This window comes from Ixodes scapularis, unplaced genomic scaffold (assembly GCF_016920785.2).
Source record: "Ixodes scapularis isolate PalLabHiFi unplaced genomic scaffold, ASM1692078v2 PGA_scaffold6__148_contigs__length_123643588, whole genome shotgun sequence".
Classification (NCBI taxonomy): Eukaryota; Metazoa; Arthropoda; class Arachnida; order Ixodida; family Ixodidae; genus Ixodes; species Ixodes scapularis.
This window is the reverse complement of record NW_024609881.1, coordinates 114345635-114456900: the sequence shown is the minus strand read 5'-3', so window position 1 is coordinate 114456900 and position 111266 is coordinate 114345635. Positions and strand designations below refer to the sequence as shown.

General features: G+C 44.5%; 5 protein-coding genes and 1 pseudogene across 5 annotated transcripts; 3 read left to right on the top strand and 3 right to left on the bottom strand.

Moving 5' to 3' along the window:
* The first annotated feature begins 7916 nt into the window (after positions 1–7916).
* LOC121833017 lies at positions 7917–10944 on the top strand (annotated as a pseudogene).
* A 12898-nt stretch (positions 10945–23842) lies between these two features.
* LOC121838298 (protein YIPF5-like) lies at positions 23843–24953 on the bottom strand. The gene has a single exon (XM_042294465.1). The coding sequence runs from the start codon at positions 24702–24704 to the stop codon at positions 23916–23918; it is 789 nt and encodes a 262-aa protein (XP_042150399.1). The 5' UTR covers positions 24705–24953; the 3' UTR covers positions 23843–23915.
* An 81-nt stretch (positions 24954–25034) lies between these two features.
* Positions 25035–46041, top strand: LOC121838297 (DNA polymerase epsilon subunit 2-like). The gene is made up of 11 exons (XM_042294464.1): positions 25035–25303; positions 26572–26805; positions 28773–29040; positions 31807–31863; positions 32557–32678; positions 33244–33373; positions 35156–35279; positions 37693–37807; positions 43015–43207; positions 45257–45433; positions 45871–46041. Exons 1-11 carry the CDS (start codon positions 25239–25241, stop codon positions 45961–45963), a joined length of 1578 nt encoding a protein of 525 aa, XP_042150398.1. The 5' UTR covers positions 25035–25238; the 3' UTR covers positions 45964–46041.
* A 4502-nt stretch (positions 46042–50543) lies between these two features.
* On the bottom strand, positions 50544–69161 carry LOC121838375 (DNA-dependent metalloprotease SPRTN-like). Its single transcript, XM_042294575.1, has 8 exons — positions 68884–69161; positions 66287–66450; positions 65345–65453; positions 64825–64869; positions 63527–63601; positions 60346–60586; positions 55929–56002; positions 50544–54021 (listed from the first exon to the last, which is right to left on the bottom strand). The coding sequence occupies exons 1-8, from the start codon at positions 69025–69027 to the stop codon at positions 53086–53088; spliced, it is 1788 nt and encodes a 595-aa protein (XP_042150509.1). The 5' UTR covers positions 69028–69161; the 3' UTR covers positions 50544–53085.
* Positions 69162–76346: 7185 nt separating this feature from the next.
* LOC120836505 (membrane metallo-endopeptidase-like 1) lies at positions 76347–89114 on the top strand. The gene is made up of 5 exons (XM_042286061.1): positions 76347–76452; positions 77219–78107; positions 80104–80426; positions 86641–86996; positions 88620–89114. The coding sequence occupies exons 1-5, from the start codon at positions 76347–76349 to the stop codon at positions 88980–88982; spliced, it is 2037 nt and encodes a 678-aa protein (XP_042141995.1). The 3' UTR covers positions 88983–89114.
* On the bottom strand, positions 83537–84703 carry LOC115315791. The gene has a single exon (XM_029975091.3). It carries the CDS (start codon positions 84701–84703, stop codon positions 83537–83539), a length of 1167 nt encoding a protein of 388 aa, XP_029830951.3.
* Positions 89115–111266: the final 22152 nt, after the last annotated feature.

Below are 111266 nucleotides of genomic sequence, written 5' to 3'. Positions count from 1 at the left end.
TGTGTGCCATGAACTGTGTAAACAATGTAAATAAAGTTATCTGTAAAAGGAAGTTATCAATAGCTCCTTTATATTTAAAAGTATACAAAAGTAATGAGAAAGTAATGTCATTACTTTTAAAAGTAATTTGTAATGATAATTAATTACTTTCTTGATGTGGTAATTTGTAATGTAATTTAATTACATTTCAGCAATTTTCAAAAAAGTAATTAGTAATGTAATTTAATTACAAAATATGAGTAATTTGGCCAGCTCTGCGGATGTCTCAGATAGCGGGCAGGCTTTTTAAATCGACCTAAGAAATCGGTTTCTTAACCTATGGCGCTACTATTTTGTGCAGCGTTGCCCACAGGTGGTGCATCTTTTCTATAAAATTTGCAAAGAGCGAACTTACCTGTGCAAAAAGTAAAGGAAAAAAAAGGCTGACCTCGTATGGAAACGCAGCGAAGCCACCGGTCTTCAAACCACACGGCACCGTTTGGCACAGGTAGACAAGGGATGGCGCAAGCGGTCACGACACCAACTGCCGCCAACGAACGTACTTACGGCGCCGAGAGACGGCGTAATTAGGAAGTTTTCGTAGATCATTTTGGCCGTCGCGCAAGGCCCTCCGCAAGCTGCTACGATACCCAGAGCTCTACAGTCAAGGCCATCGGCGCGCAGGCGCAGTAGCGGGTTCTTCTTTGCGGAGGGCTTAGCGGAGGGGGAAACGCGGTCTACGAAAACTCCCTATTAGCAAACGATTTTTTCGACTCAAACGCAGTGCGAGCTTTTTTGATGTCAGGTGCCATTGCATGATTTTATCGTCCTTACTAATAAAACACATTCAATGGACACATAATCGATTAAAACAATGTTGTGTCAAATTATTTTTATCTTGTTTTTTTGTTGTTCTTTTTGGTGGGGGGGTATTTGTGTTGTCGGCTTTGCAGTTCCTTGTTTTTAGCGCGTCTGTTTTTGGTTCTGCGAATGTCGCCGCCTGTGGAACGCGCGCCACTTTTGAGTCGAAACGATCGTTTGCTAATGACGCCGGCTCTCGGCGCCGTATGCTCGTTCGTTGGCGGCAGTTGGCGTGGTGACCGCTTGCGCCATCTCTTGTCTCCCTTGCGAAACGGCACCGTATTGTATGAAGACCGGTGGCTTCGCTGCGTTTCCATAGAAGTTAATCCTTTTACATTTTTTTTTAACTTTTTCCTCGGGTAATTTGGGGGATCGGTGGCCGAGTGGGCTAGCGCACACCAGCTCGGAGCACGTGGAGCGAAAGCTCGCGCTGCATAACCCAGAATCCTGGGCTCAATCCCCACCCCTGCCCGTTCCGATCTGGATGAGCATCGTACCGGCGTGCGGTCGTGTATCACTACTGCGTGATGCACGTTAAAGACCCAGGCTAGCGGTTGTACCGCACTGGCTAAATTGCTCATCTGCAGCTGAGACATTACACGCCCGATGAGGCAGACTATAACTTCCGGCTGTATAAATATACACACAACAATTTGCTTTGCAGGGAAGTTCGCTCATTCTAAATTTTATAGAAAAAATTCAGCACATGTGGGCAACGCTGCTCAATATCGTAGCGCGATAGGTAAAGAAACCGATTTTTGCGGGCGAGTTGAAGAGCCTGGACGCAATTTGGGGAGACACCCTGTAGATCATTCAGAAGAATTACGTCCATGCTACATTTATTCGCATACGTTTAGGATTTATATAACTCGGTATCACTTTAAAGACCGGGACCCCAGAAAGTATGGTTGATTATTTCTGCTCAGTTATGCAATCTGTGCGTGTACATTTTCTGATTGAGATTATCGTACACCCCGTTTCAGATTAACTCTGAGTACAAGCGACGCTAAAGTCCGATAGAGCCAATCAAGCTGCGCAAAAAGTACATCGTCACGGCGCTCGTCACCTTGGTGCACCGGACAAACCCATCACGGCAACAAAAACAAAAACAAAACAAAAAAAACACAGGATCACGGCGTATTTACAAAGTATATAGGCCAACTCAACTCTCCGACGTCACGCGACTGTGGCTGCGCTGCTGTCCGATCTGCGCTTGCGCGTATGCTTCCCCTCGCCGGAATCTGGTTTTTGAGCACGCGCAATGCCCCCACCCGGTGTGGGCAAACGCGGGCTTGTTTACAAGCAGTGAGTTGGTCGATACTAACGTAAAGAAACGTTCATGCATGTAGACCCACAGCGCAACTTGACAGGTAGCAATGGAACACTCGTAGGTGCTGTGTTACGGTGTTAGGTAGGTTTTAAGCAAAGGAAGAGATTTGCAGACTCTCGCTGGTAAAAGTTCCACTAGAGCTAAAAATACACATCTCAGTAACTTTTACGTAGAAAACTCTTACCGGATTTGATCTCTCCTTGAACCAGCAAGTTTGTGTGTGCGAATGCGGTGGAACGATCGGGCAATTTATATAGGAGAGTTTTACCAGCCTAAAATATTTCATGAAGCACAAAAAACTAATAAGAGAGCTTTAAACTCTGTGATGCAAAAGCGAACGACCTTTGATAAATAAAAAAAAAACTCTAAATAGCATACATACTCATTTGGGAGCCGAAAGAAGGATCCGGGTCATTGACTGCTGACGTGAATTTATCAAATAACCTTACACGCTTACGTTCGGAGGCCTGAGCACACTTCAGTCCTCGCTACACGTAGTCATCTTTACAGAGCGTCTGGAAAAAGACCTTTCGAAAGAACTATTTTGTTTGGTTGACGAAACGTTTTGTACTTTTTTATCTTGTTCGTTTTACAAACAACCTTTGCTTTCAGCTCCGATCTATTACCCGTGACACGTCAGTTTTTGCATTTACTAAAAGGGAAGAGTAAAATGTGAAACTTTGGCTGTTATCCAAGTTAAGACACGTATAACTACTAACAAAGAATAAAACGGTATGCAAACTGACGCCAGCACCACACTAGAAGCGTGGCATTAAGAATAAAAATAATAGAAATAATTATATTAACGGTTTATATACGAGATGCGGCCTTTGGATCTGTGGCGTAATGTACAAATGAAATTATAATTACCTAAGTGGCTATAACATATGCGAGCGCGCTAATGAATGGGCTAAGATTAACACACAAAAAAGAAAGAGTGAGAAGGGACTCGATATTTTCCACAAGAAATTGATATAAAATATCAAACAATATTTATAAGAGTAGCAATTGTTGTGTGCACTCTAACTTGCTCACAGACCAAGGGCTTGCAGCCTGTAGACTTGTGCTTGTTACTTGAAAAATATTATGAATTGCAATTACTACATAAACAAATTATTGTTACCAATTAATTTCCCCTAAAAGAAGTTATTACTTTAGTTCGTACGGTAGAAATTGCTTGCCCAGTGCTTTACCCATATATTTCTCAACAAATATTCAGTCTCTAATGTCCTGCGGCTTAATGTATTAATATACTACTTCCGATATCCCATCATTAAGTTTCTCGCGGTCATTGTTTGAAGAATGTATAAACAGATTAATATAGGTGTTGTGCTTGATCTTATCAGTTGTATACAGTGGTGAGAGAAGTTATTACCTTAGTTCGTACGGTAGAAAATGCTTGCTTAGTGCTTTACCCATATATTTCTCAACAAATATTCAGAGTTTCTAATGTCCTGCAGCTTAATGTATTAATATACTACTTCCAATATCCTATCATTAAGTTTCTTGCGGTCATTGTTTGACGAATGTATAAACAGATAAATATAGGTTCTGTGCTTGATGTTATCAGTTGCATTCAGTGGTGAGAAACAAGGAAGGAACGACCAGAAGTTCGCAGAGATTTGTTGGTCGGATAGCCAATTTCTTTTGACCCAAATTTTTATTTGTCTAGGAATTTAGGGTTTTGATAAGATCGAAAAAACCAAGGTAGAACGAAACTTGACCTCCTTTGGCCTTAGTCTTAGGGCTATCTTAGCACTAAATCGTCATACATGTGCCAAAATTGAACATCACTGCTTGGTAGTTTCACTGTCATCGGGCATCTTTGTGCATAAATCGACAAACAAGTGCCAAATCTCGGCCTCGATTCAGGCTGTTTGGCTTTTATGTGGCCCCTTTGGGAGAAAATTGCCAGACAAGGGCCAGAGTTAGGCTTTACTGATGGTTGTTCGGTTGATGGCTTCAACACATCTTGTGTTGAAACCTGGTACTTTGTCGATCATGTGACAAACCAAAGTAATATCATTAAAAAGCCAAAGTACTTTGGCACTAACTTGCGCCTTGAAACAAAACCATATTAGGCCCAAGTAAGACCCCTACAATTGCCAAACTTGGGCCAATTTATGGGTTTCTCTGGCGTGCTACTGGGGCGCGTACACGTCAAAAGTGTTTCGTTTTTATTCATACGTTTGTGCCCAAGCCGATTTCTGAGTTTATGATAAATTCCCAGCGTATTGGCAAATTATACATTCAAAAAGTGGAACGCAACGTTTTCACAAACATGTGCCAAGCGCGACAAATTAAAACGCAAAGAAAGAGTATGTCGTCTGCCTCCTGCGCAGGAGTTGCGGTGACGTCAGAACGATGCCGAGCTGCGATTGGCTTGGAGCAGCAAACCTCTAAATGTGTCCATTTTTGTTCATAGCTCTGGGTTCCCACGATGTTGATAGTTAATTACTCTTTCTGCGGTACTCGTCAAACGGCTGTGGTGCCATAATCAAACCATTCAAAAAGAAACCTTCCACTATTCTTCTCGGGAACATCTTGGTAATTATATTATCGTAAAATATTTTAACGAAAGAGACAACTATACTCTCACATAAGTTCAACATTATACTAAAGAATAATGTCTGGCCGACTGAATGTATTATTTTCTTTCTCTTCGCTCACAGTGTGCAACTTTCAATTCATTCAATTTTTCGAGTGAAAATGTTTCATCAAGTGGTTCGCAAAGCTCCTTCTTGGAGCGCTTTTCTTTTTTTATTTCCATCGATGATTTAGCACGTAGCATTACCACTAAAATACGCCTATAAACAGACGATCGTGTTTTGTATCACAAATCATCTCGGGGTCACATTCTCTTAACAATTCATTTGCCAGCTACTGTGGGTGATGCAACACCTGGCAGATGTCAATAAATTTTCAAAAACCGTTCTTATGTAATTTTGGTAATTTTGTAGGTGCTCATTCACATGCGTATTTCCCTATTCATACTATTTTCAAGCTTCAGGTGTAACAAACGTTAATACGACCAGTCCTTTAATAAGTCGTTTGGGACCCTTAAAACCATTTGATATCAACAAGGTTGAAGCTATTCAGAAGAAAGCCGTACGTTCCACTTTCCAAGCGTAGTAAACCGGATGCCTGAAAAGCCTGCACAATTGAATTAATTCATCACGTTTCGCGTCATTGAATATGTATTTAAATTTTGCAAAAGCACCTTCCTCAAGAAGATGCTACCACCGAAATATTTAACATTTTCATCCATGTACAGATGTGCTTTAATTGTTCTTGCTCGGCGATGTTTCCGGTTGTAGCACGGTGATGTTTATTTATTTTATATTGCATGGATTTTTGTCAACAATTCGTGACTATTGATGATGTTTTGAATTTATTACTTGAGTATTGTTTCATTTTATTTTATGTTTTGCACAATTATTTCCTCCCTTCTGCAATAGCCCATGTAAAGCTGCAGTAATTTTTTTAAAGAAACATTTGCATACAGTATTTTGCGATGACGCAGATCTGAGCCTATGTTTGCCTCTCGACATACGGAAAGCATGATATCGCAAGATGCAAAATTAAATGTGATTCTGTTTGGGTAATACGTATAGGTCAGAGCAGGGATGGGCAAAATACATGCAAATATGTATCGAAATACAAATACAAAATACTTCGTCGAAAATGTATTTAATTACAAATCTAATTACATTTCCAAAAAAGCATTTAAATACAAGATACAAATACAACCAACTGTATTTGGTCTCCTCCAAATACTTTTTCAAATACATTCCTCAATATTTGTGTCAGCGACATCAGGGCACCTGCAACGGGTTTCTGGGTATCTCATTTTTATTTTGCATCGCACACTCGGGGGTTAGTGTGCGAGACTGTAGTAACGTAATAGAAATATAATCACAAAACAATGTAATCAGCTTGGACGTAATAGGTGAAAAAAGTACAGAGCTTCAACCAGCTTTTTTATCGATTACATTTTGGTATAGACCAACAATGAACCGAGACGACCAAGACGCGCAGCACTAGCTAGAGAAGTTTTTACAAAAATCTGGACGACCCGCGCATTTAGAATGTTCCAGGCAAAAATATGGATGGAAATCAGGCTGGAAAGTATCACAAGTTGTCGCAGGCACTTATTTAGCCAGTCTGCCTGTGTGCGTCGATTTCGTCACTATTGTTGCCCTGGACTAGCACCGTAATCACAAAGTCACTAAACGCTTGTGCTTGATTGAGAGACACTGCATTCGGTGCAGAACATAGTTTTCTTCCTGCTCTGGACAGTGCCTTTAAAATAAAGCCGGAGGAGAAAAGGAAAAAAGCCTCATGGCCGAATAAAGGATAGAGACTATATCTTACTACCACTTGGATAAAAACAAGAATTGTTGTGACAATAAATTTGAGGGATGTATTTTCGCCCACAAAATTGTATTTAATTACAATTGTATTTGAAATACCCACGTTTTAGTATTTAAATACACACGTAAAATACATTACCCGATTTGTAATTAAATACAAATGCAAAATACACAAAGTATTTGAAATATGTATTTCAAATACTTGTATTTGAAATACTGCCCATCCCTGGGTCAGAGTGCAGAGTATTAGCAATGATCAAAATAAAACATCACGCTGAAATATATTTTCGGTTAGCCTTATACGTTGGTGACGCATGGCAGAAAACGGATAAAGTCAAATGTCAGGCTTGATGCCCAGAAAGTCCTTGGTTTCAAAATCTTGTGAAAGGTTAAAATTTAGAAACCTCTTCCCACGCAGAACCAACCAAAATATATAAATGCCCCGATCGAGTATGTTCTTGATATGCACAAGCGTAGACCGGCGCATCGTCAACGTAACGGTAATGTCATTAGATTCTGAATATCTGGTGTTGTTTTTTGCGAACTGTCTCTTTTGCCTTTTATGCAAGCCTAATATCGGTGCCTTTATATTGTATTCTACTATAGCGGTTTGTAATCCCAAAACCCTAAAGTATATTACGTTAAATTCAGTGGCGAAGGCAGGAACCTTTATCGGGGGGGGGGGGGGGGGGGGGAGAAAGGGTGGAGAAAGCAGGGAAGGATCGCTGGGACTTTCATTGTGAATTAGGAGGGACGTCAGGCGGGGTTCCATACATATGCTTAGGGGTTTGACTATGCATAAAAAAGGTTGGGCCCTCATAATCCCCCCCCCCCCCCCCCTCCTGGCTACTCCCTACCTTGAACGTTTACTGTAGAAATACTCATGAGTCTAACAACCAAATGCCTGTGCACAAACGCCTGAATTGCCTATTTAGTTTTAGTTTTTGCCCTGAGGGTAAGATAACAATCGGATGTGTTTAATTTTATTTATCTTACGTTTTCAACGGTTGGAACTTCATGTGCTAGATAATACGAGAAAGAATATGCCCACTTTGTTTGAAATGGTGCTTATCGTGTTGTGAAAGCATTTTAGAAAAAGAAAAGTAGAAATGGAAATAAAGCCAACATCTTGAAGTCAGTTTCGCTGTCTTATTAATCTAGGAGGCTAATAAAAGCATTAATGTATTATTTTTATACGCTGGGAATAATATAAAAAGGCGTTAAATATTCCTGTATAAATATGACGCACCGTATTGCCGGGCTGATTATAGTCAAAATAAATGTGCCAAGCGTTTTAAATGCGTAATGTTAGCGTAAAAACACACTTGCTGATATCCAGTATCAAATTATTTACAGGTTATCAAGTGAGCACAATGAATATTTGGATTGTGTGCATTGTGGTAGCAAACGTAGTAATCTCCTATGGTAATGTGGAGGAAGCTGGAAAAACCAACCACCAGATCCAAGCAGGGTCACTTTTGGTATATGACCGTAAGTTTTATTTTTGTGTAAAAGTACTAAGTTACACATTGTAATAAACTTTTGTACATTGAACTTGGACGCCTTCAGTGCAATATTGAAATCACGAGGGAGGCAAATTGTCTTCCGTAATTTATATAAATGTGAATTCAAACCAAGATTTCATAAGTTTCGCCAACCAGTATTCGCTTTATATGAAGAAACTAAGCTTAGTGATTAATCGCATATATGAGCGACCTCATGGGAACACGTTACACATATTTGGAGGTTAAAACCACCTCACAGGTTTTATGGCAATGTAATATGCAGTTGCTTCAGAAGTAAGTTTACAGCTGTAGGGTTTGAATATTTTGAGAATCAGCAATCTTGTAAATATTAGCGCACCTTTTCAATATTTAATATAAAAATATTACATTTATCGCGTACGATGATCCCATACGTATTTACTATGATTCCGTATTTGTACGCCGTATATTCGATGATGTCGTATTGTAATTACTTTTGTGCATAGCGAGATATCATTTTCTTAATACCTCAACTGTTTTACTAGAACAAGAGTGCGGATACCTCGGCTACACAATGCAAAACGGAGAAGTAAAAAATCTGTCAGACCCCTGTGTCAAATGGACTTGCCTGGCAAATCAATCTCAGCTGCTAGTTCAAGGGTGAGTTCACGTAACCTTCCTACGCATCAAGTCAAATAAGTCTAAAACCTTATTAGTACATCTTAAAAATCAGATCACCGTGTTACGATCGCCGCGGGCCACAAGCTGTGTAGTACGAGGGATACCTTTTGCTCATCATGTCTTGTTTATTTATTCACGAATGCACGGTTGCGAGGTACATTCATTTTGTGAAGATTTGGAGGGAACAATGCCCCTCCGTGAAAAGTCTGTAATACGAAGTGCAATCTATTTACTTTGGATCCTAGAGTTTAGCATTTTACAAGTAAGCGTGAAACCACCTGACTGGGGCCATGGAGGCATTTGACTGAACAAAAGAATAACCTGAGAAAATTCCCAAGAATTTAATTCCAAGGCTTCTAAGTGTTTGCTATAGAAAAGTGCCCCAATAACCCGTAATTCCGTTTCTCTAGTTAGAAGTCCATTAGAATATAAATATGTTTTATTTGTGATTATATTTGGAGCTTATCATTCAAAACTAAATATAACGCCGCAGAAAATTGAGCATTGCTGTTCAAGAAGCAGTCAATAGCACCAGATAACAAGCATCTCCTCTTTGATTGTAGACTGCGCGAGAAAGTTAGTGCGAACACGACACCGACGCTTCTTTAGATAACAGGATGGACAACTGGGCGATTTCAAACGTGTTCATGTTAAAACAGTACGACAGTAAACGCACGAAGCGAGGGACCGGACGGGACGAACGCTCTTTACGCATAGTTTATGATGAGGAACGGGAATAAATCAAAAATGCTTTTTTAACGAATTTTTGCTATTTTCGTTAATGTTTCTTTCTTTGTGTACGTTTTGTGTATATTTTCTCGTGTATATTTTACTCTTACTACGTCATGCAAGCGTGTTGACACCACTTTCTAAGTTGGTTATTTTCACAGTTCTCTTCTTTCTATCTTTTGTCCTCTGGTTCCCTAAAACAAAAGCGTTATTCGATTGCAGTATTTCCGCATTCCAAGAAGAAAAATCTTTTATCGAAACGTCTTTTTGTGGTAAAGTGTACCTCGTTAATAACATTTCTCTTAACATGTTATTAAAACAACGTAAGCACAGAATCTTGCTACTACGATAGTTATAATGGCAGATATTTAAATATAACCCCCCTCCAAAGGAATAAAGAAATAATGGCGATTTTTGGTTTGTGTTAACACTGTCACGCTGCGTACATTATCTCGCCCAGGATCAATCCCTCCACTTCCGACTTCTTTGTTCTTTGGACGTCCTCTAAGTTGTCGGCAGGCATGTCTCTCTCTCTCTCTTGCGCCATCCCATGGGTGCATTTTGACACATGAAATGTCATTAGCATGTTAGTTGCGCCGTTACCTCGACATCTTCTCTTCCACTCATGAGTTTCTCTTAAATTTACGTGACTGAATGTCTGCGAACTAATCCATATAGATGTTTGCATTATGATGATGTTGCATGGCTTGTTGATTTAACTTCGTTTTTTCCTGTATTTTTAGGTTTTACCTTATGTATGTTTAATGCACCACACCGTAAACCAAGAAGTTGTTTGTGGGCACGAAAAATAAAACAATTTCTTTTATTATTATTAATATTTATAGAATTACGCACTTTGACGGTTGCTTCAGTGCTGTATACTCGCATAGGAGCTGTTTAAACTTACATATTCCGAATCACTTAATTATCAACAAACAATTTGCGATAAACAACTATTTTATCATGAACAAAGCTATCCATCTGTCACTTTAATATCACTGACCTTTCAATAACAGTAGAATGTAACGTTTTCACTTTTAAAAGATCTAAGAACATATAGGGCGTTTTCACTGACGTAATCTTGTCCACCATTTTGTTGTTGCGAGCTGTCTGGCGTATGCCGAAGGAGAGCATTCCAAAGATTTAAATGACCCCTCAAATGCGTAGAGCGCAGAATCTTAACAGTCTTACCACGCTGACATCTCCTCATCAGGTTGCGAGGTAATTCTTCAAATTAGTAAATTTGTTTGAAAAAACAAATTAACAACAAAATGACGGATTGACGTCATGTGAAAACACCCTATACCACAGAATGACAAGAGGGCCTCGTCATGTCTTCATATTTAATGTTTTGCGGCATATTATCAGGTGCTGAGCCCGTGCCCCGAGGAGCTGCTTCTTGACATCCCAGGTCCAAGTTGCAGTCGGAGGTCTGCCACCCTACGAAGGACGTTCATGCGGTCATCTGATGAGCTTTATGTTCAACGAGAGGGCGCAAAAATTCTAAATAAAACATTAAAAACAAGTACTCTTTAAAAAAAAAAAAATTATTCGGGCAACTGAAGTGTTTTAAATCTGAATATATCCAAATTTCAAATTACTGAATAAAAGAAAACAGACTGGGAACAAAGAAAGTAACGGACAAGTGTTATTGTATTTGTTCAGTCTCAGGTTTTGTGTGTGTAATTAGTTTGTAGCGTCTTGGGTTGCTCCAGACTCCAACTTAAACTGTTCTGGAACGGTTGGTAAGAAAACTAACTTTTATTTAGTTAAGATATGGCCGACGACGAGGAGCAGTCTTTGTAGTCTGGTGCATTTCTGTTGTGAAGTCTCCCTGCGCCATATCCGTGTGCCATCTCCAGTGGTCTTGCGCCGTATTTTTTTTATACCATTGTGCGTAGGATTGCCTCGCGGAGGCGTGAAATTGTGAAATCAAGTTCCGACGACGACACGGCACCTGAGTCGGGTATCGTATACCGGCGAAGCTCTCAGGAGCCATTCGAGTCGAGCGGAGAAACGCTCTCTCGGGAGCCGCGGTATGTTCGTGCTCGCGTGACTACAAGTTCACCAGCCTTTCTGCATATTCCTACTTTCATCGCAAATTTCGAAATAGGATTTGCTCTAATATCACGCTTAACTGGTGTAGAAATGCATGTTTCTACCATGCTCACCACAAAACGATGATATAGCACTTCATAAAGACTTCCAGACGGACGAAGCCTTTATGGAGCGTTCGCTGGATGGCATTAGCAGTGCAGTGCGGCTCCGAGCCCAACTTCATACGAAGGTACAAGAGTGAGCAGTGGCGTACCAACTTCTCTTTGAGGAGGGGGTGCAAACCAGCCTCCCCCCAGGGTCGGGGGGCGGTGCCTTCGGTATCGCCCCCGACCCTGGGGGGGCGATCAAGTTGCACTGGGCTCTTTTTCATCTTTCTGACGAATACGTACGCAAAACCCTCGAGCCCTTATCACAAGGTCCACGAGAACACCCGAGAGACGCAAAGTCAGGAGCTTTGAAGGGATCCAGTGAAGGGATGCACTGTAAAGTGACTCTCCTGTACTTCGTTTCAGCTTCGGTCCAACCTCGTAAGCGTCGGCAGCTTCATTAGGTATTGTCAGTTGGCACGTACCCGTAGCGCCCGTAGACACTCTCTTGCCGGAGCTCAACTCCCCTCCCCCAGGGTCCCCTCAATGTTCGTCACCAGTCGACCGAAGCGCTCCGTTCCTTGCACGCTGCGGCAGCTCTCGGAACTCCCGTTGCGCAGGCCCGCCGCAGCATGGAGAATCGTTGGCGCTTCAAATCATCTTGTGACGAACGTAGGAAGGGAAACGAAGGGTCCGTGCCTCGCTGGACGCTTGCCCACTAAGTAAATTTAGCAACGCCGAAACTTGGCTAAAAATGGCGTCATGGATGATACTCTCCTGACAGTTGCAAGAAGAAAAATACGATCATTTTGTGGAAACTATGTCACCCTCAGTGGACAAGCTTCAGCACCCTGGTCGATGCATTATAATCAAAGATTGTGGAACTTTCGCTTATGTTGTCTACTGTTTTACCTTACGGCAGTAGTGATTGATTTGTATTTGGTTTATTTTCAACAGACCATGAAAGTACCCGAAACTAATATGAAGAGCACAAAAATATATTTATAAAAATATACTGAGAGCTTAAGAAATCTAGGGCGTGGCAAGTCCCAAGGATACGCATCTTATTATCGCTCGGCAACCAATAAGATTGCGACTTTTGCCGACAAGAACCTCGAGAAACCAATCACGAGGCAAGAAGGCTGAATTAGTATAGTGAGCCAGGCCCCTCGTTTCTTAAGCTGTCAATAACCATTAAGTACCTTGGGTAAACCAAGGTACAAGCGTTAGGAAAGCTCTGTCTGTGTGCGTCTACTCTACCTTCGTCTGTCTTCGCACTTTTCTAAGTTTTTTTTTTCTTTTTTGCTTTTTTTTTTTTACAAATTATAATTATTTACCCAGGATTCAACGTTACCTTAGTGACACGTCGGTTACCAATTTTGGCCGTGAGATTTCTGATCTAGTAATTCACGCAAAAATAATGATGCAAATAATCAAAACCAGTCCATGTTTTCTCCTTGATGCTTGGGTAATTTAGCAATAGGTTCATATTCCTAACGCGGGAGACGGGGGGGGGGGGGGGGGGGGGGGGGGGGAAGCAGGATGTGGCAAGTGACAAACCAGGCGCGCAGTTAGCCACTGTAGCGCAGTGACACGCCGCAGTGACTGGCACGGGACAACAAACAAGACCACGAGCGCAATCTCAAGATCTGCAACGATCGCGTGCGTGGCGCACAAGAGCCTCTACGGCGGGCACTCGAAACATGGCCGGTAACCAGTAAAGGTGTGTTTTTCTGATGTCTTGCCTTGCGTGTCTTTCTGGCGGGTGAGCAGTAGGACAGATCACCACGGCGTAATCTGGCACAATTGCAAATAAAGAAGCTTTAGTCATTCTACAAGACTCGACTAAACTCCAAAACGAGTGCCTCTGGTATTTATTGCCATTTTTCTTAAAGGCCGACGACCAGACTCGAGATTCTGCAAGGCAGAAGATCCACCTCACCATGGGGAGGAAGAAACGGGCAACGGTGGACAGGGTAGAAGGGGGGAGAGGAGGAAGCGGGCGAAAAGTGGAAAGCGCGAACTGGTCGTCGGTCTTTAAATGAACTGGGTAATTTTCAGACATACACTAGCAGGTACACTGACCTTCGCGCACTGTACGATATTATAAAAACGCAATTTTTTATGTGTGCTACTGAGATATGTTAAAATATTTTAGTTTAATTTTTTGCGTTTTCTTCAGCTTTTTACTTAATTTGTTTAAAAGTATGCAAAAGTTACTGTTGTCAATTTCTTTTTTCGCGGTTTTAATTTTTGTTATGGAAGTACAATTATTCTAATTACCAACATAAGAGTTTATCACCATACACCTTATCATATGTGTAGCTAAACAACGAAAGTCTCTTCATGCGATAGTTCTTAAATGTTTTTCTATGAGAATCTATTCTGAGGTAAAATTGCATCGGCTTGCAAGTTGGCGACCTTGCAAAAATATATGTAAAATTCAGGAAAACGGATTTCCGTACAATAATAATTCCCAATAACTCCTCAACGTAAATAAACATGACCAGATTGAGTAAAGCCTTTGTTCACAAATAATTACAAAACTTAATGGCTGTAAAATTCCATTAGGGTTTTCATATTTTTCCACAAGCGGCTGAATGACAAACTGTGTAGCACTGTTTAGGCTATGTGCTGTTTGTGGACACAACAAAATAAAAATTATTATTATTATTAGCCGTAATTTTTTTTAACAGGAGTACTATTATGATGACAAGGAGCAATATATTGCACATATGTACTTTTTTAGAAAATCAAAAACTCCTCCCAGCAAACTCATTAGGATTCAGCTGAAACCAACCAATTTATTTTTGTCGTCATACCACATTAATTTCATGACACAGCGATTTGGATGCTTCACAACGTGTTTACGACGGGTTTCTGAGCCATATTACTGCTGATTCCAAATATCAACAATTGTTGATTTTGTATGCCAAAACTTGTCAATTATAAACCTTGTAAAAAATTATAATGCTCATTTCTCATATACAGCAAGTGTATATGAGCTCGTGCATGTTGATCATGTTGAAAATTACCTGTGACTCATTTTCTTCCAAGTTTCCCATCTTCTAAAAAAGTCTCGGATAGTTTTCAACAGGGTGTCGAACCGGAACCGAACCGAACCGAAAACCGGAACAGAACCGTTATTTTTAGCCGAACCGGAACTGAACCGAACCGAAATCTTCGCCGCCATCTTGGAACTGAACCGGAACCGAACCGAAAAAAAAATATAACGGTAACCGGTTCAAAACGGTTCAAGGTACTATTTCTTTTTTTTCTTTTTTGTTAGTATCACAAAATAAACATATGGGAATAAAAAATTGGCGGCTGTATTTATATGTATTGATCAAATCGTCATATACAGAATTACAATGAATGATAAATTGTAGGTTTTCGTTGCACCCTTGTATTGGCACTATGATTAACGATGTGTCACGTGACGTCATGGTGTCACTACACGTTGTCAAGTAATGTCACGTGGCCTCGTGACGTCACGTGACTCACTGCGTCAACCTGATTTAATTTAAGGAAGTCATTAGATGTATTAACCTTGTTGACAGCATGACGTAACATGACATACCGATTTCGCACCGAGAGTCACGTGACACCATGACGTAAGCGATTTTCATAATCCCTACTCGAGTGCTCGGGCTCATGACAATCAGCATCGCCAAACATTCGGGTAACGGCTCATGTCAATTAAATACGATAATTAATAGCCCTACTCTAACAATATCTGAAGCTCAGCACAAGCTTTTGCTTTCCAAACCCTATCTGCCTAGGGCATGACTGTGATGAACACTGGCGGCCTATAATTAGCGTCAGATCACGTGGCCGCTTGTTAAATTGCGAGTTGGGGAGATATCGACAGCTGTCTCTGTCCTTTATTTTTTCTGCATCTGTTATTAAGGAAAACTAATGAATGTTTCCGCAAGCTATCAACGTCAGGGGTTATTTCTTAACACTATTTATTGAAAGTACAAAAAAAAGTTGCAAGACCAATTTTACATTATTGAGGCACCGAAACATTTTTTCGTTGTTGCTGAACTGCATCTGAAAGATGTCTCTGAGAATAGAAGTTCTTGAATGACTAAATGCGACTTAATATTATGACGTCACATAGAACACGTGTTTACGGAAGGAATACATAAAGAAAGAGATATTTTAGTGACCTCAGAGGAACAGCCGAACGTTGGCAGTCGCTGTAAGTCTCACACGAGCCTCGTTTTCAAGTTATTGCCTAAGTTTCGACCCCCTCTGAATTTTGCTGAAATTAGCTATAAAAATATTTGTATAAATTACTAAATACTACTCAATAACACTCTCTAACGTTAATAACTGATTGAACTTAGCTTTGCTCTTTTTTTTCTAGGCAATGGCAGTCGCCAAAAAATTAGAGAAATATGAGCATCGTTCATCCCCTCAACTCGGAGCCAGAAGCGGCCACGTGGCCTGGTGCCTGTCTTATGCCGCCAACGTTAATCATACCCCCGCGCTGGGGTTTTAAAGGAAGAAAACGCGTGCTGGAGCTCCAGGTATTGTTAGAGTTCGACTATTCTCATCACTGCAGTGATGAGAATAGTCGAACTTCAGTAGTGGCACACGCAGTGATGAGAATCGTCGAACTTGGGTAGTTGCACACGCAGTGATGAGAATAGTCGAACTTGGGTAGTGGCACAAGAGCCACTACCCAAGTGTCCGCCGAGGCATTGATTGTTACGATCCGATGTACGGTGCTCACGCAGTTCTCCTGTCCAATCTATGAGCCGCGCTCAACTGTCGACAGGCGGGTGGTTTTGATCCCACAATTACGATATCCATCTTTGGGAAGGCAAGATTAAAAGAAATAGTCTCGTTTAATACTCGCCATTTCACCGCGACAAAGAAGCTTCTGAGTCAGTGGCGGCCTATGCGAGTACACTTGAGCCAGAGGACCAGTACGGTCCCGGAAAAGTCATGAACATTCGAACCCGATATCGTTTCATGACCCCTTTAAAATTCACGGGGTGTAAAATAAAAGCAATGAAGGGTTGCGGTTAACAAGTGTCAAATAAAATTGTCGAATTAACAGACACAAAACGAAGGAGGCAATCCCTCAGGAATACTTTCAGCCTTTCCACTCTGGTGAAGAAGGAAGACCAGAAAAGCTGTACTATGGTGGGAATGAAGTAATGGCCGGCCGCAAGTCGGAAAGTCAGAGTGGAAAGGCTGGAAAGGTTGCCGCCATCTATGAGCGACGACGGCAACCAGGCAACCGGCAAGCCGGTTGTCTGGTTGCCGTCGTCATTTATAGATGGCGGTAGCTCTCCAGAGTTTAGTGTCATCATTTGTTTTCTGACGGACACGACACTGGGGAAACTATATCCCTTAACAGCACCGCTGTATAAAAGAGTGTGTCTGTGTGTGTGTGGGGGGGGGGGGGGGGGGGGGGGAGGGGAGAAGAAAGCTTTAAAAACATTTTGTGTTGTAAAGTTCCTCTTCCCTGCATCTTTGGCGCAGACCAAAAAGCGTGACCCCGGAAACTACTTTGTTTGCAAAAACGCTCTTGCCATTAAAAACAAATACCTCCGACTTGCATAGCAATATCAACATTTATCAAACGTTTCGTCTCCTATACGGGAGTAGTAGCTAGTCGGGTGTTCCCAGGCCGTACTGATGATGTCTCCCGTATGAGACGAAACGTCTGATAAATGTTGATATTGTTATGCAAGTCGGAGGTATTTGTTTTTAATCATGAATCCCGGCTTTTGGAACATTTTTGCGCTCTTGCCAAGCACGTTTTCGTCGTGCCAGACGCTCGCGCCGTTCCTCACGACGATGCACTAAGAATAATAATACTAGCCTTTCAAATAATTTGCTTTCACTGAGCTTGCACCTCCTGCAGCGTGCCTTTTGCACCGTCGAATTCGATTTTCTCAGCAAGAAGAAATCAGAATGACCACCATCCTATAGTGTGATGACGTCACGTGCATACCATGCTAAACAGTTCAGCTTTCAGGTGAAATGTGATGTTCGCAACACTAGCAATAGATGTCCTAAATGTAAAGTTGTGCAGTATTTATCGCAGTCTCGCGATGAGATATCGCAGCCTTGAGAAATGTTAGAGCGCGCGACTACTCTAGCATGGTGTAGTAAAGTGAGGGCCCAAAACGAGTGCAGGTAAAACCGAATATAACATTAGCCTCCCGAGGCAGTATTTCGCGAAGTTTCGAGCTCACACAAGCTGATGAAATGTAATTTATACTACGATTTTAAGAATCTTTGTCTGTCTTTCGCGCTATTTATGTAAAATCATGAATTTCCTTTCGTGCATCTTTACGCATCTCTTTTTGCAGTAAGGCGTTCTGCAAGGGATTATTTGGAAAAATAACATTAATTATCTCTCTTTTTTTGAACATTTCGTGTATTTGACTTCCAATCCATCATGTGAGCACAGAGTCTTTTTGAGCGTACCCTGCAACCCGATGTTTCACACTGCCAATCAGCAAACAGAAAAACACTTTTACGCAGACTTTACAGCTCGTGTAGTTTCGAGTATCGTCTTTCCGGGTCGCTCTCAAGCGGTCATGTGAACTTTGTAAAGTAAAATTTATTGATAAACATAATATATATTTAATTACTAACTGAATAATTCACAACATAAATAGAGGGCCGACCACCCTAAACCAATGCCCCCCAAATTATTTGAAAGGTGTTCTGTCAATCTTTTCCGGCGTTTTATATCCCGGACAGGCACGCTGTAAGTGATATGGGGCGGCCTTACATACATTTCTGATTTTGAAGCTAATTTAAATAACTATGTGTTCCTCACACATATAACTTCTCAAACATACAGAAGTCTGTTGTTGCCTCTTTTATGTGGTGAACATTACTTTCATGTGTCTGTGGGCTGGACAAATACAAATCGAACAGGGGCGCGCGGCGGAACTGTGACGATTACGCATGCAAACCGCCAGAAAGTGTACAATTAAGTAGCTGCCATGTCGAGTAGAACCTGAAATACTACTTCGGTTTACTTAACAAAAAAGAACCTTGAAGGACGCTTAAGGCCTGTTCACACATGCAGCGGAGCGCTACAAGTATAGCGCTAACCTCGCGCTAAGCGCGTGCTGACGGCAGCGTTCACCAGCTTTGTATCGCACCGTCAAAACTGTTGCTCATGGCAGACAATGGAGAGTTTTAGTAGATCGCTCCCATGACTCCGATAACGATATCCCGATACTCCGCCACCGCCCCCCCTTGCGCATGCATAGTATCGTTATCGGGGCTATCGGAGGTATCGGAACGATCTACTAAAACTCTCTATTAAGTAGCTGACGGCACGTGAGGAGCGCTACATCAGCGCTTCGCTGCATGTGAGAACCGGCCTTTCAGCTTCCCCTTCGCGATAGCAACAACGGGCCTCGTTTGCATCGCATTCTCATTTGCCGCTCAAGCGTGCCTCGCGTGGCCTAGTGAAAAGCGTCTGACTCGCAACTAAAGGGTTGTGGGTTCGAATCCCGCCTAAAATTCTTAATTTATTTTTTTCTTTAAGGCAAAAGAATCACTTTCGAAATTGAAATCATTTGAAACATACGGCGACCTTTCATTCGCATTACATGTCATGTTTTAATCACTCTCATTCCACCCGTGATGTCACGTATCACGTAAGCATTGTGGGTTGTTTGAAATTCTTGCGCAAGGGTATGTAGCTCTGACGTCATGAACCTATCGACCAATCAGGATTTTTCAGTCACGCCACCGACATCGGCTTTTGTGCGACATGAGCTCCTTAACGCTATCGTGTTAAAATCATCAATTAGCAAGGCTGATGCTCATTTGCAAATTAAACTGTCCGGCATCTTGTCAAGAACAAACCTCAACAGCCAGGCTATGCCAGTTTATTTTGTATAAGAATATGTTCACTTGGGCAAGCGCTATTTTGGGCCAGATTCGATCTGAGTGCGAAGGTGCGTATATATATTAGAGTGAACATTTGCAATTACTCCTTGCTCCATGATTAGTCGCATGCATGCGGTGCTCAGTGTAAACAATGTTTGGTTAGAACAACAGACATTTGGATTGCCACTCGGTGTTTCTATAAAAAATAGTCTGAAAAGAATTATCCTAAAACTTTTGTTACATTTTGAAATTTTCATTGCTTTTAGCTCAGTTGGGTCGTTATATATACATATATATTGCGAAGTGTATTTCGTAAACCTTATTTCATGATATATATGGCCACGAGGCGCTCACTTGATAATTTTATGAGATGTAATTAATTCCTCAGTTCAAGGACACGATTTCACTTTTAATACTGCGACACAAAGTTGTACCGATCACGGGTATTTCAGACGACCTACCACACATCGTGACAAAATTTTTTACCGTGTAAATAGAAGGACAAGGAAATACAGTACAGTTCTAAATTAAAGGCTGATCTATTTACAGGTATGTACCAACAAGCTCAACTCTTTAATCTTGTACTTAGGTAAAATATATTTTACTGGTAAACAAAGGGATGTTGAGTCGTATGAACACGACGTTATGTATGTTAATGTAGATCTTCCACTCTTGCGTCGAAATTAAAAAAAACTGAATTTAATATTTTTGGTACCTAAAAACAAAAGTAAATTGCGCGGACGGTCGAAGAAACTATAAAGTTAATCGTTTCACGGCGTAAATAGTGTATATTGCCAGAACAACGTGGAAAATATATTCTTAATTTAGTGGTTCAAACCGGTTCGAACCGGTTCAAACCGGTTTGAACCGTTATTTTTTGTTCCCCGGAACTGAACCGGAACCGAACCGAATGCCGTGAACCCGAACCGGAACCGAACCGATAAAAATTTCGGTTCGACACCCTGGTTTTCAACACATTCATTTCCACAGTCTAAGCTCATTACAACAGACCTGGCTACAACAGACATTTGGATATAACATACCGATTTAAGTGCGGCTGATTTTCCTTTATGTTTTATTGACTCAACTTCGTATCTGCACACAACATACTCCTTTCGGGGGATCGGTGGCCGAGTGGGCTAGCGCACACCAGCTCGGAGCACGTGGAGTGAAAGCTCGCGCTGCAGAACCCAGAGATCCTAAGCTCAGTCTTGGCTCAATCCCCACCCCTGCGCGTTCCGATCTGGATGAGCATCGTACCGGCGTGCGGTCGTGTATCACTACTGCGTGGTGCACGTTAAAGGGCCCATGAAACCATTTTTGGGTTGGGATAAATCATTTTAGATTGGGATTTTACTAATAGCACATCGTTCAGTGGGCCAAAAGAAAAAAGGTAAAAAGTCAAAAGCCTGACATTCAGTGCGAAAATTTGAAAACACAGCGGACTATTTCGTTCCTTCTCCCCTTCGTAACCGCTCTGCCTTTTCACGGGGATACATCCGCGGTCCCAAAAGCGTGTCATCGGGTCCAAACTGACGTCACACAAAACCGGACCTCATTTAGTACCTTCACCCCTAAGCTGACATTGTGGTGGAAGCTACGCGCTTGCCGGACCAATCAGCCACCTCCGTTTCATCACCTGACTTCATTCTCTGCAGCCACATTTGCCACGCTTACGTGGCAAAAGTGTGGTTAGCCCAAGGAGCACGTAGCTTCCACAGCACTGTCAGCTTAGGGGTGAACGGGCTAGGGAAAGGAACTTTTGTCTGAGTTTTGAGCGACGGGCTAATCTTCTAGGGGGAGAATGGATGTGTCCGGGGATTACACAAACCAGGTTCCGAGCGAGAGGGGCCTCCCTTCTTTTCGTCTTCTTGAACTGTTTGGTGGAATGCGCGATTTATGAGTTGAGGAGGAAAGCGAAACAGGAAAAAGTTGGAAAAGCGTTTCATGACCCCTTTAAAGACCCCAGGCTAGCGGTTGTACCGCACTGGGTAAATTGCTTATCTAAAGCGAGTGACTCGTCGCAACTTTGAAATGGCTGTCAAACTACACGCCGTATAAATATCCACACTACCCCAATTATTATTAACATACTCCTTTTACAACAGACTGAAATCTTGGTCAAAACCAAGCTCTGTTATAACAAGCTTAGACTGTATATGCAAGTGTCTCGGAGAGAGACATGATCAAACATTCTAATTTATATATAAAACATAAAATTCCAACTTGGCAAGTAGAGCCATACTGCACTGGCAATATTGACCTTCTCTTGGCAAGAATCTATTTAAGCAGACTGACCTTGCAATGTCTAAGCATAGATTTAAAAATTTGACTTGTATTTGTTATGGCACCAAATACAACATGCTTAAGTCATCTCTAATTTTTTGAAACCGGAAGATTGCGAGTTGTGATATTACAGACAGAACACATTTGACATCCATGTGAAGGGGAACCAGGATCATTGACTGCCCCCTACTGGCAGCACACTTCATTACGTGCTTTGCTGTTCTAGGTCAACACCACCTAGGATAACCAAAGCCCTTGCATTTCGACGTCATCATAGTGAGACCCAGGGCCGTACCCAGAAAAAAATTTCGGGGGGGGGGTTTTCGGGGACAACGGCGGCCATTTTGAAAATGTCTATTGTCTTATTTTCGCCTATGAATCATGTGCATCGGTGGCATATAATGGAGAGTTATAGCAAACCGGAGAACCGGTCCCGGTTTGGTACCCGGTAGCCGACCGGCGCCACTGCGCGTGCGCAGAGGTGGATATTCAAATCGGCTGGCTGCAAGTGCACCGACCAGGGCCATACACAGAAAAAAATTTCGGGGGGGGGGGGGGGGGTCAGAACCCCCTAACCCCCCCCCCCCTGGTTACGGCCCTGGTGAGATCCAGTGCAGACAGATGGGACAAGATCGAGCACAGCGTCAGCATTCGGCTGGGCCTCGTTTCAACGCATCGAAGGACGCTAGGCATCAGGCTCGGGCACAATCGTTAAGGTGGCAACATTCATACAATGTGTGTAGAACGATTGGCATCATGCTACACCAGTGTTTGGAACATAATAGCTCCGAGCACAGAAGTGTTTGTGACGAGGTACATGCCATTTCCTGGTTTTCTTTCTTCTTACGTCTCAATATGGCAGTGCCCAGTGACTGTGCTGATCGCATTGAGAGGGATGGGCATGACGGCGAAAACGGCAACAGCTCCGGCAAGTCGTCTGTTTTGGTGTCGGATGATCCTTAGGGAGCAATTTTCAAGCGACTAACAAGTCTGGGTTATTCCTCAGGTTGCCCACCAAAATCAGCAACACATCATTTTCTCTTCACCCGTTTCACACAGAGCAACTTGTAGTCGAGCAGGTTTGTATTTGTAAAAAGTGATGAGCATTCCCCATGTCCTATGACCCCTCAAATACATTGATGTATTGATCATTGACAATGCTGGGCATACTTGAACAGAAGGGATTCATATCGAGCAGGTTTTAGTTGAGAAAGCTAACGGCAGCTCTCGTTGGGGCATCTGAACTAGTTTCGTCTTCTATGAATGATATGTTTACCAAGTACTTCCTTTCGTAAAGTATTTGTTATTTTGTGCACCACAAAATGAATGGCAGAAGGCCTGCAACCTGCAGTTGAATCAATCTCTTATGTAGTATTTGCTAGATGGAAACAGCAGCATAATGCAACACAATCATATTACCCAGGCCAAAGGAAGTTCCCACCCATGTCACTACAAACCATGACAATGATGGCAACGTTACTAAACCACTCAGTTGGGAAACTGCCATAGAGACTGCTCTGAAAAAGTGTCCCCGATCTGTCCTCGAGCACCGAGCTAATGGCGAACACAACGCCGCCACTTCTTCTGCAGCGGTCACTCGAGGAACTGCACGCAACGTCTATTTTGGCTTTAATCGGCCATCTTGGTGTTGAAACAGATACAGTGGAAGAGGTTACAGGGGTGCCATCCCCCTCTCCCCAGCGGACGCGCCGCGTCTTACCACTGAAGTTAAAATGCACCTAGGTCGGGACGCGCCCCCTGAAAGCACCGCTGAGGCATGGTTGTATAAAAACAATATTATGCCGCAAAACCTTGCAAACTAAAGATTTTAAAAACATCACGCACCCTTCATTTTGGACTAAACTCCAATAAATTTCATAAAAAAAGAGTCTTTTTCGTTTGACTTTACGCAAAATCATGCTTTCTAAAAGCTCAAGGTGACCACAGTACAGACAAATGATAAAGAGTGGCACTGTTGTCGTATTTAGCTCGGTCTCGGTGGATGCCAGCGGCCCAGGTTTTGACGGAGAGTTTCCCAACTCAGTGTTTTAGTAACGTTGAATGATGGCAACTCAAAGCACCACTACACACTCGCGCGTTTCAGCTTTTTCTGCTTTAATAGATACAACGGGAACAACGCTCCAGCCACCCGAAGCAAAAACAGTTCTCAGAAAATCGTGAGCAAGGCGAACACACCGTACACGAGGGAACAGGGATAGAGGAGAAGCGGTTGCTGATGGTCCATACTCAACGCAGTCACGAAGAGCTTGGAAGCCGACAGAGCGCACCACAGAACAACCGCAAGCGCCAGCGCCGTGCCCAGACTACCCTTGAGCGAAAAGAGTATGGACAACCCAGACAGCAGGACCATGGGCAAAAGACAGTACCCTAGCACGCTCACCGTGCACCCGGCCGAAATCCCGTTGGCACTCATTAAATTTAACAGCGAGTACATCGCAAGGCAGCCCAGCAGTCCGATGCCGTAGATGTAACCGAAGTGGACTTTTCCGGTGAGCAGGAGGAAACCGCCGAACGCAAGGCAGAACACAAGAGGACCTGCCATGTCAGACTCTTTCAAGATGGCGGCGTCCGGGTCTTTGATTGGGTTGAGGACCGCCACCGTCTTCTGGAGCATGTGATCGAAGTTGATGCCCAGTTCTTCGAGCAGAGGCGGCTCGTCTTCGCCGTCGTCGTCGCCCGTGCCGTAGCCCCCGAGGTGCGAGTCTGGCGTGAGAATGCTGCCGGTGTACGGGGATCCGACGTAGGACGACGACGCGTCGCCGTAGCCAGAGCTGCCGCCCCCGCTGGCAGAGGCATCGTAGTCGAAGGTACCGAACTGTTGTTCAGTGCCGAAGTCGTGGCCCGGGCTCGCATCGTAGGTGTAGGCCTGTTGTTGCTGAGCTTGGGGGTTGCTCCAGTCGTAATAATAATCCTGGCTTTGCCCGTAATTTGACATCCTTTTGCTCGGTTTTCACAACATCGGACACGAAACTGGACAGCGTCACAGCCGGAAGTTTCCTCGTCACCTCTCGTTCACAGCGTTCACCACGCGTTTACAATCCCAATCGCACCGTGGTATTGATCACTTCTTTTTTTTAATACCTTTTCACAATGTTAAACATAATAAAACGTAATAAATTAGTAACATAAGGTAAGTATTTGAGCCGACATTTTTTTGTATAGTTAATTTCTGGTTACAAACCGGAAGTGTGGTCTTTTGTCCCAAGTGCCGCAAAGCCAAAGCCAACCAAGCTTCTTCCTACGGCAATCCAGAATAGTAGCCAAAAGTTACAAGTCATCGAATAAGTTTGGCGCGGGATTCTCTGAAGCTTGTGCTTGTGTTGTGGTGTTTCATAGCGCCTGATCGAGTCGAAGCTAGTGGAGGGGCAATTCATCTTTACCGCTGCGTGTCTGTTTTTTTAACCAAGTTGTTGCGATGTCAGTGACTTCAGAGTGTATTATTTAGGAAAAACGTCTCACGTTGTAAAACATGTCGGCGAAACTCAGAAGCAAAATCCTGAACAGTTTCCAGCTTCGTGGTTTCTCTTTACGAAGGTGGGTACTGGCCTTTTCTGGCTCCGAAATATCCTTATGTCGTGCCCTGTAACTCTAATGTGTATCACGAACGAGATCATGTCGTATTACACCTGAGACTGCGGTGGAAGAAATCGGAAGAACTTTCAGTAGAAGGAACAGACGTTCTTGTGTCTGTTGTCTGTTGAGACGTTCTCTGTGTCTGTTCCTACTACTGAAAGTTCTTCCGATTTCTTCCACCGCAGTCTCAGGTGTAATACGACATGATTAGCTACCACCAGCTCGCCTGCACTCTCACCGTCTTTTCACGAACGAGATGGCGTACTTTTGGAACTCCCACAATCTTGGGGAGGGTGGGACGGGAGTGTTGTGAAACCGTTTCACTGCCAAATGTTCGTAGAGAATGTTGAGATAATTCAGCACATACATAATTATCTTCTGTGACGTGTATCATCCTGCCGTTACCAAAGACGAGATAAATTTAGTTGGAGTTTTATGGGTACAGTTGCTCACTGGGTTCAGTTTTTAGTACTCCTGAATACAGTTAAGAAAGAAATATTAGTAACTACCGAGAAATAATGTAGCCTAGAGGACTAATAGCTACCATTTTGCTACAAAAGCTCTATTGCACACACACAATGAAAATTTAATCTTCGGCTTTGGTGATAAATGGACTAGCCGGCACTGCAAATTTGGCAGCATCTCCACAAAAACTTATCATTTTTTAAGGAAAGGTTAGGTTATAGTTATACAGACTGGTATCATATTCAAGAAATATTCCTAGTCATATGTAGAGAAAAAAGAAAAAAAAAACGAAAGAAATTGCGTTCATCTTTCAGTCTCATGTGCAGAGCAGAGTGTGATTCAGTTGGTTCAAAATTAAATTTTTCATAATGAAGGAGCTTAATAAAAACGAACTGTTGCAGAAAGTTCTTATGCCAAGCCCTAACCTAGGTGGTGAAATTTGAAGCTTTTCTATACCCCCTTGAGCAAAATACATAAAACCCGACTTTGTTGCTCTGTGTAGTACATGCACCGCCTCGTGTTTATGTGCCAAAAACACCCATGCTAAGAGAGCTAGAGATATCCGAGACGGAACACCTGAGTCTTGTGAAACCTGAAAGGATGTACTGCGAAATGTTTTTGTTCATTCATTCATTCAATTTTCCTCACTCCCAGTTACTCAATCGTGAACCTCTAGCAACCTGCTTACACTATCACTTCGGCTGGGCAAACACGGCTCCATTCCGGCATTAACGAAATTCAGCGACACACTGTTTTTCTTCCAGCGATGCCAGCAAATATCTCTTGGAGCTTCTGGAGCCTTTGGAGGAAGACAGACGGACCATGTGGATTAATAACATTCTGACATGGCTCCAAGAGCAGCGGCTCGAGTCGGCTCTGGTTAGCCAGCAGACCCTAGCCAAGTGCATCCAGGAGTGGTCCCATCGGGGAGAAGAGGACAGCCACAGCCGCGAGGTCACCGTAGTGGACGCCTTCCAACTGTCGCCCCTTTCGTACAGGCGAGTTGCATGCTAAGACGTTATTCGTGGGGCTTAAAAGGTAGTTGTGGATAGATCAGCTCGGACTTTAGAAATATACTTGAACACGAAGAAAGAAAGGACGGGAAAGGAGAGACAGCTGCCTGCCAACAATGTTTTCGTGTAAACTTCTTCCTTGTGCATTTTCTTTTCCTTCAATTGCACTAATAAACAAACACTACTGATTGACCGTTTCACCTGCCGCACTTCTTCTTTAAGATTGACCGTTTCACCTGCCGCACTTCTTTTTTGTATTCCTTCTTTCCCAAAACAGCAGTGTGGTGGAATGATCTAACAGAGCACATCGTCACCGAGATTAACCCTGATAGCTTTTGTTCGCTTATCAGCAGCCATTTAGGCATTGTATGACGCGACTTCTTGTATGTTGGCAATACTGTGGAAGAGATTATTTTTTGTTGCTTGATTTACAATGTTTTATATGCTTGCACTGCTGTGCATGTTTTTTTTTTTTTTTTGTGTTTCATATATGATGTACTTATCCCCCCCTTATGTAATGTCCTTCCCAGAAACCTTTAAGGTATTTCAATAAATAAAGAAATATAAAAATTTACATACAAACTCAACTTTTTTCGTCATGGCACGTTGGTGATGCGTCGAGCGCACTACCAGTCTGGGGCTGTGGGCAAAAGTCACCATCTGTGTTGTTTTGAAAGAAACCAGACAAAAATGTCGACCATCTCAGCTACGGTTCACGCTTTTGCAGCCCGAGCGACGTTGCGACTGAAAATTGTGAGCGAAATCTCATCATGCGAATCAGGCTTTAGCGCCCATTCTGTGGCGTCCAAGCGGAATGAGTCGCCGGATGTCATATTATTCACGCGAAGTTTTGCAGTGAAACAAGGCCTCGGTAATTTCGCTAAGGCTGCTCAAGTAGTCAGACATTGCCAGGAAGACATATCAACAATTCCAATGCAAAAAAAAAGCACCAGGACTCACACAGACGCCGGCAGCATCGCATTTCAATGGTTTATTTATGGGCAACAGCGAGCTTCTTGCCCACACTTCATCGCGCGGTGGCGTCCGCTAGGGGCGCTCCGGTTTGTTTGTAAACATGAGCTGGCCTTTAGAGACACAGAAATATCTAAAATGATTGTTTTTGAACTGAAACGCCACAAGCTCATGCTGCTGCTGCTGTTCTGGGCGTAACATTTCATAGATATTGTCTCTCCTTATTTCTGAATGGCTATAGACGGGAAGCTGACACATTCTTCCACACATTCCTCCTGTCCTTTCTTTCTTCATGTTCATGTATATTTTTCAAGTTGAAGCTGATGTATTTATAAGTACATACAAACAATCTTAACTGTTAACCGTTACTCAGATTTTTTTAAAAGGTAATTGAGTTGTGTGTTTGATTAACGTCTGCGTGTTTCTTTAGAGTTTGTGTTTGTTTAGTCAGCTCTATTGCGTGCCTGGTGCCTCCGCTGTCGATGAGAAATTCAGCCGGTGCAGCATCACCTCTAGCTTTAATGGACGTCATGCAGTCGTGACACACAACCGCACGCGTTTTGTCAAATGCATTCGCGAACACGTTTCAACTGGCGTATTCATTGTCCCGTCCCACACGTACATCAAAAGTTGTCATGAAGTGGCAACAAACGACGTCATAGGGGCCGACGTGTCATGCCGTCAGACGTTGGTCGGGCGTAGGGCCCCTGCAGAAATTACGAACGAACGCTGGCGACGCGGCGTCCCGACTCCGGGCCGCCGAGTCTTTCGTAGACCATCGAGCTGGGGAGCGGATCGCAGCAAAATGGACGTCTGCTACGTGCACCACCGCCGCTGTTACGTCGCGCGTCTGCGACGTCCTCCAATGGAAATCGGGGGGGGGGGGGGGGGCTGCTTTTTAGGACTTTGCAAACACGCCGGTCTGGGGTGCGTTCCAGGAATCATACCGTTACTGACGGGTTTCTGCACGTCATCCGCAGTGTCGACCGCAAAAAGTTCCTCCCGAGGGACGGGGCCCGCAGTCCGAAGCTCTTCGGGGACTCGGACAGCAAGGCGTTCCTCTTCCAGGAGCGCTACTGCCTCGTGCTCCAGAAGACGGCGAGGCATCCGTGCTTTGCGACCAAGACCTGCCGCGTTTCGTCCTCCGAAGAAGCCGGGAGCTCGTTCGAACTCCGGAATGTCGAGCAGCTCCTGGGAACCATCTCGGAACGCGTCGTCGTGCTCGGAATGCTGACTCAGTTTGAGCAGGTGAGCCGTTTCCGGTTACCTGTAACCCTTCGATGGCCGTTGCCGTATTCACATTTGAAAGTGGCCTCCCAAATGCAAAACTGCACACACCGCCGGGTGTGATGTGTCTTTGGTGAACTCCAAACATTCGCACATTGTTTCACATTGCTGGGCTATTTAAAATTTTCAAGTTAGATGCTCACTTCTTATAACGACTGCTCTGGCGGCAGTGCCAGTGGGAGCACTGGCTCTTCTCATTTACACTTCCAACGCTTTTTGGGATTAAATTTAGAGGATGAGAATTCACCATCCAACAGAGGAGTTCTGTAAAGTGCCTCCGGTTAGGAATCTGAAGCCGCTGGAATGTCGCGGAAGCTAATGTGCCAATATGAAACTGAATGTAAAGAAAGGGTAACAACCTTTTGCCTTCGATATTTTCCTTTGATGCTTCTAGACCTAAGCAGCTCGCAAGCACTGTACGTGCCCCCGCTAGTTAATTGAGAGAAAAAAAAACTGTGTATTTACCCTTTCTTCCTACTATTCGTTTGCAAACAAATCCAGGCCACTGGAAAAATGCCCTGGGGGAAAAAACTCTACCGTCAAAGGGTTAAGTGATTCATGGTTTGAGAAACACCCGGATTTGTGTGTTGTAACTCTTTGCATGTGTCACTATCAATAAGAAATGTCCTGAGTGATTAATTTCTGATGGTTTGTGGCTGGATGCTCCCCTCACGCTGTTTTGCTCGAAATTATTAAAAGAGCCTTTTGGACCATCGATGTGTTTGTTCTAACAGAATCATGAGGTATACCAACCACTCTGCTTTCCTCCACTGTAGCTATGTTAGATGTATATAAATTTCATAGCAGCCTTTTTTGATTTTTGCAGAAAGGACCCCCCCCCCCCCTTTCCACCTTCATAAAGAATTCACAAGTTTTCAATTTTAGGATGCTAAAAGTTTGATGTGTATAGCACCTGCTTTCATCTTTAAAAAAACGACAAAAAAAACTAACACATTAAATTACAGAGTACTTATAGCTGCAAGTCTGCAAAGCAACATTTAAAACTGTTTGCCTTGTAGACTATTGTGATTAAACTTGTGCTGTCCCATCTGGTTAAGTTAAACTAACATCTAGACCAGTTTTGCTTTTGCTTTTTTTTTTCGTTTGGAATATTGCAGTTACAGTGGGCTCCATGGCACGTATGTTCTTCTTTATAGCGATGATAATGAAAACTCCCTTAGCCGCCTCGGCGGCTCCGAGGCGAGAGTGCCGTCCTACGGATCCCCAGGTGGCGGGTTCGAATCCCGACCGAGGTGCCCGCAATATGACGGAGGCTTATTGCGGAGAAGACGCCGTGTAACCAAGCTTTCGGTTGCACGTCAAAAGATCCCCAGGTGGTCCAAATTAATTCTCAGTCCTCCGCTGTGGCGTGCCAGATGCCCGTCGTAGGTTTGGCACGTAAAACCCCCAAATTTGACTTTTTTTTTTTTTTTGAAAACTCCCTTGCCAAACTGTGCAGTAAAATAAGCTACACCAAGTCAGGTTTCACTCCAAGTTTCCTCGAATTGCTGAGAATTCGGGTTTAAATTAATGCCGAGACAAAAAAATGTAATGTATAGGACCCTAACCCCTTAGAGGGACACTGGCAGGGAATTTAGGCTCGCCAAGGTTTTTATTTGTACATGACATATGAGAGCCCAACTACACAGAATGCAATTTGCAGCTCGAACTTTGTTTCCTTTCTGCCCGAAAACCGCCGATAGAGATCTGGGTCGTTTGAGTCACGCTCACTCTCTTCCCCATGGTCACATGCCGTTTTCTATGGTTTAGACACAGCCAGCAAGAATAATCAAAGTCGTGGGTCATTGAACGTACACACTCAACGCTAAAAATAGACAAAAAATATGATACCCATTCTTTATGGCTTGGGAAAAGCTGCAAATACGTTGATTGAGAAAAAAAAAATAAGTTCCACAGCAGCGTGGCATCCGGTAACTTTCTCCTCTATATTCCTTCTTCCTCCCTAGTCCAGTTTTGGTTTCAAGCAGTTGCATTTTTTTTTACTTTATTAAAAATATATGTGACGCTGAAGCAAAATATTGATTGGATAGTCTTCTGGCACCATAGTAGATCACCTGGCAAAATATTTAATCTTTTTTTGGGGGGTGTCAGTGTCCCTTTAAGTGCCCTGTACGAGCTAAGCTCGTTGGCGGCTTTCTGGCTAGAAATGTCATGGAGGAGCTCAGCTCGTCCAGTGCTTTTTAGGTAGCCCTCAATTCCATGACTAGCTACGCTCATCCGAGTGTTTTGCGGCGCTTTTCATAGATGGTAACACTTGTCTTAGTTTGTGGCTTTATTTTTCCTACTGTTGGTAGGATAAATGAGAAGATACTCTGGCAACAGTCATTTAAAATTTGTGTCGCTAGCCGACGTAGTATGCGGAACGTCAGTGTGAAAAAGAAAAGTGATCGCTGAAGAAAGCTCAAGTGACTTGGAAGAAGTTGAGTTTTGTTTGTCTAGTGAAGACGATGATGACTTTGTTGCTGAACTCAGCTCTTCAAGTGAATCCGATAACGACTGCAATTTGGACTGTGGCGGCGACTTTGACTCCTCCAGGCATTCCGCAACCTCCAATAAAGTTGGCACTTAAGGGGGTTATTCAACTGTACAAATAATTTATTAGAATTCTAGGGCTGGAAGTTACTGATCCTTACCAAAGTAAGGCAGCTTTCGAGTCCAGAAACTTTGACAATGTCGTGCCGATTCCTTGTTCGTATGACGTTTCAGGGCAAATATTTTCTGGAAGATCCAACTGGTTCAGTTGCGGTTGACGTCTCCAAAGCGGTATCCTTTTCTTTGTTTACTGTTTGTAGCATCACAGTGTATTTTTGCTGCTTCATTTCTTTGTGTTTGTGGTGTACATGAAGGGTCTCAAAATGCTGTCTTTATTGCCAGCGAGTTTGCATCTGCTCCTGGAAGCTTAGACTTCCTTGGCGCACCTTTGCACTGCTGCATGCGACTCCAGGGCCCCGCGCTGGTTTCAAACCGAGGGACAAAGTCTCTGGATGATGTTGGTTTGAGGCTTATATATTTTGCTGTCCGGTACAGAGTTCGTAGCCAGCGCCAGCGGGATATCAAGTAATAAGAATTCTCCGTACAGTAAAACAAATTTTAAGTGAAGCTTCAGGTTCGTGCAGCAGCAGTTTCCGCTGGTTATTTCGACCTCCACTTACAATGACAATAATGATACTGTATTTTCTCTGAGTAATGGAAGCTTAGCTTAGCCGCACACTTTTCCACTTTCAATCGTACATTGCGTTTCACTGCCGTGATACTAGTATGAAAGAGTTTTTTGAAATTCACTGGAAGCTGTCCTTCAAACAGGGTGTTCCGTACAGTTTTTTACCACCTCCACCACGGTGCCTTGTTACACTCCTAGGCCTGTGAGTATTGTTTCTGTTCTTCAGCTAGTCTGTTGTTGTACGCCACATTCCCAATGTTGCGAAGAATGTGCATTATCTTTGATGGCGCCGCCAGACGTTCACGGAAGGGCTCTTCACAGAGAGTAGTTTTGTACTCGCCGAAGGCCTCTACGAGGACTCCGTGTTCCGCATCGAAGCCATTGGACTCCCGCCCGTCGAGCCGGCTTCAGAGACCCTGTAAGGAGTTTCTATCAACTTCGTTTGCATAGAAAGCTGATGCAACAGAACCAAAGACTGTTGTTTCGTAGCTGCGTCACGTCTGCCGTAAAATACTGAGCAGCCGCCAACGCTCATAGAGTGCCGCGCTTTTCTTGGGAAAATAAACTATGCATTGCCGAACACTGGGTTCCGGCCCATAGCGCTAACTGTTAGGAGGACCAGATGCCAGTGCTTCAGAACTTATTGTCATCTGATTATATAGTTAGGAGTGATTTTCGGAAATTTTCAGCGAGAAAATGGTGCCCGTTCTCCGTGGCAGACGCCATCATCTCCATGTGTTCGTGGGCTAGATTTGTTTAAAATTTCTGAATATCGTGTATAACTTTTGAATCGGATAATGGCAAGTTCTGAAAACATGACGTCTGGTTCAGGCCCTAGTGTTATATTAGGGTGGAGAGCGAGCATTCGGCGATGTACGGTTCATTTTTGTGGGGATAAAAAACACACTTTTCTATTCTGCCAAGTTCCCGGTGTAGTATGTCCATTGAAAGTAGTGTAATAACTTCTCGCGTGCTTTGAGCAGAAAGTACCTCGGCAGCACCACCATCTTTTCCAAGCTCCCGGAGAAGGTTCGGACGAGGCTCGAAATCGAAGATCTGCCGCCTGATGCCATGATGGTCTTTCTCTCGGACGTCTGGCTGGACAGTGCCAAGGTGAGGTTGATCGCTTTCGCGCCTGACAGTTGATGTCTGAGAAAATCGTGTCGGCTTGTGACAGTTAATGTACCTTGAGAACGCTCACCCGAAAGAAAGAGATAAATGTTGAAAATACGGGGTGGACCATCTTTTTAGATGCCACAGCAAACATTTATAAAAAATTAGAGATAAGCGTTGGGTCCCCCTCACTATAAGCCTCGTGAAACAAGAACCGATACCGCAGATTGTGGGCACAATAAATCCGTCTTCCAACTCCCCTGTTTCGGGAATGAATACTGCACTGTGCGAACGCAGCAGATTTGTGCTTCACGGTACTACTACAAACAAGCAAGAGCCTGCTACAAACTCGCATGTCACGGGAACAAATACTGCAGATTGCGGACATAGCAAGTTTCACGGCGCGATAGACATGCGGGAAACTGAGAAAACTTGCGTACCACGTGAACAGATCGATCTGCATGCACAATATCTGTTAGGCAGGTAGGTAGGTATTTATTAAAAGACGTAAGGAAATACCTACCTACCTACCTACCTAACATAAATTGCGCATGCAGATCGCAGACAAAAAAAGCGGCAATCAGCTACGAACTTGTTCGTTGCAGGATTGCAGATAGCGAGGTTGAGTGACTTCCGTTGGGCATTGAGTGATCGATATCCGGCAGGAATCGCGAGGGGTGGGGTTGTTAAACAAATTAATTTAGACCAGAAACTGAGCGTTTCTGGTCTAGAATCATGTTGTTTAACACCTAAGACTGGTGCAGAAAATAAAAACTTTAAGCCGAAGGAACAAATGCAGAAGGGAACGTTTCAAACTCAGCTAACTGGTTTATTTCTCGAGCATCCTATGTATACCCACACGGCCACTCACACCCACCCACCTTCCGTACAGAGATCTCCTTTGTTGACAGCATTTCCTATTTGAAAATGCTTTCAGTCTAGAAACTCTAGAAACGGTTCGTTATAGGCAGTATATCATTATATGTGTTATCGTTATATACCGTATTTACTCGCATAATGAACACACCCCTCACAACAAACATAAATATTTGGACTTTTTTTTTTCTCGCGTAATGAACGCATTTTTAATTTTCAACTTCACGAGTGTTGAACTGCATCCCTAGCTAGCCGGCTAGCCACCAAGCCGGCCAATCATCTTTTGCCGCCAAGCCAAGCCAAGCCGCTCTTGTAATGGCTGCAATTTTGTGGTTGCGGAAGTGATCAACCATGAAACCGAGCGGCACGCACGCCTAGCAAAGCTAGGGTCGAGGATTTGCCCAGCCCCAGACGTGCTTCGTCCATCGGATGCATTGATATCAACAAACGTGCTGTCGTCTGTGATCCGCTTTCGAACAGTAATATCGTGAAAGTGGTTAGGCCTAAAAATGGTCATGTCGCTCTCCGTGCTGAGTGAGCTTCGTAGGGCGCTTTTTCTTCGGCAAACCGACACACCAAAAGCACCTTAAAAAAGTTTGCTATTTATGAAGCATGTTTGCTGTGGCACGCTCACGATCACTCATGGGCACGCCTTCGTCAGTGGAGATGTGCCGCAGTACCCTGCCATGTCATAATAGCACCTGAAATGACATTTGCACAAAGTGCACAAATGCAAAAATGTTACCTTGCATAATGAACGCACCCCCCAAATGTGTGTCCATTTTTAGGGGAAAAAAGTGTGTTTGTTATCCGAGTACATACAGTAAGTGGATTCCACTGTAGATGGTTTGGGTGGAGCTGGTCATCTGGCTACTGGCTGGCAACTGAGTGAACGTATTTGTGCAGGTGTTGGACAAGCTAAGGGTGCTGTTTGCTGGCTATTCCCAAGCCCCGCCCACCTGTTTCGTGTTGGCGGGAAACTTCCTCTCTCGGCCAATGGGAACGCGGAAAGACGCAGCCTTGCTGGCCGGTGGGGATGCACGCTCTTTGCTACGACCATTGTTTGCGTTTTTGACGGAACCTCACTTAAGCGTCTTCTTAAACGGATGCTGAATTAAGCTTCTACAGCATATAAACTAATGCTTTCAAGGCACTTTAGACGGGTCACAAAAATTGCTTTTTCGACGTATTGCGCCGCAGTTTACTACAGAGGTGCAAGCAGGGGCGAAAGTTTACAGTGAAAAAATCCATCGGCTTGCACTTCCTTGACGCTGCGCACACCACCTGTTGGCAGCACTTCTCAATACACGTGCATCGTCTGCAAGGTGGTGTCGTAGATTGCCCTGAACAGGTTTCCATTTTTTCTTTTTTGAACAAGGTAAGTTCATTCCTTGATTTTTTTCGCCGTAAACTTCCACCACCTGCTTGCACCTCTGTAGTAAATCGCAGCATGACACGTTGAGAAACCACTTTTTGTGGGCCGTCTAAAGTACCTTAAAAGCGTTAGTTTACCTACTCGCTGCCGACCGCATTTCCGAGGGCTGATAAGCTGGGCTTCTTTCCAAAACGTTTTGGATTACATGGCTCTTGAAAAAGGTTTCTCAGTAGTATATTGCTTTGGTTCTACAAACATGTGAAAGGCTTTTTTTTCTCTCTTTTTTTTTATAGCCTTTTCTTTTGGGAAAACTGGTTTCGTAGGAGCATATGGATTCTTTGAGGTGCCCCAGGCTGTTTCTCTGCACTACTTAGATTCTCTCGACACCTCCTGCTTCTATTGCACCTTCTCAGCTAAGACCCAATTCGTGCACACAGTCACTGGTGCCTAAATATGAGTGAAACAGTTCTTAGTGTGCAATGTTTTTAGCAATGCTCGTAAGATTCCAAACTGTTTCAGTTATACTGCAAGAAGTGAAAGTACTATGCAGGCAAGCTGGTTAGGGTTTAGATTGTCTCAGGGTTTAGGTTATGATGTTTTAGGTAGATGGATGGTAGCATACAATCGAACCCGGATATATCAAATTCAAAGGAAATCATAAAATAGTTTGATATATCAATAATTTGATACTATACAAAAATATGTTAAAGTAAGCTCGAGTTGAAATTTCATGGCGTCTCTGCTAATACTGAAGGTCGCGACAAACGGGAGCTTACCGAATAGTTCATCCAAGAGCCACTAAATGCAGTAGAGCGTAGTGGGCGGGGACCGCAAACACCGCTGCACTTAACGCGCGTGCCTGGTCGAGACCTCCACACAGCATAAGCGACAAAACATGAAAATAAAAAAATAAATAAAAAATAAACGGAAAAGCAAGGCACATAAAACGAAAAGTGAGCAAGAAAAAGAAAGCTCACTAAATTCAGACAGCAAAAAAAACCCAAAAAACCAATAACGGCAAAACAAAAGGGTAAACAAAGGTGAGGCGGTTAAAGTGGGATTGCACAACCGTTGTTAACACACTCGTCTTGCCGAAGATCTTTTTTTTTTTTTTTTTGTTGATTTTATTTTGGGGCTAGGGATTTGCGCAGCATCAGCAGTGTTTGGGGAAAGGGCGCTGCCACTGCGAGAGCGGACACTTCCTGCTCTCCCTATGTGCACGTGCGTGCCCTTCCCCTTGCTTTTGCCATCCTCCACTTTTTTTTCTTTTTTTTTATGCTTCATTGTTGTTTTTTTTACACGACTGCTCTTTTATGCTTCATTGTTATTTTTTGTTTACGACTGCTCTTTCACTGTGTATCTTGCCGCACGTATGCTGGCTTGACGGTCTGCCAGCCCTGTAACACAAGCGATGTGCTTGCCACTGGCGAAATTGGATTGAGGGAGAAGCAACCTGCAGTCGGGCTTCGTTTGCTATATCGAGTGCCCCCGCCGTGGGAGTTGGATACAAAAAGGCAATGCTCCTATACTATCACATGTGATTTTCAAGGGGATGTTTGGACTGTTTGATATAAACAATAATTCGAAATACTTGAGTGTGATGTAACCGTGCTCGACTGTATTTGAAAAAGCTTCCCAACAGTATGAAAAAGGGTGAGAGATCTTTCGAGCCCAGAATAGCAGTATACTGTATTTCCTCGAGTAATAGCCGCACTGTTTATGAAGAAAACCTGAGGGTTCGATTTTTCGCGGAGCAGACAGATTGCCAATCACCGCGATCGACAGCATGATTACAGCTGTTTGCAGGTAACGTCTTCATGTGAAGATACCATCTGTGAAGATTGCATTTGTATGGACAATCGTGTTCTTGATCTGGTTATTCGCTATGTTATTTATGCGCAACGCAATGATTGGCTGTATATTTGCTCTGTGGGAAAGTGCACGCAAGGGTCTTGTTCATAAATAGTGCGGCTATTACTCGAGTAAATACGGTAGTAGCGCCACATGGACACGCTTCTGGAAAGGTGCGTTACTCAGAGCGCTTGCACCTTCTGGTCTCTGACTGCAGAGTGCTTCAAGAAGCTCGCCGACCTGGTTTTGGAGTTTCCGCAGTTGCTGGAGCACTCTCAGTTTGTGCTTTTGCCTGGTCCGATGGATCCCGGACTCTCCAACATTCTGCCCAGGTCACTTCCCACCCTTTTTGCCCATTGGTTTGCCGAGCACAGCGTCGAGAGATGTGGCATTCCCGCGAGTCCCAAGAACCGTACGATCCCTCGCTGTAATGATTACGGCTCGCTGGTTTCTGTCTAAGAACATACTTTAGAAATGAAAGTTTGAAACAAAAGAATTGTAGGGGTGTACGAATATTGGTTTGAATTGAATAGCACAGCGTTTATCACTAGTGTAAAATCCCGGCAGATGCCTCACCCCCGAAAGATGGCCCGTCCCCTATTTTTGGCTCGATTTGCTATATTTTTTTTAAATGCTGAAAGATAGCACACTTTTAGTAATAGTAGTGTTGGGATCAATGATGGCCTTGGCATAAATGCGGCTAGTTAGCTATGGCAAGATATAAGAGAACGTTGCTGACTGGTGTGTACAGTCATCTTTGCTACGTTGCTCCTCGCCACCATAACAAGCCATGGAAAGAACACATGACCTAAAAATATAGTTTTTTCAACTTTTTTTGGTTGTACACCGAAAGTTAGCCCACTCCATTATTTTCCCCCGACTTGCTCTTGATTTTAGGGTAGAGGTGTGCGAATATCAAAATCTTTCGAAGCAAATCGAATCGAATAATAAAGGTTACGAATCGAATCGAATCGAATATTTTCGAATACGAATAGTAGTTTCAAATAAGGAGATATTTGAAAACAAATATTTTCTATTTGATGTGAATTAAACAAGAATGCTTAATAAAAAACACAACTGGAATTTTTTTTCAACAAACGTTTATGAAAAAGTTACTTTTATTGCAATAAGAAAAATGTCACACATGTGACTGTTAAAAAAAAAAACAGATGAAAAAAAAGATCAGTCAGTAAAACACCATTCCTTGAGTGAGGTTAGAGATCGTAAATTAAAGTGCAAAAGTGAAGGCGGGTCGGCAAGCCACAACGCAGTCGGAGATCGCATCGCGGACGAAACAAGGCACTTGAGCGTAAACACAAGTACACAAGCAGTGGCAGGTCCGCAAGCCGCAATACAAAGTCGATGATTGCGTCTCTACTTTGTGCGATCTCTTTTTACGCTCCTGAACGCAACCACGTGAACGTAAATGGAAGTACACAAGCGGAGGCGGGTCGACAGGCCACAGCAGAGTTTCAGATTGCACGATCGCGCTGCGCAACCGCACTGACTATGCACCATCTCTTTCCGTGTGCAATAGTTCTGTCCATAGACGGCGCCACAAAGATGCAATAAATTAAAAATATGTTTTTTTTGGTGGGGGGGGGTCTCACTTTTACCAGTGAAAACGGGTAGAAATAAATAACAAAAGGAATACTGGCAAACTGATGAACCGGAAAATCAAGCGGAAAATAACACAAGCCAGATATCACCGATAGCCGAGGTGAGCCATAAATCCATATCCGAATCCATAGCACCTTGGCTACTGTAATCACTGTAGGTACAAAATCATGAATATATGGTTGTGCTACATTAAAAATGAATGTGGACAGGAACGTATACAAGACGTCGCGGGCGGACGCCCGAAACGTCGTGCGGTCCGTCGCGACGATGCATGTGCCGTTGCAAATCGTAGTCCTTCATCCTATCTATCGCAGCGTTTGCGCCACGACCACTTTGCCTACTCTGCAATCCGGACATCACGGCAAGCAAAGGACAGATCGCGCTACCATGTGCAAACAACTTTCCAATCCTTCCTACAAAAAAAAAAAAAAAAGAAGACACTTAGTTGGTTGTGTAGGTTTGCCAAGCTTGAAACCATAATGCGCAGTTCAAAAACAAAACAGAGAACTCGACCGCAAGTTGACACTAATCAATGAGTTCCGCGTTATTCGTAGTTTTCGAAGTATTCGAAGAACTCGAATAGTTCGAACAGCGAAAGGGCGAATCGAATCGAATAGCAAGCATTATTCGCGAAGTATTCCAAGTTTCGAATATTCGCACACACCTATTTTAGGGATATTACGGTAGTTTTAGCACTGTTAAAGGACACATGCAAAGGAAGAAAACTTTTTTTTTTAGACAGCTTAGATGGAAAAAGGATGTCATAAACAATTTTACAACGAATAAAAAAAATTTTTAGAGCTATATTTACGGCGCTATACGAATTTGTAGTTGGCGCTTGCGCGAGCCGCCGCTGGTCATGTGGTAGGCCCGCGCAACGCCGCACGCTGAGCGTTGTGCGAATGCCGCTTCAACGCGTTCCTCCACGCCGCCGTCGCCGCCGCCGCACAAGTTCGTCTGCTTCGGGGCGCCGCCGCCGTTGTCTGACCGGCGCACAGGTCTATCACGTCTGCTTGCGCTTTTTCAGGAGTTTCCTTTGGGCTCTAAAAGTTACTTATTCATCTTAGTTTTTTTGTTATACTTCCAACAAAGAAGAATAAGTTACTTTTAGAGGCCATAGGAAGCTTCCGAAAGAGCGCAAGCACCACGTCACAAATGTGGGCCCGTCAAGGGCCACTTTTCCGCTGCGCCCGCCGGCGCCAACTACAAATTCGTATAGCGCCGTAAATATAGTTCTAAAAATTTTTTTCTTGGTTGTAAAATTGTTTTATGATATCCTTTTTCCATCTAAGCTGTTTAAAAAAATGTTTTTTTTTTCCTCTGCATGTGTCCTTTAAGAAAGCCTGTTGTAGTGGCTATCCTTTACGCTGTGAAGGTCACAAATGATGCCGTGCTATTCGATTGAAACCACCATTCGCGCGGCCCTTACTAAAAAATGTCTTCTTCGTTGTACTACGACGAGTGAAAGGATTGTTCGAAGCTTTCCAGTTTGCCGACGTGGCCTCTTGAAAGTGGAGGGACATCCCTGTCGGGATATCGGTTTATGTACCTAACAATAGTTTCTTTTTTCCAGAAGTGCGAGTTTGTTGCTTGGGGTGCGGACCCGTTCACTTCGTTATAACGAGGGATTCCTGTGTGTCCGTTTTTTGGAATTCGAATTTTGCAAGGCGCGCCAAATGTGTTTGGCCTTACGGCCACACCCTGTAGTACTTTCTCCTGGAACATATGGAGATATGTTCATTGCCATTCACAAAAGGAGAGCAATGGACAGCAAGGTACCGGTGCTTATCTTTAGACCTTGTAAGTCCTTGTAACCCTGCACCGGGTTGATTGAATACAACCTTCAGAAGCTGAGAATTCCGGGGCGGATCCAATTTCTAAGCCTCAAGTTCTCAGTGAATGGCACTAATTGGCTTTCTGCGTGCTTTGCCAAAAAATAGGTTCATGTGAAGAGTGGTTGTTTGGGCGAGTTGGTTTGACATCTTATACAATCTTGTGTGCAGCAAGGACGAGGACAAAAGAAAAGAACTGGGCACAACAATGCGCAACTTTCAACTGAATTTTATTAGTACACGTTCCGGTATTTATAGTCTCAACCAATGCCGTGGATGTTGTCATTGTGACGATGGTTGAGGCTATAATTACCGGAACACATACTCAATAAAATTCAGTTGAAGTTGTCATTGTGACGATGGTTGAGACTATAAATACTGGAACACATACTTCCGCGCGCTGCCTACTTGGCCAGCTGCGCGCGCTTTAGGTTTGTGGGCGTCCAGCATTGTCATCACTTTGCGACCATGAACCAGCTGAAAGGGTGTCACCTCGCGCGTGCTGCGCGCGCACCAAAATGTCACGAATGAAAACTGAAACAAAGAAAATAACTGAAAGAATTGAAACGTTTAATGGGGCGAACTTGTGCCCAAAAATAAAAAGGGAACAGAAGAAAGCAGAGCGTCGCGGGTGTCGAAGTCGGTGTGACATTTATGGGTCAATTGAACTGAACGTTCAATTAAACGTTCAGTTTAATCAGTCCTTCACCGCCTCGTCACTTGTCATCCATGACAATATTTAAAAAAAAATTCAGTTGAAAGTTGTGCCTTGTTGTGTCCTGTTCTCTTTTGTCCTCGTCCTTACTACGCACAAGATTGTATAAGAAGGTTCATGTGCTTTTCTCCATATAAAACAATACTAGATTTACATTTGCAATTCATCTTCAAATGCTTGTCAACTTGGGTATTCGACTCCGAGTCTGCCAGATTAGCTGCGAACACATTTTTTCGCCGGAGGAATTGCATTAGTATCCATCTGGGCCGCCAATTTTTCAGACTTTCCTTTATTGTACCTCACAAGTCAAATGGGTTGTTGGTCCTAGTCGAGGGAATCACACAAATCAGTTCCTCAACGCACCGCGATAAGATTTGGTACAAAGGTAGCAGAAGATGGTGCATTTTATGCATAAAGATTCCAAAGAATAAGCTTACCTCTATATAGAGAAAACAAAAATTAAGAGCCCGATTTCACTATCTAGGGCACCTGTCTGCTAACAAAGATGTCTGATTGACACTACAGCCAACAGGTGTTGGAAGGTTGAGAGTGAGGGTGCAGGCACTGATCCCGATTGGCAGACAGTATTTTTGAGTCGGGTGTGGCTCAGGCTTTTCCGGGACGACGCACGATTTTGTCATTTTTACTAATTAAAATGGTGAATGGATACAACGCCGTTATGAAAGATTCTTTGTTGGGCTATTTCGGCTTGCCACTATCTCTCGGCTCTTGTACCACCCAGACGTCTCGTTTACAGACAACTGCCATGGTGCCGTGGTACCAAACTCGTGCTCTAATTTTTTTACTCTTTATACTCAGCTAGGTTCATTCTTTGAAATTTGGATGCACAAAGCACGCCATCTTAGGCCACCCCTGTGCAAAATCTTAGCTTGGTAAGTGAAGAAACTGATCTACGGTCTTTTCGGGGGCACACGACCCATTTGACTCGCGCGGTACGTGTGTTGCATGATTTATTTTAAATGTTGCAAGAGTGTGCTACCAATTCATCTTTTGGCAAATATGTGCTGCCACCTAGACACATGACTGGGTTCGAGACATGGTGACTAGGAAACAACGCGCACGCAAGGCCTCTCCCGCCCGCTCCACACCAAAAACATCAACTACATAGTGTTCGCCCATTGAGCCGCTGTGCTCTAGATACGGCTCTCCCAATCTCGCCTTTCTCCACATCGTGGGTTATCTTCTGACATAAAGTCGACAAAAAGAAACCATCTTCCCTCTCTCCTCGGACAGAAGGAAGAGAAAGACGGTACTAGAACCATTTACTCTCAAACTGATGGTTCTACAAAAGGTCCATTGCTTTTTCGGTGCTTGTTTTGCTCAAAACCGAGCCACTGGCGCTTGACCGCAGGCCAGGGCTACCCCGGACCTTGGTTGAAGAGTTCACCAAGAAGGTGTCCCGCTGCCACCTGGCGAGTAATCCCTGCCGTCTGCTGCTTGGCGGCCGAGAGGTTGTGCTCTTCAGGGAGGACGGCGTCGCGAGGGCATGTCGTAACGCACTTCACTTGCCCTGGCAAAAAGGGGGGCTGGATGTTCCTCAGCTGGTATGCTTGGCACTCTGCTTTGTAATCGTTGAGCGATTGATTGACTTGCAAATGAATGGTAGATTCATTGATTGGCTCAACCACTGATTGACTGCAGTGATCAATTTACTAATTAACTTAACTAGCGATAGACGGCAGTGGTAGATTCATTGGTTCATTCAACTAGGAATTGACTGCAGTGGTAGATTCATTGATTGACTCAACTAGGTATTGACTGCAGTGATAAATTCACTAATTGCTTCAGCTATACTCAGTTTCACAAAAGCAGGCACATAGCCAGGATTTTGTTTCAGGGGGGCCCACTTATGACAAAATGCTGTATGAGGGGGAGGGGGAGAGGAGGACCCATGCAAAATGGAAGATTTCAGGGGGGCCCGGGTCCCATGGGCCTCCCCCCTGGCTACGTGCCTGCACAAAAGCATTATAGTCCCACAGGAGAATGTCCTAGAGATCGAAACGACGTCCGAGAGCTTGACGCCAAGTATGGCGCCTAGGATGACCTCTCGGACGACGTCGAGACCGACGCCTAGAGGACGACCTCAAGGACGGCGTCGTCCTTGAGCATACGATTCAGTGGCACGTGCTTAATGACATATTTTTATGGCCATCTTTCGGGCACGCCGCCGCCGCTTTTTTGTGCAATGGGACAAATAAGGCTTTCACCTTAGTAACTTGGCAAACTGTGGAGGCTGCGGCCCCCGCGACCCAAAAAGGGCGTTGGAGCAAGGCACGTGATAACACTCCATGGTTGAGGCCACCGGGACCTCGTTACTGCCAGAGCAACCGTGCCGTCCGCGACAGAAAGTAGTTCTGGGCTTCTTTTTCTTTTAGTGGCAATTGAACTCGCCCGATTCTATCTCTAACAAGAAGATATAAAGAATAAATAATCATAAATTTATGAGTTTCAATTATATTCAAACCAAAAAAGTGACCGCATCCGTATCCGGTCGCAATATTTTTCTCCTTGTAGCGCCGTGGCCGATGGCGATCGTCGGCGATCGCAGCCGTGTAATTGGCCGTTTCTACCCAAAACATTACATTGTGTCCTAGCACCAATCACAGATTCGCGGCTAAATATAGCGTATGGTTGTCTCATGAACTGTTTACGAAGGGCTCGCTATTCTAGCGAAAGAAAATGTTGCTGCGGTGGACGTCCATCCGAAGTTAGTTGATTTCGGAGCAGACGACTCTTGGCTAGCAGACGACGGCCGGTCTTTCTGGGCCTCGCATTTGACGTGGTGACACATGCTCCCGTGATCTCGGGTCACGTGCCTCGCTCAGACGCTCTTATTGGGTTTAGGGGTCCTAGCCTCCACAGTTTGCCAAGTTATCGTGAATTGAGTATAGTGATTGACTGTCGTGGTAGATTCATTAACTGGCTCAACTACGGATTGACTGCAGTGATAGATTCGCTGATTGTCTTAACTAGGAATTGACTGCACTGGTAAATTATTTGATTTTCATTAACTCAACTGGGGATTGACTGCAGTGGTAGATTCACTGATTGGCTCAACTAGTGATTGACTGCAGTGGTAGGTGCATTGATTGACTGTACTGGCAGATTCATTGATTGGCTCAACTAGGGATTGACTGCTGTGGTAAAATCACTGATTTGTTCAACTACGCGATTAACTGCAATATGCTCGTCACCTTGAAAAATAAAAGCAAGCTTGGCTCATCTGCAGTGCAGTTCTAAAGTTTTGCTGTCAGACAAAGAAAAACATTTTTGCATTTGAAAAATGTATTTTCTTACTAGCAAATAACCGACCCTAAATGCACATGCATACAAGTATATCGTAATTCACCGCATAAAGTGGAAAATTAGTCAATTTTTTTTTTTACAGTTTTTGGGGTTACAACAGGCTTACCTAATCTCTCATCGATTGACAACTAATTAATCGCCACTGCTAGTTTATTCATCAATTCACTCTTGGAGGCCGATGCCACTCGTAAGCAGAAAGATGGAGTCTGGCATTTTACGAGGTGCAGCTTGAACGGTAGTTGAGGATGCCATTTCTGCTGCCAACCCCCCCTTCCCGTGTCCTGCAGTACACCAAGTGCCTCGCTTCGAACGCCCACCTGTGCCCGCTCAACCTGGGGGTGAGCCCCGTGTACTGGGAGTGGGACTTTGCCCTCTGGCTCCTGCCGCTTCCCGACGCTGTGGCGCTGGCAGACTCCCACGACCCCTTCAGCGTCGTCCAGGGCGATTGCCTCTTCTTCAACCCGGTGAGGCGCCGCTTCCACGCACCGTGAACACCCGGTGCCCTTTTCGGCACGGTTCCCAAAGTCGCGGCCACTCCGCCGACGCGTCGTACGGGCTGCAGATTGAATCGAATGCCAAACTCTATTTGCACCTTGTTCAAAGTTTTATATTACGTTCGCATATGTCTACTTTTGATGCTATTTCAACCTGCACCTGTAGAACGGTGGTGCTTGGACTTGCACCGGTGTGCCTTGCTTCTACGCGACGCACGTTAAAGATGCCGGGCCAGCAGTTGTGCTGCGCTGGCTAAATTTCTCATTTACGACGGAGACACCAGACGCTCATTGTGGCCGACTAACTTCGCGCCGTCTAAACGTACATGCAACACAATCGTTTTTTGCCGGTGGAGCTTGGGGGCCGGGGGACTTGCCTGCCATGAACGTCTTTCTGCGACTTTCAGGGATCCTTCCCCAAGACAGACTTCTCCTTCAAAGTCTACCTGCCGGGCTCCAGAACTGCAGAAGACAGCCAGATCTCGGAAGATCCGTTCTGACTTGGCTGGAAGTTGCGAATGCGTTTTTTTTATTTAAAGAACAATAAATTATTGTTTTCGAGGTCAAACTTCGCACAAGCCTGAAGAATGTGTCGTTATTTTTTGCCGCCAATCAGCTTTCCTGCAGTGCTTCTATGCAGTGCTGCAAACCTAGTCTGCAGTGCTTCCAAGCCGTGCTGCAAAGCACGTGCAATGACCTCAAGATTTGTGGCCTGCTCTTTGGTGCTCCTGAAAGGTCAGGTGGTGATACATATAAGATGAATCAAACACATAAAAAGTTTGTTTTCTCTAGACAAAAAAAAAATTACAGTATTTATAGCTATATCATGTCAACAAATTTTTGTTAAAACGACACTGACAGCTTATTCATGCTCGCCAAGGTTTTTTTTTTTGTACATGATATACGAGAGTTTGACTATTCAGAACACAATTCGCGGCTCGAAATTAGTTTTCTTTCCGTCTGAAATCCGCCGATCGAAAACTGGCCAGTTTGAGTCGAGCTCACTCTTCTCCGTGGTCACGTGCCGTTTTCTATTGTTTAGACACTACAACCAAATATAATCAAAGTTGTGGCTCATCGAAGGCACATAATACTAAAAATAGAAAAGAAATACAATACCCATATTTTGTGGCTTCTAAAAAGCTGCAAATACGTTCATTGGGGGGAAAAAGGCAGGGTGCCGAACCGGTCATTATTTTGGTTCGGGTTCAGTAGCGTTGCGTTTTTTCCGGTCCGGTTTAGGGTAGCGCACATAATATCATTCCGGTTATCGGTTTTGATAAGCGCGAATCGGTTCCTAACTCGACCTTTTAATATTGACTGAGCACTCTCTGCAGCCTTTTCTAAGCACGAGACACTTGCAATAGACCCCATCCCAATACTACTACCTCTTCAGGCAGATATGAAAACTGCACAGTGACGTGCACAAAACACCATTTATGTGGCCAGGCTATTACTTGTATAGGGAGTATTCACTGGGCACCATATTTGTGGGTGCTGTTTAGAGCGCATGCTCAGAACGAGCTCACATCAATAGGCTGCTAAGACCGGCACTCTTGATGGTGCCTAAGGCACGTTGCAAAATAACTGTAGAAGCTCTCCATCAGCATGCGTTCGGCATTCGCGCACACAGCTATGGTCACCAGTGAATACTCCTTATATTACTGTCCTTAAAGTGAACTATATATAAGTGATCGGTTTTCTATTTTTAGTGTCTTTTGCACATGCAGCTGTGCAGTACTTAAAACTCTGCCAGAAGAGGGCGTATTTTTGGGATGGGTCTATGGACCTTTCCAAAACAGAGCTTGTGGCCGGTGCCTTCTTTAGTTTTTTGTGTATAGTGCATGCTTTGCTGGCCTTCCGAAGCGCAAATACGCACGTGCTGGGCTGTGAAGATCACACGCTGGGCTGTAATTTTGTGAACAGTAAAAGATCTTTAGCTAGATCGCTTGTCCTCCATATGTTTTGGTTTGTTTTGCTTGTTTTGCACACACGTGTTTTTATACACGCTACCTGTTTTTGGCACCCAGTAAGATGTCGCAGCTATGCCCCAGAGTGGCTGACAGGGGCACGAGAGGAAACAAATGTGCCGTAAAACACAGAAACAGGTACGTCGATTGCGCAGTTGGAGTGGTTTAGCTAATCCCGTTAAGCTGTGGTTGTGTAAATGACCGGGCACGTGAACACGCACGTATACATAATGAGATGTGACTACATCTTCACAGCGCTTCGGGTTCCGGCGGAAAAGACACTCTTCTAAAGATCTCGTGATGATGCTTTGTCTAGTCACTTTGACGTTTTAGTGCAAACAACGCTCTATGCAATTGACCGGTCTGAAGGACTCGGACCGGCTCATTTGTACCTGTCAGCCACCGAACAAAGTTACGGTGATGCCACCACAGCGAACGACGTTTCTCGAATATTCGGTGGAAGACGATGAAAGAGGACTTGAAACAAAAATGAGAAAATGGTTGAACAGGCGACATGCTGGCCTTGCTACTCTGACAAACCTACAAAAAAATAAGGAGAGACCTACCCCTGGCCTCCTTCCAGGGCTCGGTGCGTCGGCGAATCATCGCCGAGTAACGTTGCCTTCGACAACCTATTGAAATGGACCCCAGGCGACCCTATAAACTATACTGCCGAAGCAGCGCGGTACTTGTCCCCCCTTCCTTCAGGGCATCTCTGCACTCAAGCGGAAGCTCACGTGATGCGCCCACGGTGCTCGATTGGCTAAATGGCTCATCAGCTGCAACTACGGTCCATCTTGAGGTCAAACATTCGCGGACGGACTCCGTGCCTACAGCGGCGCAATCCGCTTTGACACTTAGACATTTCGTAGCCAAGTGGCCAAGTGGTGCTTTGAAATAACTGCCACCGTTACCGCGCCGCCAGGGTCAGTCCAAGATACAAACCAAAGTTGAAGCTCTCCAGGTGATGATGTATTTTTGACTACGTATGCAATAAAAACGAAATGTAAAAATATTTCACCGTGTGTAGGATTAGTTTTGGCAACACAAGAAAAATACACTCCCGCAACTTTTCCAATTTAGTCCAATTATTGACACATTTGGCCCTGAATCGTTTTCGTTGAACCGGTAACCGCCACATCAAATTATGGTTTCGTTCTGGTTCGGGTTCAATATGAAGCGTTCAATTTCGGTTTCGGATTTGTTCCGGTTCAGTCAAAAATAACGGTTTCGATCCGGTTTTCGGTTCGGGTTCGGTGCGACACCCTGGAAAAAAGTATCGCAGCCACGTGGCTTCCACCAACTCTCCCCTCTTTTAGATTTTTTCTTCTTCCCCAGTTCAGTTTAGATCTCGAGCAGTTGCGTTTTTTGACTTTATTAAAAATATATGCGACACTGTAGCGAATTATTGAATAGGTAGCCTTGCAACACAACAATAAATCGCCTGGCAAAAGCAAAAAAAAAAATTTTGGGTGGTGTCAGTGGCATTCCTCAAAGCAGCACTCCTCTAGGCAGGAAGGTTGTCTTTTCTAAGCCTGTAATGAATGCACCTAGCATTAATTGCATTATAATCTTTGAGGTATTAGTTGGCGAATTTCAGTTGCTGCAGCATCGAGACTAATATGCACCCCTGCCAGACTGGGGCAATTTAATGTCAGTTCCATTGAATGATGTTATACTGATCGGCCAATCAGCATGTGGCGTTAAGTTTTCTGTGTGACAGAGGTATTGGACGACAAAGAGAACAAACTCCCCCCCCCCCCCAGTGAAGCAGTTACTTCTCTGCCTTGGGGAGCGGCGTTTTTCACACTTTGTCGTCTTAGCCTTACTTTCGCACTACCACAGCCACCGTAATTCACCAGGCGCTAACTTGGAGTTATCGCCTGGTGAATAACTAAACAATAGGCTGCGCTTTAATTGAAATATGCTAGCTCAAATGATAGCAAATTCTACTTATTGAAGCCACTAATTGCTTTTTAGAGCGCAGCTCTTAGGGGCCCGTTCCCGGCTTGAGCGGCGTCGGCGTCGCCGTAACCAAGGTCATCCCAAGGTCACTTGACCCCCAAGGTCACGTGACACCAAGGTCACGTGACCTTGGGGTCACGTGGGGGTCACGCCAAGGTCACCTTGGGGTCACGTGACCCCCACCCAAGGTCACCCCAAGGTCACGTGACCCCTCCCCCAGGGTCACGTGACCCCCGATGACATCAGTGACGTCACTGATGACGTCACCGGCATCCGTATCGTCAGCGTCATCATCACTGATGACGTCATCAGTGACGTCACTGATGACGTCACCGGCATCCGCATCGTCATTGTCATCATCACTGATGACGTCATCAGTGACGTCACTGATGACGTCACCGGCATCCGCATCGTCATCATCCGCATCGTCATCGTCGCTGATGACGTCATCAGTGACGTCACTGATGACGTCACCGGCATCCGCATCGTCATCATCACTGATGACGTCATCGGTATCCGCATCATCGTTACTGATGACGTCATCGTCACGTGACCCCCCTAGGTCACTTGACCACCCCCAGTACCCTTCCCTCCTCCTCCTCAAGAGCTGCGCTCTCATTCGGCGTTACAGGGAGTTGTAAACGGCTTTCACTTTTTTACACTCTGTCCCCCAAATCCGCCATGGTCGATAACATTATTCTGCAGTGCCCTTTCCGTTTTTAATATTTTCTGTCTTGGAACAGACATTATAGGAAAAGATTAGTTTACGTTTCACTTGTTTCATCGGGTCTTTCTTCAGAAATGTTTATGTGCAATGCACATATCCCAATGCAGACATTTGTCATCGGTGTCTACAAGATTTTTTGGAGTTGTTTTTTTTTTTTCCAACTTTTGAGACAAAATTTTTTCTTTTGTCCCTACTACAGCATACCAGCATGAAGTATGAATTAAACATACTATAAAAGTATGCTGACATTATTTGAACAAAGAAAATTACCCAAACCTTCCAGTCACAAAGTGCTTTATTCACACTGCTGACTCCAGGTTAGCAGCAGTTGAAGAAAGTGACTAAAATGTCAGCCAAAATTATTGGCAGTCGCAATAAATAAAATGCAAAAGGGGCAGCATGATGCCACACAAAAAGAGCATCCAAGCAGCCTTTTGGCGACATTTAACGGAGGCATTTAACAAACTTTTACGAGACTTTGGAAAGGAAAATGTCGGGAGCAGCAGTGAAAGCCTAAATTGTACCGGCAAATATCACTTGGCACAAAATATTTTCATGCAGAGCTGCAAAACCGGACAGATCTCGCAATATATAACATTTTCCAGACTCTATTTTGTCCTGAATGTACTGTGTAACACTATGCATTTGTGCCAACACAACTAAAAGAATAGGCAATGTTGTGGCATCAGCATAGCTCACGCTTGACATCTTTTTTTTACAGGATGACAGTTCTCACTTGGGCAATCTTACGTTGCATGTTGAAAATTTCCAGTTCTTAAGGTACAAATATAGGAATTAATAGTACTATGCATTTCCTGCATGCAACAATTTGTAACATGGTAGTCTTGGTGCATACCATAATTTTGGGCATTGTTTCTCATCACACCAACACCCTTGGGGAATTGCAACACTACATTTGTTTGTAATAATGCAAAGCAAAAGCTGCTTGTACGGCTATGGTCCCCGTTTAAATGTGTGTTCCTATGCCTTACAGTGCGTTTGCACCTGTGGATTCGAGGGCAAATCGGCACCAGCGGCAAGCGGATTTTCGGGTTGAATGGTTAAATTGGCTCTGTGCTGGCGGAACATCTCGATATGGGCCCGGACGGATCCAGATTTTTCACCAAAAACGAGCGGATTTCCCCACCCGGCTTTGAATTCCGCTCGTCGCCGGCATGGATCCGCTTGCAAAGTTGCAGTGTGAGTGCACCATTAAACAACTTCCCCATGCTTTGTAAGACTTCGGGGGTAAAAATGCCTCTTGAACGCAATTTTTGCTCGACTGCTAACAAAACGCAAAGATTCAATCTAGCATTTAAAAAAAAAAAATGCAACTCTGGAGACGATTTTCAAAGCTACATGTAAAGTGTATAAAACTTAATAAAGGGTGTTCCACGTAACTTTAGCCCAATTTTAATATTATTCTGGTGCATTTCAGGAAGACGGAACCAAAGGAATAAGTTTGCTCATTGTTTGGAGCGAGTCGGGCTATTTCTTTTTTTATTTTTCCAAATTAAATAAATAATTAGGATTAATGACTGAACTTCCTGAATATCCTATTTAGAGCAAACGTTCCACAGATAAAGTTGTACAGCGTCCTCAGAAACATCCAATCCAGTGTTTTTTTTATCGAGGAACATCTAACAACGCTTCGTTTTGCTGGGCCTGCAAGTAAAAAAGCCTGCGAGTGACCAAAAAAAAAAAAATGCGCGACTTTGTGCTCGGCTGTTTTGTGCCGAAGCGGTTTCAGCCGTGGCTCGAACAAACTAGGCCCGAACGCTGGACAGCAGATTCGTGCGACACTTCGTTTCACTTTAGGCACAAGCGCGGCAGACGTTACAGCCGAGAGCCAATCAAACGGTGCAAAAAGTGCACCGTCGTTGCACGCTCTCTGCACTTGGTGGGACAATCCGGTGGAGGAGCACGCACAGAAAGGCGGATACATTGGCTCGGCTTGATCAGCCCTTCGGCTCGCAAAGTTGGCCGCGCTCACGAAACAACTCGCTGTTGCGTGTCTTGCAGCCAGTGTGGTTACTAGTGCCCCACTTGCTTTAGACTTTTGGAAATGATGCATAGATTATGTGCAACTGCCATCAGTTGGTCGAGCGCTGGACACGAGCGATTTGTCGGCATTCGGAGTGTGCTCAGATCGAGTGGCGTTCCACACGAGTGCTGCGTTGGTGCTCGGCGCTAACACGGAACCAATCGCGGGCTTCACGCCGGAAGCGACGAGACCAACTGATGGCGGCTGCGCATAAACCATGCATCGTTTCATAATTTCAGGTAGGGTCTGATATCGCTCGAGCCATGCTTGAGAGCGCTACAATATAAGGGGCACGAGTGCACAACCACATGTTCTTTTTATAATTTACGGGCTTTTGTTTTAGAAACTCAGAAAAATGAATTGTGTTAGAGGTTTCTTGATAATAACCACTGAATTGGATGTTTTCAGGATGCTCTAAAACTTTATCATCGGAACTTTTCCCCTAAATAAAATATTTCGAATGTTAATCTTAGTTATTTCATTGGGCAAAACACAAGAAATACCCCGCCTTGCTCCAAACGATGCACACTCTTATTTCTTTGGCTTTGTCTTCCTAAAATGCACCAAAATATTTTTAAACCTAGGCTAAAGTTACGTGGAACACCCAGCATACAAACTACGAATTTAAAACATTCTATATAAACACTTGTTGTTCAAGTTCCTCTTTTGGGCAAAGGAAATTTGTTCGCCTTGCTGCTTTAGGATTATTGAGCATCCTGCGATACAATTCTAAAGGTGCAGACATAAAAAAAATACTAAAACTCTTAAAATGCACGTCCGACTCAAAAAGTTTTAAGAAGTTAAAAAAGAGAACTCGAGAAACTAAATTTCTGTTCGCGAATATCTCGCAAGGAAGCCTAAAAATTCTGCTCCCCTAAAATGAAAACAAGCAGTGTTACGCTCAAAAATCGCCCAATCACGCTTCTCCGAGGCAGACGGAATCGAGGTGCCTGTTGATCGCGCCGTGTTCGACCAAGCACTCGCAAACCGGACACTCCACAAACTCGGCACTGGTCGCAGAAGCTTGAGCGCCTGCCGTAACGTTGGTCTCGCGTTTGTTCGCAACATTGTTTGCAACGCTGTCCACCGCTTTCTTTGCGACAACGTCCACCGCGTCAACAGACTTGTCGAACGCGACGTCTTCGCAGTCGCTGTCGCTGTCCGAACTGATCAGCTCCCTCAGCAGCCTCATTCTCGCTGAACTCGATTTCCTGCTCACTTTCCTCACCCCCCTCGACTCGCCACCGCTGACTTGCCCTTTGTTCGAGTCGCCGAAGATCTCGACGAGCGTCCGCTGCACCGCCGCCGACTTGGACACCAACTTGGTCGGCGAATTTGTGCCGTGTCCGTGTCGATTGCTCCCCACCTCGAGTCTTAGCTTCGACATCGGACTGCCGAGCAACAACGTCAGCTTGCCGGGACTCCGGTCCCTGCTGCCAACGTTGGTCGAACTTTCGAATGCAAACGTTGGTTTAGGTCCGCCCACTTCCTCGTCGGCCTTGGATCTTGGCTTTGAAGTTGATTCGTCGTGCCGCGACGACGCCGGTTTGTTGGAACCGCGTCGATCGCCTCCGACGTTGGTCCACGGCTTCGACGCCGACCCGTTTTGCAACGACGACGTCGGCTCGTTGCCGCGTTGCGTCGTGCCAACGTTGGTTCGCCGTTGCTGCGATGTGGAATTCGCGACGCCGTTCGCCGTGGCTCGGTTTCCGAGGACGCAGCTCGGTCCCGAGGTGGCGCCCTCCGCCTTTTTCGGCTGGAAGTAGCGACTTACGTCTCCCGCACGGTTGCCGCCGCCGCCGAGAGTGTGGCCTTTGCCGCTGAAGGGAACTCTCGGCTGCTCTGGAACAGGCTGCAGAAATAGACGGGCGATCTTAGGTCAGAGGGGTGGATGGGAAAAGCTGCCGTTTTAAGAAAACCTGGCTCCCAAAATTACATTTGTTTCTGGAGTGCCCGATAGGAAACATGCACCACAAGATAAAATTTTTCCCTGATTTTACCTGCCTGGCCGTGAGAATCAATTAAAACTTACGCCTCCACAGCAAAACGAGCGAGTTTGTGACGTATACGCTGCAAGCTCATTCTAAGCAACCTCATGTCGTCTCGATTCAACAAGATCACTTTGACTGAAAAGTTGCTAGGCTCTAAAAAAGCAGTTTGAGCCAAGCGCATTGTGTAAATTAATATTCAAAGACTTTGAAATTATTATATTTTTTTTACAAAGGGCTTAATATATTTTTTTTATTTTTCTACAAAAAGAAACAAAAAGTTTAGCAATATTTACTTTGTTAGACGCAATTTAGGTGGGGGTAGCCCTGCTCTAGGCCCCGCCCAGTACTTTCTAAACTAAGCACCTTTTCTCAAGTCTCACTGGTTGGAGAGAGGATTCACGTGCGAAATGTTGGTTGTAAAATTGTTCCCCTGTGCCATAATACTAGCGTTTTAATCAAAAATATGTTTATGCTTGAGAAACAAATAATCTAGATAAAGTTATTATTGTTTAAATAAATATCCTGAGATTGCCTTTCTGCTTCAGTTTCAAACGACACCAAACATGGCTGCCTGCGTCAGCGGTGCAATCAACGAGAGCAGCTCGTCGAGCTCGTCTATTTCGATGAGTGCGAGTCCTTCTGCGTCCACTGAGGTGTTTAGACAAAGATCTGCTCAACTGATCTAGTTTGCACCAAGCAACTGTCGCAAGCCTTCGGAAGCGCCGCCAGTGCTGTGTGGGTGGTTGGGTTCATGGCGGGCAGTAGCGGGACTGGCCCGAGTCTAGCGTTCGACTTGAATTATGTTGGTTGATCTGGAGTGATTGGCTCCATTGCTTGCGTTGATACTGAATAAAGATATTGATTTCCGTAAAAGCGGCCCCGCTGCTCTGTGAATTATGCGACCGTTGTGATTGCAACCGGTTTCAATACCCTGAAGACACCTACACAGGTGAGAATTTGGGAGCGATTTAGCCGGAGGCAATTGGTCGTTTGGCTCGCATCAAGTTTGTTCAGGTTTGTTCCCGTCATTTCGCTTCGAAAGGAAAGTAGCACTCAAGTTTTGGAGTGCACCTGGCCTGCCAGTACGAATATTTTTAGGTCGCGTTTTAGTTGTGCGTCATGATGCTCACCCCTTTGTTCCCGGATGCCATGCAAGTAAATAACAAGAACAGAAAAGCTGGAAAGACTACATATTTATTTTGCTGATCTTTTTTTAGTACTCTGGGTCGCTTTTACCTCACACCGACAAATGCTGGCAGACGCTTGCACTGGACCGTGACTAGTGCATGATGAACGCTAGAATGCCGCGTTCATGGTCGCGTCTTGCAAGCGTTGCAGATTTTTTCGGACGGGGGCGGAGTAGCAGACAGACGAAGGAGAAAACGGACAACAATGTGCAGCTTTCATGTCCACATCTGGGCATTGTAGACGACGATACACGGTGGTGTGGAAGAGCAGACGATGCCGCAGGCTGCCGTGCACCTGCTCGCACGACTGGCAGGCAGTGTCGGACTTCCAGACTAGACGCACCGGACGTCGGAAAAATCGAGACAATAGGCTTACGAGCATGTTCGGCCGAGCGGCCAAGCCAATCCAGTAGTAACGGGCGGGGCCACTGATCTGTGGGCAGAGCTTAGAACAGGCCGTGACCTCCAGCAGTTTGATACTTAAGACCCATGTTATGGATAAAAAAAGACAACGGCGCGAGATGGCCACGAAAACATGCTTTTCATTTAAGGTTCGTCAAATTATGAGGCGCTATACTCACTTTTTTTGCTTGGCTGCCGTTCTGGAAGAGAGTCCGGATGTCGGGGCCGTCCGTCTTGAGCTTCTTAGCACCCGCTGCATTACGTGAAACTCAAATCAATAAGTATAAAAAAAGCAGTTGGGCTCAAGGGTCAACTTGGTTCAAGAGAGGCATTCCTTCAGTGCACGGTTTCTCAAAGATTCCATCTCGATGGACATTACACCTCGACTGATAGCCGAGGAACTCTTCCTGCGGTCTTGGTGTCGACATACAATAAAGCAGGGAAGATGCCCACAGGCTCTCTAATAATACTTCACGTACAGTATAGACCACTTACAACGTAACCGCTTATAGTGCAGGACCGGGTATAAGGCGGCTTTTTTAAACCACTGGTTCGCCTCCCATAGAACTCCATGTAATTACATACCGCTTAAATTGCAGGCGCGCGAAGGGAAATACCGGTTATAGTGCAGTTTTCGGAACAGCTCGGCGACCACGCCGACCGACCGACGCAGAGAGCACGCTTCCCTGTGCGACAATAGATAATGGCACGAGCCGCAAGCGGCACTCGCGGGGCAAGGAGGTTGCTCGAAGAAGCGGGGAGAAGCGAAGAGAGAGGTTTCAGTTGCCATAGCGACGGAGGGACGCACGCACGTGTCGTTCACGTGCGTGCGTCCCTCCGCTGCGTTGGAAACTTTGGAAACAACCGCAACGACAGACCAATCGCAGGTCGAGGAAAAGTGTTCGCGCGCGTTGCATGCCGGTCGCGGGCCGGTCGGCCGGTTGCTTCTATCCGTAAACATGGCGTCAATTTTGATCGTCGACGTAGACGGCGTGGTAAAAGCTCATCGTTCCGCGTAAAAGCGCTATCCTTGACTGTGAATTTTCGTTGTGTGTCGCTATGATAACCCACCACGTACTTGAAGGGAAGATCCACCTACTCGTGCGGCGATGTTGTGGCGGCACTCTCAAGACGGCAGAAACGCCCGTGTCGTTGTGTTTGTTTACTTCGACTACAGTGGTGCTTTCTAAGCATTTGTGTTTTCGAACAGCGCCCGGATTTCTTATTTGGAGCATTTCATGCCTGCGCTCAAGTTGAAGGTATTACTGGCGCGTACCGTATAAAGGATGCGAATTTTGACGCGTTTTCATTGCCACGCCGGAGAAAAGTGATTAGGGTTAGCAATCCTGAACGCTCGCAACGTCCGTCCACAATTCGCGACGCCGTTAAAAGGCTGCGCCAGGCAAAAGTTGCTCATTTCTTTTAAAATGTGTGACACACTTGAGAGAGAAGTGCACTAGTCTGGTGAAATAAAGACTTTCCTCAAACTAAGCTTTATTTGTCATCTAACATAAAATAAATTCTTTTACAAAGGTAAGTTGTGTGATGGCATGCATTTTGGCCTGAAAAATTGATGTTTTGGTTATAGCGCGGTACCGCTTATAGTGCGGATTTTTGCGACTCCCGCGACATACGTTATATGCGGTCTACACTGTACTAAGGAGTGATTGCCTTGTAGATACGCGTCAGTCTGTGACTCGGATATTTAAAAACAGCGCTTAAACAGAAAAAATGCTTACTGATTGGCAACCCAATGTCGTTAATGCAGTCACCTATTCTGATTTCTGCAATGTTCTTCGTCAATGAGTGCAAAATGAAATAGTTCTATTTAAGTGCTTTCCTCTCCTGCTACGATATCGAAAGAGGTTAGCAGTATGAATAAACAAAACAAGCAGAGGATCAATCAATTTTGAAAAGTCTGGGAGCCATAAGCGTACATTGAGAGATCCCGGGTTGGGGGTCCACATTACTTCGTGCCATGAACAGTTTATTTCACCGAGGTTTTTGAGGTTGCATAATAACGACCGATTCACGCGATGGACTGATCCGCGAACAGATTGATCACGCAATGACACATCCACGGTTCGTTTGTCTTCCAAGCGCATCCACACGAAAGAGACGATGAGCAGACGATAGCGAGTATGGACCGAACCTGTTCACAGCCCCGCAGTACCGCACATCTCCAACATCCCACGATCGCACTGTGGCATTGTTGTCCAAGAGCGAAGTCGACGTTTGCTACAGTGAAAAAGAGTCATGCACCGCTGTTGCATGCAGAGCGAGGCACAACACCGCGACAGGCTTAGCGCCCCTAGGTTTACATAGAGCCATATATTTGGAGAATCTGGCCAGTGGGTGTGGCGACGAAGGCACTGGACATCAGAAAAAGTGGAATCTAGAGAATAAAGTGCAGAAGGAGCGATAGAGGAAGGTGGGAGCAAAGAGAAAACAACAGCCATTTTGACGCAACACACTTTCGGTGCAAAGCACTGTTGAAGCTACACTTTGCTTGCTAAGGGCCGACCTCTTTTTCGCCTGAATAAAAGTTTGCGATCAAACGTCGAGAAAACTTCATTCGTTAGGTTCTTAACCCACCGAGGAATAACAGTATATTATTTTCTTGGCAGAACCAGCAATATAAAAGAAAATAACCGAAACTTAGATGCCGATCCCATGCATTCCACGGGGCGAGTGAATAAAAATGGTGGCCCCCCCCTCAGCTGGAAGCAGCCGGGAATTCACGTACATGTGCTTACGCCTTTCACTCTATGCCACAGGCCGATTGGCTCACTCAGGACAGGGCATTACGGCGGCATGATCATAAACTGGCCAAACCTTCCCAATATACGGTTCTGGGTTTACTAACCGAAGGCACGACAGTGACTCAAGCATGGTCCTGCTCGAGGAGACTTCGGCGTAAAGTCGAAAAGCGCCAGGGCTGGGGGAGGAGCGTTGAGATGCCTTCACGCACTCAATACTTGCGTGCAACACTTCAGCATGCCATAGCCACAAGAAAGGCCTTACTGGGTGAAAGATTAATTGGACATGCAAAAAAGACTGCGGTGTGCTGGACAAGTTTTGACAGAGGCTTCCTGACACGGAACCGGAGGAATACCGGAACCTGCATCGCGTCAGCTGGGCAAAGTTTCTGCAGCTCCTTTCACACGTGGAACCAAGAATCGTGCGGCAAAATGAACCAGCTTACGCAAAAAGCACAAGAATGCGGCAGCTCTGTATGAATCGTTCAAAAACAAAAAAAAACAAAAGAAATTGTATTGTTCCCACACTAAACGCTTTTTAAGTCAATGGCCCAACCAAAATTCACGAGTGAAAAAGCTCTGTGCCGTTTTGCCCCGTGCATCCGCGGACGAGGTGCGAATTGCAGGAATCGGTAATGCCACGGTCAAACGCCAGAGGTCGGCATTTTAGGTCGCCCTCACTCACCCTCACCCTCACAGCCACACTCATCTAAACCCCTAACTCACCCTCACCCTCACAGCTACACTCACCTTCAGCCCCACCCTCACCCTCACAGTCACACCGACCTTCAGCCCTTCACTCACCCTCACTGATCCTCACCGCCCTCACGCGCTCATACCCCTCACACCCCTCACGCACTCATGGCCCTCACGCCACTCACCACCCTCACGCCCCTCACTCACTCATGACCCTCACGCCCCTCATGCGCTCACGGCCCTCACGCCACACAGGCCCGCTTCAGATGGGGAAATTTTGCCCAGAAACTTGATGTCGCAACACCAGCAACACAGGCCGCCCGCATTTACACGCAGCAACCAATTGCTGCAATTTGCCGTCATCATCATAAAATTTTATTTTTCTTGCACTATTTAGACACACAATTACACACTATAAACATGTTTTTATGCATTTAAATCTCGTTGAGAATACTAATGCATCTCTCTGAAACAGTTTATTTCCAAAAACAATAAATTTCAAACTCAAACCAAGTCCTTTGTTGTCATCATCACCGGCACGAGGTATCATGCGAAAATATTGCGTCCCTGATTGGGTGCAGCCGCTTCAAAAGTCTTCAGATTGCTCAGAGTTGCTCGCTTGTCTCGAGCCCGACCCGATCTCAGAAATTCGTGTCGATCTAGGGCACTGTGATCTAGGAAAAGCTAGGGAACAACTCACCAGCAACACCAAGATTGCTGAGAAAGTTACTCCGTATGAAGGGGGCCTCACGCACTCACCGCCCTCCCGCCCCTCACGCACTCATGGCCCTCATGCCACTCACTGCCCTCACAACCCTCACACCCCTGACGCACTCATGACCCTCACGCACTCACATCCCTCATACCCCTCACGCACTCATGGCCCTCACGCCACTCACCGCCCTCACGCACTCATGGCCCTCACACGCCTCACGCCCATCACACTCACGGCCCTCACGGTCCTCACAGCCCTCACGGCCCTCACTCACCCTCACCTCACCGGTGAAGATGAGGGTGAGTGAAGGTGAGTGAGGGCCCTCATGAGTGAGGTTTGCCGAGCTATGCACGGTACGTGGTCCGCGGACGAAAACTAAGATTCGGTTCGTCGCGCGAGTCGGCCACGAATGGCACCGCGCCTCACCAGGGGGCTGCTTCTGCATCCCGCTCGTGTCCTTCCGCTTGCCCTCCGGTTCCCGGATCTTGACGAAGGTCCCGCCGCACGACCTCTGGTGGTCGGCCCACCAGGGGTCTCTCTCCGAGGGCGCCCGGTTCATGGCACGCTTCACCATGCCCCAGAAGGGCCGCCGATGCTGGCAGGGCCCCGTGCAGCGCCACCAGTGACGCCGGTAGCTCGCCACCTCGTCGTGGAAACTGTGGTACACCTGGCAGTGACAAGGAAAGAACAACCGACCGTGAGTCCGACGGTTAATTGTGAGGCGTCGGCCGTGGCCGTTCGAATGGGACGCTGAGAATCGAGAGGCAACACGACTCCGACGTAAGTCGCAAGGCGGTCTGCTTCCACGGTTCGTTTTGCCGGGGGGAAAGTTCCCTCCGTCAAATTTCCCCCGTGTCCTCCGCGGGGGCCTCGACCACGCTCGTCATGTGGGTCCGGACAGCCACTCGCAAGCTCTGTTGGCTGTAGGTCAATCGCCCAAGGCCTCCACTCTCTTCGGGTCCCGAAAGCAGGAAAGGGAAAGGGCTGCGCTCAAAATCTGACTCAAATGGATCCGAGCTACTCCGGCGGGTCGTGTCACGTGATAACGAAGATGGAGCGATGCTGGACGCGGGTAGGTTTTCGAACACAAGGGTACAAATCCCTTATTCTGGAGTAAAATAGAATAAAGTTTGGAACACGACCACAAATACGAGGGCCTGGCAGAATTTTGGACGGGCCTTCAGACTGCACCGTCCTCCAGTTATTACGACTACATTTTTGTTAGCCATACTCAGTCAATAGAGCTAGATTCTTATGTTTATAAAAGGTGCTTCGTAAGTAACACGGCACTAAGAATGCTGGGACTAAGAAGTGCAATTACTTTTACTGTATAAAATCTGTTGACGCTTAACGAGCGAGCAATATTCTCGTTTGTTTCCTCTACACTCCCGCCCCTTCATGTAATATTATTATCTCTGAATGTCTTTGAGGGAAATAGTCTCAAACTTGTATTCTCGCATTAAGAATACCGGAACAAGCCGAGCGGCACAATGATGCTTAGTGTCTCTTTTCGATTATTACTAGGGGTGTGTGAATACCGAATATAGTAGTTTTCGAATCGAATACCGAATTGATTTAAGAAAAAAAAGCCGAATATCGAATCGAATAATGAATAGCGATTTTATTTGTAGGAATTTTTCAAAATGAGCTGCGAATAAGATTATATGTGCAGAGTATGCGCCTGGTGCAGAATATGCATCTCGTATTGAACAAATGCTCAAATGTATAAAAGTTCTGAAGAAAAAAAAAAAGCAGCGGTTGTTGGGCTTTGGGCACTAAAGATCAAATTTTATGGCGCAAACATAATCTATCTACCCTAAACGTCAAAAAAAAAAAAAGTTACATCCACGTGTGCTTTTTCTTTGTTTAAAACACAACCTAACATTGCGTTTCTTTTTTTTTGCATATCTCACAAATGGGGCATTTTGCAACATTTGGTCTTCAATTTAAGGAAGAAAATGGGAACCCGGGATTTTATTTCACATAAATAAGCAGATAGGTGTTAAATCTGAGTAAACAGGTAAACAACATAACCTGAAGTAAAAAAAAAAAAATGTGGTTAGATAGCACAAGTCACCGTCCAACTGCTGCCATGCATCCATTTCTCCGTTTATCTATTCTGTTTTAAAGAGCCTAGATTTAAAAGAGGGAGCAAGCGAAAGTCTGCGAAACTGAAACCACGGAGACTGCTCCAGCGCAGATTGGTCGTAGGTGTGCGTGTGTTGTGTTGTCGCGTGGAAAAAGGTAGACGCTTTCGTCTTTTCGTCACCTTCTCGCTGTTCGTAATTCAAACGCGGCTATCGAACGGTTGGAAACCCTCTCAAATCTAGGCACACTATTTTTCCGTTCCGTTTCGTTCCGAATCAGAATTTGCGGCTTGCTGTTCCAAAAGAATGACGATAACTCGGCTGGTTTCATCGGCGTGGTTAACGTGGTTTTCTTTCCGTGATCGTGCAGTCGCCAATTTCTGCGAGTGCGGCAAGTGTTTTACATCGGCGATTCAATTTGAAACGAGGGGCTTTACTCGTGAAAAGAATTGGGCATGGTGCGAAATTCCGGCCTCCCAACAATTCCTCTCTGCAAGCGGTGCAAACGGGATGTTTTGATTGTGATTTAAGGGTAGGTTGTGTCACGACCGTGAGTAAATCTGCATGCTATCAAGTTTGTGGCGTTCGTTAGTTTTCGTTTTTTCTAACCTGAATGTTAGATTTTTGTGGAATGGCAGGACCAATAGGTGTTTCTAGCATGCTCTGTCTACATTACGGCACTTAGACCGGAAGAAAAAACTGCTTTTTTTTTTTCAGCTCCGCGCTGACCGCGCATCTTTGGGCGAATATATTGAATATTCGAATGACCGACTACTAGGAATTCGATTGGCAAATCGAATTATTCAGGAACTTTCTATTCGATTCGAATTCGTATATTTGAGTATTCGCAGACCCCTAATTATTACTTTTTAGGTGACGGGGGGAGATTTCAAACATGATTGGTGCACGGTCTTGCATAGTAACGCTTTGCAAGTGCTAATGTGCTACTGTAACTTTGCCACTTTATGTTAACCCTACACCGTAGCACACAGCCGTATTGGAAAGTAATTTTTAAGTGCAGTTCTTTTACTTTTTATTGAAGTAATGACGGCACAGTTGCATTTAAAAGCTTATTTGGGATTAAAAATATGTTCAAACAGCACTGTTGAACCATCCCCTTTTTCTTTTCTTCCAAAATCTGGCTTTCCAAGTCTGCGCTTGGTTGGTCAATAAAAAATTCATCTTTAAAAGTAACTTAAATCAGACTGGAAGCACACTGCAATTTGCTAGAAATCTGCCAAACCCAGCAGTCATTAGCTCTTTGTATTAGGTAAGGTGCAAGCGCTTTGTTGACGAAAAGCGTCAACTGCCTGCCCGAACACACAGTGATTACCTTTCCAAGTAAACCGCGAACTCATCACGCTTAACTGAGGCATCCTTAATAATGCATAAAAGACTAATGATTAGAAATGCACTAACAAAAAAGGCAGTATTGAATTCATAGCAACTTGGCCAAGTCAAGCGCACACATGACCCACAGTTAGCAGGCGGGCAAAGGTGCAAAAGGAGACGTAGCTTACCGTGATTTTGGCGCCGCTCTGTTCGTTGATGCGGCGCATGTGCTTGTGGAATTCGGTACCATGGGCATCATGGTCCTTTAAAAAAATAAACAAAGACTCAGCCTTGTGCTTCTAGCCAAACTTTCAGCTAATGTCGCACAAAAAAAGAAAAACAAGCCTAAAAGATTCATTAGTGGGGCACACCTCGCACTTCCCTCGCAATAAGGCCACTTCATCCTGGCGTTAAGGCCAAGCGAGGAACACTAAAAAAAAAATAAGAAATTGCAAAAAAAACAAATATTTAAGAGGTTTTTAGAACCACGGCTATCCCGTAGCACAGCGGTTCTCAAACTGTCGTTTGCTGACCCCCAGGGACCTTCAGTTCTTCACGACGGTACGTGCCAAATAAGAAAAAGAAAGGCTTTTAAAAAAATAAAAAAGGAAAACCCTTTTGTGCCATTGCACAAGAGCTCTGATGCAGAACGCATTGTGGATTCCCGAACGGCCTTCGAGGTGGTCGGGGGTCCGCCACGACCAAAAGTTTGAAACAGAGTTTGCACAGCCTTTGAGATGTTGAACTCAGTCTCATGTGCCATCGCTTCCTTATTATCCACGAGTCCTACTAATATCTTGTTGCAGAGGCTAGCAAGTTTTACGGTGAAGTAACGATAATAATAAACATTACTATTATTGCCATTATGTATTCACAAAATTATAAACAAACAACCAGAAAAACATGCAAGCAACACAACTAAAACTAGACTCATTTGCTTCAGCATTGTTGTTTCAAAAGTTTATAATAGTACCTACTGCCGTAAAATACCGGGGAAGTGCCCACGCCACTTTCACTGAAAACTGGGTTCATCTAGGCACGGGCGCTCGTCCGTTCAAATCAGGCAATTAACATATAATTTGCAGAATTACAAAGTTTGTAAAACGTTAACAGTGGGCGCTTGAACGAAATGTGCGCTTCCACGGCTTTTTACAATACAATTTTACGAATCACTCAAGCCAAGGGGATATTTGTAAGAAGAGCAGACATGTTTGTGCTAATTACAGCATTTTTTTTTTCTTTTTTTTGGCAGGGTTATTATTTAGAGTACACTTCACAGTGTTCCTAAACGATCCATGCTAAAGTGATACAAATTTATGTGCTGTATTTCAGTCGTGCAGCGTCAAGTTTGGCAAACATATTCTAACACATTTAGGGATTTTAATAAAATAAGCCCCATTTAGCAACTTTCAGTCGGAATACATTCCCCGTCACAGTTAAAATCATGCTGATGCTAATCACTGGCACATTGACAAAGACAACTTACCCTGTTGTTATGTGTGACAAAGAGGAAAGCATGGATCATCTCATGCTGAAAAAAACAAATGTTTTTCTTCAACACCATGTCGCCCGCAATTTAATTCTAATTCAACAGATGCTGAGGATGATTTTTCATCTATCAACGTGCATAAACTTCTCAACAAAAAAAATTATCGAGAGCTAAATTAATTTTTGCATAAATTTTTGGTGAGAGTTTGAACATTTCAGGTACTGTCCAGACCGGTTATAACGAAGTCGGTTATAACGAAATAGCGGCTGCAGCGAAGCGATCACGACTTCCCATTCCCTTTTGCACTTCGTTATAACCAAAGTCGGTTATAACAAAATAGCGGATATAGCGAAGTGATTTCCGATTCCCGTTGACTTCTTTATAACCGGCCTCGACAGTAAAGTGAAGCCGGCAAAAACTGGAAATCCAAGCATCACACCTGCTTTCTCTTTGTGTAACCTTCACTGAAAATGATTACAAGCCAAGTTGAAAGGTAGCACGAAAATGGTGTACTTACAAGAAGTGTCTCAACAAGGTCTTTGCGTGGCCGCAGTTTCAACAACGGCTCGCTTAGCTTCACGGAACAGAGGCCACCCCTTCCTTCGTAGCAGCAAAGACCAGCACACCTGAAGAAGGGGATGAAAGTCTACCCTGAGACTCACAAAAAGAAGGATACCATGCTCTCACCACCGTTACTCTTACGATTCAAAGCATCTTGATTTCAACAAGTACAGCCTGGCGAGGAGCATGGCCGGGTGCTTCAGTGAGCCCATATTAGGGATTGCTTAGGTGAAAGAATCAACTGGTAGTTCATTCATATTTCTGTTTTACCATGCCAGACAACATCCACAACATTCCAAATAAAAAAAAAAAAACACAAAAAAGACCCCCTAATTTTACTTAGAGAGTACAGGTCAAAATAGGGCCACCAAACCTCTTGGCATTAGAGCATGCAATGAGGAATTCAAGTGTAGTGTCACCTAATCGCGGTTAGGTATAAAAGAGCGGAGAGCTCCTGAAGGAAACATGGTAAGAAATAGCCAGCTATATTTTCAAATTGTCCTACCAAAACGCAGGCCTTTGGCTTTCTAGCCTCGTGTACAAGTTTCTTTTCGGCCCACTGCACAATATGCGATTAGTAAAATCCCAATCTAAACTTGTCTATCCCAGCCCAAAGCTAATTTCACGGTCTCTTCAAAAAGGACATCCAAATCAGCGCTAGTCAGGGACCCAACGTTTCGAGGCCTTCTTAGCCTCTTCTACAAAACCGTTAAAGGGCAGCATTTTTTTTCTTGTTTTTGCATCATATTTTTTTTTACAGAGGTGTATTTCTCCTTGGATTGGCAACATCGTCGAATCAAACCGAGGGCCCTCAGATCGTAGTTTGAGAGTTCGGAGGCTCCGCTCTCCTCTCCTGTACGGATGAGCTGAACTGCGAGGTGGGGGGAAACGGTCTTACAGGGTCATGCGAGAGCTCCACTTGACCTCGACGCCGAGCAGCTTGCCCCAGAAGTAGGCGTCGTTGAACTCCAGGAAAAGGCCGTGGATGTCCGGGTTAGGGTCGGTCAGCTCCCAGTACGGGTCCACGACCGACACCTTCCGCCGGGGCGGTGGCACGGACGGCTGAGGGAGGGGCGAAGTTTGGAAACCCTGAAGCCGCACTCAAACTGCCCGTCCGTCGTACAAAAGATGCAGTGTTCGCCGACAACATGAGGACAGATTTATCAGCAAACACAATCCGAGCATATCCGGGCACATTAGCCTCGTATGTATGTGCGATTCGAATATGTCTGCAGACAGATTTTGTGCAGCCAATGTGGTGGGACCATCCTTACAAAGAAAAGCATACTTTGGACGGTATCACAGACTGTTTTTCGTACGACGTACAAGCAGCGTGAGTGGGGCTTAAAGGGGGTTGTATTACAACACTGGCTCGAAATGTTCCTCCTTTTGCGCAAGCTTACTGGTTACCGCCGTGATGCAAGAATGCTCAGACGACGTACTCCAGGTCGCTAGTTGTGTGCAGTGCAGGCAACGGCAATGCCAGGCGAAGGGAGAAAGGGCGGGCACTAGGGAGGTGGAAACGGGAGAGGAGGGCAATGGTGGGGGAGGGGACAAAGGGAGAGCACTATACTCCGGTCACCCTTAAACTGAGGCAGTGCCTCCTATAGAAGTTAAACTATGCCTGTCAGCTCCGAGCACTGGCAAGCGGAAGGAAGAGGGCAAATAGTATGTGTGGTTGCCGCGCGGTGGAGCCACCTAGGCATACAAACCTGCAGTGTATTGAAGCCAACCACCTCTTCCGTAGGAGGATCAATGATGTCGTCCCAGCAGCACCGACAGCAAGAAATCGGAATGCTTTTGACTAAGAGCTCAGGACCAGCTTGCCGTTTTACAACAGAATATTGCTTCTTATTTTCCTACCTTTTCACCCGCACACGACCCGGCGCCAATTATTTTTATGCGCGCGATTCAGGGTGACCGCCAAAGCCCCAAACGGCCGCCAAAGCAGACGGCAAACCGGCCCAACCGGCCAAGCGTTCCCCGCGATCGCGCTGCAAAAGCGAAGCCTGGCCTTGCTTGTTTCGTAGTTTCATATTTTGTCTCAATGAAACCCGTTTGAATCAGGGTGGTCACATCCAGAACAGTGTTTCATATGTTGTTAAAAAAACATATATATATCTTCAACAATAATGTAAATACAACATGCTAGAGAAATAGAAAAAACGAACGTCCGCCAGGCGACACTACCTAACCGTACGTGCGTGTTGTGAGATGAAGCATCGGGCCTGGACACCTTTAGAGAGAAGCTGACAGGCATAGTGTAACTTATATAGGAGGCACTGGCTGAGGCTACCTGGTTCTCCACACGTGGGTATGACCGGGAGCGCGATGACGGGTAGAAGACAGGCGCATGACTAGTCCAACGAGGACGTAGCTTCCACCGCAGTCTCAGCTTAGGGGTGAATGGTGTATAGGAATGTTAGAGAAAAGAGGAGGTTTCTCTCTTCCTCCTAGTGCTTACCCATCCCCCCTCGCCTGGCGTTGCCTTCGCCCCTCTGCATGTAACTAGTGTCACGGAGTATGGGTCATCAAAGTCTCTGCTGTGGCGTAATTTCTGGGATATAAAAACAAACTTTTTCCCGTCAGTCTCGCCTTCGCAGAACGTGATGGCATAGTAACGGGCAGTGCATTGTTGCAGTCGTGAACATTTTGTTCCATGTAATTTTTTTTTCTGCAACTGCGACTGCGCAGAGGGTAAAACTAACGCGTGTTGCGTATGTCATTAACGTTGAGGAGTAAGTGTACCTAGGGGGCTGTGTTCGACAAATGTTTTGTTTCTCCTAAAAAGAAACGTAAGTGGATATCGCGTCTGATTGGTTAGAGGCTCAAATGATGAAAGTTCGCTCCTTCGTCATTTCAGCCTCTAACCAATCAGACGCGATACCGTTACTTCCGTCACTTCCGTTTCTTTTGAGGAATGAATGGATGAGCATCGTACCGGCGTGCGGTCGTGTATCACTACTGTGTGAGCACGTTAAAGACCCCAGGCTAGCGGTTGTACTGCACTGGCTAAATTGCTCATCTACAGCGTGTGACTCGTCGCAACTTTAAATGGCTGACCAACTACACGCTGTATAAATATCCCCACAACCCCAATTATTATTTTTGAGGAAAAACGAAACATTTGTCGAACATAGCACCCCAGGTATCTAGTAAGCGTAGAAAAATTGTTGCACCGCCCCTTTAAGCCATCACCTAAGATGTCGACGGTCTGAAATTCGGCTTATTACAGAAAGTAGGGGGTCAGTACTTTTGATGAATTCGCGGCTGTCGTTTGGTTTGCAAAATTTGCGTCTTTAGTCTTTATTTTCTGGCTCTGGAGAGCCGCGGCACCGCGGAAAGGCAGCAGCCCGTACCATGAAGGCCCGCGATGCCGCGTCTAGTGAACATGATGTGATGAGTATATACAGCGTCGGTGATAGCTGAGCGATATAGTAGCTATACGACTCTGGCCCCTTCTTTTCGGGCACACCCCTGCTGCGAAGTGTTCACCTTGGGAGCTGACGGCGGCGGCTTGGACGTTTTCGACGTCTCTTCGACGTCCCAGTCGCGAAGGCTGACGAGGAAAGCTTGTTCGTCGTCGAACTCGCGCTGGAGTTCCATGGCGATGCGGACGTCGTCGTCGACATCTTGCATTTTGCGACGATTATCCGCTGCTTAGACCAATTGCTCCTAGCTGTAGCTTGCGTTTATATTCCTGAACAGGAACATGTAAAAAGTTTAGCTCTTTAAAAAAATACCAGGCGCCCGACTGCACTCGGCTCTCGCGGGCGCGGGGAATCTGATGTTGATTCGGCCAACTCGTTGTACTATTAGCGTATTCGATTTTTTGTTTTATATATAAGCCCAATTAAATTTGAAAACATCAATGAAAAGAATTTATAATTTACACCAAATATAATTGCACTAAGAATCTAAGGATACGTTTTAATTCAAAGGAAAGCACAACTCCCTAGCGGCTGCTCTTTAAACGTAAGAAATGGCCGCGCCTAGTTAGCTTGGATAAAGTCGTTTTGTAGTTCTAGTTTCGTTTTTCCTTCCGCTTCATTGCAGCTCACTGCAATGAAGCGGAAGCACACTGCAATGAAGCGACACCCCTACATGTGATGCAGCTGCACTGCATCACATGTAGGGGTGTCGCGAACTTTTGTCGAACCGGGATTTCGTCGTTGAACCTCAAGATTAGACTGGTTCGCCGAACCTTGGAACTTTCACTAAATATCGAAGGAGGTTCGACTCACTGATCTCAATAACGTTGGATCGGCGAGTGCGGCCACCGGACGGCCATCTTGCATGCAGCTTTTTTTTGTTTGGCTAGCGTTGCAGAGGCCGGCGGCGGCGTGCCGAAATACGTTTTCTACGCGTTCGTCGTTATTGCCCGAAGACGTTCTCAAATCCTATGTGAGCCGTGATACACTGCCGTTGGGAACACGTGGAAATTTTTACGAAAGTGCAGGGCCGCAGGAAATAGGCACAGCTCGTCGAAAGCAAGTTTCGCCGGTCTCGCGGCGTGTCCAAAGCTTCCTTGGCTGGCACGTCGAAGTGCTGTCTCTCTGTGCCAAGAATCGACGCCGTGTAGATCTGTTTTGCAAATGCAATGTGCGTGAAGCCGTATGTGCCTCTGGACCAGCGTCATACTTTACTCTGACGACTGTATACTTGCGGCACTCGCGATCCAGAAACGAGCTTGATCCAGCGTCCAGTAGCGACGAAAGAAGAAGGGGGGGGGGGGGGGGGGGGGGAAGGTACGTCTTTTTTTTTTTGTCGCTAGACGATTTACAGAATACCGCGCAGAAACATCCTTCGAAGTCGCTCCGAACTCAAAATGTGTCTCACGTCGGAAGTATTGCGCTTTTGTGTTTGGTTCAAGGAAAGTTTAATTTGTGACATACGTGTCCTTTCCAGCCACATAAGAATATTTCTTGTTGTTGTTCTCTGAGAAATTTAGTGCCCCTTTAATACTACAGCGAAATATCGGCGCTTATTTCTTGTTCTCTACGTGTTCAAGGGAGCAGTATATCACATCGGACACACCAATCTCTTGTTGAAAAAGACACGAAAATGAATTTTAAAACGAATGAAACGATTAGCAAAGATCGCCTGGTGGATGTCGCTAAAGCCTCGTTGGTAATGCCCATCTAGGGACCTTGACAGGTAGTGACGATGCCTGTCTCGCTGACTTCATCTCGCCAGCTCTCCGGCCAAGAGGGTAAGGAGGAACTCCCCAGTCACCAGGACTCTCTTTAGTGTGTCCCCAGACATCGCTATTTCCCCTCTACAAGATCACAAAAGATAAACTCGTCACTCAAAATTCGTACAAAAGTAGCTTTGCGGTCAGTTGCGGTGGCCTGATTGCTGGCGTGATTTGGCTGCTTCGATGGTTGTAACGGCCAAGTCATCTTGTCGACGTCAGCCTCGCCGCAGCTTTGCTTGTCCCGAGACAGTCTACATCACGATTGCGCCGGATGTGACGTGCTGTCCGCTGGCGCTCTCTGAGCGCTTGCCGGACTGGGCCGTTTATAACGAAAAATACAGCCCTCAGGCTCGAAATACAAATGTGCGGTTGTCATTTACGGATATTGTGGATCATATATTCAGCCCATTTCTGAACACGACGGGTATATTTCATATTTCGTTGAAACATTCCTTTAAAACAAAAGTTTCTCGGGTTATTTTTTTATTTATTTATATATATATATATACATATATATATATATATTTTTTTTTTGGGGGGGGGGGGGGGGGGGGGGGGGGGGAGAAAGACGCGAGGAAGTATGAAGCTTGGCAATTGCCCCACCGGGGTCCAGCAGTGCAGATACACAATTTTTTTTTTAAACGCGATGTTCCCAAGCTGCTCAAATTGTTGGCATCCCGAGAGCTTCTATCTTGCGTCGTTGCAAAAATCACGAAAAAATGCTATACGCACGCGCAATTTGTGAGTTTTGTAAAGCACATATAAAGAAAAGACACAACATTACATCAAAATATATGTAAGCTTTTCTGTTTTTTTTTGTTTTTTAGTGTGCCGTTTTTGTTGCAATTTCTACGAAACGAGAATAGTGTAAATAAACAGCTATACAAATGAATTTCCCCGAAGCTTGTGTGGGAAATAGTAAATTGCGGGGTTCTAGTGGTAACAGAACATTGTAACAGTGCGGGTAAGTTCTGTAATGCCGCCATTAGAGAGTCAGGCTTAATTAACTCTGAACAGGGCAAATATACAAACTTTGCAGTGCTCTATTTTTTTTGCGTTTGTTTTTCAAACAATATTAGTTATAATAGGCTCACTTCAATTTTGCATCTTTATTAAGCAGGTAAAGAAATCAAACGGAATGAAGTTAACTTTCTCGTCTTCTGACACCTCCTCTTCTGACACCTCCGCCCCCTCTTTTCTCGCTTTTTTTTTCTTTGCCCCTAAACACATGACTCGTAAAGTTATATTTTTGTATTATCGTTGCGGTCATTTTTCCCACCATATTCATCTCTGGTGCTAGTCTTCTCAAAGACAGCACACGGCGCCAACCTTCAAGAATCGCGGACTTCCAAGCTTGATGGCACCCGGGAAACGTTTGGCCGTCCATGCGCTCACTCAACTGCTGGAGCGGCAATCAAACTGTGCACGCGCTGTGAACATCTATGGTGTCTAAGAGGTCAATGAGCTCACGCGCGAACGATATAGAAGAAAACAAATGGTGAAGGTCAGTCATGGCTGCGCCCATTTGCTAAAAAAAATAGTCTATACAGGTCTTGCATTTGACGTCATTGCACCGTGCTGGTGGCTTTTCATATACCTTGTCGTGCAGAGAAAAAAAATCGGTGGTGAAAAATCTGTGCTGCAGAGGGTACGCGCTCAGCAGCAAGGTCACCGCCATGACCACTAACGTGACGCTTTGGTCAACTGAAAACGCGCTGACACTAGAAAGAAGCCTTCAGTTGGTGATGTTATTTTTACAGCGGAGCTGTTAAGGGCTAGTTTCCCCGGGATTGTGTCCCCCGCAAAGAAATGAAGACACCGAATTCTGGACACCTACCGCCATCTATGAGCGATGGCGGCAAGCCACGTACCTGGTTGCCGCTGTCGCTCATAGATGGCGGCAGCCCCACGGGAGCCAGAGTTGCGCGTTCATCTCTGTAGCGCCGTCTTTCTGGCACGGCATGTTGATACCGCTCCTCACATGACTGAATTCGGCGAATAGCGGCGCCGCGCGTTCGACGCGCGCGGCGCGCTCAAAAGCAGGGGAACGTACGCCGGGGCGCGTGCAACGTCTGCTTTCCTGCACGGCATTTGATCCGGCTCCTCACGTGATCGGATCTCAGCGAATAACGGCGCAGCGGCATGTGGAAAACAGACGCGCAAATCTCCCCCCTTTCACCCCCAACTTTCTCCCCCAAACCCCCAAAACGCACGGAGAACCAGTGACAAAAGCGCCAGTGCGCAAACAGTATTGGCTCTCTCTTTCCCCCCAACCTCTATCACAACGCTTCTCTCTCTCTGGCTTCCCTCTGCTTGCCAGCTTGCGGCCGGACATTACTTTCCCTTGTACAGCTCCGCTGGTCTTCCTTCTTCACCAGAGTGGAAAGGCTGACAGTTTTTTTTATGGCATGGAATCTCTTCTGTCCATCTGCTGCAGTTAAGTCATGCTGTCAATGACAGTGTTGTTAGAATAATAGGTCAAAAAGAAGGCCTTGGGTGTCGCGATTCTGGTCGTCCAATAAAATATATTTTCAACATGATGGCAATGATAACGGGAACTGGAGCGCCACGTCTGCATGCTCCACCTGAAGCGCGAGGTCTCGAGGTGGCTGTTTTACGTGTGTTCCATTTCGGGCAATCATCAAGGAACGAAGAACATGAATTCTCTTAGGAAAGGGTCTCTTTTGGTGCGCCAGAGAATCACACTTCCCAAACGACTGAAAGAGACAATCTACCAAAATGCCCCAGGGAAGGACCTGGACCCTTCGAGGAGAGAAAAGGTGAGCCCCTAGATGCACGCTTCATCCTGGGTACACTGGAGGAACCAGGATGTTTCAATGGGCTTCCCAACTTTCAGGTATTTTGCCTCGTTCACAGATCATGCTCAGAGCAAACTCGCATTTCTTGTATCCCAGGAAACGATACGTACGCTCGTTGTCACTAGAGTGTTTTAGTAGATCGTTCCGATACCTGCATGGTTGAGATTACGCATGCGCAGAACGCAATGGAAGGGCCAGCGTATTGCGTGCGCGTTGCGCGCTAGCGGGCTTTGCGGAAATTAAACTGCGTCACCTATGGAACGAAAAACCGAAAGCCGCATTTTCTTGCGAGCGCTAGTTCTTATTTAAAAAAAAATGAAACAAATCGAAGGTCGAAGTGCCTCTCAACTCTCCACGCCGACTTTCGAGTGACGTCTGTGGGGGTTCACGTGGTTTCGCCTTGGGCCCTCTCTTCAGAGACCCCAGCCGCTTCCTCCGCGATTGTCGACTTTCAGAGGATTAGCCTCGTCGAAGGTCGCGGCGAGCGATGGACACAAAGGACGGTTCGCCACGGGGCTGACGGCGAGTGCAACAGCGGAAGGGGACAGGGTTTGTTGACTTCCGCGTATCCCCCTGAGACGCCGTCATTTTAGTTCCCGTAGCTGCCACCGGCGGCTGCAGATCGGCAAATAATTCGTTTTTTGCCTAGCGATTACGCAGCAGAATAGCCGTTTTTTGGGAAAAGGTGACGCGTTTTTGGTCACTTGGGCTTGTATGAACAATATAAAAAATGCAAACTGGCAATTCTTTGAGCATTAAAACCGTTGCACTGCCCCTTTAAAGACGGCGGTCATCTCGACTGGCGCAGCAAGGGCGACGTGGTGTCCGCGAAGTTCAGTGCTAAGTGAAAAATTGCGTGGTGTTCACCTCGGCGATTCTTTCCGGGACCCACCGTGATTGAATCAGATCGCCGTGCAGTTGAAGGAGTGCGTAGTGAAAATGTTCAGCGTTCGCAATGTGCGTGAACGCTGCGATCTGGTCAACGCTAAGCCTCTTCGCGCAGTTCATAGCCGGCAGACGAAAGACTCTTCGAGAGATCACCGAAGTTGTCGCTATGCACTGGACATTGGCAGGTCATAAATTTCTTCCCGCGATAGCATTGATAAAAGGTGCCGTTTCCACGAGACGATTGACGGAGGCTCAATCCGTGATCGAATTTGGCTATTAATTTGTACCTGTAGCCTCCGTACCCCGAAGAAAAGCGCGCTTGACCAAGCAGCTCAGCGGCTTAGTTTAATTTAAAATAAAATTATTGGAAACGTCTTCTTTTTCAGTATTTCTTTTGAGGGACATGGTAGTGCTATAAGCACGCAGAATTCTACGACTCTGGCAATTTGAATCAAAAAGATCACGCGAGGTGTTCTCTCGGCAACGTAACGCACATCTAGAATCGGTTCGAGCAGGTAGTTTTTAGCATGCGCGATACTACTGCGTGTTGCGTACGTGAGAGCCACCAATGCTATACTAAAACTGTCTATAAAGATGCCTGATACGGTATACATAAGGTATGCGCAAAGGCGTCGGCGGGTAATGGGGTATCGTTATCGGAGTCATCAGATATCGATTTGCTAAACCTTCCAAGCATGGTTGAGGTGTTAAAAGATGCACTGCAGTGGCATTTTCTGCCAATGAGCTGCCAGTAACAACAACCCTCATGCACGTTAGATGGTCGAGATGCTCGCTATGGAGGAACACGCGGAAGGTTGCGTCAGCACCACATCTATCACCGTTCACAAAAAAAGAAAAAAAAGAAAAGACAATACCTACAAAATGTCACGCCCCAAACAACAACAGCACGAGCTTGTAGCGGGTTAGTTTAAAAACAATAAATTTTAGTTATTTCTGTGTAAAGCTTTTTGTATAATTTTGTTTAAGTGTTTATTATCAGTAGTATTCTTTATTCGTGCAATAGGTTTATTTTTGCAGTAATTTTATCCAGCTTTACTTCGGCTTCTGAATGAAGAAGCAAACGCGCAAGGAAGAAGTTTACACAAAAACATCGTCGGTAGTCTGCCGTTTGCCCCCTCCGGTCTATTCTTCGTGTTTAAACCAACAAGCTCAACTATTAACCGTTATAACGTTTGAGCTTTGGACTACGTGTGCAGCGCCAAAAACACTTACATTACCGATAAACACTTTCAAATCCTGAGTGGGTTCGAAATTCGATAACACAAAATGGCGGAGGCAAAGTTCCACCTCCTGGTTCCCCTACCTCCATCTCTGGTTGCTCTACTGTCGGCATCTTCAAAAGAGTGTCATACGCTCCCAGTATAAAGGGCTCTGGGCACAGGGAACGTTCAGCGTCACCTACAGGTGGTTACCGTAACCTATATACACCAATGAACCGATAGCACAAGCGTTCGGCATTTACGTGAAGCCGCCATGACTTTAATTCGCAGGAGGCAGGCGGCCCCGAGACATCTCGTGCTCTGCATGCAGACGTAGAGCTCCAGCGAGGTTATGGAACGTGCAGAAAGAGTAAAGTTACCTCGATGCATTGCAGCGCGGTGGCGTATTCAAACTGTCTGGCGAAATAAGTCTATTAACTCGACTCTGTGACGACGCCATGCAGGCGCTGCGGTGGCGCTACTGTTGGCACTGCGCATGCGCAGATGCTTCCTCTTCTAAAGATCTGGTTTTTGCGCACGCGCGGTGCGCACCCATACGTGGACTCTGGCTTGTTTCTAAACAGCGTGTTGGCCTATACTGGTCTACTGAGGGACAGCGCGGGTCACGTATTGTACACATGTGCGTCAGCGCGGTCCATTGAGATTAGTTTTCAATCAGTGGGGAACAAGTCTCAGCTGTACCCCAACGCAGCGGTCCTGACCACTCTGTGCCTGCCGCTGGCCTTCTCAAGTTGACACGGGATTTGTCTTCTGGATGGTATCGGCTAAGCGCCCCTGTTCTACCGTGTGTCGCAGGTCGTAACACGGTGGAAAATGCTGCTCTCGTCTGCCGCCACGGCGATCTTTGCCACGGTCATCTTTGTGCTGTGGTACGCTTTCGAGGTATCGAACAAAAACGACGGCCAAGATTTCTTTGCAGGTAGGCGGCAAGGCGACGTCCATTGTAAAATATTGTGTAGCCCTAATGTATTCTTAATACTTATAATGCGAAAGCTGGGAACTAAAACAACAACAAAAAAAAATCAAATTGAGTCATCCATTCGAAACTGACTCCTGGTATGTTCTGGCACGGAGCATAACTTGAACCTGGCAGGGGTCAGTTTGGACATTTCGTTTCACTGTAAGTCCGATCGCAATAGACGCCACACGCGTTCGATGGAGTTATTCAAGTAGTGCCAAAAAAGTTCATCGTCAGAGTGCGCTCATCATCTGATTCTTTGTGCGTTTTCTATACCCTCGGCTGAGCCAATCACGCAGGGTGATTGACTGACCCAGCACTTTTTTTTTTTTCGGGGATCGGTGTAGCCGGTGATAGAAAACACACAAAGACCAGAAGAATCGTGATGATGTATTTTTGGCGCTGTTTGATTGAATCAATCAGATCGTAGTATCACGGCCGCGGTCGTGAAAGGAAGTAGTGTTTTAGCCGGTGCGGATTGACCTTATCATTTGATCAAAACGCTTTTTTTTACTCGTCAATCTGTACTTCGTTGATTGGCTCTTCGAAATCACTGCAGGGATCTGGCGTAGGGGAATTTTCCTGAACCAGTTACTTGTTGTTTCTGATGATAACTGAAGAGTTGTAGTACGGTCTCGAAGTAATTTGGGCGTTTCTCGAAGTGATTTGGCCATTATACAATTCATCCGTTATTACGACGATTAAAGTAATCTAGATACCTTCGCAGGTGGAGAGACAAAAACCACCACTGCCGGCATGGAAAACGTCCCAGAGATTAAGCCAGTAGAACAAGCGGCGTCTCTTTGCACGTCAGCCAGTTGCCAGCAGTTCTCGAGCATCTTCCAGTTGACCCTGCTGAACGAAACCGACCCCTGTGACGACTTCTATCAATACGTCTGCGGCGGCTGGAAGGCACGCAACCCGAACGAATACAGCGTGAAGACCGAACACCAGCAGCGCATCGTATCCCTGATGGAAACCATCCTCTTGCAGCGCCGACTGTCCGCAAAGACCATAGACGACAAGGCACTGTTCCTCTACGATAGCTGCATGACGCTGAGCCCGAACCAGGAAACACTGAGAATGATGCTACGCGAAGTCGGGGTCGATAACGACGCCGATTCCGGAGAACATCCCCTGGAGAAGATGATCCGTATCAACGCACTGTTTGGAGTCAGTATATTGTTCGACATCAAGAGGAGTACCACGATCACGTGCGCCGGAAGGAGGATACTAGTCTTCCATCTCATCAACCCTACTATGTATACTATGGCTCTAGAAAGGCTGATGAAAGGCGAGGGTTTTATGAGAAACGTCTTCTGGAGCGTCTTGAATAAGACGCTTTCTTCGGAGACGTTCAAGGAGATCGACGAGGTGAACAAGTTTCTGCTTTCCAGGAGGATTGAAGACGTTTCTATGACTAGCACAAGACGCTTCAGACTTGCCGACGGAGGTATTTTTGGGGGAAACGTTAGGTTGAGCACCGTGTTCATGTACCTGGGGAAGTACCTTAAGCAAAAGTTTGAAGAGGAAGACTGCATTGGCGCGGACTCCTCTGAACTCCTCACCACGCTTGGCAGCTTCCTGGAGAGTTTCAAAAACGAAACACTACACAGGTGAGTCGACGGACACCCTTTTTTAATAGGTCAAGATTTTGTATGATCGGGCTATGTGATATTCGGATACCTGTTTGAATCTGACTAGAATAATGAATGGCTAACGAGGAACACATTGAGATAATAACCAGAAGGAAAATTTATGTGCCTATTAACAGGAGAACCTGACATAGAGTTTTCCAAAAAGAACTCTCCGGCCGCCGCCATTTTCCGACTGTCGTGACCCCTATCAGCGAGCTATTGACCTTTTTCAGAAATCGCTTAGCGCATGCGCTAACTCTGAGAGCGGGGCGGAAAGGGAAAGGCGCCATTTTCGGGTGCTCTCTCATCGCCATGCCTCAGCACTGCACAGCTGTTTAGTTGCTCATATAGCAGCAAGAATGACTAAAATGCAAGATTTCTGAGTTCCAGCAGCCTTTTGCGAGTGGTGCACGAAAGCACCTGATTGTTAAACATTCTGCCCTTTTCGCCCGGCTTTCAAAAGCCCCCGTTTTAGAAGCCTATGACGCGAATCCCCCGTGTCAAGTGGCCGGGTCCTCAACGTGAAGGCGGGGACATAATGCTCTTGATTAAACGTCAGTAAATGCACTGGTTAAGGCGAGCGTGTTGTGATTGTGAATACTTAAAATAGAAAGAATAAAAACACGGAGGACTTTCACATACAACCAGAAACTTTCATTTAGCGACGACGAATGTTTATTTCCGGGCGCGAGAAATTTACGCGTTTTTCAAAAATTGGGGAGGGCTGAGAGAGAGGAGGTTACCATCGGGAGCACCGATAAGGACTAAGTCACCGTACCGTGATGTCCCATGTTTAAATTTTTTTTTTTTCCAGTTCTGGCCTAATAAATTCTGTTTCACGTCTTGTCAGGCCTAACAATGCAGAGGAGTCGGTTTTTTTTTTTTTTTTGATGAAGAATGGTTCAATGATTTCACGTCCGAATCGTTGATGACGCGTTCCCAGGACCTTGGTGCTGCCAAAGTTCGGTGCACACCCAAAATACTTCTTCGCATGAGCAGCGATGGGATCTGTGGGATGATACGCTTCTGATGTTGCCTCATTTTGACGCTCTCATAGACGGTCATTTACGCATCGGCGAGTTTGCCAAATGTATTCAGTACCACACTTAAGGGGCACTGAACACATCTTCTCGGTAGCAGATTCTCTGAAGTAGGTGTGGTTTTTTTTTTTTTTCTCGCAGGGTGGTTTAGACTTTCTCCGGTTAATCATACTGCACAGGCTCGCAAGTTCGCTACGCAGAAGACTTTCGTGTTAAAGCGGGTACAGCGATTGATCGGATGCGGTGGCATGCGTTGTGAAAGTATTGGATGCTGGTGATCCTTTGCCATGTAGGTGGGGGGTTCCTTGTAGTTCTTGGTGTGATGAGTTGGTGAAAACAAGAGGCGATCCGTTCCACTGGATATCCATGTGCTCAGAAGCCGTTGAGTTCGGGTGTTGATGCTTTCGGTTGCTGAGTACGGACATGATTTAGTTTTTGCCGAGATGAGTAGGGTCTTGATCACCCCCAGTTTAACCGACTTGGAGTGAACACTTTTAAACTGAAGAACCGGCTTTTTTGAGCGCTGTAGGAAAGTCCAGCAAACAAAGTGCGCCAAACACGCCCCGTTTACTCGGCTCGGTCGTCTACGTCACCATCGGCCGTTGACATTTGCACGTTTTTGGCCCCACATTTTTTTAAAGAAAGACCGATACGTTTTGTAATTTTACAAGATAAAACCGACCTGTGAAATACTCCCTTGACAAAAAGTTGATTGCTACATGCAGGCGCCGATGTTTACTGCCCATTTTGTATATTAGGTTGCTCGACATTTGTTGTTATTTTACTTTTTTGTGTGTCTGCAGCGAATACAGAACCGTGGAAGCCGAGTTTTTATCGCTGTTGTAGCGAATATATTCGCTAGGAGCGCTTTTATTCGCCATGTATTCGCAACAGAGATTTAGAGTGTGGTCAGCCTTACGCTTTCTCCGACTCAGGTTCCTGGACTGGTCGGTGCTGCGGCGGGCGGCACCGATGGCCGACCCTAGCCTGGTGGAGGGCAAGTACCGCCACATGTACTGCTTCGACAATCTGGAGAGGGTGCTCAGGCATCCGACCTCGGCCAACTACCTGCTCACGCTGGTGGCACCGGGAGACCACACCATGCGCCAGGCGTCCAACCTGATCAAAGCCGTCGTGGACGCGTCGCTGTTCCTCATCGGAACCACGGACTGGATGGGCACCGCCGAGAAGCGGGCCGTTGGACGGAAGATGAACAACATCAAGCGCGTCATGGGGTATCCACGGGGCCGTATGGATGGCAAGCAGTTTCTTTCCTCGCTGATCATAGTCGTCGTCAGCTTTAGAAAATGCAAGGCGCGCCATCATCACTCAGCAGCCATTCACAATAAGATGGCGTCATGAGGCGATAAGAACGCTGATAAAGGGACCATCACCATCATCATCATCATCATTTATTTTCCTTGAGGGCCCCAGGGGGCATTATACAAGGGAGTGAACACACTAAAAACATCAACAAAAATAGTTAATAAAAAACACGCTGTAATCTATACTTGTATTTCAGAAAGAAAGAGGTTAACGGCTGCAGCAAACTTGTTAGTATCAGTCATGTTTACAATAAGGTCAGGTAATGAGTTCCAATCGTCAATAGCAGATGGTAAAGTCGACATTTTATAGGAGACAGATGACGAAGTAATTGAGCGCAGTTTACATGAGTGGTCAAAACGAGGGAAAATACGGTAGGGAGGTGATAGTAGAGAATCTTTTAGATGGTTGTTGTGGTAAAAGATTTTGTGAAGAAGAGTGAGACGTGACACCCTTCGACGTAAAGAAAGTAAGTCAAGGTTAGCTGATTTGCGTAATCCTGATATGCTAGTGTATGGGGAGTAGTCAGAGTAAATAAAACGAAGACCTCTGTTTTGAACGGATTCAAGGTTGTTAGTTAAATATGATTGCCATGGTGACCATATGGATGAAGCAAATTCAAGTTTAGATCTGACCAAGGTCGTATAAGCTAGTAGTTTTACTGAAGGTGTAGCTAGTCTGAGGTTACGGCGAAGAAATCCGAGAGTACGGTTAGCATCGGCAGTGACAGCATTTATGTGAGTAGTCCATGACAGATCAGAGGTCAGGTGAACGCCTAGGTATTTATATGAGGAACAGGTAGCTACTGGGATAGTGGAAAGGTGATAAGAAAAGGATGAAAGATGTGAACTGCGGGTGAATGATAGAGATTTACATTTATTAAAGTTTAAAGTCATTTGCCATTTGTGGCACCACTGAGTTATAAGTGCGAGGTCATTCTGCAAAATTTGATTATCGTGGTTTGAATTAATAGGTCTATAAATTATACAGTCGTCGGCGAAGAGACGTATAGAAGAGGAGATGTTGAGGTAGAGATCATTAATGTATATTAAAAATAGAAGGGGGCCAAGAACGGTTCCCTGGGGGACGCCGGAGGTTACAGTGCAGGTGGTAGATTTGGTGTTGTTAATAGATGAGTACTGGGTGCGATTTGTGAGGAATTCGGAGATCCATTTGACGACTGAGGGATGGATATTAATATTTCTAAGTTTTAGTAAGAGACGTTGATGAGGGACCCTGTCAAATGCCTTGGAGAAATCAATAAATATGGCGTCAGTTTGCTTATTAGAATCAAAGTTTGAGTAAACGTCAGTAAGAAAAGCTGTTAGTTGCGTTTCGCATGAGTATGACTTGCGAAAGCCGTGCTGATGCTCGAAAAGAAGGCTGTGGGAGTCTAGAAAGTTTATTATGTTAGAATAGAGTATATGCTCTAAGAGTTTAGACGACACACTGGTGAGCGAGATCGGGCGATAGTTGTTGATTAGTTGGCGATCACCTGCTTTGTAAACGGGGATGACGTTAGCGATTTTCCAATCGCATGGAATTTCAGAAAGTTGAAGAGACTGCGAGAAAATGTCGCAGAGGAAAGTTGAAGAGACGTGTTTAGTATTTATTAATATTTTCGAGTTTATTTGGTCGTCGCCAGAGCTAGAAGACACCTTCAGCTGATCAATGGCCTTCCGTACACCAGAGCGGTCGATCATGATAGGATTCATAGGAGGATGAAGGGGTTGGCACAAGTTGGGCATACTTGGCAAGTCTTCATTGGTAAAGATGGAGCTAAAAAAGTTGTTAGTTTCAAGAGCACTATGTTCGTCAGAAAGTGGAAGGCCGTACTCGTCAACGAATTGTAATGGAAGAGAGAGTGCTGGGTTAATTACTTTCCAAAACTTTTTAGGTTTATTGGTTAAAATGTTGGGGAGGTCATGAGTATAAAATTTGGATTTGGCATCGTGAATCGCGGATTTGTAGGCCCTAGCGCATTCGTGATAGACGTTCCAAGATGCGTTAGTGTTATGAGCCTTTGCCCTCGTATAAGCTCTTTTTTTCCTGTTGGAGTGACAATGAACTGTTTTATCGTACCAAGGGTTAGTGTTATCGGATATGATTCGAGTGAGTGGAACGAAACGTTTGATTAGGGATGTTAGTCTATCTTTGAAAAGAATCCAGTTTTCATTGACCGTCCTTTCTGCGAAGTTTACTGAGAATATGTGATAAAATTCTTCGAGGTTGGTGTTGATAGATGCGTAGTCGGCTCTCGCATAATCGTGAATGAATTTGCAATAACGTGATTTCTTAGGAGTAGTGATGGAGAATGTTAGCTCAATGACGAGGTGGTCGCTAATGCTGGGTAAGTATGTGACGTTGCTGAAGAGAGAAAGGTCATTGCTTAAACATAGGTCGAGTACGTTGCTGCAGCGATTGGTAATTCTAGTGGGTTGAGTGATAACATTAGATAGGTTAAAATCTAAACAAAGGTCAATAAACTCTTGAGAAAATGCACAGCTAGAACAAATAGTAGACCAGTCAATATTTGGGTAATTGAAATCACCAAAAAGGGTAACTAAAGCGTTAGGATATTTACATGCGAGTTCAGAAAGGCATTTATACAGCTCAATAACAAAATCTCTTTTATTATCCGGCGGCCTGTAACACACACCCATTATTACGGAAGGCGTTGTGCAAAGATACACCCCAAACAACTTCTAGGTCAGTGGTAAGCGGTATCAGCCGTGATGGTATATGGTCTTTTATGGCCAAAAGTACGCCCCCTCCTTTTCTACTTTTTCTATCAGACCTATACACTCGAAAGTTTAGTTGCGAGGGAAATAGCTCAACGTCAGATATATCAGGGCTGAGCCACGTCTCTGTAAGTACAACAAAAGCGGCATTACACGCTTCGATTACTGAAATTATTTCGTCTCTCTTTGGTATTAGGCTTCTAATGTTAGTAAATAGGATAGAATGACTTGAAGATTTGTTAGTGATAACATGGTGCTTTGCCGGTCGACTCCTAGAGGGCGACGAGAAGAAGCGCTGGCGTGGCTATGTGTCTTTTTCTTTAACGGCGCCAAGAGCGGCATCGAATACATAGCACTTATCATTTATAAAAAGTTTATCATGACGCAGTCTGTAGGGGGTGCCTTTTGGCCTTGCAAAATCAAGAAGGTGACGGCGTGCGAGCCGGACAGAAATTGGGAAGTCTTCGCTGATGGCTACGCGAGTTCCTTTAAGCTTGTGGGCTGATGAAAGAACGCTATCTTTATCTTTAAACGAAGAAAACTTTACTATTATTGGGCGACATTTCTGAGGGTCGAATGCTCCCAGGCGATGCGCCCTTTCAATCCTAGATGATTCAACTTGCACGTTTAGTTTTTCGGAGCACAAGCTAGTGACCAAGCACTCTGACTGAGCCCACGTTTCCTTGTCTGCGTCGGTGATGCCAAAAAATAAAAGATTACAGCGACGGGATCTGCCCTCTGCATCATCGCAACGTGTTTTTAGCTGAGATAGTTCGTTTAAGGCAGCAGTAAGCTGGGGTTCAGTAGTCGCGGCGCTACTAGTATCCTTCTGCTTTAGTGCGTCGAGTTCACTCGCGAGTTTGTTAAGTCGCTCTTCAAGTGTTGAAACTGTCTGTTCACTTTGTTTTTGTTTTTCTTTTAGAAGGTTTACTTCTTGTTGAAGTATAGCATGACTGTTTTTATGTTTATCGACTGTTTCTTGTAAGCTAAGTAATTGTTCTTCTTGGGGTTTTGACATGGGACCTGGGTTCCGCTCAACATCACCAGATAACAACAGCAGCAGAACTCTAAAAGACTCAATACAAGCTTCGGGGCATGGAAGCATAACAAGGCAAACATTGTCTGATTTAAAACAATGGCAAGGTTTTTGTTTACTAACCTGCGGGAGGACGAAAAACATGAGCAACTTCATGGCTGCAGAGCTTCCATGCCCACTGGCGCGCTGTCGCAAGGGGAGCTCCTTTATAGCTGCCGCTGTCGATGTCCCTGCTGATGACGTGGTGTGAACGAGGTTCTCGATGAACTTGATACCAGGACAGGACGGTGCTGTCGACGAGTGATTGGCAGGTTGAAGATTGCCGTCCGGATGCCGGAAGAAAACCGCGCCGTCATCGTGACTCCAGTTAGTTGGGGACCCACGCGCCGGCACGCTCAGGAACTGCGGGAGGACGAAAAACATGAGCAACTTCATGGCTGCAGAGCTTCCATGCCCACTGGCGCGCTGTCGCAAGGGGAGCTCCTTTATAGCTGCCGCTGTCGATGTCCCTGCTGATGACGTGGTGTGAACGAGGTTCTCAATGAACTTGATACCAGGACAGGACGGTGCTGTCGACGAGTGATTGGCAGGTTGAAGATTGCCGTCCGGATGCCGGAAGAAAACCGCGCCGTCATCGTGACTCCAGTTAGTTGGGGACCCACGCGCCGGCACGCTCAGGAACTGCGGGAGGACGAAAAACATGAGCAACTTCATGGCTGCAGAGCTTCCATGCCCACCATGATGCAAGAACAGTCATAAGCCACGCCCTGTAATTCTTAGCTGCTCTTATCCATTATAGTTAGACTTCGAGAGTTTGGTGAAGCTTTCATGTAGAGCTTAAGAACCGAAATCTTTATTATTTGTTTGTATTATAAGTCCAAGGTTTTCACGCATCCCTTTGTGTTTGTCAGGTTACAGTCTTTAAAAGAAATGTGCGTCTTTTACTTCTTTTTAGATTTTTTTTTTATAAATACGCTCGGTGATACTGGACAGTATATGAAAAGTAGGATTTACAATTGTCTCGGTAGAGCTCGGCCTATTTTAGACACGTTGACATGTACGCGAGCGTACCGAATGAATTAAGGTACTTGCAATGTCTGAATAAAGATTAAGCGGCTGAAAAAAAAAAATTGAAATTAAAAAAAAAAAAGTTTTGTTTCGTTTTTTTTAACCAGAAAAAAATTGAAGAAAAAAACAAAAACAAAGTTCTCAAACTGTGATAGGCTGCCGCGCGCCCGTCCACCTCTCTCTACGTTGGGCAACTTTTGTCTAACGTCGCAGAATATACAGAACCTGCAAGGGAATTTGGTCAAAAGAAAGAGTTCGTTGGTCTGCGAACTCCGAAGCTCTTGGAGCCATCCACGTGGTGGCAAGGACTGCTTCAACCAACACCTGAGTCCTCTCGCCTACTGCAGATTCTCCCTTCTTCTGCGGCATGTGACTGAAACTGGTCCGAGTTTGGAAATGTGCACACCAGGCTACGCAGCAGGCTCGCAGGGTATCGCGTGCAAAAACTTGTGCGCAGATCGCGACACTGTTAGCGCGAACAGGACATCGGCGCATTTTCTCATTTTACTTCTAAACAGTATTAGCGAGCATGACATTTTATCGCTTACATTACAGAACTAAATGAGCTCTTTCCGTAGCAATAATAACTTGGATGACATCTCTTGGTTTCAAAGAAGAAACTGGAAAAACCGGCGATTGTTTGTTCGCGCAAACAGTGTCGCGCTCTGTACTTACGTGCACTCTAACCTGAATGTCCGGAAGGCTTCGTCCGCTGCACAGCGAAGCATTGACGCGTCAAACGGAAATGTATCGGAGTTATCGGACACGGACTGATATAAACGTCAGTCTTGACGCTTTGACGTGAAATCAATTCCTTGACCTTGAAATCGTACCTAGATTTAGAAACCGGAGGCTCTGCTGGAGCCTGGGACTTTTGGGGTGCAGTGATGTAACAATTAAATTCTTTTCACTGTTAACCAAGTAAATGTGTCGGTTTTTCCATAGCTCTGTGCGCAATCGTATTTTTTAAATTTTTTGTGTTTTCTGTCAAAATTTTGAATTTTTCGTAATTTCTAAAAAAACAAATAAAAAAAAACATAAAAAACCTGTTCTTTTTTTTTTAGGCTCCTCAAAATCTCATGAAATTTTACATCTCCATGTTTCAGACGTTGTCTATATATCTTTCTCTTCTCTCGCTTTTTCCGCTTTCGACCATACCGTTTTCTGCATGTGCCAGATGGTTCGCTTCCATTTTTACACGATGAGTATATTCGACGAGTGGCCGTGGCGACCGCGCTACTCTGGTGTCTCACCTCTACCTCACGACCTTGGTACGGACCACTATACCGTCGCTGTCTGTCCAGATGACCTGGGTTCGCTGCCGCCCAACGCGAGCTCCATGGACTCGCTGCAAATCTGGGCGCACGAGGTGAGAGCGGCGAGGGATAAGCAGTTGGACGCGTCCAGAGTGGACGTGGGACCGCTGTACCCGCTCGGCACGAAACTCATGGTGCGTGTGGACGACAACACCTTCGGCGTGCCGGCAGCGCTGCTGGTGCCTCCGTTCTTTGGCCGCGGCGGGGCGGAGTCGGTGAACTTCGGCATTCTGGGCACGAGTGTGGCCTCCGCGGTCCTGGGGCTCGCTTTCCTCGGGGAGCAGAACACCACCAAGGTGGAGAAAGGATCGTCTGATCTGAGCAGGCAACTGAACAGCACGATGGTGAGGAAAAAAAAAATGTTTGTTGTGTTTAAGGAGATAATATACTAGCATAACCTCCTATATACTGACAAAGCCTGGCAGATCGCCACAAGAAGCAGCCTTCATATGGAAAAAGATGGAGAGGCAGACAACGTATGAAAGGAGAACCACGTGACTGGCGCCTCGCTGTGGCGAGACGCCGAAACACACTTCTCCCGAGAGAACAAATGTGTTTCGGGTACTCGCCACTGCAAAAGTTGTGCGCTGACAGGTTCCCCCAGACGTAGCTCTTTGATGCTCTGTGCTACCAGATCCTCGCGCTCCACATCTGCGACCGGACATTCTATGATGGCTCCGTCGTCGAACTGCCAGCCTTTGTGAGTACAAAGAAGACGACGATGCTAGTTATCGGCGAAGTTTGCACTGGTGTTTGGACCGCCCGTCTCTCTGGAGGGTGTACCGCGTTCTAAAAAGTGCAGTCCTTAGGTATTCGCCTCGTAACGTTACAGACAGGTTATGTTATCGCCGGACGCGATCCTGGCGGCGACACTGCAGCGGTGGTGGAGGGGGCGGACGCCTATTCTGCGCATGTCGCTCAGGTTCAAGCAGACCCCGGAAACTTCGACAGCCACGAGTTGGGTTGGGACGCCGCGATGACAATCAAACTCGCGTTCGCTCGTATATATATATATATATATATTTTTTTTTTTTGCCAGGATTTCGCGAAATTTGTCACCACGACATGCCGGCTTCTTTTGCGTCATTTGTTGACACTTCGGAGCCACTTTTTATCTAGGGGCTGGATAGGACGTTGTCGCCTGCTATATAATGAGCGGAATAGGCTTTCCGCTAAATTCCTCGAAAAAAAAAAAAGAGAAAACGTTTCTGCTTAAATAAGCTGGGAACGGGTGTCGTGCCATTGTGACGTGTCACGCGATGCCATGACATCACGTGACGTCGCAGATCACTCGAGCACCGTTCACTGAATTTGGTGGGACGTAAATCTTTTGTTGAAACACGGCGGCCTAACCGTGCACAACAGTGTGTAAAACGCCTCACTGTCGCTGCGGTTCATCTGCTAAAAACACCATACAACATATATTTCTTTTTACGTTGAGTTAATTTTTTTTTCGTTGTAACGTTCCTTGAATCGCAGTCACATTACTCGTATACATAGCACGCACACACACACACAAAAAAAAAAAAAACACGCTGTATTCTGCATACACGAGAAAATCGTCGTCAGTCACGCCTCAGGCATTTTGGAAGCCTGTCTGTTGAAACATGCATCTCGCAAGTTCGTCCGTTGCTTGCACAGGGGTTGCGATGACGTCAGAACGGCGCCGAGCTCTTCTTGGCTCATCGAAAGAAAATAGTGGGGAGACATCGAAGCATCTAGCCATTGAGGTCTACCGACTATCCTTTTAATCATAGCCAATCAGAACTCAAACATCGTTCCGACGTCACAGCAACCTCTTCGTAAGAAGCAGACGACTTGCTCTCCTCACATCCAATATGACAGGACCATCGTACAAGGAAGTGAACATGCCTCAGAGTGTCCTTTGTAGGACGTATACTAACAGCGCGAGCACTGTTTAAGGGTACCGCAAGCAATCACTCGACCAATCCCTCAATCGATTGCAGAACTGCCTGAACAAAGCCTACCGGGAAGCGACGGGAAAGACGTTGGACGAGGCTGACTTGGAGGGCGGCTTCCTCCAGTGGACTTCGCTGACGCCCGCTTACATGGCCTTCCTGTCCATGTCGGAAGGCAAGAGGCTCAAGGGACTCGAGTTTCTCGGCGACGAGCAGCTCTTCTACATGGCTTTCTGTTACTCAATGTGCGAGAACGCCCAGGCAGCGTCCCTGGGAGAACGAGCCTCTCTGGCGTCTCCTCGCTGCAACGTTCCCCTGAGCATGGCTCCTCAGTTTGCGGACGCCTTCCGTTGCCCCGCCGGGTCCCCGATGCGCCGGGAAAGTCCAGGGTGTTCGTTCTGGCTCAGCTGATCATATCTGCGATCCAGAAAGTGCTCTGCGTGGCGTCCTCGATCCGGGAGTTCCCGGATGTCGTAGTGTTAGACTTTGTACGTAATTTACCGGGGGTAAATTACGTACTCGCTGCTATATAATACTTCCAGATTTAACTCTTTCAATTATATCTGTTTCTAAAAAAAAAAAAAAAAAAAAGGCGCGCAAGGTTAAAATATATATATAAACAAGTGTTTTTGGAAAGAAACGGTTTGTGTGTTATTCTATAAAAAAAAAAGAAAAAAAAAAAGCCAAACACATGTTTTTGAGAAAAGAGTCAAAGTACAGGCTAGCTGGTGGAAGTCAACCATTTCGTCGTTTACCCTGAGACTGGGGGTTTTGTCTGTTTTTTCTGTTACTTCTGCTCTTCAAAAAAAAAAAAAAAAAACCCCAGTCTCAGGGTAAACGACGAAATGGTTGACATGTCTCTGTTACGTTCGATAATAAAGTCTGCGATCGTGTGCTATGCATGATGTTTTCCCTTGTCGTTTTGTACAATCGCACACGTTTCAAATAAAGAAGAGACTTCGCATTCTATCGACTTTCCGGGTCTCACTCCTGAAAACAGCTCGCCACTTCATAATGTTTTGTTTAAATCACGAGAATAAAATCACTTTAGATGGTGACATTTTAAGAAATGGAAGGGATTATTACTCTAGCGCTTCTAGCTTTGGGATTGGTTCGATCGACGTTATCATCGGCTAACGCTGCAATGTTATTGGCTGCGATAATTATTAAGTTGTTCGGTACCCGCCACGTTATGCGTTTCTTAAGATGTCGTTGTTTTTTTTAAGAAAAAAAAACAACAAAAACGTAGTTGTCTAGCGTTGACGCTGTTTGCTATCAATATTTAAGATGACAAAATTATTTTTAGCAAATATTTACACTCAATAAGATGAAGGCTAAATAATATTATACGAGTTTGAAAATGCATAATAATTAAATTGGCAATTCTTGTTCGCAGGCGAAGCGTGTGGTTTCAGTCTCGATTCTTCTGGGATTGACGTCTACGCTCTCGGTTCTCTTCATCGGCTAATTTAGCGACGATAGCAATTCCTGGAATAAAGATACCGACGCTGACCCGGGTTTTCAACTCCCCGCGCTCTTCAGAACCTAAACAGGCCAATCAGCGTCGAGCTAGAAGGTGTTACGTCACCCCCTGGCTTAACCAATCAGCATCAAATTAATCGGCGCCTTCACTTTTCAGCTTCACACATATTTCTACACTCCCCTTGACGATACAAAGCACGTTTCACGTGAAACGTTTGATCATAGTTATTATATACATAACATTTTTTTTTAATGTACCATGTTACATGTTTATATGTTACAAAGGCTCGGATACTTTTGGTAAGGCTCGGACGAATATTTAATGACTGCTCGTTGCATGCGGGCAAAGTGGAGGCCTGCAGGCCATGGGGCAACGTTGGTGGACCAATCAGAACTCGGCATTCTGACGTCACGCTGCACTCTTTGCGAGACAAGTTTCCGAGCTTTGATTGGAAGGATTAGGGGGTAGATGTAAAGGCATGCTGCCCTTTGTCTCCCTTTACCGACTTCCTCCAATCAGAGTGAACAGGAGCGTCGTCTGCTCCCAGAGAGAAAAGAGCAGACGAACGTGCTCAAAAACACCTACCAGAAGCTTTCTTTTTTTGTGGTGTGGCGGTTACGTTGAAATACAACGTAGTTAGGTTGGGAGACAAATAACGAGTTAGTAGTTTAAACGTATCTATAGTAAAAGAGTATAATACGGGAAACGATAGAACTACATACACCCTATTCTGACAAGGTTTCAGATAGGCAGAGAAGCTTGAGCTATACGATTCATTTGGCTTGATCGAAATTCGTTTGCAAAGTGCGTTCAGCCGGACGCAAGCAGTGAAATTTTGATTCGATTAACAAATGTCTCATGGCGTCAGCGGGTGTGACACTTAGTGGCGCTCACTCGAGAGCAGACGCATTTATTGCGAGTCGGCGGATGAAAATGAGGGACCACTTTAGACGAAATAAATTACTGTTCGCGACTTTTGAACGAGATGTGCGACTTGCGCTAATCACTTGTAATTAGCGCAAGACGTAAATTTCACTCGAAAGCATATCTCACAAGACTCGGTCTCGTAAAATTTACGTGTTTTTTTTTGGGGGGGGGGGGGGGGGGGGGGGAGGGTAGACAATGATACACTTTTTACATGCAAGACAGTTGTTGTTGGCTTGAAATTAAATGGAGCACACTTTGTCAGTGCGAGAAACGTTCAAACTGCGATTACTGATCATGCAGTGCTAGCAGATTGTTTCCTTCGCTTGTCTTCGTTTTCTTCTTCTACATGAATTTGCGCATACATGAATTTTCACGCCAAATTTAGCGGGAAAACTGAATTGTTGCATAGGCAGTGACGTCAATTTTTTCGCTAAATTTAGCGGGGAAACTGTTTCCGTGGCCAGAAAACAGGGGTACCTATATAGCTGAAAATCTTGAGTAGTAACCTAATAATGCTAGCGCATTAAAAACAAGGAACAAAGCATAAAGCGGTATTGATGGTTTACTGCAGAGTGGCGGAGTTGCCATTCCGGAGTCAGAATGATTCCGGAATCATTCTAGACTTTCGTGCCTTCGGGATAGAACGGGAACGGAGTGGCGGCAGAACGGGGAAGAATGGAATAGGAATGGAACTAGATGCCTCTTGCCCGGAATGGAGTGGGAATGGAATGGGGCTCGGTTCTTACGCGTGCTCTGTCGATCTTCAGCTATTGCCTACTGCCCACTGCAGCGCAATGCTGTTGCATGGTCTAAGTGACTCTTCAAGGAACATAATTGTACTTCAGGCGACTAACGGTTTGATTGTGTGACAGGCTCATGCTTTTACGAAGATTAGAGTTCCTGTATAGACCATTCCATTTAGCGCTCTCTGGGCGGCACCATTTTGTTCGACAGCAGCGCCCTCTCCATACATCCGGGAAATTCAGCGGGTTCGGCGGGGTAAAACGAGAGAGAGGGCACGCCGTCGACTCCGCTAGCAGACGACAAAACGGGGGGTTGCCATTCTCTCCACCTTTGGGCTGTATCGGCGGGCTGTACGGAACATCGAACTCTCGCTCGTGGCTGCCGTTGTGAAGTGGTTCGCGTTCTTAGAATAGTTATGGCTACTCCAAAATCAGCCTAGAGCTCTCTGTTGTTCTACTTCGGTAAATGATCAACTGACATATCTTTTTTCGGTTACTTAAATAGCAGTTGAGTCAGCCGGCAGTACTACCCTCAACTACTGCGTGTATTGCGGCAGGAGAGCACGTTTTTATTTAATATTTCAGACATCCACTCATGGTCGCTAAAGGCCTACACCAGTACAAACTTTGTATAGTAAAAAAAAAAAAAAAAAGAACAGCCACCGGATTTACTTTTCGCCGGAGAGACCGGCCAGTCTGACACAGTTTTCCCTATTTCTTTTTTTATTTGCACGCATATAACAGCGCAATTGGACTCTGTTCGTCTTTTTTTATCTAGCATAATACTACACGATAACTGACATACCAAAATCTGCGCATCTGCGCTTGAAATTTCCAAAATTACGCGATTTTAAACAGACTTTGCTTGTCAGCCGGACGCTAGCTACAGCCCACTCGGCGGAGCAGACGACATACGGGCGAGAGGAAGAGGGGATTTTTTTCTCTTTTTACCCTCTCTGCTATGACCCTAATGGAACCGTCTATACGGTACGATGGGCCGTCCGGTACGCGCTGCACATATGGGAGACTTCTGTGGTAGCGCATGCGCAGTTCGTACCACACTCTCAAGAAAAAAGGGTGTAAAAGGGTGTGTCGTTACACCCTTTGTCCCAAATAATACACTCCAAAACTTCAGTTCGACGTACAGCGCCCTATAGTCGAACAGACGGGCCCAAATTTTACGAGGGGCTTGATAACGGTATGATATAACTTATTAAAATACCTAATGTACGTATCAAAGATCACATAAAGAAAACGCCGAGTTTTTACAGTAGGGCCAAGGAAACCCCGATTATTATTTTTTTTTTGTAGTCAGTAACACGTACATTAGCTATTTTAATAAGTTGTATCACAGACGGCTATCAAGCACCTCGTAAAATTTGGGGCCGTCTGTTCGACTATAGGGCGCTGTACGTCGAATTGAAGTTTTGGGGTGTATTATATGGGACAAAGGGTGTAACGATACACCCTTTTTTCTGAGAGTGCAGAGTTCCCATTGTACCGTATCGGATGTGCAAAATCGGTTCCCTAAAACTCCCTAATAATTCAGTATCAATAAACACAGGGTAATCCTTTGCACGTCCGTATACGGTACGATGGGCCCTTCGGTTTGCACTTCACATATGGGAGACTTCTGTTGTAGCGCATGCGCAGTTTGTACCGGAGGGCCCATCGTACCGTATTGTATGTGCAAAAGCGGTTCCCTCAAACTCCCGAATATTTCAGTATCAATAAACACAGGGTAATCCTTTGCACATCCGTATACGGTACGATGGGCCCTTCGGTTTGCACTTCACATATGGGAGACTTCTGTGGTAACGCGTGCGCAGTTTGTAACGGAGGGCCCATCGTACCGTATTTTATGTGCAAAAGCGGTTCCCTCAAACTCCCGAATATTTCAGTATCAATAAACACAGGGTAATCCTTTGCACGTCCGTATACGGTACGATGGGCCCTTCGGTTTGCACTTCACATATGGGAGACTTCTGTTGTAGCGCATGCGCCGTTTGTACCGGAGGGCCCATCGTACCGTATTGTATGTGCAAAAGCGGTTCCCTCAAACTCCCTAATATTTCAGTATCAATAAACACAGGGTAATCTATTCAAGGTACGAGAGGACAATTGCTTGTCCTCTTTTGTGTCGAGGATGATCGATAAATACGCTATGTGCTTTCTGCATGCGTTCGAAGCAGACGACTTGCCCTCCGCCTAATTCTACGTAAAAAAAGGACACAAATTGTGCGACACGGGTTAAGTGGACACAGAAAGCGCTCCGTGTGTCCACTTTAACATTTGTGCTTTCTGTCCATGCCACCAGCCAGCACAATCTAAATTCGTTGATGCGTTATTTGTTTTGTGATGGCAATATTATAAGGATGCGGTTCAGAAAATTGGCATATAAAACAGCACATACTACTTGTCATTAACGAAAATGTCGTCGTATCAAGTAGCAACTGTCTTTTAAGTTTACGTTGAAACCGCAGCTTAAAGCGATAAAGAGATGCAAATAGAAGAAAGGATGAAACAAATAAATATTAGAATTATTGGAACCCAAAGGAAAGTAACCGTGGTGCAGATGACAGGTTCCATAATTTAGTATTGACCTTCTACAGGTACTCGAGCAATATATATATATAATCTGTAATAGTGGAAATAGAAACGCTCTCTTGTTTACGAATAGCTTCGTTGGGAAAACAGTGTAGTTGTTTCTTTGAAGGTCGAACACGACGGGTTGTTTTCGAAACGGGCATTTCATTCACGTGGCAAGGTCCCGAAAGAAAAAATAAATAAATAAATACACAACCTCATTTGTCAAGAGCTATAGACGTTGTCTGCTTTATGTCATTCTCAGCTACGTTGGTTCCGCATCTGGTATGCGGGGCGAAAAAATAACAAAATAACCTGGAATATACGAGAAAATATAGGTGAGGCAAAACAGGAATGTGTGACAATGACGCATTTTTTTCGTAAACATCTTTCAGCGGCGTGGAGGGATCAAAACGATGTTTTACTTCATCTCAGAAGTGACGACATTCAAGATGGCTGCGCTCTGGAGGAAAATGCATATACTGCCTTCCGCGGGTCACATTTCGGTTACCAAATACATTTATAAAGCGATAACGGCATAGTACATGCATATAACCGAATTCACGCAAATAGCTTTTAGATAAAACTTGTAAACTAGTGCTCTCAATTCTTCTTAATTTGGGAACGAAACTTGCGCCAACGGAATTTAAGTTTGTCTTGTTAAAACGGCTATCGTTCATTCCTTGTTTCTCACTGCGATTGCAGAAATAAATGCTGAAATATCCTTAGTTGTCCCTCTTCCAAATTAGATATTAATAATTTTTAAGATGACATAGGTCAAGAAATATAAAAAAAGGCAATAACACTGTGCAATAGCAAAATGTGCGGCTAAGAATACGAGGAAACGGCTTATTTTGTTACAAGGAAGTATAAGCAGAAATTCGATTCGATGCATGGAAAGTTACTTGCGATAATTATACACAAAACCAAACGTAATACGGCAATAACGTAAATTAAGCGCGATAAGGGCGATAACGTAAATTTTGTTAGAGCGTGTTTGAATTACAAGCAGATTCGCGTTCACTTAAAATAAGCTCAGTTTTTCTGCTATGCCAGTGAAGGGTTGTTAATGCGGTCGTGGTTAAAAAGCAATTCTGGCTGAAAAAAACAAAAAACAAAAAAAAAACAAGAAATCTTATGTCAAGATCATATATGGCGGATTCGGATAGTTAGCACAATGGCGCCCACTTTTGAAAAGGGTCTATTGCGCCGGCGGACAAACATGGAAGTCATTAGCTAGGGCACTGCACCGGAAATAAGAATTCGGTTCCCTGAGAATGCAATACATAAACCACATAAAAAAAAAAGTCCCAGGACATTTAAGCATTTTTTTATGAGTTGGAAATGCGAAAGCATGAATGTCGTGCTGCTGCTCACTTAGTTAGTCTGCGGCGTAGTGGCGTGAACGGCCACGTTTCGCAGGCCGACAGCTGAGCGCGCGCTTCCGTGAGGTTGCGGCGCCGCGCGGAGCTCGGCCGTGCGGCCTCTCTGGAGTCTGCCCGGACGGGCTCTGCTGGTTCTGCCCACCACCGCTGCACCCGCTTGGAGAAGGCTTCCCTTTGGAAAGCCTTCTCCATGTCTCCTTCTCTTCTAAAAAAAAAAAAGAAAAATTAAAAACGTTTTTAATTTTTAATAGCGCCAAATTAGAGCGCAGCTCTTGAAGAGGAGGAGAGGAAGGTACGGAGGAGAGGGTGTGCCCCTCGTGCCCTTCGTACTCTCCCTCTTCTTATTCTCCTCTCCTCCCATTTAGCTTCCCCGCTAAATTTGGCGGAAAAATTACCCCGTTACATTTAGCAGGATAATTTCCCCGCTACCTTTAGCGGGGAAACGTCCCATAACGCAACGCGAGGTTACGCCGACGCCCACAGCGACGCCGCTCAAGCCGGAAACGGACGCCTACGCTCTAAAATTACGCTTCCCGCGTGTCCAGTGTCTGACGCACCCTGAGCATGTGTATAACTAAATACCAATTCAATTACCCCGCTAAAGTTAACGGTGAACCGAACCTGTGGAAAGAATAACGGACAGGCGGACACATTTCTGGGCGTGGAGGGTTCCGACGAAGCGTGTGTCATTTCCCATTAAATTTAGCGGGTAAGAATTTCTGCTAAATTTAGCGGGCAATGGATTTGCTAGAGCCTCATTTAATCACAAATCTCAGTGGCGAAGAAATCTTCTTCATGGTAATTGCTTTTTAACTGATATCGATTATCTTTCGAGATTCAAAGCTATGATCCGCAAAGATATATTGCAAGTAAATTAAAGGAGTGAAAAAAGTCATTTGTATGAGAAATTTCTTGAGTCCAATAAACACATAAGAATCCTACAAGATATATAAGAATATATACGAACCATATAAGAACTATATAGGATATATAAAAACCATATAAGAAACTTATAAGAAACTTCTCACATGTTTCTTATATGGTGCTTTATGTTGTTATTTATCTTATGTAGTTCTTATATAGTTTTTGCATGGTACTTATATGGTTCGTGTATGCTCTTCAGGAACTGAAGATACCTGTAAGTCACGAGGTCGCCGCTGCCGCACCCATCGCCCGTCGCTCAGAATGGGGATTTTCTCGGCTTATCCCCTCAGAAGAAGCCGGCGCAAAAGGGGACCTTTCCCCTCGCCTCGCCGTGCTACAATACAAGAAAGAAAGAGGGCGAGGAGGACTTTCCGCCAGGCGGAAGAATATTTCTGGTGGTCCCGCTTTAAGCTGAAGACGGGCGCCTAAGAGCAGCACTCTAAAACTGGTAGCACTCTGGCGATCCGTACCTGCGTCTCTACGTATATAAAAATGCGCCCTGTTACGGTTGCATATATTTTATTAATACGGTGGTTGACTTTGATAGCGGCCACCATCTGCGACATGTCACAAAATAGTTAAATTTTTTGATTGATAGTGCATGAAATTACACCAACAATGAAAGATATCTAACGTGATCTGTCTCTCTTAATTATGCTGTTATCAATATGGAAAAAAAAAAATATTTTTTAATGAGTGCTGCTTTGTCGTGGTACAGGTTATCAAGTTGTCCTTTTTTCTTTCTCTCGTTAAGAATAGCCAATCACTTCAAGGATGTTTTAAGTATTTGAAATGTAAAATAAAAAAAGAAGAAGCCGAAAACTGCTTTCAAGGTCTTTGGTTTGCGAAGCCACGAACAAAATAACATCTGGCGTAGCGATCTCCTTGTGCCGTTTTTATTATTACTATTATTTTGTAACATAGCAGGGTTGAAAACGGTGAACATCCAGCAGGAAATATTTTCAAGGTGACCTACAGAAATGGAGAAAACACTCGGGAATGCGTCATTTGGGATAGGAGCGGCTTATTTACTGCGTGATGAAATACCAGCTGCGGGGTTTCATATTAATGTGTATTAATGTAGACAGTAAAATTTTCTTATTGTGAATCCGATGTTCGTTGAGTATCATTTGTTGCAAATAAAGATACTTATTATTATTAGGTGTATTGGTACCGTTGGTTGCTTGTATATATAACTGTTCACGATCCGGACATTTGGCTACATTTCAATTGAGCTCATCTAACCCTTACATGCGTGCCAAACTAAGAGGTATTGTTCGTATTGAAAGAAAAAAACAACAAATTCTGACAAGTTTTCTAGTAAATATTCTAGAACATAAAGAAATTTCAAAAGTCGTATGTGCGTTGTTATATAACCTTACGTGTTCCTGTGTGTTCGTTGCAAAAATTCAAATAATTTGTTTTATTAGGGGAACGCGTACCCTTACATTTTTAGATAAATCGTAATGTTTGGAATATTGGAGTCTTCGTTTTTGTTTTACGATATTTTTTTTAGAGATCAATCAAGGGCTTAATATTCACTGAAAGCGCCATGTTTTAAATCTAGAAATAGCTTTCGTCACATGAAAGAAGCAGATATAGAAACCTAAAAACAGAAAGAATAAACATAGCGACAGACAGAACAGCACCTCTTTCGAAAGAGGTACTGTTGTGTCCGTCCCTATGTTTGTTCGTTTTGTTTTTACTTAACTTCACCAACGCGCTCACGTCGAACTATAGATACCTCTCTGCAATTATAGTTGCGTAAACGTATGGACAAATATAATTACAAAATAACTGAATTATGGTTATACAAGTGATTCTTGCAATGCTGGGTGTACGGCAGATAAAAATCAGCTGTCCTTAATTACGCTTTAAATACGCAAGTGTATCCATTCATTGCCATTCAGAAAAAAAAGGCACGTCACGTTGTTTGATGAAAGCGTAGCTGTTGTCGGGGGTGGAACGAGGATAGTTTTTTTTTTTTTTTTTTTTTACTATACTCTGTTTCAGCTTGTGTGGTACCGCAGGAAAGGCTACAAGCGCGAGCTGCTTGCTCTAAGGCACATCTCGGTGGCACAAGCTCTCGTGCACCAAGGGCAACTGCAAACGCTATGAGCGCGCGCTTCTAGCCTTCGCTGCGGTACAACATAAGGTGAAACGGAGTATAGAAGATTGCTGTTCTAACGAAGGGAGTGCTTGGTGGCACTTCGTGCTCGCTATCTGCTTGCTACAGGCATTGCGGATTCTTACTTCACAGAACATTAGTGATATTCAACTCGGGTTGCGCAATATTATATTTTAACGCGTAACGTTAAGGAGCTCCTGTCACAAAAACGCCGGCGTCGGCGGCGGTGCCGTTGTGACGGGAGCATTCTCATTGGTCCATAGAGCTCTGACGTCACAGCCACGTTACCTCGCACGGGAGTTTTTTACAACCCAGAACGCTAATGTCAAACGTGACGTCATGCGTGGAATGAAAGTGGTAAAAAAGACGTGACATGTAATGCGAATTAAAGGTCGCCGATTGTCTCAAATGATTTTATTTCATAAAGTAATTCATTTGTATCAAAGAAAAATCTAAAGAATTTCAGGCGAGATTCGAACCCACGACCCTCGTTGCGAACCAAATACACTACTGATTAAGCCATGTTTGTCGCATTTCCTGATAACTGGCAGGAAGATCATGAGAAGTGAATGAGAAGGCGTTACGTACGGTGCCCGATAATGATATCGCATTCCACTCTTAAAGGAGAAGCTTAAAACCTATGACTCTTTCAATAAAGTAATTCAACATTGAACGTTTATTCGCTTCCATCTATCTTAGTTCTTTTCTTAGTTGTGTTTAAAACGTGAAAAATCGTGGAGTTACTTCTTTGATTATTACAAGTCTAAGGTACGCAACGCCTACGATGCTCAAGCGAGAGCGGGAGTTTACCAAATAATTATTGATTAACACAAATGTATTTTCAGGGTTGTATCAGTTGTACATCGCATTTACCAGACCTCCCGAGAAAATATTTGTTAAAGATTATTCACCATGCACGCAAATATTTTTCGTGGAGTAATAGGCACGCTGTATTTTTTATGCCATAAAGGTAAACTGTGCAAAACAGCATTGGACGAATTTTACAGACAAACTATGTTCTTAAAAGGTGTATGTACAAACTCTAAATAGTTTGACCCTTAAATTACTGCTTGCTTTTTCCAGACAGGACTTGCGTACGGAACCATAAAATCACTTAAGGATTGAATATCTTTTTTTGTTTAGTTGTGAAAGGTCTTGAGTAAAAACTACTTAGAATTTGCTTCCCTTGGGCGACAGCAAAATGTTTAAACAAGTGTTGGCCGAAACACACGACACACTGAAATAGAGCAGCAGTATTCATTTTATGAATTAATAAAACTTCAATATTGATGTTAAAAGTAAATCGAAACATTATGACATGATGCGAAAATTTGAGAACATGAATGTTACATTCATAAAAGGACAAACGAAAAAATTCGAAAATCTTTCTATGAGCCGACGTTCTTTTAGGCCTAATATTTCTAAAATAAAAATATAACAGCGTGCACGTCCATGGCATCTATCTTTGTGAAACAACCTATGATCAACGAACATGACAGTTCTTTTTTTGCCGACATTTTTTTCATTTGAAATAAATGCCCTAGGCACATACAATTTGACAAAGAATAGGTATAGGTGGACGTCTCGGCTCATAATGAAATTAAAAGATTTCCTTTTATCGTTCAGTCTAGGTAATGCCACGTTCTCAACATTTAGACTCTTGTTTCCATAACCAGCGTCATATCGTGATGAAGTTTCGGCTTTCTACGATGCGCAGGCCGAAAAAAACCGAAACACATTGTACTCCCACGGATGGCGTTAGATGACGTCCATTTTTTGTCGAGAAGTAATGAGGCCAGCTACTAAAATAAAGGTATTTTCGGGTACTGTAACTACGCGGATTATGTATCGGCATGGTTACTGTTTCCACTCCAGCATTGACGCATTCTCAAAAACATGATTTAGAAAGCAAAATCCCTTTTTGTAAACAGAAAAAGAGAAAGCTGTTATTGCGCAAAACAGAAACAGAAGGACAGGCGGTATTCATATCATCAAAGCGCAAGAAAAAAAAGAACAATTGTGCTACTTTTTGGAAAACATCACGTGATATGTTTTAAAAGTCTGCACCTATATAAGCAACGAGGATTTTCAAGTTAATCCCGGCCTAAGAGGACTCATCAAGTCAGTAATCATGATTGGTCTTATCTCTGCCGTCACCGGTGTCCTGCTGCTCTTCATATCTCAAGCTTCTGCAGGCGACGACCGTAAGACTGTATTTGCCTCAGCGTTGTTTAAAGAACCACAGCGCTTAATTATGTTGTTATTTAAGGCGACGCAAATATCTCCGGCGCGTCGTTACATTCTAAGTAGTTGTGTTAAAATTCGCTTAGATAGTTATCAGTTTAAAACCCGAAAAATATATCTTATTCCCACGAGAACAATTTGACGTTCATGACAGGAATATATGCGAAGTGTTGGCTTAACTTAACTTTTGAGACATTCTTTTGCATATTTATAAAATAGCGATACGAACCTTGAGGATGTTTGCACGAGTAATCAGTAACAACTTCTCCTAAAATATGTTTACGACTTTCAACGGGACTAGAAAATGGAATGTTTAATTTTACAAAGGACTCCTTTTTTTTAACCCACAGCATCATGCATTAATACAACCCTGCCTAACGTTCTTGGAATTGGGGAAGTAAGTATATGTTTTTTTGTATATATTACACACGTATGATATTTACTTCACAGCGAACGCCGCTGCTCTGTGCACTGCACCTTGGCTATATCTCGCAAAATAATATTGAATTGGCGATGTTTGAGTGCAGTTTACGTTGAATGCTAACATTTAAGTCTCTCGCAGTGTCTTGGAACAGATGGCGACATATGTTCAAGCGAAAGCGTAAGTTCAATCCAATTACATATTTTCGCAACTGCCTTTTGGTTTAGTGTGGCACCGAAACAAGAAAACAAAATAGGGTTTTTCAAGGTGCACCTCAGTGTACAAAGTGTAAAAACAAAGAGCCCGAAATATAAAGCATGGCATTTGCTTCTTAAATGTAAACTACGCGGAGAAGAGCGCGGAAGTTGCTGACCCCTGGAATGCAAATTTATATAAAAAAAAGAAAGAAACAAGCCAGGATTCAATCCTTGGCAATATATATTTCAAATTTTAACATAAACTCTTCACCATAAAATTATCAGCCCCTGCGCCCCAAAGCAATAAGGACAATACTTGCCTAGCAGGTGGACGCGCTATGAGTTACGGACATGTTTCAAAGGGTTTATTTTGAGTGCCCAAAATAATCTCAGTCGCAGGCAAGAAGTAAAATATTTTTACAGAAAACTTGAAAAAGTGTTAGTAAGGACTGTATCATTGCAAAACACAACCACAATCTCGAAGATTGCCTCTAAATGTAATCGTAAAGTAAAAAAAAAAAAAAAAAAAAAAAGAAAAAAAGAATTTGCCTAAATACTTTTTTTTTTAATATTTAAGATATTGAGAAGATATTTTCGACAGGAATATTACTTGGTCTTAGTTCGGTCGTTCCTCATTTGTGATATTATGTAGAGCTTTTATTTCATTTCAGACGTCTTGACATTACTTCTAAATATAAATAATTGTGTAGGCAGACACTACCTCAGAGCGTGTATAGCTTAAAAAAATGCAAATTGCAGGAAATATTCACCGAATCTCTTTAGAAAATTAGCGTCCTTGAACGGTGTTCATTATGACCTACCTACACTCTAAAAAAAACAAAAAAAAAAAAAAACCATGCGTCTACTTTCCCACACAACCCACACAGAGACCCAAACACCACAACTTACGGAGGCATCTCAGCGAATGACGATGCTGAAACGTATGTTTATAGCAAAAAAAAAGCAGTCTTAGTTGTGACATTAAACAATACAAGCGTGACGCTTTGCATTTCTTAATGTCACAACTCATACTGCGTTTTTTGGTCTAAACATAGGTTTCGGCATCGTCATTCGCTGAGCTGCCTCCGTAAGTTGCGCTGATTGGTTTTCCAAGTGTTGTGCGGGAAAGTAGACGCACGGGCTTCTTTTAGAGTGTGCATGTTTGCAATGCACAATCTCATATATCGTTCGCCTTTTTTATTTTCAGAAAGGAATCGTGGTTACAGTCATAAAATTAGTACAGGTACGAGCATTCTCATACTATATTCCTGAATAAAATATATGCGAGTTTAATTATAACACCACAGTATAAGGCAATAAATCAGACACGCTGCAATATAAACGCGGATTATAATTTTCATGCTGTTTTTATAAGTGAGCTGAAAAAGTTTTTTTTTCTGACATGAATACTTTTCGACAAAATCTATAGTCAGTGCTTTATATGTAATTATTAGCCCGTGTGTGCAGTCTATGTGTTTTTTTAGGAACTGTGTATTTTTATTTAGGCCAGGTGCTGTTTGGGGTCAAATCAAATAAGGAATAAAGCATACTTATTTATTTCTAGTCTCCCCGTCCTCAGCTGTAAATAAATGCAATGCAGTGCGCTACAAATGACACGACATAAAATATTATGTTTCTAACTTTTAAGAAACGGACTTACTAAAGCACACTTTCGTTTGTAAAACTAATATATATATATATATATATATATATATATATATATAGTTTTACAAACGAAAGAACCACGCACAATGCTTTGCTATTTTACATCTCGTGAGGTCAGCTTCTATAATACGCGTAACAGGTTCAGTATTTTAGTTTATTTACAAAGAACTTCTGAGTGTAATTTTTTTTTTGTAATTCATATTATTAGTCGTGTATTAACTACAAATAATTAAGCTTACGCAAATCATTCAATCGGTAATTATATTTTTAAAGCGTCCAATGACAACAACCTATATCACTTTATCGTGTGAACTTATATGATAATTTTGATATATGCCAGTGATTTTATTGATATGTAGGTGTTTGAAGTACTTCAGTCAGATTTGTACTAAAAATATATATCTATATATCTATATATTTTTTTGGTCTTCTCCGTACATTTGGACAGTGTTCCCTCGAAGGCATTGCTGAACTAAACTTGGATACGCAACTGCACCTCACGGCTGAACTCATCGGATTCATTCTAGAAAGGAATGACTTGGGTAAGATAATGCACCTGAGACCAATAGAAAACTAGATGATAGGAGTCGCTATATGTACACTGCACTCCAAACCTAACGCCGCCACTGGGTTCCCAAACATCGAGCTCGCGTCGGCTACTTGCTGTTCAATTTGTCACCAAAACGTTCCGGATGCCTTCTCAGGATGCATGGGATAGAAATCGGGAACTTAGACATTCTTCAGATAGTTCAATCGGCCACCGCAGGGATTGTCAAAAACGGCAAATGCCGTGGCGGCGTTAAGTTTGAGGAGCACTGTACATTTTGTTTTGTTTTGTAGGGCCAGTTTCCGTTCAGTCCCGAACGAAAGAAATGCGAACGACGAAACGACAGCCTCTCGCCCCCGTGGCGTCACTCAAGGGTCGTCGGCGAAAGCTCTCGAGCAGTATACGGTGCAGTTCGAGAGTTACATGTGGCGGTGCCCAGTGGCCGGCTCGTTCGGTAAATTAAAATTTACGCCTATCTGATTCCGGCATTCGCCACATTCGGCGCTAATCGCGAAGTTTACAACGCGGCAAGGTGATGACGAAAGAAAAAAAAAAAAAAAAGAACCGAGATGAGAGGATTTAGACACCGTAAACACAAAGCTGGGATTGGAAGTTTACGCAGCGGGCCAATCGGACTCTGGCGACGGTGACGCTGCTCTTTTTGGTCGACCAAGTTCAATGTGCGCGCTCAGCAAACGTTCGTCTCCAGATTTGTGTTTGCGGAGTCGAGAGTCCCAGTTTTAGATCGACTTTACAGCGACATGACAATTGACACAGTCGTGTGCGACGAATAAGGGTTATTTTAGTGTGTCTCCCACGGGGCGTTTGAAATGCCTTTGCCGCACTGTCGACACGGCCAAGGCGCGGCACTTGGCGCCCCCTTCCGTGGTAAACCGAAACGAATCGGCGCGACTTCTGTTTACTGGAAGGGCAGGTCACTCGGCACCGCCACAGCATTCGAAACGTACATCACGCTGCGCGAGAGCTTCACCTAAAGAGTGTTGAGTGACGCGACGAGCCCGAGAAGCGATCGCTCTATCGTTTGCGCTATTTATTTTTGTTCGGGACTGTATTATAAATGACGAAAAAAAAAAAGAATTTTTTTTCTAATTTAGTATTTCGAAGTTTAAGGGCATGGAAGGAAGGCACTGGGGTATACGAGATTAAACATGACGTCATCATGCTCGGAAGAAATATAGCCGACTGCCTGCGCGTTAACGACAATAGGCATTGATTTATACTACAGGGTGTCACAAAAAAATTTACAGGTTTGTTTTTACCGCGAAAACAAACTGGGCATCGCCGAACGCTCATTCTCCACCCAAAGGTAGCTCTAGATGTCACAACCAGGTGCCAAAGTTTGAGTTCGATCTGATACCTTACTCAAAAGTTAAAAGTGATTTTCTGAAAATTTCAATGGGAAAATGGAGTCCAATTATATATATATATAGGACATGACGCAATCTCGAATGACAATGAGTACCAAAGGAATCTTTTTGTTGCAAAGGCCTTTAGACAATGTATTTAAGAAAGTTCAGGCGAGAAAAAAAATATCTGCACTGTAAAAAAAATATCAGGGCCGAAAGGGTTAAGCCTCTTGCGATCTCTTAGGACCAGCTCCGCTGCAGCTGAGCTGGTCTTAAGAAGTCGCAAGAGGCTTAAAAACCGGTCTGGTCTCTCTCGGTCTTACTCGGTCCCAAGAGTGTGAACGGCGCTTAAAACTTTGGTATCTGGTTGTGACCTCTAGCGCTACCTTTGGGTGGAGAATGAGCGTTCGGCGATGCCTGGTTTATTTTTGCGCTAGAAAAAAAACCTGTAATTTTTTTTTGTGACACCCTGTACATTGTCATGACACTCTCAATCGCTCCTGCAATTCAATATATGGAATGTTACAGGTGACTTAGCGGATGTTATCAGAGGACTCTGCAGTAGCGTTCAGGGGCCCCTGAATAAAGCCCTGAAATCTCTTGGTCTCGGCCTCCTAAGCTCCACCATCAAGAACCTTTTTAAGTGTAGAGACCTCAAGGTTACTGGGCTGATTTGCGAAGACGACATCGTGTTGAACATACCGAGTGCTTTGAACGCTGGCCAAGTGAGTATGAAAAGGTTTTGACATACGTGTCATGTAATTACTCTACTTACGCAGAATGAAATGAGCCTCATGTTCGGTAGTAGGAACGAAACCCTCTCACAATGAAACAAGAACCAAAACCAAAAAAAGCGCTTTGTGGTGTCTGTCCTTCCTATGTCCCAGTCTTCAAAGCGCAATAATGTTTTCTAACGTACCATACCAACTTGCCCAACAATCAGCACTTGTCAAAAATGAACATTGTTTTTTTCGTCATGACTTATTTTATTTAGTGCTTCTACTTGAAGAGACATTTAGGTGTTATCTCAAAATCGGCAAGCTCGTTTGTCTCTCCTTTAAGTATTTATTCAAATACATAAAACTAGATACTTGAGATTGTCTTGACATTTGTATGTACATCTAACAATAAAAAACTTGCCTGCTGCAGTGTTTTGGTGACACCCTGGTTACATGTGATGGAAACACACCAGTTGACGTGAGTACACCATTTTTTATATATAATAAAAAACATTCACCAATTCAACATTTTTTTAAAGACAAATCGCCTTGATTTTGTATTTTGTCTCTGTCGAGACTAGTGCGTCGAGAATAGGTCTCCAAATTTTTAGTACTACCACGAAAAAAGAAACAGGTCGGGTCGGCGTGTAGAACCTTATAGACTACGCATATGCTACAAAGGACTCCGGCATTCCAAAGAACTGGAAAAAATATGAAAGCCGTTTACAACTCTCTGCAACGCCGAATTAGAGCGCAGCTCTTGAGGAGGAGGACGGAAGGGTACTGAGGGAAGGGTATACCCCTTCTCCCTCCTCTTCACCTCCTTATCCTGCCTGCTACTCTGCCGCGGGGGCCACGTTGCCCCCGTGAGGTCACGTGACCCCCCTGAGGTCACGTGACCTCAGGGGGTTCACGCGACTTTACGGTTACGCCGACGCCGACGGCGACGGCGACGCCGCTCAAGCCGGGAACGGGCGCCTAAAAGCTGCGCTCTAAAAGCGAACCGGTTGTCTCCGTCGCCAGATGTGCTTATTATGTTGCAGGCACAAGATCGCCTGATTGAGCATTTATTATCAATTTTACATTCATCCAGTACAGCGCGAGCTGTAACTGATCTCCGTGTTTGCAAACGTACAGCACGCTCAATTGAAGACAGCCTGATGGGCGTGAAACTATAAATGCCCAGCTTCAGATTAGTTCTTAAGCTGTTCTCCTAAAAATGTAGACTGCTAAAAACAAGAAAAAAAAACACCTTTGTTTGAATATACATAAAGGGCGTTTTTATTAAGATTAACGAATTAGTTTAAAAAAGTCGAGATGGCTACACTAATTTGGTTTTTCCAGGTGAGTTATACGGGCAGGAGAAATAATATAAGGTGCAAATCAAGATAAATCGAATAAATAACTAAAATACGTTAATTAACTTTTGAATTAGGGAAAATGGACATATGCCCTATTGAAAAATCTAATTTGTATGAGATATTTCTGTGCCGAATAAACAAGTATGAATCATACAAGATATAGCAGAACATAAAAGAACCACATAAGAACTATATAATAGCTATTAAGATACATAAGAACCATGTAAGAAACTTGTGAGGATTTTCTTATAAGTTTCTTATGTGGTCCTTATATGTTCTTGTATGTCTTATATAGTTCTTATATAGTCCTTATATGGTTCCTGTATGTTCTGATATATCTTGTATGATTCATATGTGTTTATTGTATACAAAAAAATTCTCAAACAAATTGCTTTTTCACTAGGGTGGTTCCAATCAGAAACCTAGCGAGCGACATCGGAAACCACTAAGACTGTTTAGAAATACTTTAAGCGCGTGTAGAGCTCAGTAGTCCTCAAAAATTACCAATCGTGGAACAGGCACAATGCTGGGGCTATCATAAGATACGGAAAAGCCGCGCGGGTGCGTTATCACACCGAGGGCCTTGCACCCGCTGCAGGTGTCGTAACTTTAGCACTCAAGCATGCTTCCAACGTACACCAAGTTTTGCTATTATTGACTGACATAACAGTTTTCGGTGACGCTCAGCAAGTTTCTAATTAGAACAATGTTTATTTTTAATAACTAAAGCATTCATTAACACATTTTATTTATTTAGCCGACTGATCCGTTGCGATTTGCCCTCTATACTATATCTCCTTGCCGGATACCTCGCATGCATAAACTGATTTAGAGTAGCTTTCACGGATTTTTTTAAAACCAAACCCTGTTAAAAGAAGCTGTGCAACGATTTTAACGTTGAAAGAATAGGCATCTTCTATTTTTGCCATTGTTCGCCTTGTCACAAATGACAGGAAACACACTTCCTTTCATCGAAATGTTGCGATTCCGCCGCGTAATAGCGAGGCAAAAATTAGAATATTCACCGACCTGCAGCCGCGAGCGCGGCCATGAGAAACACGCGGCATGACGTCAATGGGGGGGTCTTGTAGAAAGATAGCAAGTTGCGCGAATACCTGCTCAATAAAAGGTAACTTTTCTATAAATCTTGTCGTTGCAACATAAATATAAATGCGTCAAAAACCTGGTATCATCCGCAAAACTTTTATTATACGGAGTTTTAGTAGCGCCATCTATCCTAGGTCCACAAAACCGTCAGTTCTATCTGCGACCGCGAACAGCCGCCAGAGGCCGGAGGGGAAGGGGGATAGGGCCGGACGGGTATGGCCGGAAGCGGATGAGACTTTCCTTCTTTCACCACATTGTTCGCGCTGCGCCCGCCAGCACCTGGTCACGCGGTCGCGAGCGGATGAGTTCTCGCTGCTCACTGATGGCTCTAGTGAGAGAACTTTACCGGAATTCCGCGCCTACCCCATCGACGTCACCGCGCCCGTGACCCGGAAGACGATGTACGAGTTGGGAGGTGGCAAAAGCCTAAACCTTTTTCATTTAAAAAAAAAAAAAAATAAAAACTTGGGTATCCAGGCAAAATCTGTTTTCCGTAGTTCACTTTAGAAGTGTCAGGCATCAACTTCCACAATTATTTAAGCAAAGCCCTGAAATTGTTGCACAGCTCCTTTAAGCTTAAAGAAAAAAAAAAACACATTTTATTATCAGCTGCTATGATACTTTTGAAAGCGAGCTTCATTGGGTAAGTTTGACGCAAATGCTTTTTCCTCCTCTTGTAGATAAATGTTCTGGAAGGGCTGTTCAACAGTCAACTGGTGAGTTGATTTTGATAAACCGATTTTGATAAAACTGGCTAGGGGGCTGCTTTTGGGGTGTATCGCTACTCACCGAAGACAAGGAACCCTATTATATAAAATAATTGTATGCAAACTCTGATCAAAGATACTTAATGGCGGCACGACACGGATGACTTTGTTGTGGAAGACGACACTTGCATCCAGTTGTAGCGTGACATGCTAATATTTACGCAGGCGGCCACGACGTGCCATATTGCCGCGTATACGAGCAATTATGCCTACTTCAACATTGGCCAGCAGACAAAGGCTGGCTGCGAAACTCTGGCACGGCGGCGAGCCCGTAAAGCGAACATTCGAAATGCCACTACTCTGCCTCGGTGGTTACCGGCCTTGAGTGTCTTAAGCACGTGGGAATTGTGAGCAAAATCTGAATCACTTTTGCATAATTTCAGTGCGTCCTCCAAAGCCTTTCATCACAAGATCTGAACGACGTTGTTAGCGGGCTTACGTGCAGCATCCTTAGTGGCATCAAAACAGGACTTGGCGATGTGGGCGTGATCGTTTCGCCTCTCATCGACATCGTTGGAAGATTGTTCGGTACAGCATGTAAGTTCTGCTTTTTTTATACACATCCTTTTGAAAAAAAGTGTTGTTAATACATTTGTTTATAATTTTACCACCGTGGGACATTTATTTATTTATTTATTTCAATATCACCGGAACTCGAGGTATTACAGAGGTTCGGCACAAAAACATCCGCAACAAATAGGATATAATAAAGTCAAACTACAAAAACGCAGTAAAACACGGGTGCTGAAAGATTAACAAAACTGATTAGTAATTACAATTCTAGACGAATCGACTGATGATATGGGCACTAAAGTTGCAGGAAGGCGGTTCCATTTCGGATGACGCTTTGGGAACAAAAGAGTCAAAGTGGGCTTGGTGAGAAAGTAATGAATTCCAACTTTAATCGATGGTCAGTGCGAGCACAGCGATTTTGAACAGCCTGGAGGTTAGACACGAGCGTAGAGAGTGACCGGGATTCCAAATGAATGAAAAGTATTCCAATTTAGAATGCACTAGGGCTTAAAAATAATTTTAGTGACACGGAGGTTAGTATAAAAATGTTTGTTTTAAGTAGTCGAACATAGAGTTGGCGTTAACACACATGTGGTCAATGCGAGTTTACCATGACATGTTAAAGATAATGTGGATACCGAGATATTTGTAGGATGCAACTACCTGCTGGGAGGGAGGTTCCGATATAGTATGACAATGGCGATGTGTTACGTCGAGGCTCCCGGTATAGTTTTTTCAGTTGTTAGAGTCAAAAGTAATGCACCATACGTCACACAATTCCATAACTGTGTTAAAATCAGTCTGATAAAGAAGAGAATCAGATTCGTTAGTAACTTTGCGATAGATAACACAGTCGTTCGCAAGCAAACTAGCAGAAGATGAACGATTTCGAGGTAAATCATTAATGTAAATAAGAAATAGCAATTTCTAATTTCTAACCTAAAGCAGACCCTTGAGGTGACACAACTGAGTTGAGAATTAGCTTCGTTAGTAGTATCAAACTAAGAACGATTTGTCAGAAAAAAATATTCCAGGATAATACATTGGGATCGAGGTTAAGTTGGCCAAGTTTGAAAAGGACACGCTCGTGAGAAGCCTTGTCGAATGTCTTGCAGATTTCAAGGAAATCACAATCAATCCGGGATCCTCGATCGGGAATAGAAAGGAAATCGTTAGTAAAGGACAGTAATTGAGTTTCACAAGAAGGGTTTACGAAAGCCAGAAGGTTTTACGAGCGATGGGAAGACAGACTTTACTGAGTTATTGAGGAATGACGTGACGCTTCTTAGCTACTGTTATCAAGGTAGAAAATTAGAATGTAAGAAAATGTTTTTTTTTGTATCTTACAGGTTGATAAGGATAAACAGAACCACATCTTGTCGCTGAGCAAGTGCAGCATCGTGTGGCAACCAAGCATACCGGCGCAAACCCAGGAACAAGATGCAAAGTGAAAAAATAAATAAAATAAAGGCGTAACTTGCTTCCGAATATTTGTGTTTGAATTATTAGCGATAAAAAGCGACGGACAGCTTAACAAGGACAAATTATAAACCCGCAAGACAATGAACCCTTTGTTATTCCTCGCTGTTATTGTGAACTTTATTTCCTCGA

Bases quoted from the DNA above. Each gene is read 5' to 3' on its own strand.
- LOC121838297 (XM_042294464.1), top strand. From the start codon at position 25,239: ATGTCGGCGAAACTCAGAAGCAAAATCCTGAACAGTTTCCAGCTTCGT. The intron at 26,806-28,772 runs GCGAGTTGCATG...CGTCATCCGCAG, and splicing joins CTGTCGCCCCTTTCGTACAG to TGTCGACCGCAAAAAGTTCC. The intron at 33,374-35,155 runs GTGAGGTTGATC...GTATTTGTGCAG, and splicing joins TCTGGCTGGACAGTGCCAAG to GTGTTGGACAAGCTAAGGGT.
- LOC121838298 (XM_042294465.1), bottom strand. From the start codon at position 24,704: ATGTCAAATTACGGGCAAAGCCAGGATTATTATTACGACTGGAGCAAC.
- LOC120836505 (XM_042286061.1), top strand. From the start codon at position 76,347: ATGCTGCTCTCGTCTGCCGCCACGGCGATCTTTGCCACGGTCATCTTT. The intron at 76,453-77,218 runs GTAGGCGGCAAG...ATACCTTCGCAG, and splicing joins CGGCCAAGATTTCTTTGCAG to GTGGAGAGACAAAAACCACC. The intron at 86,997-88,619 runs GTGAGGAAAAAA...AATCGATTGCAG, and splicing joins GGCAACTGAACAGCACGATG to AACTGCCTGAACAAAGCCTA.
- LOC121838375 (XM_042294575.1), bottom strand. From the start codon at position 69,027: ATGCAAGATGTCGACGACGACGTCCGCATCGCCATGGAACTCCAGCGC. The intron at 56,003-60,345 runs GTGAGGCGCGGT...CACGTAATGCAG, and splicing joins GATGCAGAAGCAGCCCCCTG to CGGGTGCTAAGAAGCTCAAG. The intron at 54,022-55,928 runs GTGAGTATAGCG...CTATTTCTGCAG, and splicing joins ACGGCAGCCAAGCAAAAAAA to CCTGTTCCAGAGCAGCCGAG.
- LOC115315791 (XM_029975091.3), bottom strand. From the start codon at position 84,703: ATGAAGTTGCTCATGTTTTTCGTCCTCCCGCAGTTCCTGAGCGTGCCG.